Here is a 108,939-nt window from a genome sequence, read left to right as displayed (position 1 = left end):
GCTCCGCAAAGCCTCTCCTCCCTGACAGGCCACCTGCCCTGGAGCAGCCCTGGGTACAACACCCAGCATCCACTGCTCAAAGAGTTGCGGGTGGACATTCAGGAAAATGAGCCCTTTTAACCTCTTCTCTGTTACTGACTCAGATAGATAACTAGGACTCAATGGACTAGAATTGAGAGTTCAGAAACAAACCCTAACGTGTATAGTCGACTGGTTTTCCACACAGGGGCCAAGATAATTCACTGGGGAAAAAACAGTCTTTTCAACAGATGGTGTTAGTACAACTGGGTACCCACATGGAAACGAACAAATTTGGACTGCTATCCACTATATACAAAAATTAACTCAAAATGGATCATAGACCTAAACGTAAGAGAAGTCTTAGAGGAAATCATAGGAGTACATCTTCCTGACCCTGGGTTAGGCAGTGGTTTTTAGATAATGACGTCAGAAGCACGAGTGATAAAAAAGAAGATAAAAGATAAGTTGGGTTTTAGCAAAATTAAAAACTTTTGTGCTTCGAAGGACAGGATCAAGACAACCCTCACACTGGAAGAAAATATTTGCAAAGCATATATCTCATAAGGAACTTGTATCTGGAATATATACAGAACTTTTACAACTCAGTAATAAAGACAAATACCTCAGTTTTTAAAAGGACAAAGGATTTGAACAGGCATTTCTCCAAAGAAAACACGAATAGCCAATAAGCCCATGAAAAGGTACTCAGTATCATTAGTCATTAGGAAAATGCAAATCAAAACCATGACGAGACACCACATCACACCCACTAAAAAGGCAATAATTTTAAAAAGACAATTAAGTGTAGGGACTTCCATGGTGGCGCAGTGGTTAAGAATCCGCCTGCCAATGCAGGGGACATGGGTTCGAGCCCTGGTCTGGGAAGATCCCACATGCCGCAGAGCAACTAAGCCCATGCGCCACAACTACTGAGCCTGCGCTCTAGAGCCTACGAGGCACAACTACTGAGCCCAGGTGCCACAACTACTGAATCCAGTACGCCTAGAGCCCGTACTCCGCAACAAGAAAAGCCACCACAATGAGAAGCCCACGCACCACAACTAGAGAAAGCCCGTGCACAGCAATGAAGACCCAACACAGCCAAAGATAAAAAAAAAAAAAAAAAAAAACAATTACAAGTGTTGACAAGAATGTGGAGAAACTGGAACCCCCATCCACTGCTGGTGGGACTATAAAATGGTGCAGCAGCTTTGGAAAGCAGCCTGGCAGTTTCTCAAAATGTTAAACATAGGATTAATTTAGGACCCAGCAATTTGACTTCTAGATATCTACTCAAGAAAAATGAAAAAATGTGCACACAAACTTGTGCACAAGTGTTCATAGGGGCATTATTCATAATAGCCCTAAATGGAAACAACCCAAATGTTTATCAGCTGATGAATGGGTAAACAAAAGGCAGTATATCCATACAATGGGTATTATTCTACAATAAAAAGGAATGACGTACTGATACATGCTGCAACAAGAATGGACCTCAGACACAAGGCCACATAATGTATAATTCCATTTATGTGAAATGTCTAGAATGGGCATATCTGTAGAGACAGAAAGTAGATGGGTGGTTGCCTAGGACCAGCTGCTGGATGGGGTTGGGGGCAGGGTTTCTTTTGGGGGATGATGAAATGTAAAATTAGATTATGGTGACAGTTGCACAACTCTGTGGCCATACTAAAAAAACCATTGAGTTGTACACTTTAAACTGGTAAACTTTCTGGTATAGATCAATAAAATGGGGCTGGGGAGGGAGGACTAGGACCTCCCCGGCAAGAAATTCCTCCCTAGCCTGGATGAGAAGACCTGGGCCAGTGGGTCATTGGCTAAGCTGAGCTTCCAGGATCTAGGGCCTTGGGCTGCTTCCAGCCCAGCCAGCTAAAGATGGGACCAACTGGGAACTGAGCCTTGGAGGGTGTGGGAATTCCCAGGAGCCCTGGGGTGGGGGTGGGGAACAGGATGGCTCCATTGCTCCTATTTTTTTTTTTTTTTTTTTAATTGCTCCTATTTTTAAGAGTCTTGGCCTTTACCCTGATCCCCTCCTGTGGAATCCCTGGACCCCAGGCATCTGCTTAGTGAGTCTGTGCCCCCAACCAGCGAATGCTTCCCATCCTAGAACCAATGTGGAGAGGGTGACTTTGGGCCTGCTCAGTATTATAAAGATAGGGGACAATTCCATCACCACCTTCCGAACCACCCCCCCCTTTCCTGTCCCTCACTGGGGACCTGGGCAGTAATGTGCCTCTTTCTACCCAGGAGCCCTGGGTGGAAAGGGCATTGGAGCTCCCCTCAGATCTGAGCCTGTTTGCCTGCCCTTCCCTCTCCAGCCTACCCAAGGCAAGGCATAGGCTGCTCCCTGGTGGCCAGACAGGGAAGGACTCGTTCCTCCCCACAGGTAAGATGGGTGGGATCCTAGCAGGGCTGTGACTGGCAGGCAACTGGATTGGCAGGGCAGAGGGACAAGGGATCTGGAGGGATTCTGGGGTGCATAGACAGAGGGGAGGCTGGCAGGAACGAAAGAGATGAGATAGGAGCGGAGAGAAAAAGTAATAAAATGTATCACGTGGTAAAAGGATCAAACAGTACAAAAGGCCCTAATATAAAAGTAAGTCTTCTGCTCCAGCGTCCCAGTACCTCATCCGAAGCGAGCACTATTTACATAGCCTTAAAAAAAAAAAAACGGGCTTCCCTGGTGGCGCAGTGGTTGAGAATCTGCCTGCCAATGCAGGGGACACGGGTTCGAGCCCTGGTCTGGGAAGATCCCACATGCCGCGGAGCAACTAGGCCCGTGAGCCACAACTACTGAGCCTGCGCGTCTGGAGCTTGTGCTCCGCAACAAGAGAGGCGGCGATAGTGAGAGGCCCCGCGCACCGCGATGAAGAGTGGCCCCTGCTTGCCGCAACTAGAGAAAGCCCTTGCACAGAAACGAAGACCCAACACAGCCAAAAATAAAATAAAATAATAAATAAATAATAAAAATAAAGGAATTCCTTAAAAACACACACACACACACAAATGGGATGTACTATACCCAGTGATTTGACATCTTTTTTTTTCTTTTTTTTTAATAAATTTATTTATTTATCTTTTTATTTTTGGCTGCGTTGGGGCTTCGTTGCTTCGCACGGGCTTCCTCTAGTTGCGGCAGCTTCTCTTGTTGCAGAGTACGGGCTCTAGGCGCGTGGGCTTCCTTAGTTGTGGCACATGGGCTCAGTAGTTGTGGCCCACAGGCTCTAGAGCACAGGCTCAGTAGTTGTGGTGCACGGGCTTAGTTGCTCCGCGGCACACGGGATCTTCCCGGACCAGGGCTCGAACCGGTGTCCCCTGCATTGACAGGCGGATTCTTAACCACTGCGCCACCAGGGAAGGCCGACATCTTTTTTTTTATAAACTCAATATTTAGCTGGTTTTTAAAAATATTTATTTATTTATTTATTTATTTATTTAGGCTGCATCGGGTCTTAGTTGCGGCACGCGGTATCTTTGTTGCAGCATGTTTAGTTGCGGCATGCAGGCTCTTAGTTGCCACATGAGAACTCTTAGTTGCAGCATGCGTGCAGGGTCTAGCTCCTCGACCAGGGATCGAACCTGGTCGAACTACCCTGCATTGGGAGTGCGGAGTCTCACCCACTGGACCACCAGGGAAGTCCTGATTTGACATCTTTTTAATGTTTTTTTTTTTTTTTTGGCCGTGCTGCTTGTGAGATCTTAGTTCCCCGACCAGGGATTGAACTCCGGGCCCTCGGCAGTGAAAGCGCTGAGTCTTAACCACTGGACCACCAGGGAATTCCTTGACCTCTTTTTAAAAAATATACTTTGCAGAACATTCCGAATCAGCACCAACACATCTTCCTCACTTTTTTTTTTTTTAGCAAATGCTTGGTATTTCATCCTATTGATGCAACTTAATTTCTTCAACCAGCCCCCTATTGTCCTCAAAGAGTTCCCAGCTTGGTGGGGAAGATGAGAAAGACAGTGTGACACACTCGGAGTAATCGGTGACACTCTTGCCAAGCATCCATGAGCTCAGGCTGTGAATGTGCTACCAACCCCCCGGGATGGTGTCCCCAACCTGCTGCCCCTGCCAGCAGCCGTCTGCCATTCTGGATGAATCCAGACCCCACAGAGAGGCACCCTGAGCCTGACGGTGGACCTGCAGCCCAATTCCCCCAAGCAATGTGTTCCCTAAGATCCAAATTGCTGGTAAAACAGGTCCTGGGAGGAGGAGAGTCCGACAAATCTCACCTGAAGCCAGAGGTGTGTGGAAGGGGGTGTTGGAGGGAGTGTAGAGAGGCCTGGGGGGCCACAAGCTATAGCTCCATGAGGGCCCATCTCTCTGGGCAGGTCTAGGAGCTGCTCTCTGGGAAAAGCTGAGAACCTTCTGATATTAGGAACTGGGTGGAACAGGGCTGCACCTCCTGAACTAGCTGCTCGCTGAGCTGGGAACAAGGCAGGGGGCACTGCAGCTTGAGTCTGCAGCTGGGGGCAGGGGGCGGAGGCGCAGAGCAAGCTCAGTGGACTCCCGTGTTCTCTTTCAGTCCAGGCTCTGGATTTCCTGGCTTGGCAACCCTCCTCTGACCCCTTCCCTGTCTCTAAGCAGCTGCACTCAGGCCTGACAATCTGGAAAACTCTACACCTGCCTCCAAAAGGACTCAGAATCCCTTTAGAAAGTGCAGTCTTTATAAAAGGGCCCACCACTCCTGGCCACCACACAGCCCCACTCAAACCCTCCCTGCTGGTAAGCAGCCTGAAAAGTTGCGTCTCTTGGGGGATAGTGGCAAAAACACTTATCTGAGAGTTAAGAGTTCCTGCTTCTAGTCCCAGACCTGCTGTCTTACTGGTCAGTGATCTTCGCAGAGTCACTTCCTATCTCTGGCCCTCAGTTTCCCAGGATGTAAAATGAAGATAACTCCCATCCTGTTCAGCTGCTGCTACCACTTACAGATCACATGAGAGCCCTTGTCACACCCACGAGGCCCTGCCCCATGGCCAGTCCAGGTTCACATGGCGCATCCCTCCTCCAACTTCCCGACCTTTTAGTTCCTCAGATCTGCTCAGCTCTTTCTTTACCCTTCCTGGGTCTTCATGTATGCATTTTTTTCTTCACGGAATGCTATTCCCCTCCCTCTTCTCCTAGTCAATCCCAACTTAATTCAGATTAAATGTCACTTCCTTTTGGAAGCCTTTGGCTGGGGACCGTGCACAGCATCACAAGTACAGCGGATCCTTGAACAACACGGGTTTGAACTGCCCGGGTCCACTTATACAGGAATTTTTTTCCATAAATACGTGCTACAGTACTACATGGTCCACGGATGCGGTACCCTGGATACAGGAGGGCTGACTGTAAAGTTGTATTTTGGCTGCCAGAGGGTCAGCCCTCCTAACACACATGCAAAGTTTAAGGGCCAACTGCATAATGTAAATCTTTGTTTATATAAGTGCTTGGTTTGTAGGTCTCCCCGGAAGAGGGGTGGCAGTGCCTGGTACAAAATCAACTTCAAATATTTATTGGATGGTAGGATGGACGGAAGGAAAGTGACCTGCAAGTGAAAGCGCGTTGTACCTGAAGGCATTTGTGAAGGACTACGAGTCACATCCGGCCCCGGACTTTTGAAGTCACCAGAGTCACGCGCTCTTGCACCACGCGTGGTCAGAAAACACCCTCAGGAGCTGGTGTGGAACCCGGAAGCTGGTTTCTCAGCCGCCGGCCGGTGCTTTACCTTCAGTTCCGCGTGACCTGAGGTCCGCAGCTGATTGGACGCGGCCGTCACGCCCCTGATCCCGAGTCGCCATTGGTGCCCAGTGGGCAAGAACCGCTGTACCATGGAGGCCGTGGCGGTGGCCGCGGCTCTGGGGTTCCTGCTCCTGACCGCGGCGGGGGGCTCGGCCGTGGACGAGGCCCGGGAAGCGGCGGCCGTGAGGGAGCTGCTGGCCCGGCTTCTGGGACCCGGGCCGGCGGCCGCCTTCTCTGTGTCGGTGGAGCGCGCCCTGGCGGCCGAGTCCGGCCTGGACACCTACCGCCTGAGCGGCGGCGGCGTCGGGGCGCGGGTGCAGGTGCTCGGCTCCACGGGCGTGGCCGCCGCCGCGGGGCTGCACCGCTACCTGCGCGACTTCTGCGGCTGCCACGTGGCCTGGTCGGGCTCTCAGCTGCGCTTGCCGCAGCCGCTGCCTGCGGTGCCGGAGGAACTGACCGAGGCCACGCCCAACAGGTACAGCGGCCGGACCGCGCCCCTCGGCTCCCGTGCAGCTTCCCGCCGCCTCCACCTCCCCGGGCGCCAGCCCAAGCTGAAGTCCCCGCCCCTCCCCACCCCCAGCGCCGGGCTGCCAGCGAGCGCTGGCCTTAGGGTCGCACGACCTGGCTTCAGACCCCAGGTCTGATTCTAAAAGCCTTGTATCTTTGAGCAAGTCACTTAGCCTCTCTGAGCCTCGGCTGGCTCATCTGAAAAATGGAAATAATGTCATCTACCGTGCAGTGGTGCCGCTTTGATTGTGAGGATTTGCACGGTGCGGGGTGTAGAATTTGTGGTGCATAATCGGTGATCGGTAAATGCCATTCCTTTCCTGCCCCACCCCTCTCTTCGAAGATGCTTACTGAGGAATGACCCCCAGCCCTGTCACAGGCCTCTGTTCTAGCGTTTGCCCCACTGCACCGAGGTGATGCATTCACACAGCTGCCTCCGCATTAGACTGTGGGGAGAGGGATCTCCCCCTTCAGGACAGGGGGCAACTTTGCCATATGGCGCTTAAACACTGTACACAGAGTAGGAATGAAAACTGAATATGCTTTCCCAAATATCGGGGAGGCTAGGGAGCTGAGTGCTGGGCGCAGGTGGGTGGGCATCTCAGAAGCTCAAGCTCCACCTGGAGTGGATCCTGGAGTGAAGCAATAGAGGCCACGTCTGGAGCCACTCCTTTCTGGGTTAGATCTGGGTGGTGTGGAGAGCTGTTCCAGGACCGGGCTGCCCTCCAAGTTCTTCCCCAGGCTGTGGACCCTCAGGGGTGAGGGACATCCTCTTTGCCCCCAGGGCCATGCCCCAGCTCACGCCCCTGCCTGCAGGTACCGCTATTACCAGAACGTGTGCACACAAAGCTACTCCTTCGTGTGGTGGGACTGGGCCCGTTGGGAGCAGGAGATTGACTGGATGGCGCTGAACGGCATCAACCTGGCGCTGGCCTGGAGCGGCCAGGAGGCCATCTGGCAGCAGGTGCGTGCCCACCATACCCCAGGCATCCTGCCTCCCCCACGTCAACGCAGTATCTGGCACACAGAGAATAGGGCTCCAGAAGTGTTGGTAGCAGGAGTGATGGCTCCAGCCTCCCAGCTTCCATGGTTGAGACAGACACACAGGAGCACTTACCCAGGGCTGGACCCCAGCACCCTACTGTAAACACTCTAAGAAGCCGGCCTCCCCTCTCTCCCCACCCCCACGTGGGTCAGTCAGCTGCTTCTATGGATTCTGTCTCATTAGCAGCTCTTGATCTGCCTTGTCCTCTCCATCCTTATCTGTGGTCCCAGTTCAGGCTCTCATCCCCTCTGCCTGGACCCCAGTCTGCCAGAGCCTCTGAACAGCATCAACCAAAAAATAATGCAGGAGGCTGCAAATAAGAAGAGTTTATTTGGGGTCTTTACTAATTGCAATTTGGGAAACACGGGCTCGGGTAATCCTGAAAGAGTGTTCTGAGGAAGTAAAAGAGGGGCTAATTTTTTTTTTTAAAGCCATGAGATTGTTAAATGCCTCGTGAGAATTGTGACTGACTCTGACGTAAGCTGGAAAATATTTGTTCATAAGGAATTGAGAGTTATTTTAGGATAAGAGTCCAATAAGTATCTTGAATTTCTAGTAGGCTCTTTGGATAACTTGATCAGATCAAAAGGTCAGATTCCATCCAGTCTGAGACATGCAAAGTTACACTGCCTTAATGGCCTCCCAGCCATGAGAGCTTAAAGACCTCTCTAAGCAATATTTTCCTTTCAAAACAAGACTCCTGACTCTCCAAGTTCCACCAGAGTGTCCCTTCTGAATTGCAAATCTGGTGGAGACCTTCCACTATTAACACACTCAAGAGCTCCCCATTGCCTTCAGACTTTGCCTGACCTGAGAGCTTCCATACCTGAGCCCTGAGCGCTCTGGCTGCACCTGGGGCTGCTTAAGCTCCCTGCAGAGCTGCCCTCACCCATCATTCTAGCCCTCCTTGCTCCATGAAGCCTCCTAAGGCCCCTTCCACATTTTGGGGAGAACCCCTTTGTGCCTCACCTCACCCATGCAGCAAGGGTGACATATTCGCAAACTCACCTGGTCACGGATCCGTTTCTCCCGGACTTTGGGCTCCTGGCAGGCAGGGATCGGATTTTGTCTTAGTAACTCTAGGGTGCAGCCCAGAGAAGAGATGAATGTGTGTTTGTTGGGTGAATGGATCAATGAATAGAGATAAACGATTTACATGTGTGGGCCTCGGCCTCCTCCTCAGGTGTATCTGGCCTTGGGCCTGACCCAGACAGAGATCGATGAGTACTTCACTGGTCCTGCCTTCCTGGCCTGGGGGCGCATGGGCAACCTGCACACGTGGAGTGGCCCCCTGCCCCCCTCCTGGCACCTCAAGCAGCTTTACCTGCAGGTAAAAGGATGGGGAAGGGAAGGAGCAGAATTGGTGCTGGACAGTCACAGGCCTGGGGTCGGGGGTGGTGTTTGGCCCACCCCGGGTCTCTTAACTGAACGGTGGGGACTCCGTGTGCCCTGAGAGAGTGAAGGCCTCCCGCCTCGGGGGGCCGTGCTCACCGCCGCCCCTCCCGTTCCTCGCAGCATCGGATCCTTGACCGGATGCGCTCGTTTGGCATGATCCCCGTGTTGCCAGCGTTCGCAGGGCATGTCCCCAAGGCTCTCACAAGGTGATGTCGCCCCTCACCCTCCATTCAGCTCAGAGAATTTATGTTCCCCTGCAAGACACGATTTAAAGAAAAACTTAAGCTCTGGATGTAGGCCTGGGCTTGATTCCTGGCTCTGTTACTGACTAGCTATGTGACCTTGGACAGATTACGTGACTGCTCTGTGCCTTAGTTTCCTCACTTGTAAAATGTATATATGGCTTGGCATGGAGTCTTAGCAAATGGCAGCTCTTAGTGATGGTAGGGGTGCACTGGTCTCCTCTGTCCTTCCTGCCCCTCTGTTCCTCTGTGCTACCCACCCATCCTCTCCTGCGGCTGGCAAAATTCTTCAAGGCCCAGCTGAGACCTCCTCTCCTTCAGGAAGCCTTGCGGGGGGGCCCCCAGCATCAGTTACCACCTCCCTCATGCACATGAGCACCTGGTTCCTGCCACTGTCAGCGCTCAGCACACGTGGCCGGCCTCACTGGCCACTCCTTGGCCTCCCCAACTGGACAGCAGGAACCTCATTCGTACATTCAGCCAACGTTTGTCAGGCTCTCCGGGGCTGCCCAACCAGGCCCTGTGCTGGGGCCTGGGGATGCAGCCACAAAGGTGCACAGAGGCCCCGCCCCCAGCAGGAGATACGTTGCCAGGGGGACACAATACAGTGATAAGGGCAGGAATATATGTGGGCCCAATTCTCTGTCAAGGTCACTTCTGCTTGGGGAAGGGAGGGTGCAGCAAGGGCTCAGAGCAGAGGTGATGTCATTTGTTTCAGCCAGTGGGAGGGGGAGAGACAGCAAAAGCTTTCCAGACAGGTGAAACTTAAAGGATGTCGAGGAGAAGCCAGATGCGTAAGCAGGGAGGGAGGAGGAAAGGGCTCCAGGCACAGGGCACAGTATGTGCAAAGGCACAGAGGCATGAACGACCCAGGAACTGCAGAAGTTAGTGAGGTTGGAGATGACTACTGTGTCAGCCTCCAGTAAATGTCTGAACTGTCACACACACACACACACACCCCCAACTAGGGTGTTCCCTCAGATCAATATCACCCAGATGGGCAGTTGGGGACATTTCAACTGCTCCTACTCCTGCTCCTTCCTCCTGGCTCCGGAAGACCCCCTATTCCCCATTGTGGGGAGCCTCTTCCTGCGGGAGCTGACCAAAGAGTTTGGCACGGATCACATCTATGGGGCCGATACTTTCAACGAGATGCAGCCACCGTCCTCGGAGCCCTCCTACCTGGCTGCAGCCACCGCCACTGTCTACCAGGCCATGATTGCAGGTTCGGTGCCAGGGGAGGTCGGAAAGGGAAGCCCCCCCAGACCCTCAGGGAGATGGGGGTGGCAGAGGTCAGTGGGGGGTGGGAGGAGGGACTGGGAATAATAACACCTCACTGTGACACCCAGCACTTTACAGTTTACCAAGCACTTCTACACACACACATCATCTCATTTAATCACACTGTGGTTGAGAGGTGAGCTCTGGAGCCGGATACCCTGCTCCAACGCAGGCACTGCCACTTCCTGCCTGTGAGACTTGCAACAACTCACCTCCCTCCCAGTGCCTCCCAGTGCCTCCCAGTGCCTCAGCTACTTCATCTGCAAAATGGGCTACCTCATAAGTAGAATAATACGTGGCCCAGAGTAAAGTGTCATTAAGTGCTAGCTATTGAAAATATTTAATTTGGTCTCTACCTCCATGCTGAAGTAGGTAACACAGGCCAGAGGTTAGGGGATGTGCCCCAAGCTGGTAGGTGCCCTTCTAGGTGCACAAATGTGAACCCAGCTCTCCTTCCTGCCACTTACAGGGGAAGGGCAGAGAGGGGCCAGGTCAGGAATGGCTTGGGGAGGCCTCTGTGTCAGCCAGGAAGGAGCATAGGCTCAGGCTTTGAGCAGCAATGCTCCAGGTGTGACCCGGGACCAGCAGCATCAGAATCACCCTGGAGCCTGTCAGATGTGCGAATCTCAGCACCTCCCCTACCTCCTGAATCAGAATGACTGGGGCTGGGGCCCAGCCCTCTGGGTAATTCTGATGCTCTGTAAAGCTTTATAGCACTACCCTGGCACTCCCAGTGGGAGGAGGAGGAGATGGGAAGGACGTGTGTTGTGGAACGCCCTTCTGGCCGCGGGGGGCGGGGGGGGGTGCGGGTTTCAGGGGAAGGAGTGTCCTGTGATAGAGTCATTTAACTTCTCTGGACCTCTGTTTCCTCATCTGTACAATGGGGTGAATGCTCTCCTGCCCCCTCTCCTCTTACCACCCTCTTTTCTGTCGCTACTGTCCCACCACAGTGGACCCTGACGCCGTATGGCTGCTCCAAGGCTGGCTCTTCCAGCACCAGCCCGAGTTCTGGGGGCCCGCCCAGGTGGGGGCCGTGCTGGGGGCCGTGCCCCGTGGCCGCCTCCTGGTTCTGGACCTGTTTGCTGAGAGCCAGCCCGTGTACGTCCGCACAGCCTCCTTCCAGGGCCAGCCCTTTATCTGGTGCATGCTGCATAACTTCGGGGGCAACCACGGCTTGTTTGGGGCCCTGGAGTCTGTGAACCGAGGCCCCACAGCTGCCCGCCTCTTCCCCAACTCCACCATGGTAGGCACGGGCATGGCCCCTGAGGGCATCGGCCAGAACGAGGTGGTCTACGCCCTCATGGCTGAGCTGGGCTGGCGGAAGGACCCAGTGGCAGATTTGGGGGCCTGGGTGACGGGCTTTGCAGCCCGGCGGTACGGGGTCTCCCACGGGGACGCAGAGGCAGCGTGGAGGCTGCTTCTCAGGAGTGTCTACAACTGCTCTGGCGAGGGCTGCAGTGGACACAATCGCAGCCCGCTGGTCAGGCGGCCATCCCTACAGATGGCTACTGCTGTCTGGTACAACCGATCGGATGTACTGGAGGCGTGGCGGCTGCTGCTGGCAGCCACGCCTACCCTGGCCACCAGCCCGGCCTTCTGCTACGACCTGGTGGATGTCACTCGCCAGGCAGTCCAGGAGCTGGTCAGCTTGTACTACGAAGAGGCGAGGACCGCCTATCTGAACAAGGAGCTGGTTCCCCTGATGAGGGCAGGAGGCGTCCTGGCCTATGAGCTCCTGCCCGCGCTGGACAAGGTGCTGGCTAGTGACAGCCACTTCCTGCTGGGCAGCTGGCTGGAGCGGGCCCGGGTGGCTGCCGTCAGTGAGACTGAGGCCCGCTTCTATGAGCAGAACAGCCGCTACCAGCTGACCCTGTGGGGGCCAGAGGGCAACATCCTAGACTATGCCAACAAGCAGCTGGCGGGACTGGTGGCCGACTACTACGCCCCCCGCTGGCGGCTCTTCATGGAGACACTGGTTGAGAGCCTGGTCCGAGGCATCCCCTTCCAACAGCACCAGTTTGACAAGAATGCCTTCCAGCTGGAACAGACTTTCGTCCTCAGCACAAGGAGGTATCCTAGCCAGCCCCAAGGAGACACAGTGGACCTGGCCAAGAAGCTCTTCCTCAAATATTACCCCCGGTGGGTGGCTGGTGCCTTGTGACAGATTAACCACGCTTGGGCCACGTTTTCCCCAAACTCCAGGCCTGGGCAGGTTCCCAGGGCCTGGGGCTAGGCAAGCATCACAGGAGTTCCCCAGGCCTGGGTGAAGGAATTCATGCTGATGGGATCAAGCATGGAAGGTTTGGAGGGAGCCGAGCCACCTTCCTCCACCATCCCAAATGTGGGATCAAAGTACTGTTTTAATACAACTTAATAAACTGATGAATCACCTGGACCTGTGTGTCAGAATGTCAATGCCATGATGCCGGGGAGGACTCAGGGCTATAGCATGGACACTGGTGAGGTCAGGTCTCCCTGCTCCCTTACCTCAGCTTCCTCGGGTGTTTCGTTTGTTTGCTTCATTTCATCAGTTTTATTGGTCATATATCCAGAATTCATTATATAAATCTTTCAAAATAACTAGATATTACAAGAATATCTACAATTCAGCTCTGATTGCGCAAATACTTGACACAGGAAACCTCTTTTACAAATACTTATTTTTCTTATAAGAATACTTTAGTACAACATTGCTATATTTAAAATGGATAACCAACAAGGACCTACCATACAGCACAGGGAACTCTGCTCAATGTTATATGTCAGCCTGGATGGGAGGGGAGTTTGAGGGAGAATGGATACATGCATAGATATGGCTAAGTAGCTTTGCTGTGCATCTGAAACTATCACAACATTGTTAATCGGCTATGCTCCAATATAAAATTAAAAGTTTTTTAAAAAGAATAGTACAGAAAATAAGTCTCTATATATCTTACAGCAAATTTTATGCAGTTGTTTTTTTACCAATTCAACCATCATTTCAGGTTTCCTATCATAGCACATCCATCATATCCCATAAACCAAATTATAATCTGCTGCTGCTTCTTGTTTTCATTTACCACTGAGAGTCACATTGTTAAGAGTTTTTAGGCTTCTTTTTCTAATCTTTCCTGATCTGAAAGAATTCATGTATTCAGGCTAGAAGAGGTAATTTAAACAACATTCCTTCTAAATCTAACTTGTATCGGGTTAATCACTGTGCTTGGTGAAGAATCTTTTCACTTTTCTCTTAGGCTAGACTGGCTAGTAGTTCACCCCTGCTGTATCAAGCAGAAGCGATAAAGTCCTAAGATTCCTAAACGTTTCTAAACTGCAAAAACAAAACCCTAGAAACAAGAGTTAAATACAAGTATTTAGAAAGCTAAAACATTTGCTAATGATGAGAAATAGAGAATACTTTTAGATTTGAGGTCTCTCCTAGGTTGAAGAAGACATAAAAGAAAGTGTAAGGATGTGGCAGTAGTTTTATATTGATAAAATATTGAAAAACTGAAAAAAGTGAATCACTTAGGTCAGTGGTGTGCTGTTTCCATAGTGCCAGGAGATACAGGATCTTAGACTCTGTGGCTAGCTGAACTATTTGACATTCTTCGGATGCTGTGACTTTGAAATAGCCTAATAAATACCTTGGTCAGAACAAGTAATCATTTAGGCCAGGGTAACTTTACAGAATACTGACCATCTTTCCCTGAAGAGACAGGACACCTCCCCAGGGGAAACATTTAGCATTCGCTCCATTCCTTCAGTTACTGAGAAGTATGTCCAGTTAGCAAAAGCTTGTCTTTTCAGATAGCATAAATTAAAACCAAGAGCCTGGCAGCAGTCAAGTTCCTGAGTACTCAGCTCCAATTATCCAATATTCTTTTTTTAAATTAATTAATTTGCGGCACACCGCAAGTGGGGGTTACTCCTCGTTGCGGTGCGCGGGCTTCTCATTGCGGTGGCTTCCCTTGTTGCGGAGCATGGGTTCTAGGTGCGCGGGTTTCAGTCGTTGTGGCACATGGGCTCAGTCGTTGTGGCATGTGGGCTCTAGAGCGCAGGCTCAGTACTTGTGGCGCACGGCCTTAGTTGCTCCGCGGCAGGTGGGATCTTCCCGGACCAGGGCTCAAACCCGTGTCCCCTGCATTGGCAGGCGAATTCTTAACCACTGCGCCACCAGGGAAGCCCCCCTCAGTTTTAAACTAACCCCTGACCTTTGAACTGAGAACCCCCTTCCAAAACATTTACTTTCACACCCTCAGCAACAAACTTTGGCAACTATAATTGTCCCTGTGGGACAGAGGCTTGCCAGGCAAAGATCTGCCCAGGGCGCTCAGTGCCCACATGGGAGCCCATACCTCCTGTTTGCAAAGCTTCACCCTCCCTCTGACTAGCAACTTAAAGAAGGGGTGTTTTAAGTAGTGGCCTCATCTCTGCCTTGACCTCGAGTAGGTTGGGGAGAGAAGGCCAGGGACCCACAGGAGGTCTCAGCCTTGAGATTGTGCTGCAGACATAACAAGGGGTGGGGACCCCGGCGGGCAGGGGCGGGGCGAAGCAGGTGATATCCATCCCAGAGACCAGCGCCCAGCAGTCCCTGGGCTGCTCCCTACGCACAGCTCCATGGACCGCACCGTGGTGCTCATCACTGGCTGTTCCTCCGGCATTGGCCTACACCTGGCCCTGCGCCTGGCGTCCGACCCATCCCAGAGCTTCAAAGGTACATGAGGGGACTGGGGTGGAGAGACCAGCTCCTTCCTGGTCCAAGGGGGCCTAGGTAGGATTGTAAGCCCGAAATTCAGAGCCTCGTCCTCTCCCTGAACCTCCAGTGTACGCCACGCTGAGGGACCTGACGACCCAGGGCCCACTTTGGGAGGCCGCCCGGTCCCGAGGGTGCCCTCCCGGCTCCCTGGAGATGTTGCAGCTGGACGTGAGGGACGCAGATTCCATAGCCGCTGCCCGGGCACGCGTGACCGAGGGCCGCGTGGACGTGCTGGGTGAGTCTCGCTGCAAAACTAGTGCAGGAGCCTTCCTCACCCTGTGTCCAAACCAAGACGTCCCGAGGCCCAGGGAGCACGAGGGGACAGGCGGGGAGGAGGGCCGTGCGTGAGGCGGGCGGAGTCCGGTCTCTCTCCCCGCAGTATGTAACGCAGGCCGGGGCCTGGTGGGGCCGCTGGAGGCACACGAGGAGGGCACCGTGGGCTCCGTGCTGGACGTGAACCTGACCGGGACCGTGCGGATGCTGCAGGCCTTCCTGCCGGACATGAAGCGGCGACGCTCGGGACGCATATTGGTGACCGGGAGCATGGGAGGCTTGATGGGTGAGTGGAAGCCGGGGAAGAACCAGAGGCGCGCAGGAGGCGGGGCTCAACGGGAGAGTCGGGGGTCTAATAAAAGGGGTGGGACTTGGTGAAACTGCCCCGGGCCCCTCCCGCTCCCCGCGGCTCCCCTCCCCGACGCGCCTCAGCAGCCTCCTCTCGCCTCCAAGCTCTTCCCTTCAACGCTGTTTACTGCGCCAGCAAGTTTGCAATCGAGGGTTTGTGCGAGAGTCTGGCGATTCTGCTGCAGCCCTTCGGGGTCCAGTGAGTCACCGCCCCGCCCCCGGGGCCCTCTGAACCCTGACTTTGGGAACCCCAGCACCCTGTTTTGTTGGAACCGCTCTCAGGCGTTCTCCCTGGCCCCTCCTCAGTGCGGCTCCCATTTGTTGTGTGCCAGGCACAGTACTGGGCGTTTGGCACCCGCCCTCTCACTCCACCTGCCGACCTAGCTGGTGAGGTGTCGGTATTGTTAGTGGTAAGCTCAGGCCCAGAGAGGTTCGGTGACTGGCCCAAGGTCACACAGCTGTAAGTGACCCAGCCAGGGTGGCATAATGACGCCAGAGCCTCTCTCACACCCTCCAAGGGACGTGGGGGCGCTTTTCCGGCAGTAAACCGCTTTCAAACGCTCGGGTTACCCTAAGCGCCCGCCAGCCGGGCGCAGCCCCCCTCCGGCCCTCCCTCCCGGACTCGCATTCGCCCCCGCCCACTCGCCGCTCTCCCGCCGGCAGCTTGAGCCTCATCGAGTGCGGCCCGGTGCACACCGCCTTTCCCGAGAAGCTGGAGGGCGGCCTGGGCGGGATGCTGGACCGCGCGGACGCCGAGACCCGCGACCTCTTCTCCCGCTACCTGAGCCACTCCGAGCAGATCTTTCTTGAGGCGGGGCAGGACCCGGAGGACGTGACCGAGGTGAGCGCCGGGCCGGACTGCGGGAGCGGGGGCAGCGCTCCGGTTCCCCAGCCCAGCCCCGGCCAGCGCGCCTCTCCCGCCGCTGCAGGTCTTCCTCCAGGCAATGCGCGCCCCGCGCCCGGCCCTGCGCTACTTCACCACCGAGCGCTTCCTGCCCCTGATACAGCTGCGCTTCTCCGACCCCAGCGGCTGCAGTTATGTCGTTGCTGCGCACCAAGCAGTGTTCGGCGACCAGGCCGCCGAGGGCTCAGACGGCGCCGGGGCGGAGGCCGGAGCCGGAGAACTGGGGGCACCTGAGCTCGGAGCTCCTCTTGCCGCCCCGAAATAAAGGCCTGGTTCGCCGCTGTCTCCCGCGCTCTCCTTTGCGGCCCCGGGGTGTGCGGTTTGGGGATGAAAAGGGACTTTTCAGTGCACCGCACTTGTGTGATCACTGGCGCGCGCGGCGGGTGGATGATCAGGAAAGAAGGTGTTAGCCCAGGTTATACCTACGGAAACCGAGGTCCAGAAAGGGAAGGAGCTAGCCCAAGGTCACGCCTCAAGTGCGCCTCAGGGCAGGGAGAGTGGTCCCTGGATCCCGAGGGGTGTCTGCAGCAGTAGGAGTTAGGTGGACTTGGGTGCGGGGAGAGTCGGCTTGTGACTTGGCTCCCACGAGTCATGGGACCTTAGGCAACGTCCTACCCTCTCAGAGTCCGTTTTCTTACCTGCAAAACGGGTATAATACCTATGTCGTGGATTGTGATAAGAATTAATTGAGATAATGCCCAAAAGTGCTGGTATAGAAGTCTTAATAGCAGGCCCTGACTATTATTATTACTACTAGTGGTATTACTATTGTAATTGTGTTCCCATGTGGAAGCCAGATGTGTAAGGAAGAAACAAGGCTAAATGAGCCAGAAGGAGACAGCCCCACTCACCCCCCTCCTTGCCCCCTGCCCTAAGACAACACTCAGCAGGAGAGATCCCCACTCGCCCAGAAGCTGCCTCTCACCAGGGGGTCAAGCTGAGGCTCCAGATCTGCCCTGCGGTCCACGTCCTCCTTCCGGAAGCCAGCAAAAGGAGCTGGAGTGGCAGCAGCCACTTAAAGGGCCTGCAGGGTTGCAGAGCCAATCTCCCTCTAACTTCCTCTGAGGTTGGGTGCTGGAGGAGGGGTGGAGATAGAGACTAGGTGAGGAGGCTGCAGGCAGAGGAAGGCAGTAGGGGTGCCGCAGGAGGGGCTTAGTAAAGAACATACATTAGCGGACTCATCAGGTACACAATACTCTGGATAATGGCACAGGTGCCTCCTTGCGTGGCAGTAATAATGTCCAAAGGCATCCTGTTTTGGAGGACAGCTTTCTCATTAGAGACCTAAGGACGGGCTTTGTTGGTTATCATTTAAGGCTTGCTGGATGCAGTTAGTTAGTAAGGGCACCTGTGTGTGCTGTAACATCCCCCAGGCCAATGGAGGGAAACAAGACAGCGGCCAAATGACTGCAACAGTGGAAAACAGAACGTGCCCACCCGGCCTTGAGGAGAGGGAGGTGGCAGCTTTAGGCACTTGACCTGGTTGTGCATACCATACATGTTGGTTGGGGAGGCAACACTGTCAGTTGTGAGGATGGGGGCGGGGGCGGGGGCGGGGGCCGCGTGGCGGGATATGCCAGACCAGACCTTCACCTTCTCTCCTCTTTTGTTTTTTTGGCCACGTGGCTTGCAGAACCTTAATTCCTCAACCAGGGATGGAACCCATGCCCTCAGCAGTGAAAGCTCAAAGTCTTAACCACTGGACCACCAGGGAATTCCCACCTTCTCCCCTCTTTTAATGGTGCATGTTCCATTCCAAGTGTAGCATGTTTCAACAACCAATCCCTCACTGGTTGGGAACTCCGATGCATGCCCCCAGACTCCTTTGGCAGTTGCTTCGGGCATTGTTTAGAACACATAGGTCATGATGTTACTGCATTAACCAAGTCACCATGTTTCAAGGGCAATCAGGTATCCTTGGCAATATGCCATCCCACCCAGGCTTTACAGTGGCTGCTTTTTCAATGCACCCAATCTGCTGTATCTACTGAAGGGTCAGTTGCTAGGGCTTGTACCCTGGCTAGGGCATCAGCTTTCTGATTGCCAGGGGATGTCAGTGCCTTATGAGCCAGGATGTGGAAGACAGTGAGGACTGCCTCAGACTCTTGCAGATGAACTCAAATGTCTTTTCACACATCTTGTACAAGGGCTGATTTCTGGATCATCCATCTCTCAGCTTCCCTTTGTCCAAGCCATAGGGTTAATCCCTTTAGAACAGCCCAACTGTTCGGAGTTCAGCCCATTGGCTGCTGCAGTTCGTTCCTGTTTCCATCCAGATGGTGTCAGTGTTGGGCAGAATAGCAACTGCAGTCCATGTGGGTGGGTTGCCCCGACTAGACCCAACTGTATACCAGGCATCAGCGGGGATCCCTGCCCCCACCCCCGCCTCTCTACAGGCTGCAGGGGCCACCCCAGTTATAGAGGCAGGGGAATTTGGAGGATCTACATACTCTTCAGGGCCTAGTAGCACTTGAATTTCTAGAGACAGGCAGGCAGGGTGCCCCTCTGTTGCAAATGGGCCACTTAGTCAACGTGGGGGTTGAGCCATGGCAGAGGTGGGTCCATAGAACGTAGTCTCAACCCTGCCCTTGATAGGAAGGGACGTTCTTACCATGATATGCTGTTCTTTCGTGAGAGGCTATAGCTGGTGGGATGTTCTGTGTACGTTGCTAGGAGCTGTTGCTCTATGAGGGGGTGCACTGGGTTTTCTGTCCCCCCCAGAGCTGGGACCAAAACTCTAAGGGTGCTCTCCTCTCCTTCTGTTGTCTCTGCCACAGTGTGTTCCAGAGTCACAGACACATCTAACTTAAACGGTTGCCCTGCTTGGGAGGTGCCCAGAGCTGCCATCTGCCCCACTAGTATTTTTTCCGTCTCAAAGGCAGCTTGCTGCCCTGATCCCCAGTTCCACGTGCGCCTTCTCTTCATCAGGCGGCATAAGGGATGGAGGCACTGTGCCAGGTGGGGAATAAAAGTCCCCCCAAACCCCAAAATCCCTGCAAAAGCTTGCACCTCTTTCTTTTTTTTAATATATAAATTTATTTATTTATTTACTTATTTTTGGCTGCATTGGGTCTTCGTTGCTGCATGGGGGCTTTCTCTAGTTGTGGAGAGCGGGGGCTACTCTTCGTTGCAGTGCGCAGGCTTCTCATTGTGGTGGCTTCTCGTTGTGGAGCATGAGCTTTAGGCACGCAGGCTTCAGTAATTGTGGCATGCAGGCTCAGTAGTTGTGGCTCGCGGGCTCTAAAGCGCAGGCTCAGTAGTAGTGGCGCACGGGCTTAGTTGCTCCGCGGCATGTGGGATCTTCCCGGACCAGGGCTCGAACCCGTGTCCCCTGCATCGGCAGGCGGACTCTTAACCACTGCGCCACCAGGGAAGTCCCGCTTGCACCTCTTTCATATTCTTAGGGGTTGGATAGGCTTGTACCTTATGAATCACAGCTTCTGGAACAATGCGCGTCTTACCCCACCAAACTCCCCAAAACTTTACGGGGGTGCCTGGGCCTTGAATTTTCTGAGGGCTCACCACCCATCCTCATCCTCACAGATGTTCCAGCAAAGTCTGCAGAAGGTCCTACAGCAGAGGCAAGTCTTCACATGTTAACATCACCTCATCAATGTAATGAGCCCATTTTACTGATGTGGGGAAGGAGAATAGGGACAGGTCTTGGGCTACCATCCCATGACATGTGGTGGGGCTGTGCAGGTGGCCTTGAGGAAGCACTTGAAAGGTCCATTGTTGCTCCTCCCACATGAAGGCAAATTGATGTTGTGACTCAGTGGCCAGGTGTAGACTGAAAAAAGCATTCGCTAAGTCAGGTACCGCATGGTACGTTCCTAGGACGGGGCCAAGGTATTGAAGACGGTGGCACTGTTGGGCACAGACACATGGGTGGGGGCTTGTTCAACTCTCCGTAGTCCACGGTTATCCACCATGAGCCATCTGGCTTTTTTACCAGCCATACCAGGCTGTTGAATGTACTATGGGCAGAACGTACCATTCCCACTCAGTGCAGTTCTGGAACAGTTTCTTCTATTTCCTTAAGCCCCACCCACCCAGGCAATTTATATTGTTTGACAGTTTCCACTCTTCCCCGGGGGTGGCTTACCGTTCCCAGTTGGTGTTCCCCTCATCACTGGTTTGATTACTCTAACCCAGAGGTAGATTCACAGACATAGGTTTGCAGAGCTTGACCTTGTAGGATATCAATGCCCACTATATTCTCTGGTATTAGAGTGATAAAACTCTCATATTCTCCCTAGAAAAATGGTGCAGATGAACCGGTCTGCAGGGCAGAAATAGAGACACAGATGTAGAGCACAAACATATGGACACCAAGGGGGGAAAGTGGAGGGGGGGGTGGTGGTGGGATGAATTGGGAGATTAGGATTGACATATATACACTAATATGTATAAAATGGATAACTAATAAGAACCTGCTGTATAAAAAATAAAATAAAATTCAAAAAAATATCTCATATTCTCGGGGTGTGGAGGGGCAGGGAGAACACGCAATTTGCTGTATGAAAAGGACCTTCCTGACTATAACCATTTGCGCTCTATAATTCAGTGGCGCTGAGGGGGCCAGAAAACTTCTGAGGGTGACCGTGTATTACAGTACATCCGGGGAAATTCCCTGGCGGTCCAGTGGTTAGGACTCGGTGCTTTCACTGCTGTGGCCCGGGTTCAATGATAAGTTGGAGACATTACTGTGCGGTTTACAAAGCTAGCAGCTCGAGAGTTGCTTCAAATCAAGGTCCAAACGCTTTTGACAAAGCCCGACTGGACGCTAAGAGGTGGAATCCCCAGGAAAGTGAAGAGAGGGAAGGGGAGGGTGTGGAACTAAGATCCAGCAAGCTGTGTGGCACAGCCAAAAAAAAAAAAGGAAGGAAGAAAAAAAAGAAATTAGAGTACATCCGGCTCCAGTATCCACCAGAGCTGTACTTTTTTTTTTTTTAAATATTTATTTATTTATTTGGCTGCACCAGGTCTTAGTTGTGGTATGCGGGGTCTAGCTCCCTGACCAGGGATCAAACCTGGGCCCCCTGCATTGGGAGCGTGGAGTCTTAATCACTGGACCACAGGGAAGTCCCCAGAGCTGTCACCTTTTGTTTATTTCTGGAAGGTCAACCAGTAGTGAGCTACACAGGAGGCCTCCGATTGCCTCCAATGGGCCTCACCTGGAAGCAGTCTTGGCCTGCATCCTATAACCTGGGCACGTGGAAGGCACCCACCTCAAACAGAAGAATCCCTGAGGCCTCTGCTGGAGCAGGCAGGGCGTCAGGGATGGTAGGGCCAAGTGGGCAGTTCTGAAATGTTATGCAGGTTTTAAGGCTTTCCACAGGCCAACCAACACAGCACTGGATGGCCGATGTATCTTTTCAGTTGCGTTCCCAGCAGCAATGAGGTCAAACCACATTTGTTTCTGGGTTACTTTTACCAAACCCTTTACAGCCTTCAGGATAGCCTTTTGGCTTTTCGAGCTCCCTCTCTGTCTTGGGTCTTTCCTGCAGGCCAGTATGTAACTGTTCCTGGGACTTGTTGGTTTCCTCTAGATCAGCAATGGATTGCCCAACATCACGAATGTCTTGTCCCACAACTGGGCTCAGCGTGGATATTAGTGTCCCATACCAGGTGATGGGGGCGGACTGGAGTATCTTGGCTTTCATTCCTGCAGTGAATGTGGCCTGGTCAGGCCCTTCAAAGATAGGGGCATAGATGGCCTGTCTCATTCCCAACTCCCTAAGGAGTTGTTGCACCTCCTCTATAGATTTCCAGGGTCCCACATGCCCAGGGAGACCCCCCATATTGGGACAAGCCTCCCTGCAGGTTAGAATAATCCAGTCTATAAGGGAGTGAGGACCTCAAGCCCCCAAGTCCTATGCAGATGCTTCAGGAGGGCAGGCTGTGTGGTGATGTTGCTCATTTTCTCTGCCTCCTGCCCAGACAGGGAAATCATCCCCACGCTCCCCAACCCCACAGCCACACTAACCATGCTTGGATACTTTCCCTGGCCTTTTGCTGGAATTTGGCAGCTGTATCACTAATCTCAGTGGACGTTTATTCTCTCATCATGAACGTTTCCTGAATGGGGGCTGCCCCGCTGGCTGGGCTGGTCATCGCCTGGTTTTTGTTTTCTTCTGCATAGGGGTCCTGTGGCGTGGGGTGTTTCGTGGGTTTTACTGTCAATCACCACAACACCCTCCCCTTCCCTCTCTTCACTTTCCTGGGGATTCCACCTCTTAGCATCCAGTCGGGCTTTGTCAAAAGCGTTTGGACCTTAATTTGAGGCAGCTCTCGAGCTGCTAGCTTTGTAAACCGCACAGTAATGTCTCCAATTTATCATCCCGCTGCCCCACCCCGCCTGCCAGCCCCGAAGTGAGCAGAACAGTGGACACTGCACGTCCTTCTCTAACCTCAGCTCTTCTTCCAGCTTTCCAACTTGGGTTTCAGCCTCTCGTTGGGCATCAGTGGCCAGCAACCTGCCCACAGCAGTGGCCAGCCCACCCTGCAGACATTCATCTCCCGTCTTTGACGCGGTTCGCCCTGCTCAGTTCCTCAAACAAGCACATTAGACCAGCCTGCGTTTCCCAAGATTGCCCATGCAGGTGCCTCTTTCCCAAGGCCCATTTCTTCGGTCTCCTGGCAGCCTTGCCAATGTTGATTTGTAAACTGGCCCCATACACGGAGGGCAAAGAGAGACTGAAGAAAGAGACAGCCACTCCAGATTGGTAGGTGGCAGGTTTAATAAGCAAGGGAACTTACGTACGAGGCTTGTCCTGGGCGGTGCTAGAAGAGTAGATCTCTGCACCTGCCCACCAGAATCTTCAAGTTTCTACAGAGGCCTTAACTGGGTTCAGTCACGTAAACCATCCAGTTGGTCGCAACAACACATTGCCCTCTCAAGTCTGTGTCCTTGAAACAGCTCCCACTGTGGGAATCGTGGGAAGACTACATTCCAAGGACACGGAAGGGGTGAGCAGCCTCTGACTGCCTGTGTCCAGCTCAAGGGTCAACTGGCAGTCACGTCCTCCAGATGACCTCCTCCAACAATGTCTCCGTAGGCATGTGAGACTGTGTGTCCAGATGTTTCAGGGAATTTCCTGACCGTCTTCGCGGTTTGCTTCTTCAACTGGTCCTCTCTTTAAAACCCAACTTAAGATGTCTTTGCAAGAATCCTGGTCTCAAGGCCTTTGTGGCACTAAAACTCTTCCATCCTTGACTCCAGGACCAAATGCAGGTTCTGTGGGGCCAGAGGCTTATACGCTTTGGGAGACCTCTTTAGGAATACAAAAACCACAAAATTAAGTATGAAAGTGAGCATTTACTTAGTTTGGGAAAAGAAACTACAGCACATTACTGTAGTGGTGGAATCCTGGACATTGGTTTCCCTCCTTTTTGAGATCGTCCTGGATGATTTACCCGAAATGTTTCCTGATGGCAACCTGGCTTTGTCCTCCCACCGAGACTACCAATTCTAGCCTCTCCAGCACTCATTAGCTTCACGTTAAACCCTCGGCACTAAGTCCCACCCCTCTCCCCCCCACCCCCGCCGCCCCCTTTTCTCCCGTCCATAGGGACCATTCTCTGGCAGCTCTACTGAGCTCACACGCAGAGCTCTCCTCCTTCTCCTCTCTCTCCGTAAAAAACTGTCATATCACTGGTTCTGGGTGATGTGGAGAGCACTGCACGGGAGCCACGACACATGGCCGCTGTCCTTACCTCCCCAGATGTCCCTGGAACACACAGGGCGTCAATTTTTCCATCTGTGAAATGGGGGCTTGGACAGAATTGTCCTGTGACCTCCCACATGAGGATTCTCAGACTGGGAGGGCGCCAGGAGGGCTCTGGGGACGCCGAGCCCTAATTTAAGTGCTACCCTACGACCCCCACCTCCGTCCCCGCGATTTACGCAGGAAAGCCAGGTGTTAGTTCCGCCTTTGCCGCTGTCTCCTGAGGGACCTGGCTGAAGCCAATCTCTTCTCTCAAAGTCTGAAGGGTACCCGTGAAACGGGCTTTCAAGTCCGCCTTGCCCTACTCGGCCCACGCCCCGTGACGCTGGGTTTTGGAAAAAAGTTTCCGCGGATCTCCCAAGCCCCCGACCTCTGCTCCTTAGCAATGCAGACGCCCCACCCCATGAGAAATCTCGCGAGAATCCCTAACCGAACCGAAGTTGAGATGTTTGGCCTTTCTCAGGTTCCGTAGCTCGGAGTCGCAGCACCGGAACTAATGTTAACTGGTCGCGGCTGGGGAAGCCTTCGCGGTGGTGCAAGCGGAACCAAGGCCCGGGGGTCTCAGTAAGTAGGACCCGAGCCTGAGCGTCCCCCTTTAGTACCCTCCTCCGATTCCTTTAAGATCCTGGTGCTGCTCAGCAAGAGCGCCCAGGATTTCTGGATCCCCAGCTTTATGACTCAGGGGCTCCTGCCGAGTTTTCCCCTCCCAGGATTTCGATGCAATTCAGTGAATTCACCGCTCCCTCTGAGAAATGATAAAACCGAGATTTAGAGCACAGGCCCGAGGCGCCGTTTGCCAGGTCCCGTCCCCTCCGCCGGGTTCCTCTCGATCCGCACTGGGAACGCTATCCCTGCTCCAGGTCTCCCTCTCTGGGGTCCGAGTCCCCCCTACAGTCTTCGGCCTCAGACACATACCACTCAGTCACCCTCGCCTCGTCTCCCTGACTGTCCGCAGGCCTGGGCAGCATGGCCGTATTCCGGTCGGGCCTCTTGGTGTTGACAACGCCGCTGACCTCCCTGGCCCCTCGCCTGGCCCCTATCCTGACCTCGGCGGCCCGGTTGGTGAATCACACGCTCTATATACACCTGCAACCGGGCATGAGCCTGGGGGGCCCGGCTCAGCCCCAGTCCAGCCCCGTGCAGGCCACGTTTGAAGTTATCGATTTCATCACGCACCTCTACGCTGGCGCCGACGTCCACAGGCACCTGGACGTTAGAATTCTGCTGACCAATATCCGAACCAAGAGCTTTCTCCCTCCCCTGACCAGCTCAGTCCAGAACCTGGCCCACCCGCCGGAAGTGGTGCTGACCGACTTCCAGACCCTGGATGGAAGCCAGTACAACCCAGCCAAGCAACAGCTAGAGCGTTATGCTACCAGTTGTTACAGCTGTTGTCCGCAACTGTCTTCGGTGCTGCTATACCCCGATTATGGGCCTGGAGTTCTGCCCGTGGGGTCCCTGGACGTCCCCGTACCCTCCACCATCAGCCCAGCCTCCCCAGTGGGCAGGTCTGCCAAGCAGCCAGTGCGTGGCCACCAGCGCGGTGCTGTGGGTGGCACCTTTGACCGCCTGCACAATGCCCACAAGGTGTTGCTCAGCGTCGCATGCCTCCTGGCTCAGGAGCAGCTTGTGGTGGGAGTAGCAGACAAAGACCTGTTGAAGAGTGAGTGAGACTGAGTTAGGGCAGTCTTACCCTCCCCCCAGGCCAAGATTGAGGAAGGGTGGGGCCATCCGTTACTTCCCACCCCTCCCAAATGTCACAGAGCCTGGCACTCAGTTGGCACTGAGGGAATTTTGTTAAATGAATAAATGCAGCTTTCTAGGTGTGTGGTCTAGTCACCATTCAATCAGGATCCCCCAAATGTGTAGCCAAGGAACCTGCACTTTTAAACATATTCTCCAGGTGATGAATCCTAAAGTTTGAGTCCTTGGGAATAAATGGATGAGTAAGTTGTAGGTAGCAGTGCCATAGGCAGTCAGAGGAGCCTCTCGGAATTCTCTGGCTCTTGGAATTCTCCATCTGACTCTGATGCCTCCTGACACTGCTAGTTCTCTGCACACGCGCCAGCCCTTGCAGCACTATTGTGCTTGCCTGCTGCCTCCTCATAGCTCCCAGCTCCCCTCTGGAGATAGGATGCTTAGGGACACTCTCCCCTAAACTGGCCCACACTCTTCCTCCCCAGTAAAAAGATCTCACTGTTCTTCTGGGCTCCTTCCCCAGGCAAGTTGCTCCCTGAGCTGCTCCAACCGTACGCAGAACGCGTGGAACATCTGAGTGAGTTCCTGGTGGACATCAAGCCCTCCTTGACTTTTGATATCATCCCCCTGCTGGACCCCTATGGGCCCGCTGGCTCTGACCCCTCTCTGGAGTTCCTGGTGGTCAGCGAGGAGACCTATCGTGGGGGGATGGCCGTCAACCGCTTCCGCCTTGAGAATGTAACCCCTGAGGGAGACTGGCAGAGGGAGTGGATGGGGATGGGGAAGGCCACTGGGGGCTGTTGGAAGTACATGACCCCAGAGGAGGGAAGAGAGGGCTCAAGGTGGTGGGAAGAGGCAAGGAGGAACTTCCCAGCTTGCCCTCCGAGGCAAGCTTTACCTCTGGGTAGGCAGGGAAGGATAAGGCGATAGATCTGTCCTCATCTCACTCCTCCTTCTCTCTCCTCACTCTTCCTTTGCCTCAGGACCTGGAGGAGCTCACCTTGTACCAGATCCAGCTGCTGAAGGACCTAAACCACAAGGAAAACGAAGAGGACAAAGTCAGCTCCTCCAGCTTCCGCCAACAAATGCTGGGAAACCTGCTCCGGCCTCCACACGTAAGCCTAACCCACCCGCCTCCCACCCCTTCCCCCGCATGGGTGGGCTGGGAATGCTGGAGAGGAGAGACTGAAGGGTTCAGCCTCAAACCTGAGTCTGGGGACCCTAGTAACTGTGGGGTTCCCTCTTATCTACCCGTAGAAGAGGCCAGAGCTCCCCCCAGGTTTCTACGTGATTGGGCTGACGGGCATCAGTGGCTCTGGGAAGAGCTCAGTAGCTCAGCGGCTGAAGGGCCTGGGGGCATATGTTATCGACAGTGACCATCTGGGCCACCGGGCCTATGCCCCGGGTGGTCCTGCCTACCAGCCGGTTGTGGAAGCCTTCGGAACAGGTAATAACTGGGGAGGGCTGGAGGTGGCCTGAAGTGAGGAGGTGGCCTGGCCTCCTTGCCCAATCCTCTGTCTCTGTCATCCAGATATTCTCCATAAAGATGGCATTATCAACAGGAAGGTCCTAGGCAGCCGAGTGTTTGGGAACAAGGTAAACACACACCTCTCCAAGGGCTCTGCAGCTGCTACTAGACCCAGAGGTTGGGACCCCGTGGACCTCTCTGGTCTGGCCCAGAATGCCAGTTTCCACTCAACTGTTCCTAACTACCTCCTCCCTCGGGCTGGCTCCATCTCCTCCGGGGGAGGGTAAACTCTGCCCACCCCTTCCATTCCCTTTCTCAGAAGCAGCTGAAGATACTCACGGACATTATGTGGCCAGTTATCGCAAAGCTGGCCAGAGAGGAAATGGAGCAGGCTATGGCTGAGGGTGAGTGAGCAGCCCAAGGGAACAGCTGAGCAGAATCTCCCCCAGGAGCTTCCCCACCCTAAATCAGACCATCCACTTTCCCTGGGATTGTGTTTCCTTGGCTCTCTGACTGGTAGCAAGTGGCAAGGTGCTGCTGGTAGTGACTGGGGTCTCCCCACAGGAAAGCATGTGTGCGTGATTGATGCCGCCATGCTGCTTGAAGCAGGCTGGCAGAACATGGTCCATGAGGTGTGGACCGTTGTCATCCCTGAGACTGAGGTATCTGGATCCCACCCCCCACTCTATCCCCATTGTAGCCCGCATCCTGCTCTGAACCAGTGGGCTGATGAATGCCTTGTCTGCCCAGGCTGTACGACGCATTGTGGAGAGGGATGGCCTGAGTGAGGCTGCGGCTCAAAGCCGGCTGCAGAGCCAGATGAGTGGGCAGCAGCTTGTGGACCAGAGCCACGTGGTGCTGAGCACCTTGTGGGAGCCACATGTCACCCAGCGCCAGGTTGGTGCCCAGGGAAAGGCTGGGTTGTGGGGAGGGAGTCTCCAGTGGATGCTTGTATGACCCTGTCCTCTTTTCTTCCCAACATTCTGGCCTGTCCAAAGGTGGAGAAAGCCTGGGCCCTCCTGCAGAAGCGCATCTCCGAGGCACCATCAGGCCCATGACTGACAATGAGTTCTCTGTGGGGCCAAACTGACCCCTGGAGCTGACAAGAGATCCAGTGATGACGGCGAATTGGGGCCTTGAAGCTCACCCTAGCTTGGGCCTAGAGGGCTCTGTGCTAAGCTGGGCAGGGCAGGGCTGGGCCTGCTGGACACAGGAAGCCTACCCAGCTTGCCAGTGTCTGGCCAACACTGAGAACGTGGCTCGTGGGGGAGCAGGCCCCCTAGCGTTGTTCCATCCTCGTTCTTGCCCACACGTCTGTGGCACCCATGGTGGGCTGGGGCCAGGGCAAACACTGAAACTTGTTACAGAATTAAAGGTGAATGTTGCCAGGTGCTGCCTGTATGGTGTTTACTTCCTGCTCCAATGCCTCTGGGCATCTTTGCGACCCTTTAGCCACAAGTGCAGGGCCCAGGCCTGAGCTGGAAGCCAGGAATGCAGTGGTTAAGAGCGTGGCTTTTGAAGCTAGCCGGACTGAGACCAGTCTTGGCCCTATCACTGACTAGCTGTGTGCTTTTGGATACGTTCTGGACTTTGTAGGTACCTCAGTTTGCTTAGCTTACAAAGTAGCATGACTTGGCTAACAGGCTCTTTGAAAGCGTCAATTCCACAACTATCCTGCCAGACTCTGGGCTGGGCGTTGGAGGAGCATCCTGCAACAAGCCACGCGGGGCCTCTGGCCTCACAGAGGTTGCACCCCGGAGGGGTAGGACGAGGTGACCAAGACTGCAGGTCCGGGAAACTCGTCCCGGTCCTCGGGAGCCGGCTGGCCTCGGCAGTGCGCGTGCGCGCAACTCTGCGACACTGTGCGAACAAGCCTTTTGAAGGGACCCCGTTTCACCGAATGTGCTTCATGTCCCGGCGGCTAGAACGCCTGCCCTGAGGAAGGGCAGGGACGGGCGGGTAGGACGGCCCCAAGACGGCCGGTGTCAACCCCGCCACCGAGCCGGACTCCAGGTCTCCACCGGCCGCGGCGGGGGTGTCCGCGGTAGTCCTCCGAGTCGCGCATGCGCTGCTGCCCGCCCCGCCCCCCCGCCTCTGGGCCGCGGGTTGGTGGGTTTGGGTCACGTGGGCGCGCCTCGCCGCTTCCTCGCCGCAGGGGGCCAGCCCGCGGGCAGGTTTCCGGTTCGGTGGGTCGGAGATGACGGAGCCGGGCGCCTCTCCGGAGGACCCCTGGGTCAAGGCAAGCCCCGTGGGCGCGCACGCCGGCGAGGGGAGGGCGGGTCGGGCTCGTGCACGTAGGGGGTCTGGAAGACGAGGGGACTCCCTGAAGTCCCCAGAGCTACTCCCGCTCTCCGGGCCCCGGGGCTGCAGAGAAGACAGCTCTCACCCCGCGTGTGCCAAGGTGGGAAGACAACTGAGGCGTGTGCGCGTGGGTGTGAGGGGACGGGGCTGGAGGGCTGGAGGTGTGGAGTGGGCGGACGGCGTCCTGCCGAGGGGCGGCGCTCCCGCGGCCTAGCCACTCTTGGCTCTGGGGGAATCCTGCGGCTGCTCGCGCACCCCAGGTGTGTGTGTGTGTGTGTGTGTGTGTACGTGTGCACACGCGCGCAGGGGCGGAGGTCTGACGGGCTTCTCCCTTGCTCGGTGCCGCAGGTCGAGTATGCGTACAGCGACAATAGCCTGGACCCCGGTGAGTGCCTCCCCCACCGTCTTCAGCTCTGGAGGGACACTCCCACTTCAGCCCTATAGATTTAAGTGGCCTTGCCAGCCACACCTGAGCACAGTCCACTGCCCTTGAGCTGAGCGGGCCTGAGCAGCGAGGGAGGAGGAGCTGGAGGACAGGGGCAGGAAGCATCCGAGGGTGACACCTAGTTCCCTATGTCCTGGAGCAGGGATGTGATGGAAGTAGTGACAGCTGGTCACTCACCATCATCACGCCCAGATGCCACTTTGTGAGCCAGGAGGTATCACTGCAGGTCTGTGGAGCAGTGTAGGCACTAGAGACAGGAGCACTGTGGAATGGCACGACAGAAAGTGGGTGGCCCAGTATGGCTGGCTTTTGGGTTGAAGGGGAGAGGTCAGTATTTAAGGCCCAGGAAGCCATTATGCCCACAGGTGTCTGAGGGCCTAGCAGGGCCCCTCCCTCTATCCTACCCCTTAGTGATTGGGGCCTCTCTTTTCCAGGACTTTTTGTAGAAAGCACCCGCAAGGGGAGTGTAGTGTCCAGAGCTAATAGCATCGGTTCCACCAGTGCCTCTTCTGTCCCCAACACAGGTAGGCAGCAACGTCCCCCCCACTCGGGGGAACCAGATATGCCTTCATTTTAGTATCTTTCCTAGACAGGGCAGCTCCAGCCATCCACGTGGAGGCGCCGGAACCCTAGTGCTAGAAGCAGGGTATCGCCATCTCTCACCTCATCTGGGATATTAGGTTCTTGTATCTATCTGCCATCTCTGGGTACCAGGTTCTTCTTCCCAGCTGGGGAAAAGTGGGCTAGATGGGCCCCACTGGGCCCCAGAATGACCTTTTCCTGCCCCCAACTCTGACCGTAGATGACGAGGACAGCGATTACCACCAGGAATCCTACAAGGAGTCCTACAAGGACCGGCGGCGGCGAGCACACACTCAGGCTGAGCAGAAGAGGAGGGATGCCATCAAGGTGATTGCGGGGGCCTGCACCTCAGCCAGCGCAGGAGGGCGCTGCGCACTTCACGTCCACTCTGCCCTGACCCCGTCCGGCAGTCCCAAGCAGGCTTGGGGGCAGCTAGTCTGGGCCCTGGACATGAACTTCTCCCTCCTTCCCACCCCCCTTTGAGTGAGTGAGCATGGAACTTGGTATCATGGAAGAAAAACTTTGTGCCCATTTGCCTTAACCCCTCAGTTAAGGAACCCATGTCCCCTGCTCTCTCCACAGAGAGGCTATGATGATCTACAGACCATCGTTCCCACCTGCCAGCAGCAGGACTTCTCCATTGGCTCCCAAAAGCTCAGCAAGGCCATCGTTCTGCAGAAGAGTATGGCCAGGAGAGCAGTGGAGGGCTTGGAGCCAAGGGGGCTGTGCAGGCTAGCGCCTCAGAGCCGCTTTTGGCCTGGCCCTGGTGGGGTGGTTGTAGCAGGAGAGGTGGGGTCTGGGGGAAGGGGGAACACAATCAGCCTGGTCCTTCTGGTTGTGCCCACCTCCTCTTCCCTCCCCCACTCCAGCCATTGACTACATCCAGTTTTTGCACAAGGAGAAGAAAAAGCAGGAGGAGGAGGTATCCACGCTACGCAAGGACGTCATGGCCCTAAAGATCATGAAAGTGTAAGGGGGGTGCTGGGCTGGGGGAACCAGGGCTTCTGGTTCTGAGGGGACTCTGAGGCCTCTTCAGTTCACACCCTTCCCTTTGTTGAAAGGCCACGTCAGATAATATTCTCACTGTCTCATGTGGTAGGCAGGACTCTATCCCAACTGTAGCAGATACTCTGGAAACGCCTGTGGGATTAATGAAGGGAAGGTTGGAGAGGGTGGGTCACCACTTCTGACCTAGAAGCAGTATCTAGCTGATGTTGAATACCTCCCCAAGGCTCTCTGGGAATCTCCTTCCCAGGGGAGTACGTAGGGTAGCGCTGTTATTCTTCCTGGGCCGGTAGAGCTGCTGCAGCCCCTTAGCCCTGGCCTGTTCACTTTCAGGAACTATGAGCAGATTGTGAAGGCACACCAGGACAACCCCCATGAGGGGGAGGACCAGGTCTCTGACCAGGTGAAGTTCAATGTGTTTCAAGGCATCATGGACTCCCTCTTCCAGTCCTTCAATGCCTCTATCTCCGTGGCCAGCTTCCAGGAGCTGTCGGCCTGTGTCTTCAGCTGGATTGAGGAGCACTGTAAGCCTCAGGTATGGGGCAGCAGTGGGCACGGGGTTGGGGGTCTTCCCTCAGGCACAGTGGCCCAAGCCATTGTTTGTTCAGAGAGACAGGGTAGCAGGTTTTAGGTTTCTTGAGGATATTTCTACAACTTTCAGTATTCTTGTTTCCCCCTTTGCTTTCTAGCCCAGTTTTTCCTGTTAAGGTTTCATTTGGCGAGAAGGATTTGAGCACTCACTAATGCAAGGCCTAGCTCTTGGCCTTTGTTTCACCCACATAGTGGCAAGTAATGGCAGCCTCAGGCACTCCTCCTCTGCTGCCCAGCATGTAAGCCCCGATCACTTGCAGCACACTTACTTGGGGTTTTTGGAAAGATTCCTGGCCCCCACCCCCAGGCCCACTAAAGTAGCTTTCCATGGGGTTTCTAATTATTATTTGTAATGGAGAGTGTGTTAATGGTTGCACTGAGTCTTCCATTTTTGAGGCCTGGTTGCTTTTTCTGAGGCTTGACTTGTATCTGAGATTCTCACTTTTTTGTTTCCCAACATTTTTTTAAGTGTAATTTTTAAAAGTTACACTGCATTTACAGTTATTACAAAAAACATTGGCTACATTCCCCATGTTGTACAATACTTCCTTGCAGCCTTACACCCAGTAGTTTGTACTTCCCACTCCCTGACCCCAATATTGCCCCTCAGCCCCACCCCCCACTGGTAACCACTAGTTTGTTCTCTATATCTGTGAGTCTGCTGCTTTTCTGTTATATTCACTAATTTGTTGTATTTTTTTAGATTCCACATATAAGTAATGTCATACACTTATATGTGGAATCTTTCTCTTATTTCACTTAGCATAGTCCATCCATGTTGCTGCAGATGGCAAAATTTTGTTTTTCTTTTTGGCTGAGGAGTATTCCATTGTGTGTGTGTGTGTGTGTGTGTGTATACCACATCTTCTTTATCCATTCATCTCAGGTTTTTGCAGGGTTTTTTTGGTACTTTTAAAAATTTTATTGAAGTACAGTTGATTTACAATGTTGTGTTAATTTCTGCCGTACAGGAAAGTGACTCAGTTATATATATTCTTTTTCATATTCTTTTCCATTATGGTTTGTCACAAGATATTCAATATAGTTCCCTGTGCTCTACAGTGGGACCTTGTTGTTTATGCATCCATCCTATATACAGAAGTTTGCCTCTGCTAATCCCAAACTCCCACTCCTTCCCTTCCCTACCTCCCCCACCCCCACAGCCTCAAGGCTGTTCTGTGTGTCTGAGAGTCTGTTTCTGTTTCGTAGAGATGTTGATTTGTGTCATACTTCGATTCCACATATAAGTGATATCATATGGTATTTGTTTTTCTCTTTCTGACCTACTTTGCTTAGTATGATAATCTCTAGGTCCATCCATGTTGCTTCAAATGGCATTATTTCATTCTTTTTTTTATGGCTGAGTAATATTGCATTGTATATATATACACCACATTTTCTTTATCCATTCACCTGTTGCTGGATGCTTAGGTTGCTTCCGTATCTTGGCAGTTGTAAATAATGCTGCTGGAACATTGGGTTGCATATATCTTTTCAAATTAGTGTTTCTGGTTTTTTGGATATATACCTGGGAGTGGAATTGCTGGATCATATGGTAGCTCTATTTTTAGTTTTTTGAGAAACCTCCATACTGTTTTCCATAGTGGCTGCACCAGTTTACCTTCCCACCAACAGGGTGCAAGGGTCCCCTTTCCTCCACATCCCCACCAACATTTGTTATTTGTGTTCTTTTTGATGATCGCCATTCTCACAGACGTGAGGTGATATCTCATTGAGGTTTTTTTTTTTTTTTCTGGCTGCACTGGGTCCATTGCGGCATGCGGGTTCTTCTTCATTGCAGCGCATGGGCTCAAGCTCATGGGCTCAGTAGTTGTGGCGCTTGGGCTTAGTTGCCCTGTGGCATATGGGATCTTAGTTCCCCGACCAGATCTTACCTGCGTCCTCTGCATTGGAAGGCGGATTCTTAACCACTGGACCATCAGGGAAGTCCCTCATTGTGGTTTTGATTTGCATTTCTCTGATGATTAGCGATGTTGAGCATCTTTTCATGTGCCTGTTGGCCATCTGCATTTCCTCTTTGGAAAAATGTCTATTCAGTTCTGCCCATTTTTTAATCGGGTTGTTTTTTGTTTTTTGGCCACACCATGTGGCTTGCGGGATCTTAAGTTCCCCAACCAGGGATAGAACCCGGGCCACGGCAGTGAAAGTGCCGAGTCCTAACCATTGGACTGCCAGGGAATTCCTTGGTTATTTTCTTGTTGTTGAGTTGTATGAGCTGTTTATATACGTTGGATATTAACCCCTTATCAGTCATATCATTTGCCAGTATTTTCTCCCATTCAGTAGATTGTCCTTTCGTTTTGTCAATGGTTTCCTTTGCAGTGCAAAAGCTTTTAAGTTTAATTAGGTCCCATTTGTTTATTTTCACTTTTATTTCCTTTAGGAGATGGATCCAAAAAATATTGCTGCAGTTTGTCCTGAGTGTTCTGCATATGTTTCCCTTTAGGAGTTTTATAGTATCCAGTCTTACATTTAGATCTTTAATCTATTTTACTTTTGTATATGGTGTGAGAAAATGGTCTAATTTCATTCTTTTACATGTAGCTGTCCAGTTTTCCCAGCACCACTTATTGAACAGGCTTTTTCTCCATTGTATTTTCTTGCCTCCTTTGTTGTAGATGAATTGACCATGAGTGTGTGGGTTTATTTCTGAGCTCTGTGTTCTGTTCCATTGATCTCTGTGTTTTTGTGCCAGTACCATACTGGGTTTTTTTGTTTTTTTTTATTTTATTTATTTTTGGCTGCTTTGGGTCTTTGTTGCTGCGCGCGGGCTTTCTCTAGTTGCGGTGAGCGGGGGCTACTCTTCATTGCGGTGCGCGGGCTTCTCATTGCGGTGGCTTCTCTTGTTGCGGAGCACGGGCTCTAGGCGCGCAGGCTTCAGGAGTTGTGGCAGACAGGCTCAGTAGTTGTGGCTCACGGGCTCTAGAGCGCAGGCTCACTAGTTGTGGCACACGGGCTTAGTTGCTCTGCGGCATGTGGGATCTTCCTGGACCAGGGATCGAACCTGTGTCCCCTGCATTGGCAGGCGGATTCTTAACCACTGTGCCACCAGGGAAGCCCACCATACTGTTTTGATTACTGTAGCTTTGTAGTATAGTCTGAAGCCAGGGAGCATGATACCTCCAGCTCTGTTCTTCTTTCTCAAGATTATATTGCCTATTTGGGTTCTTTTGTCTTTCCATACAAATTTTAAAATTATTTGTTCTAGTTCTGTGAAAAATGCCATTGGTATTTTGACAGGGATTGCAATGAATCTGTAGATTGCCTTGGGTAGTATGGTCGTTGTAACAATATCGATTGTTCCAATCAAAGAACATGGTGTATCTTTCTATCTGTTTGTGTCATCTTCAATTTCTTTCCATCAGAGTACAGGTCTTTTGCCTCCTTAGGTAGGTTTATTCCTAGGTATTTTATTCTTTTTAATGTGATGGTAAATGGGATTGCTTTCTTAATTTTTCTTTGATACTTAAATGCAAGAGATTTCTGTACATTAATTTTATACCCTGCAACTTTACCAAATTCGTTGCTGAGCTTTAGTAGTTTTCTGCTGGCGTCTTTAGGACTTTCCATGTTTAGTATTGTGTCATCTGCAAACAGTGATATTTTATTTCTTTCCAATTTGGATTCCTTTTTTTTTTTTTTCTTTTTTTTTTTCTGGATTCCTTTTATTTCTTCTTCTCTGATTGCCATGGCTAGGGCTTCCAAAACTATGTTGAATAAAAGTGGTGAAAGTGGGCATCCTTGTCTTGTTTCTGATCTTAGAGGAAATACTTTCAGTTGAAAGCATGTCCTAACAACATTTTTATTGTGAAACACTGTAAACATACTGCAGCACTGAGAGAATTTTATAATGAACACTCATATATCCCCCACCTAAAGTTTACCATTAACCTTTTTTGTATTTGCTTTATCACATAGTAATGCATCTCTCCATCCCTGACTGACTCCATCCTGTTTTGGGGGCATTTGCAAACTGTAGACATCAGTGCTTCCCAGGTTTTTTGTTTTAACTGTACTCTAAAGAGCACACCTGGCTCAGGCAGGCATCACTGAGCGGCTGTGCCCTCGCTGAGCGGCTCTGTGCCCTCCCTGAGCGGCTCTGTGCCCTCCCTGAGCATGATCTCTCTCTTTCTCTGCTGCCCCTACCAGACCCTACGGGAGATTGTGATTGGTGTTCTACATCAATTGAAGAACCAGCTTTACTGACCAGCTCTTGGAACCTGCAGAACAGCCAGCAAGAGGCCTTGAGTCTCCTACTTGGCCGTGGAGCCACTGGGCTTATGAGATTGGACTGTGACACTGCACACCAGTCAGCTGCTTTCTCCTCAGTGTTTGGCTCCCCAGCTCTCCCCTCCCCCTCAGCCCCATCTTCAATGGGGCTGGGAAGGGGGGAGGGTTATTATGAAAGCTTTGATTAATTTATTATACTGACCATAGATCTCAAACCTACCTAGTCTTTCCCCCTCCCCATAGAAGTCCTCGGGATGGGGTCTGCTCTGGGAACCCTGAAAAGCTCCTGGCCTCTCCCTTTTTCTAAGCCTCAGATTTCTGCTCATATTTGGTAACTACTGTTTGCCTGTTTTGGTTTCTCTGGCAACATTTAGCCCAAGTTTGGCCATTTTGGCAGTAGTTGGATGGGAAGAAAGGAGTAAGAGAAAATACTCTCACAGCCATGAAGGGTGAAAGGTGGCCTCATGCCTAGGCTAGGGCTGCCTGGTCAGCCCGAGGTGAGGCCAGAGCTTTCTCTGGCCAGCTCAGGGCAGGGCTGCCAGGTTCCTGCCCTTGCCCTCTACTCTGGGTGGTAGAGGGAAGCAACCTCCTCACCCACTCCTGCCCTCTGTGTCCCCACAGGCAGTAGCACTGCACAGCAAAGTCAAATGTGACACAACACTACATATTAAATTTTTTAATTTTTCTAAACACCAACAATGCAATTTTGCTAAAGTTACAATTTTGGAAAATTGGCCTCAAGACCACTCCCAGGCTTTCTGTCAAGTGTATCTGGGTCTCTACCATCTCAGGGCTGCCTGCATTTCTCCCAGGACTTGGGGTGGGGTGAAGGTGGGTAGAGAAGATTTTCTAAAGGTCTCCTGGAGTGTAGAGCCCAGGAGAGTCCTGGGTGAGGCCCTGGGCTCCTTGAATGCTGTATATAGTAGCCTCTCTCTGCCCTTGTCCCCCAAGCTCTCTTTTGCCTTCTTCAGGTTTAATATCTGGGAGGTTTGATTATCCAGAGGAAATTACTATTTTTATATCAAATTATATGACAATAAATATTGCCAAATGCTTTCCTTTTGCATTGTTCCCCATCTAACTGTTAAGTTGAGGCAGTCAAAATGTGGATGATGAAATGAGTGAAACCATCCTCCCCGGGCCACCGGTGCGCCACCCAGTACTTTGGTGTGTGCTCAAAAGTGGCCAGCAGCAGGAACAACAACAAAGCTGACCTAAACAAGGCAGCCAGTCCAGGACACCTCTGTTCCCAGGCCTGCCGGAGGGCCTCAGGGATCTGGGAGCTTGAGGTTGTAATCTTCATCTGTCTCTATCCCAACTTCCTCCTGGGGGGGGCAGCGAGACAAGTGAATGAGACCTCCCTGGATGCAGGCCCCAGGGGAGCAAGGAAGGGAGAACACCACTTACAAAAAACTGCTTCTTGCTCTTGGGGTATCCTTCAAGGATTGCATCAGACAGCTCTGTTGCCTGACAAGAAACAAAACCGCCCCCTTTCAGATGGGCAGTACTCGGCATGCCTGACGGGTCCATGATACGGGGCAGCTGTTTCCCCGGTGGCTGCCGTCGTCCAGGGCCTGCCTAGAGTTCCCCCGCACTTACCATCCTCTTGCGCTTCCTCCACTCCTTGCAGTACCTCTGTCTCTCTCTGTACACCTAGACAGGGAAACAGGTTCCTCTGACCCCCTCAGCCCTACAGCAGCCGCTGGGGTCAACCCTCCTCACTTTGAACCTGCACAGGCAGCCCTCCCTGCTCCCCACTCCCTCCCCACCCACCTGCTCTTTCTCTTCTGGAGTCACGTGGTTGGTGGCCGCTTTGATGTTCTTCAGTCTCTCTGTGTAGCCAGCACATTCCTTCTTTAACTCCTGGATCTCTTTCTGCATCTCCGGTGTGGTCAGGGCACTAGTTAACTCCTTCAGCTCTAAAACCACATCCCCCGGAGAGGTCACTGGCTACCCTGAGGTAGGAGACCAGGCCTCCACCTTGCTCTGGGCTCTACACACAGGGTCCAGAATGGGTCCCGTATTCTGGAAATCCTCACGAGATTAAGGCTTACAGAATTGTCAGTTTATTCTAGTTTTCTTTCCTTCCCCATCTACACATAGTTGAGGGGAATGAGTTTGAGTAGACTGTTAGCTGTAGTCAGTTAAAGAAGCAGAGTAAAGGGAAGTGTGGGAACTGTATACTGATACAGTAGGGAAGGCAAATGCCTGTCTTGCCCATTTGTCTTCAAGAGCCATTAGTTGTTAGACACTGATTTTAAGGTAATGCCTATGGCAGCCCAGCAAAGGGATCTTTGCTGCAAGAAGACAGCACTGCGGTCAACAAACCCTTCACTTGGTAATTCCTGACCTCAGACTGACCCTGACACTAGGGGTACCTTCTGGGGGTTGCCCAGTCCTACCAGCCTCCATGTGGCGGCAGCTCTGCTGCAAGCTCTGCACCTTAGCAGTGAGGGCCACGATTTTGGCATCCAGGGCTTGGAGGTCAGCATCACTAACCATGTCAAATTGTTCCTGCCAGCGACAAAAGGAAGAATAGAAGTAGGCTGATGGGAGAAACAAGAAGGGAACCCACATTTGGGAAGGCAACATTCATACATACTCGAGAATCTGGGACTCCCCAACCCTCCAGAGGGCCCGGGAAGATAGAGGGTACTTTTGAGCATTCACTTTAGTACCAGTCCACTCAAAAAGCTGTAAAAGAACAAGTTGAAACCTGATGCTTGTCCTCAAGGGGTTTCGAGGTGCAGGATACTGAATAATAGGACAGGAATATCTTTCAGGTTACTGGCAAAACCACTCACTGGGCTGAAGGAGTAAAGGAACATTTGTCTCAAGGTGATGATACCTAATTATGGGTTTCCACAATAGGAAGAATGTGGACAGGCGAAGAGGCATGGTGGGAGGTATTTAGATAAAGGATACCAGTGAAGTCTGAGGAACCCCTCCCATGAGACCACAGCTAGAAAAGGCCTGTGCTGGGGCTCAGTGGGGTCTTGTCAGTGGTGATGGGAAGCAAAATGGAAAGGATGGGAATACCAGCCCGGGCAGTTTGGACTCTACATTCAGGTGAGGTAAACCATTAGGGCAGGAGGCAGCAAACTACAGCCTGCAGGCCAAATCCTGCCAGATGCATGTTTTTGAAAAAAAATTTTGGAAACGTAGCCACATCCACTTGCTTACATATTGTCCATGGCTGGTTTTGCTCTACAGTGGCAGACTTGAGTACTAGTGACAGTTGTGTAATTGGGACAAGAGACCATCTGACCTGCAAAGCATAAAAATATTAACTGTCTGGCCCTTTACAGAAAAAAAAAAAAAATCTGCCAACTTCTTTAAGGGATCTTCAATAGAGCAGTAATATAATGAAACCTATTTTAGGATAATTAGCCTTGATGGTGGATGTTAAATCCTGTGGGGTTACTGAGTAAAGGAAGATGAGAAATGGGGTCTGCCCCAGAACAGCTTCAGTTTTGTGAGGGAGACAAGTGAAAAGTCAATTACAATAGAGTATGCCTCAAAAGAGGTAAGTGCCTGAAGAAGGCAGTTAGCTCATAGCATTCAGGGAAGGTTTCTGGAGGTGATGCCTGCGTGAAATCCTAAGGGATGAGTAAGAGTCAGCCGGGCGAAGAGAAAGAAGGGACTCAAAAACTCTGAGCAGAGGAAGGAAAATGAGCAAAGGCCACGGGAGTAAAACTAGACCATCTAAATGGTCTAGTATTGATGGATGGAGAAATAACAGGGACAGGAGAGGCTAGAGGCAGGCTGGGGCCAGGTCTCCAAGTGCCTTTTATCTGTTCTAGGGAGCACTAGAGTTTTCAGTAGGGAAACGGCATGACTAGATTTGTATGTACATAGATTATTCTGGCTGCAATGTTTAAGATATGTTTAAGGAGGCCAGGAGTTAGGAGGATATTGCAATAGATGAGGAGCACCTGAGCTAGAGCAGTGGTGGCAGCTGGAGGAGAGGATGGATTCAAGAAGAGGAAAACAACTGGACTTGATGGCTGACTAGGCATGTGAAATAAGGGAAGTTAAGAATGATTCCCTGGGACTTCCCTGGTGGCGCAGTGGTTAAGAATCTGCCTAACAATGCAAGGGACACAGGTTTGATCCCTGGTCCAGGAAGATCCCACAGGCCACGGAGCAACTAAGCCCGTGCGCCACAACTATTGAGCCTACGTGCTGCAACTACTTAAGTCCACGCACCTAGAGCCTGTGCTCCGCAACAAGAGAAGCCACCACAATGAGAAGCCCGCGCACCGCAACGAAGAGTAGCCCCCACTCGCCACAACTAGAGAAAGCCCGCACGCAGCAACGAAGACCCAATGCAGAAATAAACGAATGAATGAATGAATGACTCCAGGGACTTCCCTGGTGGTCCAGTGGTTAAGAATCCGCCTTCTAATGCAGGGGACGGGGGTTCGATCCCTGGTCGGGGAACTAAGATCCCACGTGCAGGGGTGCAGGGGGCAATTAAGCCCAGTGCAGCCAAAATAAAAAAAAAAAAAAGAGTGACTCCCCAGTCTCTGGCCTGGGTGAAGAGTGATTCCATTAAGGGAGAAGAATACAAGAGGAGCCAGTTTAGGGGAGAGATGAGGCATTCTACTTTGGCAATATTGATTCTGAACGGCCTGAAAGGCATCCAGGTGGGGGGGTCTGGGCTGGAGATACAAAGTTAATATCACATGTGTTTACGGAAGGGGGTGGAGACAGAAGGAAAATAATTTGGCAGACGGTGGTTCTCATCTAGATGATTGGGAATAAGAACTTCCAAGGATAAATGGACCTCAATAGCAACAACTCAGTTGTCCTGTATCATATTTCAAGTCTGGAAATCTCGTGAAGTTTGGATGACAGCAAAGGGAGTCCACACTTTGACTTAAAGGCTGGCTGGGACCCTTTTAATGGCCTAAGACCGGTGAATATCACAGGATGCTTCAATGCTCCCAAAGAGAGTTCATACCAGGGACTGATTCACCTAATGCCGGACTCTCACACACGTGCTAATCTGCGCGTTTCCCTCACCTGGTCAGCAAAGTATATCTTCTGCTTGCCGTACATCTTCTCTTTGATCTTGCCTTGTTGGGCCAGCTGGTCCAGCGCCTTCACCACCGCCTGGCAGAGGGGAGGGGGCGGAGAAGTCGGGGGAGTGACTTCGGGCCCGGGCTGGGGAATGTCACCAATGATGCGGGAAGCGCCCGAAGAGCATTAGGAAGCCCAAGCCTAAAATGGCAGCCTCGGGAGGGGAGGAACCCAGGCTGATTCGAGGGGGTCCCAGGGGAGGAATCCCAGGAGAGGGTCCTCACCGCCTTGCCCAGTCCGTGTTCCCGCTGCAGGTTCCCGAACACGTCCTGGGCGCTGTAGGGCCGGTTCTGCTCCTGTAGGTACCTCAGCAGGATCCCGGAGGCTACGGAGAGAGACGAGGCGGGGAGGGGCTCCCTCAACCGACCCCTGCCCGCCCTCCTCCCAGGTCTCCCGGCGCCCACGGCCGTTACCTCCCGCCACGGCTTCCGCCCGGCCTTTACTCATGTCCTTTACCGCCACCAAACTCCGAAAGCCGGAAGTTGCAGTTGCTCGGGGCAACGGCTCCTTCCGGCGATGGGCAGGGCTGGCCTCAAGTGGTGATTGGCGGAGGGAAGCCTTCGCGAGGAGCGGAGCAGCCCTTCTCGGACACCGTAGTTCCGCTCGGCCGGGAACTCGGGCGCCCGGGTCTCGCCTGCCGGGTCCCGGTCTCTGCCGGAGAGGCGGGGCGCGCGCTTCGAACCTCTCCCTTACTCCCCTCGGAACCAGGGCTGTAGGGAATCACGCGCTGAAGTTTCGGGACCCAGTTCTAGCGGCCGCTGAGCACTCGTGACCTTGAACTGGGCTGAGTATTCGAACGGAAAGAAACCTCAGCATCAACTCCCGCTGGGCAAGCGACTTGCTCAAGGTCACAGGGCCAGTTACCTACGGACGTGTCCCCTCCCACAGCCCAAACCTTTCAGTCGGTTTTTCTCATTTTTTGTAAAACGGCAACAAGAGGTGTTTGCAGGAGGGGGGTTATGAAGACAATAGAACGGGTGAGCGCCCTGGAAAGAATAACGCTGCCTTTATTTGCCCGTTACCGAGCTTCGCACACAGGGGGCGCTCAGCACATGCTGTGGTTGAAGGTAGGGTTGGGAGGGGGCTGCTCTTAAGCCACAATGCTTGTAGAAGTTTCCTCTTGGCCGAGACAATCTTATGGCAACACCTGGCAGGTGCTTTCCACTCCTGCCCACATCGGCCAATGGGACAAAGCCTGAAATAAGTATTTCTAGTTTCTGAGGTCAGCTGAAGGCCAAAGAGCAGCTGTTGAGTTGCAGGCTCAAACAATCCAGAGGGGCATGGTGCTACTTTTTAAAGCTTCTATTACCTAAAATCTCATTAGCCTTTGAAACCTGTGCTTGTCTTCACACGTTTAGGGGACAATATTCAGAATTAGAAATGACGGAACTGCAGGCTAGATGCCAGCCAAGAGTGCCGGTTATGCTCACATCTGGGCTCTCCTGGAGAGGGGAAGTAGCCTCCCACCATGGTGATTGTTCTGGCCATCACAGAAGGAAAAACAGGGATGGGCAGGTGGGTCCCTCGCACATGGGCTTCCTCTTTTGAGGCTATCACCTCCTCAAATTAATATCATCTCAGATTAACAAGACCTATCAAGGATAAGGCACCATTCAACATCAGTCTCTTAAAGATGGTTCTCATACAAGATTTATTCCCCAGCACCCCTCCCTCCCTCATCCCCATCCCAATTCACAGTGGAGGACTAAGGAGATTCAGAGCAGGATCCGCAGGTACAAGAAACACCTTCCAAAGATTTTGCTCTCCTTCCTTCCCTCCCTCTTGCCAATTCCCAAGGCCCGAAGCTAAACACGCTCATGCAAACACACAAAGTCCCACCCCTTTCCCACACCTCCTGCTTTTTTCCACATCAGAGCTCACTTGCAAGACATCTGGGCTCTGGGAAGAGAAGGTCTCCAAAGTCTGCTTGAGAACACTAAAGTGGGGAGAGGCCATTACCCTAACCTTCCACAAAGGGAAGTGACTATGAATCAGACACCTAGCTCTTCTCCCTTCTCACCGTTGACTATTTTCACTCCCTGGCCTCTACCCTGTCCATCAACCAAGAGCAAACATGTTAGCACACTCCCACCTGCAGCACGTGAAAATGGGCTCTGTCCAATATCCCTCACCCAGGTATAGGGGTGTTGGGGGAGTGGTCCCTGAGGATCAGCAAAGGGTTAATGCAGAGGGAAAGAGGACAGAAGAGTTCAGCTTGAGCTCTGATTGGGGAGGCACAGGTTTAGAACTAATGACCTTTTTTAATTTTTGTCTCACGTGATTTTATTAGGGGCAGTAGAACAGATACCCCTTACAGGGGTCTCTGCTGATTATAGACACATTCTTGCTAACTGGGCTCATCCTTAAAAGAAGCCCTGCCAAACTGGGAAGGAGTTGAAAACAAAATTATTAAAGGAGCTGAACAAGGAGTAAGAATAGCTGGTGCAAGAAGAGCTGGTGGCTCCTGGGATGAATGCCACTGAGCCATTTGTAAAGTGCTACTCTGACATCGCCCATGTGGGATTATTGCTTCTCCAAAGGAGGAGCAGGGGAAGGAACAGGAACATGGAAATGGGTATGGTATGGTATTGCTTTGCTCACTGCTCAGGCTGATGGGCAAATGGAGCCAGGGGTTAGCAGCACCAAAAATAACCAGGCAGCTCCAAAAGATTCAGTGAGACCATGAGATATAGAGGCACTCACCCTCCCAGCCAGCTGACCCCATGGCCCAAAGTAATGTAGAAGAGGCCCACCCCCACCTCATGTTCACATTCTTAAATTTCACAAGCAATATTTAGGAGCACTGGAGGTTAGGCCTCAAGAAATGAGGATGGGCTGGGGCAGAGGGAACAGGCCTGCTCTGCAGAACCAAAGGACAAGCTTGCTTAGAAAAAGGCAAATCAAAGCATGGCTTAGCAAAAGAGGAAGATGACAGTGTAACTCTCCCAGCTGCCTGACTTGGAGCTCTCGGGAGATGATAAAGGGAGGAAGGAAGGAACGGATCTATCACTGAGGGCTTCTGAGCACCCATACTTAGAAGCACACAGCAGCATCCCCTCAAAAGGGAACCAATACCCCTGACTACTTTGTTCCCCAAAAATACCACCATCCTGATGGAGAGAAGTGTCCCTCAGGGGAGCACACTCTCACTTCAGTGACTTGAGCTCAGAAATCAGTGTCCAGCTGGCAGCAGAGGAGTGAGTATCCTCTCTCATCAGGCCTCTGAGCATCTGCCAGGCCACTGAGCATACATATATAATTCAGGGGCTGGGACCTGGGTTCTTCCCTTGCCCCTTCACCTTAAGTGGAATGGGGAGAAAAAAAAACCTAAACCACAATGACCCCCAAGGGGAGTCTCTGCCTCAGTGGCTCCTGGAACTGGCAGGGTCCAGCTGATTCAGCTCCGACTGGTCCAGAAGTTCAAAGTCATCCCCCTCAGCATCAGTGTCCAGGTCTGAACTGGGGGCCCGGAGGACACCTCTTGTGGCTCTCCGGGGAGGTAGGCCAGCAGGGCCTGGCTGGGAGGCCCCTGACAGGGCCAGCTGGATCATGCCCTGGGAGACCAGGCTAGCAAGGTTGCTGGTAAGGTTGGATCCTGCAGGCAGGGCGCCAAGCAAAAGCTCCGGCAGTGCAGCCTCATCCCGGCTGGCAGGGGGGCCCTGAGGCTCCTCGGCCCCTGGTGGGGAACGGTACATCAAGCTGGGCATCCCGATGCTGGTATCGTCCTCATCATCCAGGCCAGCAGGATCCACATTAATGGAAGGAAAGTCTGGAAGGTCTCTGGCAAAGGATTCCTCTGGATCACTGTGACCATCTAGGTCTGGGAGAACAGAGGAGTGTCTGAGACATGGCAAGTGCCTGGCCTTCCTGTGCCCCAGCCCCACCAAGTCATCTCCAAGTAACCAGATGTTTCCACCCTGGATTTCTGGCACTGGTCAGCTTTCCCCCTCCACTTACAGGCTGCTGTGACCTCTACTGGCCAGAGAACTCCCCCTTTCTTCCTCTGCTATGTCCCCCATAAGCCTAGAATCTGGGGCTACTAAGGGACTGAGGATTCCCAGGAGAGCAGCAGTGCCATCTGGCTGGAGCCATACCCCTAAAGCTGCTCTGCCACCTGATCCACAGCTCAGAAAACAGGAAAAGCGGGGGCAGTATCCCCGCTGCCCGGGAAGCTGAGAGGCAACAGTCAGGGCCAATATCAACTTGGGTCCAAGGTTCCTCTACCTTCAGAGCCTTCTGTTAGAGGTGTCTGGCCCCGTGAAAGATTGAATGTGCCGTTGTCTGTACAGGAGACCTCAGCATCCGAGTGCTCAGAGTCTGTGATGGCCAATTCCCTGGCAACAGTAGAATCATCCAGCTTAGGAAAAGAAAAGACCAACACGCCTGAAGAGATGGTGCCATTAGAAACCAGTGCAGTTCCCCAGTTACAGCTTCACCAATGAGCTGGCCCTAAAGGCTACCCTAAGGCCAACAGTGTAACCAGGCATGCATGGGCACTTGAGTCAAAATCTTGACCCCTTTTAGGCTGCTCCCCTAGGGAAAACACCCTTTTTCATCAGTCTTGAGCACAGGAAGGAAAGCAGTCTTGGGTGTCAACCAGCCACTTACTCTTAAGCAAATAATTGATCCAGAGAATACTTTTCACAGGTGGCCAGGAGGATACACACATTGCCTGACCTAAGGCGAGCTGGGCTGTTTAAAAAATGATCACGCCAGTTGCAGAAGTTCTGCCATGATGGCAGGGGTTAAAAGGAGGCATGGAAGAGGGTGTGCTGGTCACCAGGCTCAAATTGAGATTCTACATACAAAGTCCCAATATAAAACTAGCTTCTCTCCTCACTGCTCTTGGGGCAGTGAGGTCCCTGGAAAAGGGCAAGACGCTGGGTCCCTGGAGAGCCCACAGGGAGCTTGAAAACCTGGTTACTGTCTAAACATGAGTGCCAGATGGTTAAAAAGGAGCTAAAAAAAACTGGCCAGTGATGCAGCTCCCACACCCAAGATACCTGAGGACAGAAGGCAGCAAGCTCCTCTTCACTGTCACTGTGGTTGTCCCCAGCACGTTCTGGGTGTATACCTCTGCGGCGCACTATGTGGAAAGAGCAAAAACGCCTTGACACCTTCCCTTGAGGGGAAACCCCTGCCCCCTTTGGATTTCAAAGGCATAAAATCAGAACACGAGAATGAACCCCCTAAGCCTACATAACAATGCCTGAGGGAGGAGCTGCTGAGCCTAAGTGGCAAGGTAAGTTGATAACACAGGAGAAAGATCTCTCTTCCAACATCCCTCCCTTCTTGTTCTGGTCAGATGATCAACTACCAGGCTTGTCAACAACTCTCAGGATCAGCTAGGGACAGACCAGATGTCAATGTGTAAAGTGGACACTGTCACAGAGAGGGCAAAGGGAGATGCCCCACCTGGGCTGAATCAGCCTTTTGAGGACTGGTACTATTCAACTGGCTGCGTCAGGGGGAGCTGGGCCTTGGTGCCCATGTGCAGGGCTCTTAGAAGGCCAGGGCTTAATGAAAACCCAACCTGACCGTACCGCAGAAGAGAGGGAAAAGTTCGCATGACTGTCCCTCGTGTGTTTGAGGATCCTGGGCTAGTACACTTCTGGCTTCTGAAGCCAGTTTTAAATCACTTTTGGAAGGCAGCTTTCAGTACTGAATGGAGGCCGAGCTTAGGAGTTTGAAAGACCTGCTCTGCCATTTACTAACTGTGAGCTTCAGTTTCCTCAACCAGAAAAAGATAATACCACCCTCTTCTCAAGGTTGTTATAAACGTTAAGTAAGACAACGCATGCAGAGCAGCCAGCACATGGGACGTGCTTCATAAAAAGAAGCTAACACTGGGAATATCTTCACTGTCTGTCTTTTAGTTGACTTGGGAGAACTTTTCTCGTATTTGTTTAAAATGGGAGCGTCTAGAATTCCAAACGGGAAAAACTAGTAAGCCTGCATAGATTTCCCTGGAATAGAATGTCACTTTTACCACCAACCCCCTACACACCAACCACACCCCACTTCTCCATGTTCAAGGACCTATTACGTCAGACCTACGGGCTTCTCCTTCTCCTCCCCAAATTGCCCAAGTGGAAGGAAGCTTCCCCTTGACACTTACATTGTCTCTCTCTCTGCTTGGACATCATGTAGCCACGGACACTGAAGTCCAGCCGCTGCAGAGCTGGCTTCAGCCGTACATACACTCGATCCCACAGTCGGTGGTACACAGCAAGGGGCCACATCATGACGGTGACAACTGAGAGGAGTGGGAAAGAGTGGCAGAATGGAGAAAGGGCTGCATGAAACAGTCCTGACTGTCCCTCTGCTATCGTGTCCTCAGGGCTTGGACACAAATTCTAATTCTGCTGGTCATCTTCACGGATGTGAAGGTTCCGGAGGGCAGAGACTTCTGCAGTCACCTACAGGGCTGTGCATAGCAGAGTACGCTGCTGACACATCGAGGGCAGAACCAGGCAGTGCTGTCACTTGAATATGGGTGTTGCTGAGCCATAAATAAGGCCAAATGGTAACAACGCCTCAGCAAATACACAACAAATCATGTGAGCTTCTGATATATAATGGCCAGGGCCATCACTACTCAGTTCTTCCAGTCTCAAGCAGACAGAGTTCATGCCAATATGAAGCAACTAAATGTACAGAACTGTGCTCCAGGGGGAAAAAAAGTGCTCCAGGGTAAACAGAACCTAGTAGAGGATCCCCTAAGTGTTATGGTCTACTGTTATACAATACACTGACTCTAAAAATTCCCTCCTGAAATAGGGACAGACAGTCCTTTATAGCTGGTAATACAATATATGTTAGTGGACCCTCATCAGTTTCTAAAGCTGACTTGGTAAGAAAAGGACTTTATATGTGGGGAGCCTGATACAGGTAAGAAGAAAGATATTTTCATGACACTAAACAGGACATGAAAATATAAAAAGGTCATTTCCTGGAGAACCAAAATATAAAAGTCCTCTCCCTAAACCCAGAGTTAGCTATGGCTGGAAAAGCTATGAGTAGGGTAAGCTTGTGGGGGAGGTATATACCATACTTACGAATTAAGTAGGAGAGCAGGAGCCCAGGGATGTAGCGGCCCAAGACAGCCAAAAACGTCAGTATCCCACAGCTCAGCAAGCAGAACTGGGGGTGTCAGGAAACAGTATTAAGCTTCTGCCATAGGCAGGGGACTGGGTTGGGCATGGGGGGGCGGGTAAGATGGAGATGTGATAGAAATGATTCTTTATGACCTCTGAGTAAAGCATGGACATGTCAGAATGACATGTACCTAGCTACTGTTGCATCCAGTGGTGATTCTGTTTGGGAGGAAAGGGAGGATGTCCACTTCTATTCAAACTCTTCTCACATGGCTAACCCCACAGGGCTGCACCTTTCATGCTGGCAAACTGGTTTGAATAGGACTCAGCCAAAAGTTCTCTCTGAAAACAAGTGTTGGTGGTGGGCTTTTTAAGTCAAAGTAAAATAAAATAAAAAACTCAACCACCTACCACATGTTTAATGACACAGAATGCACACAAGCAAGCTTTCTTTCCCATCTTGGGGCAGGAAGATGGCCTAATCTAAGTGGCAAGCACCCAAAGAAGGAATCATCAAGCTCTTGCCTTAGTCTTAGTCAGAAGCCCCTTCCTACAACTTCCCTTGTCTATACAAACACCATGGTCTTTTCTTTCTTGAACGAGGGTAGGTAGTAAAAGGGCTGTTTCAGTTTAGCATGAACTGAACTGAGAGCCAGAAATGAGAGTGAAAAAGGGAAGAGTCTTACCTTGCCTGGGTTTTGCTTTTTGAAAAGCAAAAGGTTCCTTATGAAAATGGTCCCACTAACCCAGACTTCAGCTACGTGGTAGCAGAGCTCGGGCACGCTGAGCAACCGAGGGTGCACAAAGCCCCAGCTATGGGAGAGAGAAGGGGGAGCTGTGAACGGAGTGTGTTGAAGGTTCCCCCCGCATCTCACTGTGAAGGCAGCCAATCCTTCTGGGTTTAAACAGGGGCTGGGAAGTGTCTAGTCCTAGTTGCTCTGGAGGTGAAGCATGACTTTCTTCTTGGCTCACCAGGTTGAAACTGGAATTTAAGGACTAGGAGGGCAAACTTGTTCTGACAACTCCACCCTATGAGCAAGCAGCCCAATCCACATGTGTAAACCTGCCACCAGCTCCAAGGCCCTTTGTGCTTAAAAACATCTTTCCTGGGCTCAGACCATTGCAATTCACTGTGATTGCAATCCAGGGAAAAAACTAAAGCACAGTCTGATACCACTGCTGCAGAGGGGAGAGGCAAAGGATGTGACCCTCAGAGAGAAAACAAAGCAAAACCAAAATAAACCACGGCAAAGAAAATTCTTTGGGTCAAATATATGAGATGAATGAATTGAGAAATGAAAGCAGGAGCTGTAAGCCACAAGGGGAATCTTTGGCTTGCTGATGCCAGGAACCAATGTGTTTTCAGACCAGGAACTTTAAACAGCCAGAGGTTACAGAAAACACTAAATGACCTGGTATAAAAGCCAGGAGACAAATGAAGTAAGTTGCCTCTAAGTTTTCACACTAGAGCTGAATAATGCAGCCAATTACTTGGTTATGTCAGGTTATGGGGCACTGTAATGCTTCTTTCTCAGAAACATCTTTTGTAAATATCAGAGGACACTAGCCATCTTAACATATTCCTTCCTGAACTTGAGGATTTGTTAAAATGATTATTTGCAACAGACTAGGTTCTCAGCTTATACTTTGTATCTAGAACATGGAGTTAACAACTTATAACCAGAATATTACAACAAGAGAATCAATCAGAGCAACAAAAAGGGATTTAATTAGTGTTCCATACCTCTCATTGTCTAATGCGTCGGGTCTTGGCACTACAATATTAAAACAAACACCAGCATTAGTTGGTAAGGAAAACTTAAACATGAAAATGTTAGGCTGTTGGTCTGATAGCTCAAGTTTTAATAGGTTTGGGGAAAAGAAAACAGTAACAGACAATAAAAAGGAGACACCATGTTATACTGCCAGAGTTAGGGAGCTGCAGACAAGGGAATGATGGCTGATGCCTGCTCTTTTCTCTGGTGGGATGGGGTGGGGATCCAAATGGAGCATTAGGGCCCCTTCTAATTACTACAGTTGAGAGCCAAGGTGCACACAAAAAAAGGTCCATCCCACCCCTCAAGTGTGTCTGGGTTGCGTGTATCAATGTGTGCCAGGTTACGAAGGCATTATATGACTACTTCAACTCTAGAAATCTGCCTATTCTCTTTAAAAAGAGACCCATTAACTACAATCAATGATGTAAAGTCTTTTGACATTCACTAGCCATAAGACAGGTGGGTGAACTACCTGATTCCTTAAAGTCTCTGCAAAATAGGATGGGAATGTATTTAAAAGCTGTATACTCTGGTTTGAATATTCTGCCAACACTTCAAAATTACCATGTCCGACCTACATCAATTTTCCTCTCTCTCACTCCCCACCCAAACCAACTGCCCTGCCTGACGTTGCCTACATCTAACTGTAATGCCACTGCTACTCTCCTAGCTTTGAAATCCCAAAGCTGCTGTTATCCCTTACTCTCCTAACCTCTATTTATCAGTTTGACATGTCTTCCTTCTTCACAGCTCTCCAAGCCATCCATCGTTTGTTTCCACTGACACCTCTCTGACTACTTCTCACACAGATACAGCCAGAGTCTCCCTTCTTCGCCCTTTTCTCTTTCCACGTGGTCGGGTAAAATGCTTTCAAATTAATCTTTAATATCATCTCAGCATATAGCTCTAATAAAAGAATCATCAGGGACCACCCACTATCTATAGGATAAAGTCTAAACTTCTAAGCCTAACTTAAAGGCCCTTATAAAATCTAATCCCAACATACTTTATTTCCTAGCACTCCCTTTAATGACCTCTCCACTCCGGTGAAAATGATCAGTTCCCTGCCCTCAGGAGATGCTTTGCAGCTTCTGGTTCCTCACAGAAACACACTTATCTCTCTACCTGTCCAAATCTTTTGTTTCATTCAAGGCTTGAGCTAGGGCCAAAATACATGACAAACATACTGATCACATGCTGCACTGTGACATCTCTGGTGCTGTTCTGTAACTTTTCTTATGTTTACGTATGTATCATCTTGGATAAAAGGAACCATATCTTAGAGGACTTTATCTAAGTCATAATACCTAACTTAGTGCTTTGCAAATAAACAATTTAAAAGAAATTTCTCAGAGGCAAATTGATACTGTCTTGGTAATGATGTAGTACCCAGTGAGGAGAATTATTTTTTAACAACTTGAGGACTATTTATTCCTCAGGCCAATTATGAGGGCAAGAATATCTCACGTGGCGGATAAAGATTTCCTGAGCTTAATAAACAATGAGAAGGACGGAACTCAGCTCTAAGGAACTACAGATGGGGCACTAGCCCTTCAAACGTCTTCTAAAGCAAATAATTCAGACTTCAAAAGATATTCCCAGCTCCACATACTCTCCCCAAACCCCCTAAAACTAAAGGTAAAAATGACAGGAAAGCCATTTCCGGTTCAGATTGTTCTAAATGCTACCAGACTTACCTTTTATTTCAGGCCAGATTTTGCTCTTCCATTGATCTATACACACAATGATCATTGAGCTGAATGCAAGTAAAAACACAAGACGAAGGGATGTCAGGGCAAAGAACCTAAAGAGAAGGAAGAACAGAAGATTATTATCCAATTAAGCTAATTTCAGAAAAGACCATATGTGCACCACTGGTCCTGTGGTAAACAGACTTAAGTGTTAGTTATACACCTTGAGAAAAATCACTTAAACTTTCTGGACTTCAGCTATTTTACCTATGGTGCAGAGATAATAATTTGCTTCTGTAAAGGCAGAGGACTAAACCAAATAACCTCTTAAAGCCCATTTCAACTTTCAAGCCTGTGATTCTATTAATTTCAAGGAGAAATTCATTTTTTGTTTTTGTTTTTGCCACACCGCACGGCTTGTGGGATCTTAGTTCCCCGACCAGGGATTGAACCTGGGCCCTCAGCAGGGAAAAACGCAGAATCCTAACCACTGGACTGCCAGGGAATTCCCAAAATTCATTCTTGTACTGACCAAGCTGTTTTGATGAAAGCAAACATCTTTCTACCAAATTAGACCCTGGTTCAGGGCAACAAACTGACAGACATGCACTAAAGAGCACCTAATGCAATTAGATATCCTTTTACAGAAGAAGGAACTAAGGCTCAAAAAAGTAAAATGAGTTGGTCAAGGTCACACAGAAAGTGAGCACTGAAGCTACATCTAAAAGCCAGTTCTCCAGAATTAACACCAACCCTTCTCAAACTCTTCCCAAAAAATTGAAAAAGAGAGAACACTTCTTGATTCATTTAATGAGGGCAACATTACTGTGATACCAAATCCAGACAAAAACACTACAAGAAAACTAAAGTATATCGATACCTGTGCATATAGATGCAAAAATCCTCAATAAAATATTATCAAAATGAATTCAACAGCATATTAAAAGGACTACACACCATGACCAATTTCTGGGATTTACTCCAGGAATGCAAGGGTGGTTCAACATACAAAAACTCAACAGTTGCAATGTATCACATTAAGAGAATAAAGGAAGAGCTAGTTCTTATTAGAAGGCATCAACCATAAAGAGATATTTACAAAAAATATGGGAAATCTGAACACTGACAGTACATCTGAAGATATTAAGGAATTATTATAATTTGGGGGCTATGATGTTATGGAAGTTATGCTTTTAAAGAGTCCCTATCTTTTAGAAATACATACTAAAATATTTATGAATGAAATGATATCTGGGATTTGTGTCAAAACAATAGTTTGGCAAGGGAAAGGGTGTGAAAGAGGAGGAAGCAAGATTGACTATGAGATGATAATTGCTGAAGCTGGATGATGAGTACTTGAGATTATTTATGCTATTCTCTCTACCTCTATATATTTAAAATCTTTCACAATAAAAAAATTTTTTCAAAAAAAGCTAGTTCTTATGAGTCTTTCTATGATCCAACTCTAAAGCCTCTAGGGCAATGCCCTGTAGAGTGTCTGTAGTCCAGTGACGTTACCAGACTGTGAGGAAATAAGTATAGAAATTGAAAGTAAGAATTTAGAAATTTTTATAGCAATTTAACCAAGTAATTTTGAATCTAAGGGTATATTTGGGCTTGTATTTTGTATGCATTTTAAACTTATCTAGTAACTCATTTATATTGTATTTTACAAAAGTATTGTTCAGAAATAGACTGGGGAAAATGACAACACTAGTCCTTCACTGCAGATGGTTTGAGAAACACTGTTCTAAGATCTTGAGGGAAGCCAAATGCATCACAAGAGGCGGTTCAGCAGGGCAGTGAGGCATGGCTTTTAGACTGACTTGAGTTTATTTCTCTGAACAGCCACTCTGAGTTGATGACCTTGAATAAATTAGCTTGACCTCTTTAAGCCTCAGTTTCCTCATCTATATGTGATGTTAACAATTACAAATCAGGAGACTTTCCTGGTGGTCCAGTGGTAAAGAATCTGCCTTCCAATGCATGGGACACAGGTTCGACCCCTGGTCGGGGAACTAAGATCCCCCTTGCCGCGGGGGCAACTAAGCCTGCGCACCACAACTACTAAGCTCGCGCGCCTCAACTAGAGAGAGAAAAACCCACATGCCACAACTAGAGAGAAACCCACACGCTGCAATGAAAGACCCCGCATGCCTCAATGAAGATCCCGCATGCTGCAACTAAGACCCAATGCAGACAAATAAATAAATAAATAAATATTTTAAAAAAAAAACCAAATCATGCAAGATTATTTGTAGGTATTAGAAACAACATACTTAATCACTTATAAAAATATCATAGTTGGGCTTCCCTGGTGGCACAGTGGTTAAGAATCTGCCTGCCAATGCAGGGGACACACGTTCGAGCCCTGGCCTGGGAAGATCCCACATGCTGCGGAGGAACTAAGCGTGCGCCACCACTACTGAGCCCACGTGCCACGACTACTGAAGCCTGCGTGCCTAGAGCCCATGCTCCGCAACAAGAGAAGCCACGACACTGAGAAGCCCGCGCACCACAACGAAGAGTAGCCCCCGCTCACCGCAACTAAAGAGAGCCCAGGCACAGCAACAAAGACCCAACACAGCCATAAATAAATAAATAAATAAACAAATTTATTTATTTATTTAAAAAAAAGAACAGAGAACTAGAAAAGCAGCAAGAAAACAACAAAATTTAAAAAAAAAAGAAAAACTTTCATAGTTGATCTTGCTAAAAAGACAAGAAAATACAAGGCACCTAATATATGCCTAATATATGTCCTGTTCAGTTTTACAATGTAGAAGTGTTGTTAGTTATCATCACAGCAACTGATCAAACAAGAGTAAGGATGACCAAGAGTTGGTTATAAATGACTTCTTCTCTCCTCAACACATGACCTAATGACATATTCACAGAACACCATACTAAGAGTATAATCCTTACATTAAAAAAAAAGCTTTATCTGTATCTGTGAATACGTATATGCAAGCAGGAATTGTCAGAGGAACTTTAATTTTGGTGTCTAGACGTTTCTGCACTGTTTTCAATGAACATGAATCTATGTCACATAATTTTTTAAACTATACAAAGAATGAGGGATGGAAGAAACCAAGAACTTAGAAATCCAGTCATCAATGACAACCCTATTCCAATATTTCCACTCCATCACTTAAAGGATACTGTAATTATAGAGATTACAGAATGAAAGCAGTTTAATAGATTTAAGCCTCTAGAGCTGCCCCAGGCCATTAATCTTCTCTCCAAAGCCAGTCCATCATCCCAACAAACAAGGAAATTTAACAAGGCCAAGGAGAAGGGCTCGAGAGCATCTTGCTCCCCAGTGCTGCTGCTTCCATGTCCCAGCAGCAGGATGTGGCACGACTGTTTTCTCTGGAGTACTTGAAAGGGCTCTCTGGGGAGGCAATCCAGACTGTCTGCAATCTCTACTTCCCAAATCATGATTACTAACACAAATATAAATTGGGGTAGGGAAAGGATACTAAGCTCTCCTAAGAAAGGTCAGTTTTCCAAAGATGATGGCAATAAAAATACTGTTTCTCCAAGAGCTGGACTATTTTAGTAACCAGTTAGAGCCCCCACCTATGCTTCAACTCAGTTCAAACATTCATTAATTGCCTATTATATGCTGAGGCCTTGTGGTAAGTAGGCCAATTACAGAAAAGAGTAAAACATGGACCATACTCTCAAGTGTATTTATGTCAGTACGTGTTTGTAATATAGCATGACAAGTTAACGATAACAAAGAGGACATCTAAGCTGGGATTTGAAAGATTAATGGTAAGACAACAGGGCAAAAGGGTGCAGGGAAAGAGAGGACATTCAGATAGGGAGAAGAGCCAGCTGGAATGACGTATTTAGGGAACTACAAGTAGTATGATAGAACTGAAACTTAAAGAACAGAGGGAGGGGATGAGTATGGGGAGAGAGGCAGAAGTCAGATCATGAAGGGCCTTTCATGACAAAGGGTACTGGATTTTATCCTGCAGATAAAGGTGAATCAGCAAAGAGTTTTACAAAGGGTGTATTTTCTGGATCATGAAGGCTGAAACTGTGAGCATCTTCTTGAACCAGATTAATCCTGGTCCATAATTCAATTTTAGAGCCAGATATAAGATAACCTTTCCTTGAACAAGCCAATGCAGAAACTTAAGAGGAAGAAGAGTTTTTCTGTGTGGTGTAAAATAACAATTCTTGGAAAAATAGCTTCTTCCATATAGATAAAATCTTAATTAATGGAAAGACCACCTCAAACCACTAGAGTTACCTCTCCAAGGTAACTAGACAATTAATATCAAATATTATTAATTCCCTTAGGGGGTCTATCAAATATAAAAGAATATGGATAAGTGTGTGCTCCTTTCCTTCAGCCCTCAATACTAAATTCTTAAACAAAAAGGAAATATCAATCTCAGATTCACATGTTTGGGATATACTAAAGTCACATTACACTTTTATTTTATGGAGGTAACTTGGAAGCCTACCTGTAAAAAAAACTCTGCAACTATGTACAAGGACAAGACAACATTGAAGATAAAGTACTTGTGAGATTGGTATAGGTAAGGAATGAGGAAAAATAAGGGAGGATTCCTCTGGATTAGTTTAGTCCTGCAATGTCTAGTCACACAGGCCAAAAAATTCACATGCAGATATAACAGTGTACAAGTTTGATAAGACAACATGCAAAACATTTTTCCGCAACTATAATCAGCATGAGAACTTTCCAATTTAGCAAAAATAACTACAAATGCAGTCAACTCTGGATATCCACATGTGAATTATTTAATTTGGTTACTGTCCATAGCCCATTACTCCTTCTACCCATTGTAGGCTCACAATAGATTTTTCCTTAATGATATTTATTTTTTTCATATTTCTAAAGGCAAGCATGTTTACAGGAGAAATTTTAGAAAATATAATTACTAATTAAGGAAGAAAATAAAAATAAAATTAGTACACTATCACCAGTATGAAACAGTCTTGCCAAAAAAAAAAAAATTTTTTTTTGAAACTACATTTGATCAAGACTCTAGATTTAGCTACCAATTTACAGGAAATACACAGAGGAGCACAGGGGAACGTGTTATGCCACAGGGATGCAATCAGCAAAATTCGATCTGTAGGACACTTTACAGGACAAACTGGTTTCTTCAACAAATAAATTGCAAAGAGGAAAAAAGACTGAAAGGGAACCAACAGAGTAAAAGAGATGTTAAAAACAGAACAATCGGTCACAATATGTGAACTTCATTTGGATGCTAACCCCAAAGAACTGTTTAAAAAACAAAGTGACATTTATGAGAAAATTTGAACACTGGAACCATTAATTTTTTACATGTGATAATGGTAGTGATTTTTTTAAAAATCTTTATTTTTCAGGGTCACATACTGCAATACTTAAGAGATTAAATGACATGACATCTAGGATTTCCCTCAAAACAAGAAAGGAGGAGGCGGAAAAGAACTGGGGTATAGAAGACACAAAATTGGCCATGAATTGAAAAATTGTAAAGCTGGGTACAATTGTAATACATACTATTATTCTGTCTGCTTATATATATGTTTTTAATTTTCCATAGTAAAAAGTTTAAAAAATAACCTATTATCTACACACATACCCTAAAATGGCAACAGAGGTTCTTCATTTAAAAAAATATTCAAATATAAAAACTCCATGGAAGTATATAGAATATCTGGTTTAAAAACCTCCTCCTTCATTTAAAAATACATAGGCATGTTTTCCTTCATCACCAGAAAAAGCATCCACAACTTGAAAATGATTACATCATACACAGATACAATTAGGTGGGTTTTTTTTTGTTTTTTGTTTTGGCTGCACTGGGTCTTCCTTGCTGCGCACAGGCTTTCTCTAGTTGCAGTGAGCAGGGGCTACTCTTTGTTGCGGTACATGGGCTTCTCATTGCAGTGGCTTCTCTTGTGGTGGAGCATGGGCTATAGGCGCGCAGGCTTCAGTAGTTGTGGCACGCGGGCTCAGTAGTTGTGGCTCGTGAGCTCTAGAGCGCAGGCTCAGTAGTTGTGGCACACGGGCTTAGTTGCTCCGCAGCAGGTTGGATCTCCCCAGACCAGGGCTCAAACCTCTGTCTCCTGCATTGGCAGGAGGATTCTTAACCACTGCGCCACCAGGGAAGCCCCTACAATTAGTTTTTTAAACCTTTCCCTAATTGAACTGAGATGTTTCCAATTTTTGATGTAATAAAGTAAAGCTGAACATATCACTGAGCATAAATCTTTGACCTTATTTATGATTAACCACTTTAAATGGAAGTACTAGGTCAAAAAGCATTAACTTTTTTTTTTGTAACAGTATTACTGAGATACAGTTTGCATACCATAAAATATATCCTTTTAAACTAATTCAATGTTTTTTAGTATATTCAGAGTTGTGTGACTATCACCATTATCTAATTTAGAACATTTTCATCACCCCAAAAAGAAACCCATGCCCATTAGCAATCACTCCCCATTTCTCCCAGCCCCTGAAAGGTAACAACTTTTTAAGCATCTTAATACATGTTGCTAAATTACTTTCCAGAAAGGCTGTTGAATTTATGTTCCTATCAACCATAAACCAGTTTTTCCATATTGTGCCCAGAATTAAATACTATCATTTTTAAAAACCTAATAGGCAGAAATTAGTAACTCACTGCCACTTATATTAGAATTTTTTATTACTAATACGTAAAAATTTATATATCCATTGATTTATTATTATTTGGGTTTTTTGTCTTTTTATAAACTGTCCATCCCCTTTATTATGGGCTAAAATCCAATTAATTATCAGTCTAAATAGAATACTCCTTGGAAAAACAATCTGGTGTCCAGAAAAATCATGAGAAATTTCAAAAATAAACAATTTTTTTGAGGTCAAATATACCATGGATCCTCATCATTAGTACAGGTAAATTAAAGTTTGCTATAATCATAAACAAAAGAAAGATCCCAAGTCTATTTTCAATCAAAGAAGATAATATTTCTGGGTTCCTTTGTTATTATGGAGTAAGCGTCACTCAGTGGCACTTCAGAACAAAGCATCCCATCCTATAGGGACAGAAAGCCCATTATTGTACAGCACTTGTGGCTGTCTGGTTAATGAGCCAGTCACTGGTAAATTAGAACGAAAAAAAATTAACCCAACCAATATCGTGTACTGATAGTTGTTGCTTGCACAAAACCAGAAATGAAACCAGCTAGCTGCAAATGACCTACCTTATGTTAATGGACAGAAAGCACCCAACCTATAAAAAAATAAATAAAATAAAATTCAAAAAAAAAAAAAAGCAAGCACCCAACCTTATAATCAGAACAGATAAAAACTGACAGCAAAAGAGAGGCAAAAAAAAAAAAAAAGTAAGCCAAGGCATCTCTGGGAGTCTTCCCTGCTATCAAAAGCAAAAGAACCCTCCAAAAACTATCATCAGAAACATTTGCTCAATAGATTTCATCTGAAATTTGACGTGTAGATTTTTTTTTCACAGAACAAATGTTTCCACTTAAATAGGCCCTCCCTTCCATCTCCTATCTCTCACTATTACTTTTTACTCAAATTCTAACCTTTTTAAAAAATATATTTACTTATTTATTTGGCTGCGTCCGGTCTTAGTTGCGGCACACAGGATCTTTAGTTGCTGCATGCGGGATCTTTTAGTTGCAGCATGTAGGCTCTTAGTTGCAGCATGTGGGATGTAGTTCGCTGACCAGGGATCAAACCCCAGTCCCCTGCATTGGGAGCACTGAGTCTTAACCACTGGACCACCAGGGAAGTCCCTAAAATTCTAACCTTTTAGATCAGCATTGCGGTATACCTTTAATCACTTCTCCGGTCATTTTTTTTTTATTTGGGGGGATGGGGGGGATTGGTTAACTCAGACTAGTGACTGTAAAAGCAGATCCCAACAGAGATCTGCACAAAAAAACAGCTTGTGGATTGCTCTAAATCAATATTCCTAATTTAAAGACCACCTAGAATCACAGAATGCTAAAAACTGAAAAGGAGTTCAGCAGTCATCTAGCCCTCCTTGAACCATATGTACTTCACAGGAGGCGGTGCGAAGGCTTAGAGTTCACACACGTTTCCAGGGCTCCTTTGTCCTCCCCTCATCTTATGAGTCAAACTAAAAAGTTACTGAAACTCTTCTTTTCTGATCCTGTCACGATAGACTCTTGCTGACTCATATTCTTCCCCCAAATCATTCATTTACAGGTGGTGCTGAGGCTAATGAAAATATAGGCTACTGATAAGGAAGGCCTGACATTTCTGTTATTACACTAGGGAAAATAACATATAAGTGACTAGAAGCAATATAGGCTGGAAGATCTCTAATGTGATCACTATAATTTTTCTGGAACCTGAAAATAAGAGTGAAAGCCTTGAAATACTATAGGAGCAAGGCATCTACATCTATCCCTATCTTTTATGTTGTTTTTTATTAATATGTAAGAGGGCACATTCACAGGTACGGAAAAACCTCAAATGAGAAGACAGAACACTGAAAGTTAAGAGCTACCTACCTGAATTCTGATGATTTGTTTGTATTCCTATCCAGTCTTTTAATACCTCAAAATGTATAAAACACCTCAGTTAATGACATATCATTATTCAAAACAAATAATGAAAGAAAAGTAAAATGTTTCAGATTTGATTTTTCTCTGACCTGAGCTAATGGATCCACCTGTGTTTCCTAAATTGCTTTTTTAAATAAAGTGAGAACAAAGCAGTTACTCTTCGACATTCCTAAGCAAAACGTCAACACCCATATTCAATTTGATGCTACTGGAATGTGAAGTCTAACTTTTATTTTGAACCTCACACTACCTTCCAAGGAAGTTCATTTCCTAAAACAAACAATCCTGTGAATTCCAATGCTAAAACTACCCTAGCCTCTGGGGTCAGTCATTTTGTACCCTTCACAGGTATGAGTCCTCTTCAAAAATGGCATACCCAATTGCTCTTTCATTCACAAGAGTCACACCCTCATTTTGCTACATCTCTCCCTCAGCTACTTAGAGCCTGATGGGAATGTAACAGGAGTAACTGCATTCTGGATACACAACAGGCAAGCTACCAGGAAATGCCAGAGATAAAGACCAATCACACTGATGCTTTAAGAGACCCAGAGTAGGAAAAGGGGATCTGAGTGAGATTCTAAACAGCATACTAGTAAACTTAAGTAAATACTATTGGGAACCAGTAAATTAAAGATAACTAACATTTAAAGATGTGTCTCTGTCAGAGCGGCTCCTTATGTGCAGACCTCAACCCCACATTCTACTTTGAAAACTCTCTCAGGCAAGGGGGATGTGGAAAGCCCTCTCCTCAAAAATAACAACATACATGCTACTGATCTATTTGCATTAATAAACCCTTGGTTTATCAGGATTCATTTCAATCCTGATAAAGTGTTTATATATCAGTCACACTCTGATACAAACTGGTTTATGATCAACTTTTTTCCTAGGAGTACAAACTCAATGTAGGAAATGAAGTTCTGACTAAATGGTCTGGGGTTAGAGGTTGGGACGGGGAGGTGAGAGGAAAAGAAGAAAAGGTCATTTTGGAAAATGCTCCAGAATGAGGTGCTACAGTTAAGGTTTTTGACAGACAGCCAAGGAGAGAAGTAGGTACGTGGGGATCAAGGAAGAAGCACTATCAAAAATAAATGAGAGACTTCCTTTGTGGCGCAGTGGTTAAGAATCCGCCTGCCAATGCAGGGGACATGGGTTTGAGCCCTGGTCCGGGAAGATCCCACATGCTGCGGAGCAACTAAGCCCGTGCACCACAACTACTGAGCCTGTGCTCTAGAGCCCGCGAGCCACAACTACTGAAGCCTGTGCGCCTAGAGCCCATGCTCTGCAACAAGAGAAGCCACCGCAATGAGAAGCCGGCACACCGCAATGAAGAGTAGCCCCCGCTCGCCGCAACTAGAGAAGGCCTGCACGCAGCAACAAAGACCCAACGCAGCCATAAATAAATAAATAAATTTATTTTTTAAAATAACAAAATAAAAAAATAAATGGGGCTTCCCTGGTGGCGCAGTGGTTAAGAATCCACCTGCCAATGCAGGGGACACGGGTTGAGCCCTGGTCCGGGAAGATCCCACATGCTGCGGAGCAACTAAGCCCGTGCGCCACAACTACTGAGCCTGTGCTCTAGAGCCCGCGAGCCACAACTACTGAGCCCATGTGCCAAGAGCCCGTGCTCCACAACAAGAGAAGCCACCGCAATGAGAAGCCCGCACACCACAACGAAGAGTAGCCCCCGCTCGCCACAACTAGAGAACGCCCACGCCCAGCAACGAAGACCCAAAGCGGCCAAAAATAAATTAATTAAATAAATTAAAAAAAGAACCCTCTTTAAAAAAGTCATGAGGGACACAAAATAATTTAAAAATAAATAAATGAATGAATGAATGAAGAATGCTGTAGAAGTTTCTCATCAAGTTTGCTCAAGACTCTACAAGCAACAACTGCTGTGACACCTCTAACCTGAGTCTCCTTCAAACTGTGAGAGGATTAATGTAATAACCACCAGTGTGTCTTCCTGTCAATGAACTTGGAATTATTCGTTTTGCTCCAGCTCACTGAAAGTCTTCTTTCATACAAAGGATAATAAACGTTTTGGTTTTAAAACCAAGAATTTCAAGAGGAAATCTATTTTTAGCAAAAACAATTTTGTTTTGGAAACACACACTTTGTTCTGTTCCAGACTTATCCAGAACAGCTTTATTTCAACTCAGCTGTAGAAGCCACCCTACACTTCAGTTCCCTTGGAATTTGATCAATAATACTTCCCTAGTTATTAATAAATCCAAACTCTGCTTGGCAGATCTTATGAAGACCTAAGTCCACTTTAGGTGATGACAACTCAGAGAAGCAGCAGTTCCATTTTCGCAGAGCATGACACAGACAGATTCTTAAAGCATACTTGTAGCCCCACTTTTCCAGCTCAGGAAAACACACACTATTAGACACCCTCAATTTCCCTGGCTATAAACCGTGGCTAAGGATGCCTCTCTAATTCCCTGGAACAGGGAGGACTTGCCGTCATACGTGACTTTGAAACGGGTGAAATCTCACAATCACTATTTCATAACTGTTCTTTAAAAGCTTACAATTTTCCTTCAAGTTGCAGCTACGGAGGCTCTCGGACGCTGAGACTTCGCAAACTTCCCAGGTGGGCGAAAGGATATCTATCTAACATGCTAATTCAGATCGTTCAAGTTTGTTTTCTTATCACACCTATGTATACCTTTTCGAGATCTCACGCTTCACACATCTACCCCAATAATAATTACTAAAATCTCTGGAGACAGTCTTCAAACCCCTGTTGAGCAGACAAGAGAAGGGAGGTGATGGCTTTAACGGGACACAGCTTCCCCTGGCTAAAATGAGGCGCCCTCGCTCACTGCGAGCGGCTCAAGATGTTACTAGAAGCTCCTGCCAGATGTGCGGGGCGAAGGTGCGGGAGCAGGTAAAGCACGGGAAACAACTGGAAAGCTCTGGGGAGAACTGCGGTGCCAAAGCCGCAGGCGGGAAGGAGTGGAAGGAGGTGAGGCAAAATTAGGCAGGTACAGGAAGGAGCCAGTGCAGCGAAGAAAGTAAGGGGGGCGAGAGAGAGAGCCTTAGAGAAACCTGACGAATTCGCGCCTCGGAGGGTTTCCGAGGATCCAGTTCTCTCACCAGAAAGCCGCGTTCAGCCCCAGGCACCACAGGGCGCTCCTGGCTGGCCGCTCCCACACCAGGGCTGCCTGCACACGGCTCAGCAGAGGCTCGTAAGGCCCCAGCACCTCCACCAGGGCCCGCTGCGCCGCCTCAACCTGCTGGTCACGCTCCCAGGAGCCTGACATACTGCGGCGGCCCCTGAAAGTCTGCCCCGAAGCTGGGCCTGGGGCCACGGCCACCCCCTCAGCCTCCGCCATCTCCCCCCGGCAACCACAACATCCGGGGCCCCGGCCCGACAGTCACAATAACACCAACTGCGCAGCTGCAAGATTCGGCGGGAAGGCCCCGTCCCTCCACAGCGCGCCTGCGCGTAGGCTCTAACTCCCGTCCACCCAGAGAGAAGAACGCTGCGTCAAAGTACGTCCCCGGCGCCCCAATCAAGAGCCGCGCACGCGCAGTCTGCAAGACTGAAACCAAGTGATTAAGGAAGTGCCGTCGGCAGAACTCAGTTCTCATTGGAGCGAAGAATGTTCGTGGGCGGAGCGAGTTGTTTGGCGCCTGCGTCGTCCGGCTAGCGGGCTAGCGAGCCGCGGCTTAGCTGGCGGGAGCGGCTGCAACGCAGGTGCCTGAGGAGGGATGCCGAGGGAGATCATCACCCTACAATTGGGCCAATGCGGCAATCAGAGTGAGCGAACCTCCGGCCCCTCCACTAGCCAGGTTCCTTAGGTTCTATGGGATCTCGCTGTGGGATCCTGGACTCCATCGGCCCTTCCCAGAATCGTAGTTCTCCGAAAGGCAGGACATGCCTGACCCAGTGTCCAGTTGCCCAACCCCGAGGGGCCGTCCCCTGTCCAGTCGCTGACATACAGCCCTTCCCTCTGACACGGAAGACTCCCGAAGCTTGACTTCCTATCCCTGGACCCAGGCGCTCAGTCCCTGCTCCTAGCTGGAACCTGCCCAGACCTAGATATCCTCTTTCTCTCCCTCCCGCCCCTCCCCCCAGTTGGGTTCGAGTTCTGGAAACAGCTGTGCGCCGAGCATGGTATCAGCCCCGAGGGCATCGTGGAGGAGTTCGCCACCGAGGGCACTGACCGCAAGGACGTCTTTTTCTACCAGGTGCCCCCAGCGACTTGGCCAGGGCCGGTAGTGGCCCAGGGGGCCTGAAGGGAAGGGCAGTGGCTTGGTACTGGGAACCCGCTGGGCAGAGGAGCCAGGGCGGCTGGCTTGAAGAGGGAGGGCAGGCAGGAGCCAGAGTTGGGAGGACTGGAGGACTGGGTGGGCCCGAGCTTATTGGGCCCGATCCTGGACTCCCCTTGACAGGCAGACGATGAGCACTACATCCCCAGGGCGGTGCTGCTGGACTTGGAGCCGCGGGTGATCCATTCCATCCTCAATTCCCCCTATGCCAAGCTCTACAACCCAGAGAACATCTACCTGTCAGAGCACGGAGGAGGAGCTGGCAACAACTGGGCCAGCGGATTCTCCCAGGTCATTTGCTGTTCCCGGGCAGAACAACTCCATTCCCGTGTGGGGACAGGCCCTATGACTTCCTAGAGAGAGATGAACCAGATGGAGGATGTGTGACTGTAGAGAGAGAGAGACATGGCTGAGGGGAGTTCTAAGCCAACTATGTAATATTGTTAAGAGACTGTACTAGCTAGTGCTGTGTGCCAGGCCATACTAAGTGCTTTACATATATTAACTTATTTAAACCTCCTAACAACCCTATAGGTAGGTACTACAGGTCCACAGGCTCTGTGGGTTTCCAGAATAAAAAAAAAACTCTGAAACCAAAAGACGATTTATAACTACCCATTTAGCAGCAAAACCGAATCTCAATGGAGACAAATTATTTTATAGTTTCTTTGCAACTTATTGTCACTACTCATAACTTTCATTGCAGAAATATTAATGTATTTGATTAGCACCCCTCAGACCCCCACTGGCATTTTACTTGGCATGTATTGTACATTCTATATTGCCTTCCTAGATCTGAAATACTTGAATTCCAAAACATAACTGGCCCCAAGAATTTTAAATAAGGAACTGTGGACCTGTATTAGTACCTTCATTATACAGATGAGGAGACTGAGGTATAGAGAGATGAAGTAACCTGCCCAGAGTCACCCAGCCAACTAGAACTAGAGCTAATATAGGAACCCAGGCAGTCTGGATGTAGAAGGCCTGCTCGTAACCACTAGGCTGTACTACCTCTCAGTGCAAATAAAAAGCAGGACCACTGTGCTCCAAAAAAGGACTTTTAGGTGCTATAAGGAGAATCGAGGGTGGCTATTCTGAGGTCAGAGTCCTTGTCCCTTAGTCCTGTCCCACTCTGACACCCCCCATGTCTGTACAGGGAGAGAAGATCCACGAGGACATTTTTGACATCATAGACCGGGAGGCAGATGGCAGTGACAGTCTAGAGGTGAGTGTCTCAGGAATGCTGGTGGGAGCCAACATGGGGAAGGCTCAGCAACACCCTTTAGAAGCCACCTGTTAGGTACGAGACCCTCCCATGTACCATTTGCATTGGTCAGAAGCCACAGGGCCTTGCTGGAAACAAGGCAGAATCTCCTAAGCTACATATGTGTCGGGGGGAGGGAAGTGGAGGAGAGGGCCTGGGAAGATAGGAGTCCAAGAAATGAGATGGGTCCAGTTTGAAATCTTGCCACTAGATATGTAGACACTGTCGGCCCCTTCCCCATGCAGGGCTTCGTGCTATGTCACTCCATCGCTGGGGGAACAGGCTCTGGCCTGGGCTCCTACCTGTTAGAACGGCTCAACGACAGGTAAGTCTGTGTTTTGAGGGGCTGGGAGGATTTGGTTTCCCAGGTGACTGGGAGGCCCTCCAGATAAACCTTCCTATTTGCTGGAGCAGGAAAGGGCCCTTCTATTCTCTCCTGTATTGAGGAAAGACAAGGTACAATGACCAAGAACCCAATCACACGCCCAGTGGTTGGAAATGGAGTCTAGCATCTCAGCCTTAGATTAAAATTCAAGGAGTATGGCCGGTTTGGAGTTAGAACCCTAGGTCCTAAGATGTCTCTCTACCCTTCCCCGCTTTTGGGTTACAGACTTCCAAAAGTCAAGTCTCCCTTCTCTGCTGTCCTGTGACCCCACCCCAATTTCCCCACCCTGACAGTCATTGGAAGCCCCAGGTTTACCAAGCCTCCAGTCTGTTGCCCTTGACCATCCTCTCTCAAACGCCGCTAGGTACCCCAAAAAGTTGGTGCAGACATACTCGGTGTTTCCCAACCAGGACGAGATGAGCGATGTGGTGGTCCAGCCCTACAACTCACTGCTTACGCTCAAGAGGCTGACCCAGAACGCAGACTGTGTGGTGAGTCCTGGATTCTCCCTTCTCCACTCCCAACCTTCCTATTTTATCATTTTCATACATTTTTAAAAGTCCATTTGGAACCTTCCGGTGCCCCAGTCCTGTTCAAGTCCCTTTTGGATGGGTCTTTCTGGCGCCAAGGAAATTAAGCTTCAGAGCCCAGAATCAGGCAGAGCTCCTGTCCTTTCTGTCCCCATAAATCTGTCACCCTCTTCTGTCCCCCCAGGTGGTGCTGGACAACACAGCCCTGAACCGGATCGCCACAGACCGCCTGCACATCCAGAACCCATCCTTCTCTCAGATCAACCAGCTGGTGAGCCCTCACTCCTAGACTCTTTCGGACTGGAACCCCGCCTTGCCGGAGTGCCATCTGGGGAAGGGAGGCCTCCCAGGACAAGGCCCTTGACACAGCACCCTTGTCCCCAGGTGTCCACCATCATGTCGGCCAGCACCACCACCCTACGCTACCCCGGCTACATGAACAACGACCTCATCGGCCTCATCGCCTCGCTCATTCCCACACCACGGCTCCACTTCCTCATGACTGGCTACACACCCCTCACCACGGACCAGTCGGTAAGAGCAGCCCTCAGGCCCAGCAGGCCCTGCCTAGCCTTCCCCTTTTCCCTGCTGCACCCGGAGCTGCCCCGTGCAGCCCCCAGAGGCCCTGCGCTCAGGGACTGGCACAGGCTGGGCGACTTCCTGGCTGACTTGCTCTCCTCTTCCCTCTGCCTGTGGCTCCCTGCAGGGCCCGGGCCGTACGGGGTCTGCTGATGCTCCTGCACAAGGGCGTGGGCTTGCTGAGCTCGGGAGGACTGAGATCCCCGATCCCACAGCAGAGGCTCAGTGTGGACCTGAATCTAAGGACACTCCCCAGAGAGGCCAAACTACCCCGAGTCTGATGGGGACGCGTGTTGCCTACTGCTCTGTGTCCATGCGTGTCTCGACTGTGCCCTGAGTGCTGGCCTGCCCTGTGGCCACTCTCCCCTCAGGTGGCCAGCGTGAGGAAGACCACGGTCCTGGACGTCATGAGGAGGCTGCTGCAGCCCAAGAACGTGATGGTGTCCACGGGCCGGGATCGCCAGACCAACCACTGCTACATCGCCATCCTCAACATCATCCAGGGGGAGGTGGACCCCACCCAGGTAGGTGAGGCCCCTTCGTTCTACCCCCAGAGCCCACAGAGGTAGAGGAGAGGCTACCACCACCACTCCTGTGCCCACCCCAGGTCCACAAGAGCCTGCAGAGGATCCGGGAACGGAAGTTGGCCAACTTCATCCCCTGGGGCCCAGCCAGCATCCAGGTGGCCCTGTCCAGGAAGTCGCCCTACCTGCCTTCTGCCCACAGGGTCAGCGGGCTCATGATGGCCAACCACACCAGCATCTCCTCGGTGAGTCTCACAGTTGGCACATAATTATTGTCCTGGTTGTGCCTCACCTCTCTGCACCCCTGCTGGCCCTGCTTCTGGCTTTTTTACTGTGGAGATAGCCCAGCCTTGGTTCCCTGGCTCTCTGGGCCATGTTGTTCCTTGAAGTTCTTTGTGACCCCTGCTTTCTGCACACCCCAAGCTCTTCGAGCGGACCTGTCGCCAGTACGACAAGCTGCGGAAGCGGGAGGCCTTCCTGGAGCAGTTCCGCAAGGAGGACATCTTCAAGGAGAACTTTGACGAGCTGGACACGTCGAGGGAGATTGTGCAGCAGCTCATTGACGAGTATCATGCAGCCACGCGGCCAGACTACATCTCCTGGGGCACCCAGGAGCAGTGAGTCCTCAGGATGGGGACCCTCATCTGCCTTACTGGTTGGCCCAGGCCCCACCTGCCTGACCACCCGCTCAGAGCACAGATCAGGGACCTCGCACCTCTTTCTTATAAACACACACACATGTACTCTCTGTTGGCCAGGAGACACATGTACTTCTCCTCTTTTGAGACTATTTATGTTTAATAAAGCACTGGCTATAAATCAAGTCACTGGTCTCTTTGAAGCCTTGGAGAACTGGGGGAGGGGGATGCCTATTCTTTCTCCATCATTCTGACAGGGTCTTCCTCTACTTCCTACACCTTCAACTCTAAGCAAACGGCCTCCCCTAGCTTTTCCTCCTCCCGCCCAGTATTGGAGAACATGGGTGAGGTTGACCCACCTGAGACGTTCCTTTCCAGGGCAAAAAGGTCCACAAATACTGCCTTGCTCTCTGACACTCCACATCCCAGTTCCCTCCCACCCCTCCCTGTATGGTGACCATTCCATCAGATTCACATTCCCACATCAGAGTGTTCTGTTGGTCATCACAGCAGCAGTCCTGTGGCCACCACCCTCACCACCAAGCCCTGGACAAGCAATAGAATCAGCCCAAGTGCCTTTAATCTTTCTGCAGGCAGAGCGGTGACAGAAAGCCAGTCTGGGAGAGCCCTGGCCAGGCAGCTGGAGTCTAGGACAATCAAATCAGGAGACCAAATCCAAATCCTAGACTGTAAGCAGGGCCAAAATGGGCCCATATCTGGGGCACCATAATTGTGTTCTCAGGTGGTCTCCAGTTATTTCAAAGGCCAGAGCCTTCCACTTCTGGTGCAGGATTGCAGGGAAGTAGTCAATACACAGTGGCCTAAACCTTCAGAATCAAAAGGGCAAAGGATTGGGGCTGGCTGGGCTCAGCAAGCAGATGAAGCACCAGCCCAAGAAAGTCCCTGCAACTCTCTATGGAGGCTGAAGAGTACACAGGAGCTTTGGGTGAACTAAGACTTTTTTCCTTCTTGCTCCCTGTTAGCCTGGGGACACACTTTTCCTTCCACGAACCAATTTATCTTTTATAAAGCTCTGGACGTGAACAAAGAGAGCAACATACAGGCCAGACCTTCATGAACAAAGGGGACACAGGACTGATGCACAGAGAATGCACAGTCACAAGCCAGGCCCTGGGCTGCCTGAGGGGTGGCAGGGAGGCCACAAGCCTGTCACCACCACCGTCAAAGCACGAGCCTGTCACTTTTGGTTGCCAGGGTCTGTAGGCGGCTGACTCGCGAGAGCCAGGCTGGTTGGTGTCAGCCAGCTTCCTCCCTTCATCCAGTAGGGAGGAAGAGGACTTCAGGGAAAACCTATGGGCACTGGGTCCCTTCTCAGCTCTACCTCTGACCCCTGCACCACTGGGTACCTTGCCTGGCTCCTGTTCCTGCCCCTGATGACCAGCCTTTCATCACTTGGGGCATCTGTACGAGTGGCTGGTGCTGAGTAGGGGATCATGAGCTGGCAGATGGGGTGAGGCTGCTATATGTGAATAGCAGCTGGTCCCCCTCCAGGCCACAAGCCATCCCAGGGCCCTCCTTTGCAAGACCTAGTTAAAGAGTGTGGAGCCCAGCAGGAGGGAACACCTAGGTAGTCCGGAGTAAAGTTGTGTGTGGATATTAATACAGTCACCAACCCAGAGGGGTGAATACCATCCCTGGGAGGGAGAACTGGACTTAACAAAGATGCCTCCTTTTTCGGACCGCTGAGCGTCTAAGCGCAGACAAACACCTCAATGCCAGCTTCAGAGCCAGGCCCCTCCCCCAAGGCTATTTCCAGATCACGCATCACCCCACACCAGCGCAGCCCCTCCCTGTTCTTGGCCAGCAGCACACCCCAAAGTATGTCAACCAGAGGGCAGCGAGGAGGCCAGGTGGAAAGGGAGGGAGGCCTCTGGGAATCAGGGCAGCAGGCGGTGCTGGTGGTGAAAAACCCCTGCAGTCTGAGAGCCTGCCAGCCACAGAAGTAACAGTGAGACGAGGGCTGCTGCAGAAGAGCTGGAGAGAGCAGAATGCCCAAGCCCGGAACAGGAACCTCTCTTGACTAAACAAATCACAGAAAATGAGCCATTTAAAGGTAATGTTCCTAGAACACTCCAGTGTGATGTGACCCCAGGGACACTCAAACGTGCATGAGACAGAGATCTAGCAGCAGGAAGCACTTTAAAAATAGAGTGGTATAAACCAATCTGAAATTTCAGGATTGTAATCTTGGAAAGTGTGTGGAGATGAAGGCAAGAGGTAATGAGCACAAGGGTAGGGGGCTCGGGGTGAGCACAGCCGCTGCACCGAGTTGGTGAATCGTCTAGCAAGCCTTATCCATGGTCTCCACCGGACACAAGTATTCTAGAAATCCCTGGAAATGGGCACTCTGCAGTGGATAGTCAGAGTGCCCAGACTGTATGTTAAAATCCAACATACAGTCCCCCCTCCCATAATGCCCACCCCTCTACCACTTGCTCCCTTTCCAGTCCCACTTGAGGATCTGAAACAGGTAAGGGGCTGCCCTAGAAAAGTCACAGGAACATTTAACTTGACATTCTGATTTACTAATCCATCATGTATAAGTTTAAATTAAATTTCCTAGAGCCTGATCACTAAGTGTGAATTGGTAAAACTGAGTTCCTTGCAAAGCTGCAGGCCCCATCAATCAGGGTCTAACACCCCCATGAGACCCAGTTGGAAACACCATCTGCATATCTGTGGCATTGCTATAGTGGTAACCTTGGCCATGGAATCCAGAGGTAGGCAGTTCTTCTAGATAACCCTCAACCCTCAAATCCAGTGGTACTGAATTATCACCTGGGTGACCAACTCATCCTGGTTTTAGTACTGAATGTCCTGAGTCCCAAGAACCCCCTCAGATTCAGTTTTAAAACTAAAATTCCCATACTCCCTCATTCCTGGGAAAACCAGGACAGTTGGTCACCCTAAATTAAAGAACACCACAGAGAATGATTGGAAAATCTTAAAGCAGTACAAGTGAGTGATCAGGGCTGAATTAAGGCCAAGTAGACATCAGTTCATTTGTTCACTAATTAAGCAAGCATTTATTAAAAATAGAGACCAAGTTGCCCATTAAGCTTCACAATGGACCCTACCTAAGGGGGTTTCCAATTTTATTGGGAGTGGGTAATATAACATATAATGTAATTTATATTATGTATTTATAAAGTATTAATAATATTTTTGCATGTGATCATATATTATTTTTCTTAATTAAATGTCTCAAACTATGTTGTCCAATTTTAAGTGCTATATGTAAAATATAATACAAAATAATTCTGGAATCATTATTGAGCATTTAATATACACTAAGCACCGTTCTAAGCACTTTACATATATGAGCTCATTTAATTTTGACAACCATATAGATAGGTACTGTTTTAGCCCAGTTTTTACAAACAAGGAAACTGAAGCTCAGAGGAAAGTGAAGCTCAGGGTCACACGGCTAGTAAGTAGTCTTTCCCCACCTGGAAAGAAAAGACTTAGGAGGAGATGTGGTAACTGCCAAATATATGATGGGCTGTCAGCTGCAAGAGGGAGGGGACTCATTCTGTGACACTCCAGGGAGCAGGATGAGGACCAGTGGAGGGAACTATGGGGGGGGGGCAGGGTCCAGCTCTGCAGCAGGAAGAACTTCCCCATGATCAATACTGTCTACCAGGTGCAATGAGTGGCCACATGGACCGTGACTCCCCCTCCACTGAACTCGGTCAAGCAGATTCTGCATGACGACTTGCCTGGAATGGACGGATCCCAGGAGATGGATGAGGTGACCTTTTTTTTTTTCACAGCATGCGGGATCTTTGTTCCCCGACCAGGGATCGAACCTGTGCTCCCTGCAGCGGAAGCGCAGAGTCCTAACCGCTGGACCACCAGGGAATTCCCAGATGAGGTGACCTTTAATGTGCCTTCCAGCCTTAAGGACTGTTAGGAATTTCTTGAAAACCACTTTCTTTTATAGTAAAGTGCATTCATTTTCAAAACAAATATATTAAGGGCTTACCATGTGCCTGAACTTTTCTGGGAATTGGGGATACCTAAATGAATAAACTAAAGTGCTGAATCTCAAAAAATTCATAGCCCAAGACATCTACACAGAAAGTAACAGTCAAGGTGGTAAGCAAACATCAGCAGGATCACAACAGTGTGTGCTCAATAAATATTTGTTGAGGATTTCCCTGGTGGCGCAGTGGTTAAGAATCCTCCTGCCAATGCAGGGGACACGGGTTCAAGCCCTGGTCCAGGAAGATCTCACATGCCGTGGAGCAACTAAGCCCGTGCGCCACAACTACTGAGACTGTGCTCTAGAGCCCACGAGCCACAGCTACTGAAGCCCGCGTGCCGCAACTACTGAACTCCGCGTGCCTAGAGCCCGTGCTCCACAACAAGAGAAGCCACTGCAATGAGAAGCCCACACACCACAACGAAGAGTAGCCCCCGCTCGCCGCAACTAGAGAAAGCCCGCGTGCAGCAATGAAGACCCAACGCAGCCAAAAATAAATAAATAATTTTTTAAAAAAAAAAAAGCTAAAAAAATATATATAATTTGTTGCATATTTGCAAGAACGAAAGGCTGTGAGAGGCCAGTGTGGGAGTCACAGAGAGGAACAATCATTTGACAGGGTCTTGAATTCTGAGGGAAAGCTTTCCAAGTGGAGATGTACGAGAGGGTAGGAGGGCTGGCATGTGCAAAGGCCCAGGCTGGGCAGGGGAGTGCGAGTTGCAGCTCACCTCTCTTCTGAAGCTCAACCACTCCCTTCCCGTCAGTGGCTGCGAAGGGAAGCTCACACCAGGCAAATGAGGCCACCAGGGCTCACCTGGGGCTGAGGGGAGACCAAAGGCAGAGAAGGGGGGTTGTGGCCCAACCCAGGTATGATAGTAGGCTTCACAGAGAGAAACCAGCAGGGCCTTGTATGCCGGGGAGCAGTTAATGCACTGACATCCAGAGGGAAGAGCATGGTAGGCACAGGGAAGAGCACCTGAGAGAGGAGGGAGGTCCCAAAACAGGACAGGGTTCTGGAAGCTGCAGAGGCTCAGAGGTGCATTTGGGGGAGCAACAGGAGACCAGGTCAGGGACATATTCCAAGACCAGACAGGTCATGTAGGGCCTTTTATGCCATGTAGAGTTTGGACTTTATTCTCGGAGCAAAGGGGAACACCTGAAGGCCACCTGGGACGCTCCAGTCACCAGCCTGCCCTTTCTGGACTTTTCCTCCCAAATGACCCCCACGCCCCCTCCTGCTTTCTTTCTTTCTTTTTTTTTTTACTCTTCCATTATGGTTTATTACAGGATATTGAATATAGTTCCCTGTCTCATACAGTAGGACCTTGTTGTTTATCTATTTTATATATAGTAGTTTGTATCTGCTAATCCTGAACTCCTAATTTATTCCTCCCCCACCCCCTGTCCTCTTGGGTAACCATAAGTTTGTTTTCTATGTCTGTGAGTCTGTTTCTGTTTCATAAATAAGTTCATTTGTGTCATATTTTAGATTCCACATATAAGTGATATCATATGGTATTTGTCTTTTTCTGACTTACTTGACTTAGTATGATAATATCTAGATCCATCCATGTTGCTGCAAGTCGCATTATTTCATTCTTTTTTATGGCTGAGTAGTATTCCATTGTGTATATATACCATATCTTCTTTATTCATTCATCTATCAATGGACAGTTAGGTTGCTTCCATGTCTTGGCTATTGTAAATAGTGCTGCTATGAACACTGGGGTGCGTGTATTTTTTCGAATTAGAGTTTTCCCCAGATATATGCCCAGGAGTGGGATTGCTGGGTCATATGGCAACTCTATTTTTAGTTTTTTAAGGAACCTCCATACTGTTTTCCATAGCGGCTGCACCAATTTACATTCCCACCAACAGTGTAGGAGGGTTCGTTTTTCTCCACACCCTCCCCAGCATTTGTTATTTGCAGACTTTTTTTTTAAAGTTTATTTATTTATTTATTTGGCTGCATTGGGTCTTAGTTGCTGCACGTCGGCTTTCTCTAGTTGTGGCGAGCAGGGGCTACTCCTCGTTGCAGTGCGCGGGCTTCTCATTGTAGTGGCCTCTCTTGTTGTGGAGCATGGGCTCTAGGCACGTGGGCTTCAGTAGTTGTGGCATGCAGGTTCAGTAGTTGTGGCTCGAGGCCTCTAGAGCACAGGCTCAGTAGTTGTGGCACACTGGCTTCGCTGCTCCGCGGCATGTGGGATCTTCCCGGACCAGGGCTCGAACCCATGTCCCCTGCATTGGCAGGCGGATTCTTAATCACTGTGCCACCAGGGAAGCCCCACTGTAGACTTTTTAATGATGGCCATTCTGACCAGTATGAGGTAGTACTTCATTGTAGTTTTGATTTACATTTCTCTAATAATTAGAGATGTTGAGCATCTTTTCATGTGCCTATTGGCTATCTGGATGTCTTCTTTGGAGAAACGTCTATTTAGGTCTTCTGCCCACTGTTTGATTGGGTTGTTTGTTTTTTTTTTGTTATTGAGCTATATGAGCTGTTTGTATATTTTGGAAATTAAGCCCTTGTCGGTCACATCATTTGCAAATATTTTCTCCCAGTCCGGTAGGTTGTCTTTTGGTTTTGTTTATGGTTTCCTTTGCTGTGCAAAGTTTGATTAGGTCCCATTTGTTTATTTTTGCTTTTATTTCTATTGCCTTGCTCATCCCCTGCTTTCTATTCCCTCCTGTTCCCTAACTTTTTCTGCAACCAATATTAGGCAAATCTGATATCAAAACTCTTGTCTATGCCCTGCCACTCCTTTCTGAAGGTGGATTCTTAGATGCTGTTGCCAGCACGCTGACGGCCTGCTCTTTATCATTTTTTTCTAAGGAGCCATGGCCTGCCCTGCCCTAAGCTGCCCCAGACCAGTTCTGCTCAGCAGCCGTGCCCTGCTTCCTTCCCTCCCCCAAAGCCCTCAAATCATTCCTGACAGGCTCAGCCGGGCCTCCTCCCCCGAGCTCAACCACAACATTCCCCTTTCTGTCTGCAGTCCACCAGATGCATAATTTCACAATATTTTGTTAGTGTTATAATTATATTTTTGTCATGTAATTTCCTTTTCTAAACTCTCAAACACAACCCCATGCAGTCCATAAAATGCTTTGGCATTCTTGCAATAATTAAGTTCCAACAAATAAAGTTGTTTTTGAAATGTACCCCCTTCCTTAGCAGTTAACTCTATAATTAAGACAGTTTCTTCAGTTCATTTTTTAAAGTAATCAAGACGTGGATATGAAACATGGACATTCTCTTTTTTCATTAAAAATGAAAATATACAGGGAAAGGCAGGGTACAAAACTCTAGCTACAGACTGATTTTTTTTTTTTTTTTTTTAGTTTGAAATGATAGATTCACAGGAAAGTGCAAAGAAATATACAGGGAGGTCTTTGACACCCTTCACCCAGCCTCCCCCGATGTTAACATCTTGCATAGCTATAGTACAATAGCAAAACTAGGAAACTGACATTGGCACAATCCACAGAGCATAAGCAGACTTCACCTGTTACATATAGTTCGTTCATTTGTGTGTGCAGCCCTATGCAATTTTATCACATGTGTACTTTCATGTAACCACCACAATAAACATGATACTTCATTGTGACAACATCCCACCACTCTTTCATGCCACCCTTTTATATCCACACTCACCCCTCCCCTCAGCCTGATTTAAATATGAAAAAATGTTAAATGGAGCACAGAAAAATTGCTGAGAGATGGGCTTCCCTGGTGCCGCAGTGGTTGAGAATCTGCCTGCTAATGCAGGGGACACGGGTTCGAGCCCTGGTCTGGGAAGATCCCACATGCCGCGGAGCAACTAAGCCCATGAGCCACAACTGCTGAGCCTGCGCGTCTGGGGCCTGTGCTCTGCAACAAGAGAGGCCACAATAGTGAGAGGCCCGCGCACCGCGATGAAGAGTGGCCCCCGCTTGCCGCAACTAGAGAAAGCCTGCGCACAGAAACGAAGACCCAACATAGCAATCAATCAATCAATCAATCAATCAATCTTTAAAAAAAAAAAAAAATTGGTGAGAGAAAATACAGCAAAATGATTGTCAATAGATGTCTGGATTGTGGGATAATGCTTGATTTATTTTTTATTTTACTTTTTATTTTTACACTTTCCAGTCTTTTCCATTTTTCTTCAGTGAGAATCCATTACTTTTATGAGGATAATATCTTGAAGAAATTTATAACATATACCATAGTATTTATAATAGCGTGATCCAACAATTTTCAAATTGGAAAAAATTCTGGTAGATTTTAACTTGTATTGAAGTTTACTTTACCAACAGATCAAAATAAGCCCTTCCTTTGCAGGTGTAAAATTTTTTCCATCTCCCACAGAGCAATTTACAAAGTAAAACATCTAAGTGTTGTTCATAATTCTATCTTAGCCCGCCTTTATAAGGTTAAACTTGAACACAGTAAAAGGACATTGTTTCAGTTATTTACTGATTGCATGAAAATTCATCGCAAAATGTAGAGGCAAAAAATATTGATTTATTGTTTCTCTTGATTCTGTTAGTTGATTGCAAAGTTCTTTTTCTGGCTCACTTGGGCTACTACAGATGGTTGGAACAGCTGGAAATTTATTCCAAGTTGGCCTCATTCACAAGTCTGGCAGTTGGTGCTGGGCAGGAGTCTCAGTTCTTCTTGTGACCTCCCAACCTCCAGTAGACCAGACACTGGTCCAGGACAGTGTTCCAAGAGGGCAAGCCCCAGTGCACAAGCGCTTACCCTCCCGTGCTTGTGTGATTCATGAGTCTCTTGGTCAAGCCCGAAGTTGATTAGGGAGGGAGCTACACAAAGGCAGGAATACTGGGAGTCAGGTTCATTAGGGGCCACCAAATGCAACAACCTACCACAGATATGAAGGCTTGCCCCTTTATAAGAATGTAAATATGGGCAAAATAAAATATTGCTTTGGGTCCAGGGGTAAGGTTGAGGAAGGCAATTATAAGGCAATTTCTAATCGTCATATAACCATGATTCAATCAAGATAATAGAAAAGGCCAATTTCCCCATGGCTAACTTAAGAACTGGTGCCTTATTAAGTGAGTTGAATAATACAGTTACATAATCAACTAGATGTTACATTCCTATATCTATTTCCATAGTAGAAAGTAATATAGATAAGAAATTCTCTTTTCTTAATACTCACCAAACATAATTTAGCTCTTTTTTTTTTTTTTGGCCACGCCAAGGCACGTGGGCTCTTAGTTCCCAAACCAGGGATCGGTCACCCGAGCCCCTGCAGTAGAAGCGTGGAGTCTTAACCACCAGACCGCCAGGGAAGTCCCCATAATTTAGCTCTTTATTTTAAAAAAGATTTGTTGGAATTCCCTGGCAGTCCAGTGGTTAGGACTCTGTGCTCTCACTGCCGAGGACCCGGGTTCAATCCCTGGTAGGGGATCTAAAATCCTACAAGCCTTGCAGAGCGGCCAAAAAAATAAAAATAAATTTTAAAAAAAGATTTATTGTTTAAAAACAAGTATTTGTGAAAACTCTAATTCCTAAGAGTTATACATTAAATCAACCTTTGCCTCAGAACTAATTTCTACAAATACAGGAAATATAAAAATGGATATGTTGGGACTTCCTTGGTGGCGCAGTGGTTAAGAATCCGCCTGCCAATGCAGGGTACACGGGTTCAAGCCCTGGTTGGGGAACTAGGATCCCACATGCTGCGCAGTGCAGCAAAAAAAAAAAAAGAAAAGAAGAAAAGAAATGTCCCTCAAGTGAATGTAAATACAAGACAGAAACAAAACTAAAGAAAGGCACTCTGGATAGCCAAGTTCACGAGGGTGGGCTTAGTTGCCCCGCGGCATGTGGGATCTTAGTTCCCCAACCAGGGATCAAACCCACATCCCCTACATTGGAAGGCAGATTCTTAACCACTAGGCCAGCAGGGAAGTCCCTGTACTGTCAAGTGTTGACCCATAATCTACTTACTCTTACTTTAAACAGAAGTCTGACCTGTTTAGGGCTTCCCTGGTGGCGCAGTGGTTAAGAATCCACCTGCCAATACAGGGGACACAGGTTTGAACCCTGCTCCAGGAAGATCCCACATGCCTTGGAGCAACTAAGTCCACGCGCCACGACTACTGAGCCTGCACTCTAGAGCCCATGAGCCACAACTGCTGAGCCCGTGTGCTTCAACTACTGAAGCCCGCACGCCTAGAGCCTGGGCTCCGCAACAAGAGAAGCCACCGCAATGAGAAGCCCGCATACCACAACGAAGAGTAGCCCCCGCTCGCTGCAACTAGAGAAAGCCCACGCACAGCAACAAAGACCCAGTGCAGCCATAAATAAATTTAAAAATTTTTTAAATCCTTTAAAAAAAAAAAAAGTCTGACCTGTTTAGATGCATGAATTCCTAGACCAACACAAATTTGAAAGGAGAAAGGAGAGAGCTACTAGGGACTGTCAAGTAAAAAGCAGTCAGGACCAGCACAATCATCCTGATAAGGAGAGAAGAAACAGAAACATTACCAAAAGCCATAAGGAAGGGCCATGTGGCTTAGGGGAGAACCTAAGAGTCTTTGGGCAGCACAGCCAAACTCAAAGCCTAGCATTCATGCAGTGCCTCGAGTCAACGAGAAAAGATTGAATTTCATTCAGTATATTCCATTTAAGAAGAAAGAGAAGAGTACGTTTTACATATACTCCCATCAAAAAATATATATTTTTTAATGTTTTAAGTTCTGGGACCTAAAGAGATAAGCCTGGTTATCTGGAAAATCTACTTATCTACATGGAAAAATCTTTTTTTTTTTTTTTTTCCTGTTAAACAGTGAGGGACTACTGATTTTCCACTGAAAGAGGTAGTATCTTTCCTCTGGGTTACCAGCCCACTGTTCACTGCTCTCCTGGCAATTACTCCACTACATTTCAATTAATGATTCACTTCTCTGTCTCCCCCGCTGGCCTATGCATTTCTTGTGGGCTGGGAGAGGGTCTTTTATCTCTGTAGCCCTGATATCTACCGCAGGCCTAGCACATTGTAACTGTTCAACAAACATCTGTTAAATAAGTGAAAGAACAGTGTCAAGGCCATAGCTTCTACTGTCTTTCCTTTAACAAGGAGACATTAAAAGACTTGCCACACAATCACATAATAGTGTACCCCAGGATAAATTCGTGTGTTCACCACGTTGGCCTTCAGATCACGAACATTGTGACTTTAATCCCAGACCATTTTCAAAAAGGAGGGAAAAGGGGGCAAGAGACGTCATTTCTGCAACTTACAGAGACAAATTTTTTTCAATTCCTTTTATGCATGACGTAAGAAAAGATATCCCCAGATTCTTACACTGAATAGCTTTATGGTATCAGGAACCAAGTGGCTTGTTGTAGCTGAATTTCTGATATTTGATCCTTTGGAAATCTTCCCAATGGATACATTATACAATGTGCCATTAGCGCCTGAATGGAAACAAACTAGTGACTAGGAGTATTTTACTTCCTACAAGATCAAATAATAGTCATGAATCATGAACTAGATCTGTAGACAGCTGCACCAAAACAGAAAATCAGTGGAAGGTATGGCAGTTCCAAGGCCCTCCCTGCAAAGTCAGTTGGGAAAGGGGGCGTCAGAACTGGCACAGCGGGAAGCTCACCCACAGGGTAAAACAAAGTTGCCAACTGGATGTGTTCCTTTGAAACAACTTTGCAGTGGCTTGCCTTTCTCAAGGAGCACAGCGGCAGCCAAGAGATGACAGAAAGGAGGAGGTGAGGGGTGAGAGCGAGCCTCATCAACACCCACCTACAGCTGGTTGGGCCAATGAGAAAAACACTGGGCCAAACAGCCCCAAACCTTGCCCAGAGACTTGAAAATGATCCATTTTCCTTTCCCCAACCTACAGTCCTCCCTGAGAGGCCCTACTCCCACCATGTCCCATTCTTCCTTAGGATTCCAGAACCTAGAGAGAACCACTCCCCAAAACTTTTCTCTTGCCCACTTAGATTCCAGTTCTGGAAATGGTACTATTCTGAGTATCCTATCAGCGGGGAGGACCCCAAGGGCAGAAAGGAAGCACACAGGGCACTGGCCACAGAGATGGTGTGAAAAACACACCAAGTCACCTGAGGTTCATGAAAAGGATCAAGTAGCAATGAGCATACTAGGGTTTATGTCAAGGAGCTAATGAAGGCCAGACTACTACCTCTGCTTCTAGGACATAACTATAGACGATACAGCTTAAGAGGGTCCCCCACCCAAAGCCCAGGGACAACCTTAACTGAAGTCTAGTGTGGCCCCTGGAAATCCTTGTGACCTCACTCTCTCGTGGATTGTAGATGGACTCCTGAGAGCACTGTGATACTCTGCTCTGGTGTCCAGTTGTGTTCAGGGATCTCCCCATAGTGACTCTTCTCTTCCAACCAGCTATGTTCCCTGGGCCTCACACTATTTATTTCTCTGTATACACTGCAGTTGTCCCTTGCTCATTCAGTAAGTTTCTGACCACTGCCTCTAACCCACATGTGAGTGCATGCCTTCAGGTAAGTTCTGTTATCAGGAGATGCAGCAGCTGTTAATCCGTAGGCCCTGAGCCACTAAACTGATTCTCCTACCCTGCCATACTCCATTCACTTATATCCTTGCCAAGTGAACAGCAAGGCCCCCTATAAATGCAAGCGTTCCTTCTGCTTCCCCTACACCAAAAGTTCTTAACCTTTGCTGGTGCATGGATCCCTTTGAGAATCTGTTATGAACCTTTCGCCAGAAAAAAGTAAACATATGAATTTGAAAATAATGTTAAGGGGTTCTTGACTCCTAAAGCCCATCCTTTGGACTCCAACCCAATGCTAACAATTCCTGATGGCAAGAAATGATGACCCTTCTAAAGAGACAGGCAGTCAGAAGAGTGAGAGCTCTGGGGAATTCCCTGGCGGTCCAGTGGTTGGGACTCAGCGCTCTCACTGCTGCGCCTGGGTTCAATCCCTGGTCAGGGAACTAAGATCCCACAAGCCACGCAGCGCGGCCAAAAAAAAATAAAAAAGAGCAACAGCTTAACCTACTTGCTCTCCATATGCATAAAAGCCAGAGGATTTGGGGACAAAAGTTTGTCGATTTCATCCTTGAGGTCCAGCCTGGTGCTGTGCTCAGCTGTCTACCGAGCTCAGGCAGCAGGCTCATAATGACCAACCGAGGCAGCATCTCCTCGTTGAGGCTGGCAGACACAGGCCCCTGCCCTTGCCCACACCAACACACTCCCACCTATGGGGCTAGCCCAGACCTTACACACCTTTCCCCTATGGCCATCCAGGCAAGCCAGGTGACTCTGGTGCTACCTTGTCACCTTAAAATAGTGGATGAAAAGGACTTCCTCTAGGTCTGCCAGGCCACACCTTTTCTATATTTCCTTCTTCTACCTTCATCTCTCTCTCCCTCTCTCTCTCTCTCTCACACACACACACACACACACACACACATTCCAGCTGTCACTCAGGAGAACAGCCAGTGTCCGCATCTTGAGGCCTCCCTGCAGCACTTCTCCCGGAGCACATCTTCAGGGACGACTCTGCTGAGCTCAGTCATGACTGCCACCCAGCCACTGTCCAGATTACATTTCCTGGGTCACTGTGACCTCCTCCAAGGCCAGAGCCATCACTGAGCTGGTATTCTCATGCTGACATCCTACTCCAACCCTCTCTGCCTCAAAACAAAACAAAACAGCCTTGATCTTGGCACAAAACTAAGTGGTCATCACACACACAGAGGGTTGCCACCAACCTTCCCCAACCAATGCCCAAAATGATTACATATCTTTTTTTTTAAATAGTCAATAATGTATTGCATGGCATTCATAACATTTTTTTGGTTATAAATTTATTTATTTATTTTGGCTGCGTTGGGTCTTCATTGTTGCACGCAGGCTTTCTCTAGCTGCGGTGAGCAGAGGCTACTCTTCGTTGCTGTGCACGAGCTTCTCATTGTGGTGGCTTCTCTTGTTGCGAAGCATGGGTTCTAGGTGCACAGGCTTCAGTAGTTGTGGCACACGGGCTCAGTAGTTGTGACTCACGGGCTCTAGAGCGCAGGCTCAGTAGCTGTGGCACACGGGCTTAGTTGCTCTGCAGAATGTGGCATCTTCCCAGACCAGGGCTCGAACCCGTGTCCTCTCCATTGGCAGGCAGATTCTTAACCACTGTGCCACCAGGGAAGTCCCTGATTACATATTTCTAACAAAGACTGACCATGAACATAATCTAGAGTCTGTGGACCCCAGGGATGGGGAGAGATTTCCCTGCCCTTCCATAGACTAGGGACTTCTCCCACTCTGGCCTTTTGTGGGAAAGTTTCCTCCTCCCCACATATACCATCTTTCCTACTGGTAGAGCATTTCATCCTTGAGGTCCAGCCAAGAGAAACAAAACTTTAAGGTACCAAAAAAAACCTCTCAGGATGGACCTCAGAGTCAATTCTTGATGCTGTGGACCATCACATGAATTAGAAATCCATGTGAATAACGTGTCACCAGAGTTTTATTCCAAGATCCAGTCCAATTCTGGCCTCTCCCGACATGCTGTCAAGCAGTGCAATGTACTTAAAATGTTATCATAACCTATATCTCAGAACATTGTTACTAACTAGATTTGTGATCTTGGGCAGGGCACTTCCTATCCCTGGGCCTCTGTTTCATCATTCATTCACTCAACAAACGTTTATTGAGAATCTAGTAAGCTCCAGGCACTGTGTTAAGTGCTAATGACAACAAAGATGAGCAAGATATAGACTGGCTGAAGAATTTCCCACTCTATTGTTTATGTGTTAATGTAAATAACTCATCACATGGCTGCATGAGTTATTTACATTAACACATAATTAGGGCGATAACACACTAGGGCAATAATGGAAGCCAGACAAGGTACTAGAGGAAAACTGGGAGGGGAGCACCTGTGTCTGACTGGGGCAGGGGGATCTGTAAAAATAAGGGGGTTGGACTTCCAGATGAAAGAGTCTGTTATTCTAAGATCATGATGCATTCCAAAAGGGTCCAGCAGCCATTTGGATATTTCACTTCAGGGAAATGTGTGCAAACCACTCTCCACTAGTGCAGATAAGGCATTTACCATTGGCAGTTTACCATTTGGCACCAATACCTCTTTCAAATTGAATAGAAGCCAGATTCTCATTATCAGACCTTTGCATTATCCAGTTCTAATGATTACCTACAAGTGTAAATGACACTTGGTAAAATCAAGTCTCTTCCAACTCAAAGGTCAGAAAACACATTATGTATACTTGTGCCATACATATACTTAACCAGTTGATGAAACAAACACATCATTTAGGAGGGGGAAAAAAACCAAACCCAGACACACATAAAATGAATCTATCATAAGGCTTTCAAATAAAAAGCAGAAATAAAACCTATTGATCTGTGATTGCTGGGAACTCATTCACCCTGAGATGCTACTGAACTAAAGTCTGCTAATTGTGGCTTACAATTAACTCACAAGCACTAGTTAATACAATTTAAATCCTCAAATACTGAGAGGAACAGAGTTATGAATGCCTAAAAGGTCAATATCAATCCTTCCAATTTATTTGCTTTTTCTGCTTACCTGTTTTTTCTATATTTTCTACAATAAATATTTTTTAAAATTAATTAATTAATTAATTAATTTCTGGCTGCATTGGGTCTTTGTTGCTGTGCGCGGGCTTTCTCTAGTTGCAGCAGGCGGGGACTACTCTTCGTTGTGGTGTGCGGGCTTCTCATTGCGGTGGCTTCTCTTGTTGCAGAGCACGGGCTCTAGGGCATGCGGGTTTCAGTAATTGTGGTGCACGGGCTTCAGTAGTTGTGGCGCATGGGCTTAGTTGCTCCGTGGCATGTGGGATCTTCCCAGACCAGGGCTCAAACCCGTGTGCCCTGCATTGGCAGGCAGATTCTTAACCACTGCGCCACCAGGGAAGCCCAATAAATATGTTTTGATGTTGTAATATTTAAACCTGGTAAGGTCATTATTTTACATAGAATAAAGTGTGTCCTCTCCCATTAAAATATTTATTAGTTTTTCCTGTCTTCCCAAGGTAGTGTGTGGAATCTGATACTGCCACATGCAAAATGACTGGTAAGTCAGTTACATCTACAATTCAGTGCTTAGATTTTGTTCTATCTTGAAGTAGGAATACAGGTAAAATACAAGGCTTCCCCATCCCATTTTCAATTCTTCATCAGTTATATATTTTTTTTGATAAAAGTATATCTATGTATATTTGATATATATTTATCAAAAATATATATTTATCAAAAATTTTATGTGTTAAGAAGCCACCTTGATGGTTGCACACCGATGTGAATGTACTTACTGAATATTACACTGCTTCCCTGTACTTACTAAAAATTACACTGAGGGCTTCCCTGGTGGCGCAGTGGTTAAGAATGCGCCTGCCAATGCAGGAGACACGGGTTTGAGCCCTGGTCCGGGAAGATCCCACGTGCCGTGGGGCAACTAAGCCTGTGCACCACAACTACTGAGCCTGCGCTCTAGAGCCCGCGTGCCACAACTACTGAACCCGTGTGGCTAGAGCCCGTGCTCCGCAACAAGAGGAGCCACCACAATGAGAAGCCCACGCACCGCAACGAAGAGTAGCCTCTGCTTGACACACTAGAGGAAGCCCATGTGCAGCAACAAAGACCCAACGCAGCCAAAAAAAAAAAAATTACACTGAACTGTACACTTAAAAACGGTTAAAAGAGTAAATTTTATGTGATGTATCTTTTACCACCTTAAAAAAATAAATAATTAAAAATGTTTTATTTTTAAAAATGCAATTGACTTGTGTATATAGACCTTGTACTGTAATCTTTCTAAACTCCCTTATTAGTTCCAGTAGCTTTTGAAGGAATAGTCCTTAGGATCTTCTATGTACAATCATGTCTTATGTCTTCTGTAAATACAATTTTATTCCTTTCTTAAAAAAAAAAAAAGATATCTGTACATTAACAAAGCAAAGACTACCAGAATATAAAATCTTCTTTTCTATACACTAAAACGCTTTTAAGATACGCCAAAGAGGAAGAACCATGACACAACAGATGTCAACTCAGATTAGGGAAGATAAGATTAAAATTACTTTGATTCAACACGTGAGAACAATTTGAGAATGACTTTGCTTCAACATGTGATTAACAGAAAAACACCGTTAAGTCATGTATCATTCCTGAGCCACAGAGGAACTATGGCAGAGGGAAGTGGACACAGGCTTTCCAGGGTTCCTTGGACTATCATCTTATTTGATCACGGGGTGATTCAAACAGGGAGCACTGTTTGGTCTTGATCCATCCAGAAGACACACTCGATGACTTGCTTCTATCACAAATTTACAGATGGGGTTGAAGTAAGTAAGGGAAGGGACTCTGACAGTTCTCACTCGGAATCCTCAGAATAGACGCAGATCCCCCCTGCGAGCCTGCACAAAGGGACCGTCTGAGACCTGCAGACCCTGGGGTTCAACCGCTAAAGTCTTAAACTGGAGAGGTAAGGAGCCTGAGGGGCAGGCAGGCCAGGACTAAGAAAACAAGAGCTCCAAAACACACAAAAACCATTAATAAAAAGTGCTAGGGCTGGATTTTCCAATTCTCAGTTCGACTGTTACATAACTATTCTTAGAAATTTGTTGGGTTGATTTAACAAACCAAATGATAGAGAGCAGGAAACTAAAACCATGTCAAAAGTTAATTTTTAGGGGCTTCCCTGGTGGCGCAGTGGTTGAGAATCTGCCTGCCAGTGCAGGGGACGCAGGTTCGAGCCATGGTCTGGGAAGATCCCACATGCCGCAGAGCAACTAGGCCCGTGAGCCACACCTACTGAGCCTGCGCGTCTGGAGCCCGTGCTCAGCAACAAGAGAGCCCGCGACAGTGAGAGGCCCGCGCACCGCGATGAAGAGTGGCCCCCGCTCGCCGCAACTAGAGAAAGCCCCCGCTCGCCGCAACTAGAGAAAGCCCTCGCACAGAAACGAAGACCCAACACAGCCAAAAATTAATTAATTAATTAATTTTTTAAAAAAAGTTAATTTTTAATAATCTCCCAAATAGTTTTAATTAGCCAAATATACTAGCCCGGCATAGCTGGAGAAACATATTGATAGCATAATAAACATCAGTAGAGTCAAAATGGGCTACAAATTTCAACATACATATAAAAACAGTGGAAGCCCTAGAGATAATAACTTAGTCCCAGATACCTGAGGAGATCAAATTATTAAATATAACATATTAAAGCAGTAACAGAAGATATTACATCTTACCATAGTGGAAATATTTTTTTTTATTTCATCAGAAAAAAAATCTGATTAAACTTTTTCATGGCTGGGAAAATAGGATCGTAAAAAGGAACTCTGACAAGAGCACCAACACAAATATATCATGACTTAAACAGAAATCATCTTTACTGTAAGAAGGAGAAAAAAATACAACTTTCACAAAACAGAAAATACAGACCATGCACAATATTATTACTAGTAGATCATGCAAAGATATTTTTTGAAAAAGAAACAAGCCTCAGTTTCCTCATTCATGAAATGAAAAGTTGAAATAGACTGACTATTTAGTGATCAAAATTTTTATGCGTTAACAAGCTATCTCGGACTTCCCTGGTGGCGCAGCGGTTAAGAATCCGCCTGCCAGTGCAGGGGACGTGGGTTCGAACCCTGATCCGGGAAGATCCCACATGCCGCGAAGCAACTAAGCCTGTGCGCCACAACTACTGAAGCCCGCGCGCGTAGAGCCCGTGCTCCGCAAAAAAGAGAAGCCACCGCAATGAGAAGCCCGCGGGCCACAACGAAGAGTAGCCCCCACTCGCCACAACGAAGAGTAGCCCCCACTCGCCGCAACTAGAGAAAGCCCGCGCGCAGCAATGAAGACCCAACGCAGCCAAAAATAAATAAATAAATAAATTTATAAAACAAAAAAACAAAAAACAAGCCATCTCGGGGGATAGGGAAGGATGGATTGGGAGTTTGGGGTTAGCAGATGCAAACTATTGTATATAGAATGGATAAACAACAAGGTCCTACTCTATAGCACAGGGAACTATATTCAATTTCCTGTGATAAACCATAATGGAAAGAATATTAAAAAATGTATATATACATATAACTGAATCGCTTTGCTATACAGCAGAAATTAACACATTATAAATCAACTATACTTCAATAAAAAAGAAAAAAAGAAGCTATCTCGATGGTTGCACATCAGTGTGAATGTACTTAATGCCACTGAATTGTACATTTAAAAATGGTTATAATGGTAAATGAGCTATAGGGATGACAGGAGCCCCCAGGCAACCCCTCCCGAGGAGAACTGCCTCTACCCTTCCCTTTCCTTAGGGTGTGGTCGTCATTTTCTCTGTGAACACTGTGGGGGAAAGGTTGGGAAGGCTTAATTAATAAATGATCTTTATGTCCCATCCAGCTCTAGCATGCTGTCACTATGCCTCCAATAAATGAACATCGTAATGCACAGTGACAACAATTTGAATAGACAGAACCCCCGATCTACACAAAGAAGTTATAACAGATAATGAAAATGACAAACATTTCTATCTCTCTAAAAGCTACTTTTCTGGAAAGTACATTTAAAGAATATCAAGATTAAAAAATTAAGTACATTTTAAAGCAGGCATTCCTAGCAAAATGTGTTTTAGGACAGACTGAAATGAGGGCCTAAGGTCATCCATTTGATGGCTGTAACGGTAGCTATTACCAACTAAGAGAATGTAGCTATTACATTCTCCCCAGCCACAGTTACAGGGATAATATGGACATGAACTAAGGACAAACACAGAATCCTGAAACTGTCATCATGAAATACATAATTTCCAATAAGGAGTATAAAAAAAGGATGCAAAAAATACATAATAAAATCAAAAAAATGAAATTTGCCCCTATCCTTTCTCTAGTGGGTATAAAGATATTAAAACACAATCATTTATTCTTTTTTATAAATTTATTTGTTTGTTTATTTTTGGCTGCATTGGGTCTTTGTTGCTGCGAGCGGGCTTTCTCTTTAGTTGCGGCGAGCGGGGGCTACTCTTCGTTGCAGTGCGCAGGCTTCTCATTGCGGTGGCTTCTCTTGTTGTGGAGCATGGGCTGTAGGTGCGTGTGGTGTAGGTGCACGTGCTTCAGTAGTTGTGGCACATGGGCTCAGTAGTTGTGGCTCAAGGGCTCTAGAGTGCAGGCTCAGTAGTTGCAGCGCACAGGCTTAGTTGCTCCGCGGCATGTGGGATCTTCCCGGACCAGGGCTCAAACCCGTGTCCCCTGCGTTGGCAGGCGGATTCTTAACCACTGAGTCACCAGGGAAGCCCCAATCATTTATTCTTCAAATAGTGCATGATTTCTTTTACAGAGGCACTGATGGCATACACAAATTTACCTTAGCATTCAAGAGATTCCTAAAAGAAATGTCTCAAATTTATACCTAGGATAAGTTCTTCACTTGAAATCAAGTATGAAGTACATAGGGTGCAATTATATGATCCTTGCTACTTTTTATGTTTTTAAATGTCCAAAATCAAAAGTCTGAAAGTTTAATTATAGATTATATCTTTTTAATTTTAAAATGTTTAGATTTTGTTATGTGATGTGCATAGCTGAACCCTGAGTGTGTTATTTCAGCCTGGTCAGTGATCCATGTTTTCAGCACTCTTGCTTCAATAAGAGAAATAAAAAGACTCAGTTGAGCATACTGTTGAGCAATGCGCCTTAAAGTTCAATGTACACACAAATAACCCAGGCATCTCCTGAAAATGCAGATTCTGATCCAGTAGATCTTGGGTGGGACCTTGTTATTTTTTTTTTTAATTAATTTATTTTATTTTTGGCTGTGTTGGGTCTTCGTTTCTGTGCGAGGGCTTTCTCTAGTTGCAGCAAGTGGGGACCGCTCTTCATCGCGGTGCGCGGGCCTCTCACTATCGCGGTCTCTCTTGTTGCGGAGCACGGGCTCCAGACGCGCAGGCTCAGTAGGTGTGGCTCACGGGCCTAGTTGCTCTGCGGCATGTGGGATCTTCCCAGACCAGGGCTCGAACCCGTGTCCCCTGCATCGGCAGGCAGATTCTCAACCACTGCGCCACCAGGGAAGCCCGACCTTGTTATTTTTTTAACAAGTCTCTAAGTGATGCTGATGCTGCTGGGCCAGAACCATATCTGAGGAGCATAGCTAGAGAGCAATGGCTTTCAAACTGAGGTGCGTGAGAATCATGGGGAGGGCTCCTTAAACCAGATTGTTGGGCCCCACCCCCAGATCTGAGGTGGGGTATGAAATTCTGGTTTTTTTTTGGCCGCGTTGCAAGGCTTATGAGATCTTAGTTCCCGGACCACGGATTGAACCCGGGCAGTGAAAGCACCAAGTCCTAACGACTGGACTGCCAGGGAATTCCCTGCATTTCCAACAAGTTCCCAGGCAATGCTGATGTTGCTTGTCTGGGATCCACACTTTGAGAATCACTGCTCTCAAGGAAAGAATATTAGATTGGGAGAGAGAATATCTGGGTCTAACCTCCGCTCTGTTACTAACTGGCCCTCTGACTCTATCAGGTAGAAATGCAGTCAGCTGCAATTAAAAGAGCATTCAATTAAGAGTAGCTTAAATAAACAGTAGTTTGTTTTTCTCACTTGGTAAATCCGGAGGTGGGGAGTCCAGGGTTGAGGTACCTATTAGGAAGCCATCAAGGACACATGGCCTTTCTATCTTTGTGTTCTTCCATCACTAATGTGTGGCTTTTTGTGCTCATGGACACAAGACAGCTGCTGAACCAAGTTCCAAGCAGAAGGAAGGGAATAGACCAAAGGTGGAAGGGGCATCCGGCTGCACTTGCTCCTCTGAAAATGTTTTCCCAGGAGTCTCGCTCCATGGCTTCTGCTTACATCTCACTGGCCAGAACTGAGGCAACCATAGACCAATCATTGGAAGGTGACTAGACAGAGGGGACTGGACTCGCCAACCAACAATGTCTACCACAGTGATCTAAGACACAGACACAGATCTTAATATAACATCAAGACAAACAGAAGCTCCAAAACCTAAGTACACATCTCAGCTCTCTGATCCCCAGTCTCCTCATTTGTAAAGTGTATGAGATACACTACTGGCATTTTGGCAGGACAATTCACCCGCAGTGTGGTTCTGTCCTGTACATTGCAGGACATTTAGTGTCTCTGATCTCTAGGTACTCAGTATTGCCCAACCCCACCTTTGTGATAAAACCAAATAGGCCTCTGCTGTTTTGCTGCTGATGCCTCCAGTTGGGGTGGAGCATGGTAGGGGACTATCTTCTGGGGTTGGAAACCATTGTACTATATGGTGTCTGGTCCAAAATCATGTGATTCTTCCTGGCCTCTTCGATAAAGGCTAGTGTTTTTTTGTTTTTTTGTTTTGTTTGTTTGTTTGTTTATTTGTTTGAAGCCCTGGCTACACAGCAGGAGCATGGGTCCTCACTTTCCACCTCATGGTGGGTAGGCATTTTTCATCTCCTTATTGCTATTTTAGACATTACTTTTTTTTTTTTGAAGTATAGTTTATTTACAATGTTGTGTTAGTTTCTAGTGTATAGCAAAGTGATTCAGATATATATAGATATACAGGTATATTGTTTTTCAGATTCTTTTCTATCATAGTTTATTGTAAGATATTGACTATAGTTCCCTGTGCTATACAGTAGGACCTTGTTGTTTATCCATTCTAAACGTAATAGTTTGCATTTACCAACCCCAAACTCCCAGTCCATCCCTCTCCCCCCTTCCCCCTTGGCAACCACAAGTCTGATCTCTGTGTCTGTGAGTCTGTTTCTATTTTGTAGATAGGTTCATTTGTGCCATATTTTAGATTCCACATATAAGTGAAATCATATGGTAATTGTCTTTCTCTTTCTGACTCACTTCACTTAGTATGCTAGTCTCTAGGTCCATCCATGTTGCTGCAAATGGCATTATTTCATTCTTTTTTATGGCTGAGTAATAATCCATTGTGTATGTATACCACATCTTCTTTATCCATTCATCTGTCGGACATTTAGGTTGCTTCCATGTCTTGGCTATTGTAAATAGTGCTGCTATGAACACAGCAGTGCATGGGCTCAGTAGTTGTGGCTCACGGGCTCTAGAGCACAGTCTCAGTAGTTGTGGCACATGGACTTAGTTGCTCCGTGGCATGTGGGATCTTCGCAGACCAGGGCTTGAACCCGTGTCCCCTGCATTGGCAGGCAGATTCTTAACCACTGTGCTACCAGGGAAGCACCCCTCCTCCTCCTTTGAGGCACCTGTTATCCACCACCACACTCTTCTACTGCTTGTTCCAAAGACCTACCTACTTCCAAATCATTCTTCCACATTCTCCAGACTTTCCTCTCCACTCCAAGCCTCACCATCATATGGATGGTCCTGACTGTACTGGCTGTTCCCTGACCCCCTCACCTCCAATGCCCTTTACCACTTCTCTACTTGTCACCCACACTATGGACAGACCTCAGCACTTGCCATCCCACAAACTATTCCTTAACTTCAAACTTGACTGGCTCACTCTTGCACCACCGCTTCCTGCACCTCCACCTTCTCATTCCCTTTGTCCCATTCTTCTTTCTAATGTTGATTTCACTCTCCCAAGCAATCAGCCCCTTCCTAGCTTTACATTCTTGTCCAGGCAGTCTGGATAATCTGATCCATCCCTCCTTTATTCCCCAGATCTTTACCTCATCCTCCTGGTAAAACCCAGCCCTGGCTCTCACTGATCTGCCTCTGACACCCACATTTGGGCAGCTGAACACTGCCCGAGGCAGCGTACCCCCCGCGGACTACTGCCTTGACATCCTGATGGTCCCTAACTGCCCCAGCCCTCTCCAGCCACTGGGCTGGGAGTCCTTCTACTTGTCTTTGTCAGCCCTCTCTTCTGCTCCCTACCTTTGTCACCTCCCCTCTCACTCTCACTCGAAGCAGATAACTTCACTCCTACTTGACAGTGAAAATAGAAGCCATCAGGCAGAATCCCCCTCAACTTCCTGCCCCCCACTCCCACCCCACTAAAACACTTATTTTTATCCACACTCATCCTTTCCTCCCTTTCGTTGTGGGAAAAGTTTCCTTCCTGTAGTTAATCCCTCCACCTGAGCCCTGCATCCCAATAGCTCCAGTCTCCTCAGGGACTTGGTTCTTAAAATCGTCTCTGTCCCTTCAGTATTTCAACATGATGTTGAAATACGGAAGCTTTTGCAAGCTTCTCCCATGTTCTAAAAAGCAGTGTTCCCCAGACGCTACATTCCCACCTCCTCTGTAAAAGTCTCCCTTTCTCTCTTTTCCCCTTTAAAGCTGGAATTCTTAAACTTTTTCACACTACGAATGCTTTTGGCAGTCTGGTAGATGATGTTTCTGAATGCATACAACAACATACATAGAATTACCATGGAAACCAATTATATTGAAATACAGTTGTTACAATAGATTAAAATTTGTGACACAGTAATACATGTGCTTCTTTCATTTTATTTTTGTGTCATCCATGAATGCATTAAATAATGAGATACTGGGACTTACCTGGTGGTCCAGTGGCTAAGACTCCGAGCTCCCAATGCAGGGGGCCCAGGTTCAATCCCTGGTCAGGGAACTAGATCCCACATGCCGCAACTAAGAGTTAGCATGCCGCAACTAAAGATCCTGCATGCCACAACTAAAAGATCCGGCACACGGCGACGAAGATCCCGCATGCTGCAACTGAGACTCGACGCAGCCAAATAAATAAATAAATATTTTTTAAAAAGAAAATAAATACATAAGATCTTGAAGTGAGTCTAATAACTCCCATATTCGTAAGCAGTGATGATTATAAACAATATTTTGCAACATCTGCCTCAACTGTCATGTGATCTAAAAATAGCTGTGATTTTTACAGGTGACAAAGTCACAGTCACTGCTAATACTAGTGAAGTGTGATGCCTACAGTTATAATGGAAGGGAAGGCTAAATTTTAATTAGAGGTGAGTGAAAAATCAAAATGTAATTTTCTTCTCATCCAAGTTCATGGATTCCCCTGAATTCTATTCATAGACCCCTTGGAGGGGATCTGTGAGCCCCAGATTAAAGCACCTGTTTTAAAGTCTATACTCCCTGCCCACCTCCTTATCTTTCATTCATGTCTTAATTTTAGGATTCATTAGTGCCAACTATGTATAAGGGTAAGTAACCTTTTGCAATCTAGTTTTTATTCTCGTAGCCCAGGGTCACTATCCTCATCAAAGTCACCAATGTTCCCCCACACTAGAAGGACTCTTTTCTATCTCCATATTACTCCATCTCCCTGCAGCCTCAGATGTCAAATCATTTCCTCCTTGGAAATTTCTCCTTCCTAGGCTTCTGCAGTATCCTTCTCTATGGCCATGCCTCCAGCTGCAAGTAAAAAAAATAATTAAAAAAAAAGATTTAAACTATAAGGAAATATCCCACATTTTAAGAGGTCCAGATACGAGGCAGCTCCAGGGCTGATTAATTTGATGGCTCAACAGCATCAACAGGGACCCAGGTGCCTTCCATCTTTCTGCTCTACCACCCTCAGCACGACGGCTTATCCTCAAGATGCTCTCTGCACAGTTAAAAGATGACTGTTGCAGTTCCAGGTGCCAACATGCAATTTTTTAAAATAAATTTATTTATTTTATTTACTTATTTTTGGCTGCATTGGGTCTTCATTGCTGCACACGTGGGCTTTCTCTATTTGAGCGGGGACTACTCTTCGTCGCGGTGCCCGGGCTTCTCATTGCAGTGGCTTCTCTTGTTGGGAGCACGGGCTCTAGGTGCGTGGGCTTCAGTAGTTGTGGCTCGCGGGCTCTAGAGTGCAGGCTCAGTAGTTGTGGTGCAGGGGCTTAGTTGCTCCGCGGCATGTGGGATTTTCCCGGAGCAGGGCTCAAACCTGTGTTCCTTTTTTTTTTAAAATTTATTTATTTTAATTAATTTATTTTTGGCTGCGTTGTGTCTTCATTGCTGCACGCGGGCTTTCTCTAGTTGCGGCGAGTGGGGGCTTCTCTTGCGGAGCACGGGCTCTAGGTGCACAGGCTTCAGTAGTTGTGGCACGAGGGCTCATCAGTTGTGGCTCACAGGCTCTAGAGTGCAGGCTCAGTAGTTGTGGAGCACGGGCTTAGTTGCTCCGCGGCATGTGGGATCTTCCCGGACCAGGGCTTGAACCCGTGTCCCCTGCATTGGCAGGTGGATTCTTAACCACTGCACCACCAGGGAAGCCCCCCAACATGCAATGGAAGAAGAGAGTGTGTCTCTTCCTTTCTTTTCTTTTTGGCCACGCCTCACACCTTGCAGGATCTTAGTTCCCCGACCAGGGATTGAACTCGGGCCTCAGCAGTGAAAGCACCGAAAGCTAACCACTGGACTGCCAGGGAATTCCCTCTTCCTATCTATTTTTATCCAGTGAGGAGACATTCCCCAGAAGACCCCAGAAGTCTTTCCTTACATCTCACTGACCTGAATTGCATCACATGTCCCTTCCTAAATCAGTCGCTGGCAAGGAAATTGTGATAACCATAGTTGGCTTGGATTAATCAGGATTTACTGCTGCTTGGAGGAAAGGTGGAATGCAGAACAAAATCAGGGCTCTGCCAGGAATGAAGAGGGTAGGCAATCAAACCTCACTGATATGCACTAGTTTTTCTTCTGCTTTTTTGCTTGTTCCTTCATTTTTCTTTGCAATACAGTCTTCCTACCCCTTAGGTGTTGTATTCTATCAGGTTCTATTCCAGTCCTCTTCCAAGCTAGCACCATCCCACACCATGCAGTCTCCCTGAGTGACCCTATTCAGGCCTATGGCTTTAACTGCCACTTGGGTACAGCCGACTCTCCACCTAGACATTGCTCCTTAGCTCTAGGCCTGTGTATTCCCTGTTGCGTACTGGCCCCTGACTGCCATCTGGATATTCTTCAGGCCTCTCGAACTCAATCTGTGCAAACACACTCCTGAATTCCCTGTGTCTCAGTACATGGCCCTACCTTCACCCAACATCCCAAGATTGAAGTCTGTCCACTCAGACTCTTCCCTCTCCCTTACCCCCATGACACGTTCAGTCATCTTAAACTGCTGTAGATTCTCTCCACTCAGTATCTCTAAACTCTGTCCCTTGGGCAGGGCCCTCCTCATTTCAGGCCTGGCTGGTAACCTTGCCTCTTGCTCCACTCCATGCCTGTCTCGCTGATACCAGAAGCATCTTTCTAAAAGGCAAATCTGAGTCTGTCCCAGCCCTGTTCAGGATCCTTCAGTGGCTTCCTAGTCCTCAAGGCGCATCCAGGTCTGGTGCCTGCTGACTTCTCCAGTTCACTACATGAAATTTCCCTCGTTCCCCCTAAACTCAACATGCCATCTCCCACATCTGGACTGTACACATGCTGTTTCTTCCACACCATAAACTCCCTCAACACACGCATACACACACACACTTTTTTTTTCCTTCCACATGCACTCAAAAAATACTTGTGTTTCTGATTTGTCATAAGGAATGAGACCATGCATATTGTTCTGTAACTTGTTTTTGTCAGCTGCCATGGTTGGCCACCTTTCCACACCAATGATAGCTCTACCTTATCTTTCTTTCTTTTTTTTTTTTAATATTTGTTTATTTTGGCTGCGCCGGGTCTTAGTTGCACACGAGGGATCTTGGTTGCGGCAGGCGTGTGGGATCTTTAGTTGCAGCATGCAGGCTTCTTAGTTGTGGCACGTGGGCTTCTTAGTTGTGGTATGCATGTGTGATCTAGTTCCCCGACCAGGGATCGAACCCAGGCCCCCTGCATTGGAAGCGTGGGGTCTTACCCACTGGACCACCAGGGAAGTCCCTACCTTATCTTTCTTACAAATGGCTCCTTTATATTCTTTAGTAGGGCTAAGAGTAGTTTATTTAACTATACCTCTATTGATGGACATATCGATAATTCTGCCAGTTTACCTCCAGAATGTATCCATTTATACTACCACTAATAGTGTATAGAAATAGTGTATAAAAGCACCCATTTCTCAGAATCTTCATCAACACTAGATATTGTCAATCTTTAAAATTTTTGCTCATATAATTTTTTGCCTTAAATGTGTGTTTTTCTTTTTCTGTTTTTTAATAAATTTATTTATTTATATTTATTTATTTTTTGGCTGTGTTGGGTCTTCGTTGCTGCGCACAGGCTTTCTCTAGTTGCAGCGAGTGGGGGCTACTCTTCGTTGCGATGCGCGGGCTTCTCATTACGGTGGCTTCTCTTGTTGCAGAGCACAGGCTCTAAGCCCGTGGGCTTCAGTAGTTGCGGTGCGTGGGCTCAGTAGTTGTGGCTCGCGGGCTCTAGAGCACAGGCTCAGTAGTTGTGGTGCATGGGCTTAGTTGCTCTGCGGCATGTGGGATCTTCCCGGACACTCCCCGGACCAGGGAGGATTCTTAACCACTGCACCACTAGGGAAGTCCCTAAATGTGTGTTTTTCTGATTAGTAGTGAGACTGAGCATCTTTTTATATATTTTTTACTTATCATGAACCATTTATTCCTTTTATCCATTTTTTTCTGAGTGTTTGTTTTCTTCTTACTGATTTGTATCCATCCCCCCACTCCCCCACCCCCACTTTCTCCACCTGCCTAATTCCTACCAGACATTCAAGATAGGCCAGGTACCACCTCTTCCAAAAAGTCTTCGCCAGTTCTCTGGCCTCTCCCTGCCTCTACCCCCAAGTTAAGCCCCCAACTCTGCACTATCTACATACCAACCTTGCGGTGAGTTTATCTCCTCCACAAGTTCATGAGCGCTTGGGTCTGTTACCTCTATTTCCCCAGCTCATATTAGTGTGCCCTGCGTAGTATAGGTGCATAATAAAAGAATGAGCAAATAATTGGCAAATAGGATTACCTTCAGTCTTATTTTCTTTTTCCTATTCCTTGAGAAAACAAGACAGAACAAAATAGACAGTTTTGTTCTATTTCATAACCAAATATGAACTTAGCATAACTCCTTTCACATAAAGAGCTTCAGCTCTCTGCTTTCATTGTTTAATTTTTTTCCTTGGCTTCGTTTTGAAAGTTAAAGTCCCTGGGGTCCTAGGATCCCAGTCTCAAGACCCGAAATCTCCCAGTCCCTGAGACACACCCTCATTTCCAAACCTCACACCTCTGTCTGCTTACTTCCCAAGATACCCATGCTCCTGGCATACTGCGGGCCAGGCATCCAGGAAAGGCCAAAGACGAAGGTACATCCAAAATAATGTCTTATTGGGAATTCCCTGGCGGTCCAGTGGTTAGGACCCTGTGCTTTCACTGCCGAGGGCCCAGGTTCAATCCCTGGTTGTAGAACTAAGATCCCTCATGCCGCAAGATGAGGCAAAAAAAAAAAAAAAAAAAGTCAAAATTATGTCTTATTCAACCTGGAATGTTCAATAAATGCTTAGGACATATACAAACTTGTTAGTTGACAAATGCTACATTTATTATAAGACACAAACCAAGGCCTCAGACAAAGGAATGCCACATCCCATTACATTATCATAACCTGGATCAGAGAATATGAAGCCAAGTAAATTAAACTCAGCACTCAATAATCAAGCCATGGGTAATGAACTTGAGACCCTATGAGAAGGACCATGAACCTGGGCCTTCTGTTCAACCTCAACAGAAGTCAGATCTGAAACTGAATCTGTAGGATCATCACAAAGTAATTAGGTTTTAATTTTTTTCAAATGTATTTAAAGCAATCACTCATTTTGTTTTTACTCTGAATAAGATCTTCATCTGTAGCAGCAGCCGCCAAGCTATACCTGAGTTCCAATTGCATCTCGTGATAATAACAGCGGCTAATGTTTGTTGAGCGTTGACTATGTCAGGCACTGTGATAAGTGCTCATGCATCATCTCATTTAACCCAGATAGACAGGTCAGTTCTCAGCAGAAATGGAAAGCACAGCCTGCTAATAACTGGGAGGATTTATGTTCAGCTCTGCTAATGTACACAAGCATCTCAGTTTCCAACCCATTTCTACAGACTTGGAGGAGCCTCTAGCTTGTCAGAGATGGCTTCTTAGAGAAAACTTACACTGCAACTTCTCCAACTCAGAGAAATTCACACGTTCTAACCTGTTTGCCTATAAACTAAGATTTGAAGGAAGCTTTCCCACTTCTGGGAGAGTAGAAGGAGGAGCAAGGCACTGTTATTAATCAAGAAAAGGCTGAAATTAAAGTCTCGCGTTTCACAAGTGTTCATAAACTGCTTTCAGCTTATTATTTTAAAGGAAGCAAACAGCTGTTCCAGAGTCACAAGGAGGGGAGGGCTGGCAAGTTCACTCCCACCTCCGAAGCCTTCCACTTCACCTGGGCAGACTCGGAGAGGGGCCTGGCTAAGTCTCTGAAGACAGGCAGCCCCAAGGAGCGGATCTGTCGGGGGAAGGGCGCTTCGAGGCTAAAGGAGGAGCTCCGACCCCACCCTCAAACTTCAAAGGGAGCAGCCAGATCCTCCTTGAAAAGGCTGGGCTGCCGATACTCCTGGAGGTCACTCGAGCTCTTCCGACAGCCCGGCGGGAGCTGGAGGGAGCGGGCGGGGAAGCCCGGTGGGGTGAGGGGAGGGAAACTGAGCCCAGGAGGGGGCAGGCGTGGGGCGAGCCAGAGCCTTCTAAAGAAGCCCTGAAGATTCTTGGCGGCCGGAGCTGGAAGACGGCCGAGTTCTCTTTTGAAAAAAGAGAGAGAGAGAAAACAACAACAAAACCAAAAAAACACCTCGTCTGAGCATGACTCTTGGCCGTGGTGCTTTCACCAGCGCCTCTGCAACGGCTCCCAGAGAAGGCTCGCCAGACGGGGACAGACCGACAGCCCAACTGAGCGGAAGAGCGGCCAGAAACCGGCCCAGGTCGGAGCGGGTGCTTGGAAGTTTGGGGTGGGGGTGAGGGCGAACTGCACCGACGCTGCCATAATTGGTTCAGAGACAATTGGCCATCCATATGGAAAAGATAAAGTAGACCCCTATCTTACAGCAGACCTCCAAATAAGTTCCAGATGCACTAAAGGCCTACAGGGAACAAACAAAACTACTATGGGGCTTTGGGAAGAAAACACAGAAGGACAGCTTTATAATAGTGGGAGAAGGGAAAGCTCCTTTAACAAGGTCTAAAACGTGCAAAATATAAATGAAGAGATGGATAACTTTGTCTACGTTAAAATGAAAATCGTCTCTAAGGCAAAAGACATCACACGCAAAATGTAAAGACAAGCCATAGACCCCCATGATATTTGCAACCCATACAACCAAGAAAAAATTCGTAGAATATCTTAAAATGTCTAAGAGAAACAGCTCAATAGAAAAAAAAAAAATGGGCAAAGGAAATGAACAGGCAATTCCAGAAGGTCAGTTACAAAAGAAAATTGAATCAACTTTACTTGTGATCATAACTGGAAGTTACAACCATGAGATCCCATTGAGCATCTGTGGGATTGACAAAAATTAAGATCTGATAACCCGTGTGGAACTGAGTATAGAGAAATGAGAATTATGTTGCTAGTAAAAGTGTAAATTAGTACAACCATCTAGGAAAAAGTATGCCAAACCTTGTAAAGTTGAAGCTGCACAAGCTCTTGGTAGAGATATTTTCCTTCACATTCACAAGTGGACGAGTCCTGTACTCACTTGATGTAATAGAGAATAGTGGAGACAATCTAACTGGCCCTGTGTGGAAATAGAATAGACTGGTTTTATTCATCCAGTGAAATACTTTGAAGCAGTTAAAAGGAATGAAATAAATCTACATGTGTCAACATGGCTAAATCACAAAATCTAATGTAGGGTGAAAAAAAACCAGGTTACAAAAGGATATCACACTCTGATACCATTTATGTAAAATTTCAAAACAAAAAAATATATAGTAAAAATACAAAATCATGCTTGTATGTTTAAAATTTTTTTTAATTTAAAATAAAATAGAAACCACAATGAGATACCACTTCACATTCATTAAGATGTCTACTTTTTAAAGTAACAAGTGTTGGCAAGGATGTGGAGAATTTGGAACTCTTGTGCATTGCTGGTGGGAATGTAAAATGGTGCAGCCACTGTGGAAAATGGTATGGCAATTCCTCAAAAAAAGTAAACACAGAATTATCCTATGATCCAGCAATTCCGCTTCTGGGCATATACCCAGAAGAATTGAAAGTAGGCAGTCAAACAGATATTTGTACACCCATGTTCATAGCAGCATTATTCACAATAGCCAATAGGTGGAAGCAACTCCAATGTCCACGGATGGATGGATATGGAGCTGGAGGAATCAGGCTTCCTGACTTCAGACTATACTACAAAGCTACAGTAATCAAGACAGTATGGTACTGGCACAAAAACAGAAACATAGATCAATGGAACAGGATAGAAAGCCCAGAGATAAACCCACGCACATATGGTCACCTTATCTTTGATAAAGGAGGCAAGCATATACAGTGGAGAAAAGACAGTCTCTTCAATAAGTGGTGCTGGGAAAACTGGACAGTTACATGTAAAAGTATGAAATTAGAACACCCCCTAACACCATACACAAAAATAAACTCAAAATGGATTAGAGACCTAAATGTAAGGCCAGACACTATCAAACTCTTAGAGGAAAACATAGGCAGAACACTCTATGACATAAATCACAGCAAGATCTTTTTTGATCCAGCTCCTAGAGAAATGGAAATAAAAACAAAAATAAACAAATGGGACCTAATGAAACTTAAAAGCTTTTGCACAGCAAAGGAAACCATAAACAAGACCAAAAGACAACCCTCAGAATGGGAGAAAATATTTGCAAATGAAGCAACTGACAAAGGATTAATCTCCAAGATTTACAAGCAGCTCATGCAGCTCAATAACAAAAAAACAAACAACCCAATCCAAAAATGGGCAGAAGACCTAAATAGACATTTCTGCAAAGAAGATATACAGATTGCCAACAAACACATGAAAGAATACTCAACATCATTAATCATTAGAGAAATGCAAATCAAAACTACAATGAGGTATCATCTCACACCGGTCAGAATGGCCATCATCAAAAAATCTAGAAACAATAAATGCTGGAGAGGGTGTGGAGAAAAGGGAACACTCTTGCACTGTTGGTGGGAATGTAAATTGATACAGCCACTATGGAGAACAGTATGGAGGTTCCTTAAAAAACTAAAAATAGAACTACCATACGACCCAGCAATCCCACTACTGGGCATATACCCTGAGAAAACCATAATTCAGAAAGAGTCATGTACCAAAATATTCATTGCAGCTCTGTTTACAATAGCCAGGACATGGAAGCAACCTAAGTGTCCATCATCAGATGAATGGATAAAGAAGATGTGGCACATATATACAATGGAATATTACTCAGCCATAAAAAGAAACGAATTTGAGTTATTTGTAGTGAGGTGGATGGAGTTAGAGTCTGTCATACAGAGTGAAGTAAGTCAGAAAGAGAAACACAAATACAGTATGCTAACACATATATATGGAATCTAAGGGAAAAAAAAAAATAAAAGGTCATGAAGAACCTAGTGGCAAGACGGGAATAAAGACACAGACCTACTAGAGAATGGACTTGAGGATATGCGGAGGGGGAAGGGTAAGATGTGACAAAGTGAGAGAGTGGCATGGACATATATACACTACCAAATTTAAAATAGATAGCTAGTGGGAAGCAGCCGCATAGCACAGGGAGATCAGCTCTGTGCTTTGTGACCACCTAGAGGGGTGGGATAGGGAGGGTGGGAGGGAGGGAGATGCAAGAGGGAAGAGATATGGGAACATATGTATATGTATAACTGATTCACTTTGTTATAAAGCAGAAACTAACACACCATTGTAAAGCAATTATACTCCAATAAAGATGTTAAAAAAATGTGGTATATGCATACAACAGAATATTATACAGCCTTAACAAGGAATAAAATTCTGATATATTCTGTAACATGGACTAACCTTGATGACATGCTAAATGAAATTAGACAGACACAAAAGCACAAAACGGTGTGATTCCACTTATATAAGTTACTTAGAGTAGTCAAATTCATGGAGACAGAAAGTAGAATGGCGATGGGGGCGGGGTTACTGTTCAAGGGGTACAGTTTCAGCTTGGGAAGGTGACAGTTCTGGAGATGAATGGTGGTGACCGTTGCAGAATGTGTATGTACTTAATCCCACAGAATTGTAGTTAAAAATGGTTAAAATGGTAAGTTTTGTTAGGTACATTTAATTTAAAAATAGAAATTTAAAAGAAGAAAATTGTCTTGAATCCAGCCCCTCTACCTAGCAGAGCGGGCAGAGCCGCTCACCTACCTGTAAAGCGCGGCTGACTCCAGACACCTGGATCGCCCGCCCCTCCCCTCCCCCACACCGAGTCGCTACCCCGCGGCCTGGCAAGTCTCACTACGCAGACGCGGAGCTGGGGTGGGTGGGCAGGAGGGGGCGTGGCCTCACTCTGCGCCTGTGCGGAATTCCAGCTGCAACTGCTGTGGGGGAGAAGATGCCCAGGTTGGGCTCCGCGGCCGCCGGCCGAGGGGAGGCCCGCACTGCACACGCGCAGACTGAGCATCCGCGTCAAAAGCCGAAGAGAGCGCGCGCTCCCCACGTCCTGCGCGTCCGGCTGCCAGGCATTAGTCCCTGCCGTGACTCCCGCTGGGCCCGGACGGGCTGGCGCGCCCTCGTCTGAAAAGCGATGCCCCGGGAGATCATCACCTTGCAACTGGGCCAGTGCGGCAACCAGAGTGAGCGAACGATCTCCGGTTCTGCCCCTTCGGGTCCCACCCGAGTGCTTCGCATCCTCCAGCTCCCCCTTTCCCTTCCATGAACCCCCTGCCCTACTGCGCATGATGAACCAAGTCCCGGGCCCCAGACCGAGAGCCCTGCCTCCAGCCCCCGGCTGTCACGGCTCCCAGACTCTTGGGCCCACCCTCTGAGTGTGACAGCCTCTGAGCCCCACCCTGGGCTCCTGAGGCCTTACGGCTCTAGCAGATCCAGGCGTCTCTCCTCTCCCCCCCCCCAGTTGGGTTCGAGTTCTGGAAACAGCTGTGCGCCGAGCATGGTATCAGCCCCGAGGGCATCGTGGAGGAGTTCGCCACCGAAGGCACTGACCGCAAGGACGTCTTTTTCTACCAGGTGCCCCCAGCGACTTAGCCAGGGTTGGCAATGGCCCAGGGGGCCTGAAACGAAGGGCTTGGTACTGGGAAACCTGCTGGGCAAAGGAGCCAGGGCGGCTGGCTTGAAGAGGGAGGGCAGGCAGAAGCCAGAGTTGGGAGGACTGGAGGACTGGGTGGGCCCGAGCTTATTGGGCCCGATCCTGGACTCCCCTTGACAGGCAGACGATGAGCACTACATCCCCAGGGCGGTGCTGCTGGACCTGGAGCCGCGGGTGATCCATTCCATCCTCAATTCCCCCTATGCTAAGCTCTACAACCCAGAGAACATCTACCTGTCAGAGCATGGAGGAGGAGCTGGCAACAACTGGGCCAGCGGATTCTCCCAGGTATCCAGGTGGCCATCCCAGAGATTCTTGATGTTCCCTTCCTGGGGCAATGCAGGAACAAGCAGTCTGGGGATTTGCCCACACTGACAATAAATAAGAGACAAGGGGATTACCCTGATAAGAGGGACAGCCAGAGAGAGGTTTATGCAAACTTTGTGCAAACCATTTGCAAAGTAGCATTTCTGGGAGGAGGGCCACAGCCCTCTGTTTGAGGTGGCAGCAGTGTCCGAGAGTAGAATTATTGGTGCTGAAAAGAGATGCTCTCCAGAAACTTCATCCTCATCCTCCCTCCTCATGTCTCTATACAGGGTGAGAAAATCCATGAAGACATCTTTGACATCATAGACCGAGAAGCAGATGGAAGTGACAGCTTAGAGGTGAGGCTGCCCCCCTGGGGGGTGGGGGTGGGGAGGAAGCTGAAAAGTGCTGGGGAAAGGTCAGGAGATAGCCTGATCAGATGCGTGATGGGGGCAATTCAATTCAAAACTCTTCCATTGAGTATCAGATGTGAGATAGTGAGGTAAATAAGGTACAGTCCTTGTCCTCAAGGAGATCCTAATCTGGATGGCATCAGCTCCTTCCTTCTCAAGGAGCCTCAGTCTGGATGGACATAGAGGAAGCCTTGACACATGAGCGTGTTGGGAGTGGGGAATGACACAAGCCTGAAGCCTCTCCGCCCGATCCCTGGAGACTGCCTCTCCATCCCTCCCTTGCAGGGCTTCGTGCTGTGTCATTCCATCGCTGGGGGCACCGGTTCTGGCCTGGGTTCCTACCTCTTAGAGCGACTGAATGACAGGTAAGCCTGTGTTTGGGGAGAGGGCATTAGCCCTGTTTCCCTGGGTAATGTCTTTCCTTTTTATCACTTTTTTCTTTCGGACTGGAAGGCCTACCACTACCACCTTTGAGACATAGATAGGAACAGAGCCTGGCCACCCAGGGAACATCTTGGAAGCAGTAACTCCCAGGAGGGGGGTTTGCCTAGGGGGAGAAGGGGACCTACGAGGTTTGATGCTTTAGGCTTATCTTTTTTGGCTTCTGGGCTCTGAAGACACAGTTCTGCCCTCACCCCTTTTGTCTAAGATGTTGGTGGCACTTGGAAAGGAATGTGGCCCCTGTTATCCCTAGAGAAGATAGAGATGGGCAGTGATGGGAGTCCTTCCAATTCACTATGTCACCTTCCCCTTTCCCTCTTCCTCACCCCCAGGTACCCCAAGAAGCTGGTGCAGACATACTCAGTGTTTCCCAACCAGGATGAGATGAGCGATGTGGTGGTCCAGCCCTACAACTCACTGCTCACGCTCAAAAGGCTGACCCAGAACGCAGACTGTGTGGTGAGCATGTGAGGAGGGAGTGGGGGCTTTGGTCGACCTCCCCAAACCAGAGAGACACCTACACCCTGCCCTTCCCAAGCCCTTGCCCAGAGAACAGAGGACCAACAAAGCCATACCTGGTGGACCAAATTATGAAATAAGGACCTGATCCCAAGTTTCTTATAGTCCCTTTAGGCAGCAAGACTCTCAGCAAAGTGAATAACACCCCCCCACCCCACGTGTCTCCACTTAGCCTCTTTTTTTTAAAAATTAATTAATTAATTAATTTTATTTTTGGCTGCGTTGAGTCTTCATTGCTGCGCACGGGCTTTCTCTAGTTGCAGGGAGCGGGGCTACTCTTCGTTGTGGTGTGCGGGCTTCTCATTGTGGTGGCTTCTCTTGTTGCAGAGCACAGGCTCTAGGCGCGCGAGCTTCAGTAGTTGTGGCACGCGGGCTCAGTAGCTGTGGCTCACGGGCTTAGTTGCTCCACGGCATGTGGGATCTTCCCGGACCAGGGCTCGAACCCGTGTTCCCTGCATTGGCAGGCGGATTCTTAAGCACTGCGCCACCAGGGAAGCCGCTCCACTTAGCCTGTTTAATGCCTACTCATGCTTACATTCTCAGCCGAAGAGTCACTTTCTTAGCAAAACCTTCCCTGACCACCCAGACAACGTCAAATTCCTTTGTGCATATTTCAGGCTATAACTATACTTTTCTGTTGTTTTATATTTAATGTCGGTCTCCCTCCTCTAGACTATAGATGTGGTGAGGGGGAAGACCATGCCTGTTTTACTCTCCATAGTTTCTCTAGGCACCATGCCTGGCACATGTTGGACAATCAAATATTTGTTTAATGCACTGGGTGGTAGAAACGTGTCTCCTGATGCCCCAGAGACAGTATTTGCCCTTTAAATTAGCACACCTACTTCCTAGTTTTGGAGTTCTTCCTAGTTTTGGAGTTTAGAGGGGGACTAAACAAATTACTTATTTCTCTGCCCCCTTTCTCCTCAAAAAGGTGCCGTGACCCTCTTCTGTCCCCCCAGGTGGTGCTGGACAACACAGCCCTGAACCGGATCGCCACAGACCGCCTGCACATCCAGAACCCATCCTTCTCTCAGATCAACCAGCTGGTGAGCCCTCACTCCTAGACTCTTTTGGACTGGAACCCCGCCTTGCCGGAGTGCCATCTGGGGAAGGGAGGCCTCCCAGGACAAGGCCCTTGACACAGCACCCCTGTCCCCAGGTGTCCACCATCATGTCGGCCAGCACCACCACCCTGCGCTACCCCGGCTACATGAACAACGACCTCATCGGCCTCATCGCCTCGCTCATTCCCACACCACGGCTCCACTTCCTCATGACTGGCTACACACCCCTCACCACGGACCAGTCGGTAAGAGCAGCCCTCAGGCCCAGCAGGCCCTGCCTAGCCTTCCTCTTTTCCCTGCTGCACCCGGAGCTGCCCCGTGCAGCCCCCAGAGGCCCTGCGCTCAGGGACTGGCACAGGCTGGGCGACTTCCTGGCTGACTTGCTCTCCTCTTCCCTCTGCCTGTGGCTCCCTGCAGGGCCCGGGCCGTACGGGGTCTGCTGATGCTCCTGCACAAGGGCGTGGGCTTGCTGAGCTCGGGAGGACTGAGATCCCCGATCCCACAGCAGAGGCTCAGTGTGGACCTGAATCTAAGGACACTCCCCAGAGAGGCCAAACTACCCCGAGTCTGATGGGGACGCGTGTTGCCTACTGCTCTGTGTCCATGCGTGTCTCGACTGTGCCCTGAGTGCTGGCCTGCCCTGTGGCCACTCTCCCCTCAGGTGGCCAGCGTGAGGAAGACCACGGTCCTGGACGTCATGAGGAGGCTGCTGCAGCCCAAGAACGTGATGGTGTCCACGGGCCGGGATCGCCAGACCAACCACTGCTACATCGCCATCCTCAACATCATCCAGGGGGAGGTGGACCCCACCCAGGTAGGTGAGGCCCCTTCGTTCTACCCCCAGAGCCCACAGGGGTAGAGGAGAGGCTACCACCACCACTCCTGTGCCCACCCCAGGTCCACAAGAGCCTGCAGAGGATCCGGGAACGGAAGTTGGCCAACTTCATCCCCTGGGGCCCAGCCAGCATCCAGGTGGCCCTGTCCAGGAAGTCGCCCTACCTGCCTTCTGCCCACAGGGTCAGCGGGCTCATGATGGCCAACCACACCAGCATCTCCTCGGTGAGCCTAGCCTCCTGGTCTTCTTTGGCCACTCTCTTCCACTAGCCACCTTCCTCATTCTCCCCAAGATCCATTCCAACCCCTTGTCTTGCACTGGCTCCTGGAGATTTCTATCTCTTGCAGCTCTTTGAAAGTTCCTGCCAGCAGTATGACAAGCTGCGGAAGCGGGAGGCCTTCCTGGAGCAGTTCCGCAAGGAGGACATCTTCAAGGAGAACTTTGACGAGCTGGACAGGTCCAGGGAGGTCGTGCAGGAGCTTATTGACGAGTACCATGCAGCCACGCGGCCAGACTACATCTCCTGGGGCACCCAGGAGCAGTGACTTCCTCCCCACTGCACCCCCTGGACAGTAAGCACAGCCCCCATCATGCCTGGTCCCTCTGGTCCAAATTCCCCTCAACAACAACCTTTCTAGGTTCTTCTCCAGCCCAGGAGTTGGCCCTGCTTCCTCCCTTCCATGCCTGACCCTTGGTATGCTTATTTAGCTCTAATAAAGTAATAAAGCTTCATTGTGAATATAGTCAGGCCTTGGTCTATGAATATGGGGGACGATAAAAGGATCTCCATGGTGCCTCACAGTTCCCAGGCATGTGTTGGTAGGGTGGCCTTTACCTGCTCTAGCTTAGTCCCGGTCTTTGTGTGTCCACTGTTTCCATGAGCATCCCTCGCCTAGAACCAAGCTGTTCTACCGGAGCCAGTCCTACTCTCAAGACTACAGAGGATTACTGATGTCTGCCATCTCCTCAGTGCCTAAGCTCCTGCCCCAGGGTGGATCAGTATTGCCCATATTGCCCCAGCCTCCTCCACTCAGGGCAGAGGCTGTAGAGGCTACTGAAGGATGGCCTGCAGCATTCTGAGCAGGTCAAGAAAGCCAAGACTATATTCCCAGGCACAAGGCGATTAGATCCTCAG

At 48.5% G+C, this 108,939-nt stretch overlaps 8 protein-coding genes across 14 annotated transcripts; 6 read left to right on the top strand and 2 right to left on the bottom strand.

The window, feature by feature from the left end:
• The first annotated feature begins 5,824 nt into the window (after window positions 1-5,824).
• Window positions 5,825-12,635, top strand: NAGLU (N-acetyl-alpha-glucosaminidase). Its single transcript, XM_061175966.1, has 6 exons — window positions 5,825-6,245; window positions 7,094-7,241; window positions 8,506-8,652; window positions 8,838-8,923; window positions 9,928-10,184; window positions 11,191-12,635. The coding sequence occupies exons 1-6, from the start codon at window positions 5,860-5,862 to the stop codon at window positions 12,399-12,401; spliced, it is 2,235 nt and encodes a 744-aa protein (XP_061031949.1). The 5' UTR covers window positions 5,825-5,859; the 3' UTR covers window positions 12,402-12,635.
• A 2,204-nt stretch (window positions 12,636-14,839) lies between these two features.
• On the top strand, window positions 14,840-16,768 carry HSD17B1 (hydroxysteroid 17-beta dehydrogenase 1). Its single transcript, XM_061176088.1, has 6 exons — window positions 14,840-14,936; window positions 15,046-15,213; window positions 15,358-15,537; window positions 15,705-15,798; window positions 16,263-16,440; window positions 16,529-16,768. Exons 1-6 carry the CDS (start codon window positions 14,840-14,842, stop codon window positions 16,766-16,768), a joined length of 957 nt encoding a protein of 318 aa, XP_061032071.1.
• A 7,945-nt stretch (window positions 16,769-24,713) lies between these two features.
• On the top strand, window positions 24,714-28,787 carry COASY (Coenzyme A synthase). 2 transcript variants are annotated; one of them, XM_061174950.1, is made up of 10 exons: window positions 24,714-24,797; window positions 25,189-25,896; window positions 26,455-26,669; window positions 26,915-27,046; window positions 27,189-27,378; window positions 27,463-27,527; window positions 27,719-27,803; window positions 27,964-28,061; window positions 28,150-28,296; window positions 28,398-28,787. In XM_061174950.1, the coding sequence occupies exons 2-10, from the start codon at window positions 25,200-25,202 to the stop codon at window positions 28,455-28,457; spliced, it is 1,689 nt and encodes a 562-aa protein (XP_061030933.1). In that variant the 5' UTR covers window positions 24,714-24,797; window positions 25,189-25,199; the 3' UTR covers window positions 28,458-28,787. The 2 variants fall into 2 exon arrangements, with proteins under 2 accessions (XP_061030933.1, XP_061030934.1); XM_061174951.1 differs by lacking the exons at window positions 27,964-28,061; window positions 28,398-28,787 and having other exon boundaries at window positions 28,100-28,185.
• Window positions 28,788-29,555: 768 nt separating this feature from the next.
• MLX (MAX dimerization protein MLX) lies at window positions 29,556-37,273 on the top strand. 3 transcript variants are annotated; one of them, XM_061175608.1, is made up of 8 exons: window positions 29,556-29,638; window positions 30,049-30,085; window positions 30,580-30,669; window positions 30,948-31,054; window positions 31,310-31,409; window positions 31,597-31,696; window positions 32,066-32,267; window positions 36,494-37,273. In XM_061175608.1, exons 1-8 carry the CDS (start codon window positions 29,597-29,599, stop codon window positions 36,548-36,550), a joined length of 735 nt encoding a protein of 244 aa, XP_061031591.1. In that variant the 5' UTR covers window positions 29,556-29,596; the 3' UTR covers window positions 36,551-37,273. The 3 variants fall into 3 exon arrangements, with proteins under 3 accessions (XP_061031591.1, XP_061031592.1, XP_061031590.1); XM_061175607.1 differs by having other exon boundaries at window positions 29,560-29,800; XM_061175609.1 differs by lacking the exon at window positions 30,580-30,669.
• On the bottom strand, window positions 37,240-42,125 carry PSMC3IP (PSMC3 interacting protein). The gene is made up of 8 exons (XM_061175610.1): window positions 42,073-42,125; window positions 41,884-41,984; window positions 41,603-41,692; window positions 38,977-39,088; window positions 38,348-38,493; window positions 38,174-38,227; window positions 37,982-38,041; window positions 37,240-37,899 (listed from the first exon to the last, which is right to left on the bottom strand). Exons 1-8 carry the CDS (start codon window positions 42,104-42,106, stop codon window positions 37,843-37,845), a joined length of 654 nt encoding a protein of 217 aa, XP_061031593.1. The 5' UTR covers window positions 42,107-42,125; the 3' UTR covers window positions 37,240-37,842.
• A 1,219-nt stretch (window positions 42,126-43,344) lies between these two features.
• RETREG3 (reticulophagy regulator family member 3) lies at window positions 43,345-64,190 on the bottom strand. 2 transcript variants are annotated; one of them, XM_061176244.1, is made up of 10 exons: window positions 63,923-63,992; window positions 59,453-59,481; window positions 52,232-52,338; window positions 50,501-50,531; window positions 49,443-49,569; window positions 48,718-48,802; window positions 47,778-47,915; window positions 46,663-46,745; window positions 45,884-46,016; window positions 43,345-45,479 (listed from the first exon to the last, which is right to left on the bottom strand). In XM_061176244.1, the coding sequence occupies exons 3-10, from the start codon at window positions 52,284-52,286 to the stop codon at window positions 45,022-45,024; spliced, it is 1,110 nt and encodes a 369-aa protein (XP_061032227.1). In that variant the 5' UTR covers window positions 52,287-52,338; window positions 59,453-59,481; window positions 63,923-63,992; the 3' UTR covers window positions 43,345-45,021. The 2 variants fall into 2 exon arrangements, with proteins under 2 accessions (XP_061032227.1, XP_061032226.1); XM_061176243.1 differs by lacking the exon at window positions 59,453-59,481 and having other exon boundaries at window positions 63,923-64,190.
• Window positions 64,191-64,474: 284 nt separating this feature from the next.
• LOC133080936 (tubulin gamma-1 chain) lies at window positions 64,475-69,209 on the top strand. 2 transcript variants are annotated; one of them, XM_061177108.1, is made up of 11 exons: window positions 64,475-64,589; window positions 64,908-65,020; window positions 65,225-65,392; window positions 66,261-66,329; window positions 66,614-66,693; window positions 67,118-67,244; window positions 67,468-67,554; window positions 67,668-67,817; window positions 68,234-68,386; window positions 68,470-68,631; window positions 68,810-69,209. In XM_061177108.1, the coding sequence occupies exons 1-11, from the start codon at window positions 64,541-64,543 to the stop codon at window positions 69,005-69,007; spliced, it is 1,356 nt and encodes a 451-aa protein (XP_061033091.1). In that variant the 5' UTR covers window positions 64,475-64,540; the 3' UTR covers window positions 69,008-69,209. The 2 variants fall into 2 exon arrangements, with proteins under 2 accessions (XP_061033091.1, XP_061033092.1); XM_061177109.1 differs by having other exon boundaries at window positions 68,234-68,390; window positions 68,810-68,995.
• Window positions 69,210-103,488: 34,279 nt separating this feature from the next.
• On the top strand, window positions 103,489-108,543 carry TUBG2 (tubulin gamma 2). Of its 2 annotated transcripts, none has more exons than XM_061177037.1 (11): window positions 103,489-103,753; window positions 104,032-104,144; window positions 104,344-104,511; window positions 104,820-104,888; window positions 105,228-105,307; window positions 105,716-105,842; window positions 106,865-106,951; window positions 107,065-107,214; window positions 107,631-107,783; window positions 107,867-108,028; window positions 108,152-108,543. In XM_061177037.1, exons 1-11 carry the CDS (start codon window positions 103,705-103,707, stop codon window positions 108,347-108,349), a joined length of 1,356 nt encoding a protein of 451 aa, XP_061033020.1. In that variant the 5' UTR covers window positions 103,489-103,704; the 3' UTR covers window positions 108,350-108,543. The 2 variants fall into 2 exon arrangements, with proteins under 2 accessions (XP_061033020.1, XP_061033021.1); XM_061177038.1 differs by having other exon boundaries at window positions 107,631-107,787; window positions 108,152-108,240.
• Window positions 108,544-108,939: the final 396 nt, after the last annotated feature.

Source organism: Eubalaena glacialis, chromosome 19 (genome assembly GCF_028564815.1).
Source record: "Eubalaena glacialis isolate mEubGla1 chromosome 19, mEubGla1.1.hap2.+ XY, whole genome shotgun sequence".
NCBI classification, from domain to species: domain Eukaryota; kingdom Metazoa; phylum Chordata; class Mammalia; order Artiodactyla; family Balaenidae; genus Eubalaena; species Eubalaena glacialis.
Note: the sequence above shows the minus strand (reverse complement) of the source record. Positions and strands in the feature narration are given on the sequence as shown.

Bases quoted from the DNA above. Each gene is read 5' to 3' on its own strand.
- PSMC3IP (XM_061175610.1), bottom strand. From the start codon at position 42,106: ATGAGTAAAGGCCGGGCGGAAGCCGTGGCGGGAG. The intron at 41,693-41,883 runs GTGAGGACCCTC...CCCCTCTGCCAG, and splicing joins AACACGGACTGGGCAAGGCG to GCGGTGGTGAAGGCGCTGGA. The intron at 38,042-38,173 runs GTAAGTGCGGGG...GTTTCTTGTCAG, and splicing joins GGAGGAAGCGCAAGAGGATG to GCAACAGAGCTGTCTGATGC.
- MLX (XM_061175607.1), top strand. From the start codon at position 29,597: ATGACGGAGCCGGGCGCCTCTCCGGAGGACCCCTGGGTCAAGGCAAGC. The intron at 29,801-30,048 runs GTGGGAAGACAA...TCGGTGCCGCAG, and splicing joins CTCACCCCGCGTGTGCCAAG to GTCGAGTATGCGTACAGCGA. The intron at 31,055-31,309 runs GTGATTGCGGGG...CTCTCTCCACAG, and splicing joins AGAGGAGGGATGCCATCAAG to AGAGGCTATGATGATCTACA.
- COASY (XM_061174950.1), top strand. From the start codon at position 25,200: ATGGCCGTATTCCGGTCGGGCCTCTTGGTGTTGACAACGCCGCTGACC. The intron at 26,670-26,914 runs GTAACCCCTGAG...CCTTTGCCTCAG, and splicing joins ACCGCTTCCGCCTTGAGAAT to GACCTGGAGGAGCTCACCTT. The intron at 27,804-27,963 runs GTGAGTGAGCAG...GTCTCCCCACAG, and splicing joins GGAGCAGGCTATGGCTGAGG to GAAAGCATGTGTGCGTGATT.
- TUBG2 (XM_061177037.1), top strand. From the start codon at position 103,705: ATGCCCCGGGAGATCATCACCTTGCAACTGGGCCAGTGCGGCAACCAG. The intron at 105,843-106,864 runs GTGAGCATGTGA...CTGTCCCCCCAG, and splicing joins CCCAGAACGCAGACTGTGTG to GTGGTGCTGGACAACACAGC. The intron at 107,784-107,866 runs GTAGGTGAGGCC...TGCCCACCCCAG, and splicing joins GGGAGGTGGACCCCACCCAG to GTCCACAAGAGCCTGCAGAG.
- LOC133080936 (XM_061177108.1), top strand. From the start codon at position 64,541: ATGCCGAGGGAGATCATCACCCTACAATTGGGCCAATGCGGCAATCAG. The intron at 64,590-64,907 runs GTGAGCGAACCT...CCCTCCCCCCAG, and splicing joins GGGCCAATGCGGCAATCAGA to TTGGGTTCGAGTTCTGGAAA. The intron at 68,387-68,469 runs GTAGGTGAGGCC...TGCCCACCCCAG, and splicing joins GGGAGGTGGACCCCACCCAG to GTCCACAAGAGCCTGCAGAG.
- NAGLU (XM_061175966.1), top strand. From the start codon at position 5,860: ATGGAGGCCGTGGCGGTGGCCGCGGCTCTGGGGTTCCTGCTCCTGACC. The intron at 7,242-8,505 runs GTGCGTGCCCAC...CCTCCTCCTCAG, and splicing joins AGGAGGCCATCTGGCAGCAG to GTGTATCTGGCCTTGGGCCT. The intron at 8,653-8,837 runs GTAAAAGGATGG...CGTTCCTCGCAG, and splicing joins TCAAGCAGCTTTACCTGCAG to CATCGGATCCTTGACCGGAT.
- RETREG3 (XM_061176243.1), bottom strand. From the start codon at position 64,161: ATGGCGGAGGCTGAGGGGGTGGCCGTGGCCCCAGGCCCAGCTTCGGGG. The intron at 49,570-50,500 runs GTATGGAACACT...TCTCTCCCATAG, and splicing joins GACGCATTAGACAATGAGAG to CTGGGGCTTTGTGCACCCTC. The intron at 47,916-48,717 runs GTAAGTATGGTA...CACTCCTCTCAG, and splicing joins CCTGCTCTCCTACTTAATTC to TTGTCACCGTCATGATGTGG.
- HSD17B1 (XM_061176088.1), top strand. From the start codon at position 14,840: ATGGACCGCACCGTGGTGCTCATCACTGGCTGTTCCTCCGGCATTGGC. The intron at 14,937-15,045 runs GTACATGAGGGG...CTGAACCTCCAG, and splicing joins CCCATCCCAGAGCTTCAAAG to TGTACGCCACGCTGAGGGAC. The intron at 16,441-16,528 runs GTGAGCGCCGGG...CCGCCGCTGCAG, and splicing joins ACCCGGAGGACGTGACCGAG to GTCTTCCTCCAGGCAATGCG.